Source organism: Phyllobates terribilis, unplaced genomic scaffold (assembly GCF_046119375.1).
Source record: "Phyllobates terribilis strain yellow unplaced genomic scaffold, ASM4611937v1 Scaffold_3__8_contigs__length_932513732, whole genome shotgun sequence".
NCBI lineage: Eukaryota > Metazoa > Chordata > Amphibia > Anura > Dendrobatidae > Phyllobates > Phyllobates terribilis.
Window position 1 is genome coordinate 743333163 of NW_027362763.1, and position 144179 is coordinate 743477341.

The 144179-nt window shown below is 44.6% G+C and overlaps 2 protein-coding genes across 4 annotated transcripts; one reads left to right on the forward strand and one right to left on the reverse strand.

The window, feature by feature from the left end:
• Positions 1-4346: 4346 nt before the first annotated feature.
• SYS1 (SYS1 golgi trafficking protein) lies at positions 4347-9276 on the reverse strand. Of its 2 annotated transcripts, XM_073672161.1 has the most exons (3): positions 9118-9271; positions 6577-6625; positions 4347-5014 (listed from the first exon to the last, which is right to left on the reverse strand). In XM_073672161.1, exon 3 carries the CDS (start codon positions 4963-4965, stop codon positions 4489-4491), a length of 477 nt encoding a protein of 158 aa, XP_073528262.1. In that variant the 5' UTR covers positions 4966-5014; positions 6577-6625; positions 9118-9271; the 3' UTR covers positions 4347-4488. The 2 variants fall into 2 exon arrangements, with proteins under 2 accessions (XP_073528262.1, XP_073528263.1); XM_073672162.1 differs by lacking the exon at positions 6577-6625 and having other exon boundaries at positions 9118-9276.
• Positions 9277-9380: 104 nt separating this feature from the next.
• AFTPH (aftiphilin) lies at positions 9381-76496 on the forward strand. 2 transcript variants are annotated; one of them, XM_073672159.1, is made up of 10 exons: positions 9381-9662; positions 28740-30469; positions 33464-33606; positions 35952-36087; positions 38208-38264; positions 41155-41277; positions 43623-43683; positions 59812-59895; positions 67178-67301; positions 73863-76496. In XM_073672159.1, the coding sequence occupies exons 2-10, from the start codon at positions 28775-28777 to the stop codon at positions 74005-74007; spliced, it is 2568 nt and encodes an 855-aa protein (XP_073528260.1). In that variant the 5' UTR covers positions 9381-9662; positions 28740-28774; the 3' UTR covers positions 74008-76496. The 2 variants fall into 2 exon arrangements, with proteins under 2 accessions (XP_073528260.1, XP_073528261.1); XM_073672160.1 differs by lacking the exon at positions 59812-59895 and having other exon boundaries at positions 9383-9662.
• The last annotated feature ends 67683 nt before the right edge of the window (positions 76497-144179 follow it).

The window sequence follows — 144179 nt, forward strand, 5'->3', positions numbered from 1 at the left end:
AGCATTATGGATCCTCCACCATGCTTAACTGTTGGTTAGGTGTTCTTTTCCTTATAAGCTTCATTGTGGTTTTTCAAGGTACTCTTTGGCAAATATCAGTCGTTCCTTTTTATGTCTTTTCTTCAGCAATGGTTTCTTCCTTGGCCTTCGCCAATAAAGCTCTGCTTGGTTTAGTGTGCAGCGTATAGTACCTGTTGATACCACGACCCCAGACTGTTCCAGGTTGGACTTCAGGTCTTTGGATGTTTGACGTGGTGTTTTTCCCACCATTCGCACCAACCTTCGAAGACCTTTCTTGTCAATTTTCCTCTCTCCCCTACGTCCAGGAAGGTTCTTGACGGTTCCATGCTTGGCAAACTTTGTAATAACATTGCGCACTGTTGAAACTCGGATACAAAAGGTCTTTGGAGATGACCTTAAACCCTTTGGAAGTCTTGTGTTTGCTAATAATAGCAGTTCTTATGTCCTCAGACAGCTCCTTTGTCTTCACCATTGTGACAAAGGTACAGGGCCTACCATGTGGCTTTTCAAAACACTGAAGTCATCATTCATTGGCTAATTCATGTCACATGGGCACCGACAATTAATCACAGGGGAATTTCTTTTGTGATATACCACAGGCGAGTAAAAATGTTTTCCAAACTAAATTAACGTAAAGGATCACAATACCGGTGAAACAGCAGGTTTTAGGTTTTTCCTTCCCTTTGTTTTAAATTATTGTTTATCATTTGCTCTTTTGTATTTAACACAAGTGATCTATACAAAAAACTTTCACTTGATTCATTTTTTTCAGGAGATATTCCACATTATGTACTTAAACTTCATGGCTCCAATAACAATGAGCAGGACTGTAGAAGACAGGATAGTAACAATCTGCACCGTCTCCTATGTAAAAAGCCACAAAATTCTGTTGGATAAAGACTACAAATAAAAGTGAAATAAAAACCCAGAAATTATTCATGGAAAATCTGACTGCAATACATAGAAATGATGTCTTCAAACTCTTCTCTCGGATATGAACCAGTTAGACCGGATTCACACGTCCGAGTTTCACGGTCCATAGACGCACCGCATTATCCAAACAGGACACAGATCTTCAGACCCAAAATTACCAGCCTTACATCAGGAGTGACAATGTTCAGCGGGGCACACTTGCTTGGGGGCACACTTGCTTGGGGGCACACTTGCCTCAGTTCCTTCTAGTCTATACTGGGAATGATTTAAAGAAGAAAAAAAAATCTAGGTGATAATTTCATCAAGAGAAGTTGAAATAGTGACCAACCAGGAAAAATAGTAACAAGGAATGTAAAAATATTTTAAATGTCATTTCCTTAAGACCAAATATTTCTCATTCCATTTAGCTGTTGTGGTAAATCACTAGGCTCTGTTCACATCTAGCGGGAATGATGCAGATTTAATTTGCGGGCAGAAAAGCCACCTTTACAACAGCAGCAAAGTGGGTAAAACATTATCAAATCTAAAACAGACTTGCAGGGCAGATTTTCACCCTTTCTGACATATATGATGAAGTTTGCAGCAAATCCATGAGTAAGTTTCATGGATGGATTTTGCTACCATCCCAAGTTAATGCAGTGGTTGGCAGCTTTACTGTTTAGATGGGTGGCAGGAGAGAAAAGTAAATTAATTTGGAGTCTTATATTTCTGTTATCTTTGTAGCCCCAACCCCCATCGGAAAAGAAAACATGTCCAATCTATAAAAGTAATTTCTACGGAAAGAGGAATGCAAATTACAATGTTTTCTGGTGCTCCTTTGTGGTCAGAACAACAACAAAAAAAAAAAAGGTGAAAAAAGTCACACATTTCCCATTTGTCTTTACATTCCCCTCCTGATATCAGCATAATAAAAAAGGAATGTAAAAATGACAAAGCATTGTGTATTGCGAAAAAAAAAATTTTTTTTACATAGTTGTTAAAAGAACATATACAATAAAACACGACAATGTGCCTGGTCAAGGAGAAGCTGCAGCAGAATGTCTGTGTGTGCGCTTCTCCATAGAACTTTATGAGCACCAACTGCCACCGCCCATCCCTATTACTGAAAACAGATTTCACCCAAAAATAGAGACTATTGAGAGATAAAGATCAGTCCAGAGGGAGAAAGAAGCAGATTTCTCTGATAAGATATATTACAAAGTTTTTCATTTTCAAGTAACTATTGATTTATGGAATAAAATAAATAAAGGTCACTTTTTAAATGGATATTTGCTTAATTTTGAATTGTATTCTGCGACAATTACATAAAATATCACGTAAGCTTCACTTTTACAGCGACTTGCGGAAGGAAAACAAAACCATAAAAAAAAAAACATGTTGTAGATCTTGCCTAAGGAATCACTCATTGAGTTTCACGGTCCAAGTACAGATTGGCCTGAACTCTACAGCCCCATCTATGCCTATGAGGCTGACGAGTTCGCAGGCCAGTCCGTGCAGTGAGGTCTGTAGTTGGCCACCAATACACAGATGTGTGAATCCAGCCTCATTCACATGTCAGTATTTTCCACATGAGAAAAACAGACCATTTTTCTTAAACAGCGTTTGGTCCGAGTGTCAGTTTTTCTCGTACATGGAAAAAAAAAAGTTTTTTTCTACCTTCTCTTTTCTGACGGTCCGTGAAAACTGGACCACACACTGTTGTCATCCGAGTGCATCTAAAAAAGAAAATATATCTGCAGCACACACTCAATTCTAAGTAACACAGGCCACAAAATAGACCAGAATCTGCTGATCCACATGCAGTCCCAAACAAAAAAATTGATGGACAGCACTCACCAGGGGTAGAGAATATGGAAAAAATTATTTTATTGCTTCAAAGCAACGTTTTAAAAGACCTGAATGGCTGAAACGTCGCTTTGTTTATGTGCATGGAGCAATAAAGGATTTTTTCCCATGTTTTCTACCCCTGGTAAATGCTATTCATTTTATGTTTGGGTCATCCGAGTGCGGTTTGATTTTTTCATGGATGGGTGGACTTTGCTTGCTGATTTTGATCACGGAGATAAAAAATCAGACATGTCTGCTCGATTTTGAGCAGACCGCTCGGTCCGCGAAAAGTCATGGACATCTGTATGGCCCCACAGACTATCACAGGTACGAGTGATATCCAAGAAAACCAGGGACAGCACTCACACGAGAACATCGGATGTGTGAAAGAGGCCTTAGGTCATAGAAACGCTACATAAAACCTCTATCATGCTCTTTTCTTGTTACAACTCAACGTCTGTTCATCCATCACCTCCCAAAGTTTATGGACATCTGTACTTCATATCTGACTATGTCCACTATATGCTCACACCTATGTACTACACCAGTGAGTTATACAGGTGCATCTCACTAAATTCGAATATCATCAAAAAGTTTATTTATTTCAATTCTTCAATACAAAAAGTGAAACTCATATTATATAGAGTCATTACAAACAGAGTGATCTATTTCAAGTGTTTATTTCTGTTAATGTTGATGATTATGGCTTACAGCCAATGAAAACACAAAAGTCATTATCTCAGTAAATTAGAATACTTTATAACAGCAGCTTGAAAAATATTTTTAAAATCCGAAATGTTACCACTGCTGAAATGTATGTTCAGTAAATGCGCTCAATACTTGGTCGGGGCTCCTTTTGCATCAATTACTGCATCAATGTGGCGTGGCATGGAGGCGATCAGTCTGTGGCACTGCTGAGGTGTTATGGAAGCCCAGGTTGCTTTGATAAGGACCTTGTTTTCCAAATGAAATGCAAAATCTACTTTGCATTTACTTAGTGTGTCAATAACTGCCTTCTGGACATCTGTCAAGTCTGCAGTCTTCCCCATGATTGTGGAGCCTACTGAAACAGACTAAGGGGGCTTTTTATACGCGTAGGAAGCCTTTGCCTGTGTTTTTGTTAATTATTCAAATTTACTGAGATAATGACTTATGTTTTCATTGGCTGTAAGCCATAATAATCAACATTAACAGAAATAAACACCATGAAATAGATCACTCGGTTTGTAATGACTCTATATACGAGTTTCACTTTTTGCATTGAAGAACTGAAATAAATTAACTTTTTGATGATATTCTAATCTAGTGAGATGCACCTGTATATCAGATATGATCATTTTTGACGCTTCTATTACTTTGCTTTTGTTCCGAACTGGTAGAAATGATCTTGTATTAAATATAAAGATGCTGAAACCTTTAAATCTCCTCCACAAAAGTTCTTGCAAGTTTGAGAAGACAAAAAAAAATCCGGGGTGGTCATAAACGCAACAAAGGATAGAAAATAAAAAAATAAAAACTTTGGGTATGCAAGTACTGAACAGACCAGACTCAGACGTGCTCACAGCTTGTATACTCCATCATATCAATTATTCCATAGCTTTAATTCTAGAAGTAGTTTTAACCAAGCTCAAGAAACCATTAGCAGATCTAACAGTGCGGAGTATAAATACTGAAACATCTGACAGGTACGTAGAGTTAAAAAAAAGTCTACACATTAGACTTGGGTGCAGAGCTGAGGGGGATCTCGTTGAGTTCAGTCCGCAGACACAGATACTCGCCAGTCACTGCCATTAGGCCAATGCATACAAACATCAGCAGCCACCAAGTGATTGTGCTCGGGAAGTGAGCATTATATATCCAACATCCGAACATGTGAAAAAGATGGACAGTCACAGTGAAATCCAGACACTGCTTTCCCCTGCGGATAAAGTACAGTAGTCCCAGAGCACAGGTCAAAGAGTTTAAGATGAAAGCCATCATGGTGATCCTCCCGTGCACAGAAGAGAAGCCCAAGAGTTCATAATTAAATAGCTGGTCAAGGGAAGGGCTGTAGTGAATCAACAAGTCCAGTAACGCAATCCACAGGCCCAGGCAGCCATAGTAGATGGACTGCATCAGTGTAATCTGAGAAATGATGAGGACGGGATCCCACACGTAGCTCCGGAACTGGCCGGCCATTCTCATGGTACAGTCTATAAGCCGCGACACGGGGGAAAGCCTCAGGAGACTGTTGCTGGAAAAGAAAGACAGTGTGAAAGCAATGTATTAAAGGGTTAATATCAAGTACTTAGACTCCAAAAATAAGCAACCTTACCAATGATTTTATTAAAAATCCTCTCCATTCTCAAGAACAGAGCGATTTTTTATTTTACAGTCTACTACTCGTTACCTAGTGCTGGCCAGACTCCCAAAGAACACAACGCTAACAATATCTTGCTACAGAGATTGTAAGCGCTGCTCTGAAACTGGCAGGATTACTTGATCTGACCCCATTCAGTCCCCCCTGAGCTCCCCCAATGCAACAGAGTAAAAGATGCCTGTGATTGCAGAGTGCACAGTTTGGACCCGTGGCACAAGCATGCTGCTGGTCTGAACGGCACAATTAGGATAGGTGCAGGAGACGGTCTATTCTCTTATCCAAGACAAATCAGGTCGATTACGCTTAAGACACTCTGATCATTTTCTGATCACAACGTGATCTGATCATCTTGGATGAGAAGATGGAGAGAAAAAATTCTCCATCTTCTCCATTCTGTTACTACTCTGTGGAAATGTCAGATGTCATCCGAGTGCAGTCTGACGTTTTCCATGAACTCACTTACTTGCATGGCAGAGTGTGATTTGAATATTGGATCAAACTCAGGCATGCCGTGATTTTATTCTTGGACCCGCGAAAAAAATCTGACATGTGCACGGCCCCATAGACTAACATTTTACTATGTGCGATCCAATGTTTTGGATGATCGCACTCGGACCAAAAATACTGCCAAGTACAGCAGACAAAGCACTCCCATTTTTTCACATTCCAAATATTATTTTGGTTTGTGACCAATCTGTTTGTGTTTTGCCGGTCAGAACTGTCAATCACTTGTAGATTGTAAGCTTGCGAGCAGGACCCTCACTCCTAATGTAACTGTTTAAACTGTCTTACCTTGTATTGAATATATCTGTACATGTCCCTACTTAATGGTAAAGTGCAGAGGAATATGTTGGCGCTATATAAATAAAAATTATTATTATCACTTGGGAGCGCACTGCCACCTAGCAAGCAGGAGGTGGGAGGCAGGGGAGCAGTGCGATCCTGTTCTAAAATATAAGTGTTTAAGATTAAACCCCTTAAAGTTACAATAGTCTTTCCCAGACTATTGTATGTACAAGATATTGAAGCCTGGGGCCACAGTAATCTGGGGGAACGCTGAAGTGGATTTTTCTTCGCTATTTTAGGATACTTGCAGCTTTTCTTTTTTTCATTTTAATGAATAGAAATGAGAATAGTGATATTCTCAATAGTACATGGAATAAAAACACAACCAAAAAGCAGAGTATACATATTTTCATGTCATACTCAACTGTAAAGCAGCCTATATACCCAAAAAAGTACCCTGTGCCATACCTGATGTATGACAGTATCCAAACATGTCCTCTGATCTATGTGGGTCCCGGCAGCTTTAGCCTTTACATTCAAGTAGAGACAGACCCATTAGGGAGTATGTACATGGCCACTGACAGTGCAGTGGCCATGTACAGCCTAAGCTGGCTGTAACATTGCAGTGAATGGAAGGATCCATTTCTCACCTGGCATAAGATTCCGCTTGTTAACAAAACTTGAAGATATGTAACGGATCTAAAAAAAAATAAAAAATAAAAAATAATATTAGCTACCTGAATTTTATGCTCAATCCCCGAATAAAGAACACCACGACTTGTCCTATATTCTGCAAATGATCGCACGTTCAAATCCCGCATGAGGATGAGAAATAAAGTGTAATGATGTAAGAAAAGTTGTAAAAATATTAAAGCACAACTGCAGGGTTTTCTTTTTTCACTTCAGCCTTGGAGTGGTGCTTTAAATAAAATCTTAACTTGAATCCCCCAGATTCTCCACAATTAACAGATAATTCAATATACATTAAAAAAGGGGGAACATTTAGTATTGTCTCCAGAAAACTTGATCTATGAAAATAAAATTATTTCACCCATACGTTAAACGTCAGGAAAGGGAATTAAAAATCAAAACGCTAAAAAAAAAAAAAAAAATTCAGGTTTTCTGGACGCTGCACCCCAGGTAAAAATGCAAAAATGAAAATGCGATCCACACGTCAGATACACCCTAAAATGGTAACATTAAAAAACTTAAGCGCGCCACACAAAAAGCAAGCCCTCACACAGCTCCATTGATGGAAAAAAAACAAAACAAGTTATGCAACCCTGAAAATAAGAGACAAGTTTTGTGCTGCAGTAATTGCATCATGTTGCCTAGTCATTTTTAAAAAACTATCAAAATTTAATTTTTATTTTTTGCCATTTCACACCACTTAAGTTGAAAAAACAGGAAAGAAATTATATTATATGGTAAAATGAATGGCGTCATTCACACTACAACTTGAAAAAGCATTTGTATGGCTATGTAAAACAAAGGGAAAAGTTATGGCTCTTGGAAGAATGGGTGAAAAAAACAAAAACGAAAAAAATTAATATTGGCTCAGTGCATAAGAAGTTAAAGAGGAACTGCAACCCCCTCCCATATTAAAGGTTTTTTCCCCAAATCATAGGGCATAAAGGGTAACTTGCTGATCACTGGGTGTCTGCCCGCTGACAACCACTAGCAATCCCAAGATTGAGCTCTCAGCCCCATACTGGATGGAGCAGGTGTGCGCTCACTTGGCCTCAGCTCCATTTATCGTCAGCTGGACTAACGGGAACAGCAGAGTCCAGCGCTCTGTGCTCTCCCAATAGTCCCATTAACAATGAGTGGAGTGGGGGCTGAGCAACCTCTGCTCCAATCAAGAAGGGGCTGCAGAGCCAGGAGCCAATACTGGGATTACTGGGGCTTCCATCAATTGGACCTTTAGCAATAGGATAACTTGTGATTTTGGAAATAAACCTTATCATCTCATTTTGCTTGATATCTAGATGGCAGCTTTTTTTTCTCACTTGAGGTTTAATTGCTTCTAGATTTATCCTAACACTCACTATAAGGGCTCACTCACACGAGCGAATAAATTGGATGAGCGCAATCAATTTAAAAATCGGATAGCACTCGGCCCAATGTTATACTACGGGGCAGTGCAGAGCTGCAATCTTTTTCTCATGCCGATCCGGCATAAGCAAACAATTGCAGAATACTGCGAGAGCATCCGAGAATCGGACTGCCTGCACCAATACAAGTCTATAAGTGCAAGAGAAACATTGGACTGCACTCAGATATCATCTGAGTGCAGTCCATCTTCCCCATACCTGTGCTGTACCTCTGTGACAGAGTTTGATTGTCAATAACATAATCTGCCCGATTCTCTGGCACGAGATAACATACGCCAGTGTGACCCCGGTCTAACAGGACTGTAATGTGGCTGCAGTTTTACTGCGATACATGGAAGTTTACAAGGGCACAGAAGTTGTTGATCTGCCCCTACACTCAAGTGACATCTTATATATTTAAAGGAGTTTCTCCAAAAATTAGGTTTTCCCCACTGGTCTTGTTCTGCAGTGTTAACGTGCTATGACCAAGCACACGACCACTGCAGCTAATCAGTAGCCTCAGAGATGGAGGTGCGGATGGGGATTTACCGGGTGAGTAAGGATTATTTTCACATTTCTGCTCCATTTCTTCTAATCCTGGACAAACTCTTTCAATAGGGGGTTTCCAGCTGAATGAAAACTACATACTAATTTACAAAAGGCTGAGACTGTTCTCAAAAACTAAGAAGTGACGTCCACCGTCACCAACTCTACAACCGGCCTCATCACCAAACATGGCAGGAAATGCGCCCGCTCACTAGGGAAGCAGACATCAGTGTAAGAATGGGAGCTGTGGGAACACTAATAGAAAAGGGTATCTGCTGGACACTGAGCTTATGCGGATACATAGCAGCACATGTAAAGAAGAGATGCAGTGTAAAGCATGGTGGACAGCACAGCGGTCTCAATGTCTGATGTGACAACAAATTCTGCATCCGTGCTCCCTACAGGGCCCCGGGAAGAGACTAAGGACTGATGGGTGAGATGGAAAGGAAAACGAGACAGGACAAAGCCGAGCACCGACAACCAGGCGACACATCCACACACCAGGCCGCACGCAGTACACGGTGCTGAGACGCCAGGACGGCTCCTTCTCACCATATTGTCCCCGCAGACTCCTGTCAGCCTCCTCCGTCTCCAGCCATCACACCGGCCACACAAGTACGTCACTTCCGCCCTAGCCGCCAGCTACAGCTCCGTGCCGGAAGTGACGTCAGCCTGTACACATCGTACACACTTTCCAATCACGTGATATAGTCCGCCTCCTAATTCCTGTCAGTCAGCGGAAAATGACGTCAGAGCGCTGCAGGAAGTGACGCAGAACTGGCAAAAGAGGCTGACAGCTCAGATTGTTCCGCCCTACTTTGCTGTTCCACTTCCGTCTTCGCCTGCGCAGCGGTTCAGCTTCTCCTCCTGGACGCGGTGGATGACGGGAAGGCGGATCCAGGAGGAGGCGGAGGTGGAGGCTGAGTGCTGCTGCTGGTGTTGTTGCCGCTTCCTGGGTTCGGGGTTATCTGGAGGACTGGCAGGTGGAGCTGGCGACCACTACATTACCACCTCCCGAGTGGCGGAGAGTCGGAACTGTACCGGGGACCGACATGAGCGGCAAGTCCGAGCTGTGCGGCCCGGGAGACGGGGGCAAGGTGAGAGCCGGCTGTTTACATCTGTGACTCCGTGTACACAACATGGCAGCTCTGACAACTTCTGCCCGTCACTTCCTCCGGTGTCAGGGAAGCTGTCTGGTGGTCTCCCCGGGCTAACAGCTGGACACCGGGTCTAGTGGTTCTGCTGGGGCTCCAGGAAGTAAGGCGTTAATTTAAAGGGAATGTACAGGACTAGAAAAACAGCGCCACACCTGTCTGCAGGTTGTGTGAGGTACTGCAGCTCAGCGCCAGTCACTCCAATGCCGAGCCCTGGCCCCATACTGTCAGGTGCTTCCAGTAGCACCATAGAGTTATTCATCGCCATAGTGCACTGACCGCTCCGTCTCCTGACCGGTCATGTGACCTGTCGGGGAAATCTGCGTCACTGCTCTGCGGGCGCTGTTCTATTCTCCTGGGCTCTCACACTAGTTATGGCACCGGTACGCACTATGCGTATGGCGGCTCGGTGGTGAGCACTGTGCTATGCGTATGGCGGCTCGGTGGTGAGCACTGTGCTATGCGTATGGCGGCTCGGTGGTGAGCACTGTGCTATGCGTATGGCGGCTCGGTGGTGAGCACTGTGCTATGCCTATGGCGGCTCGGTGGTGAGCACTGTGCTATGCCTATGGCGGCTCGGTGGTGAGCACTGTGCTATGCCTATGGCGGCTCGGTGGTGAGCACTGTGCTATGCCTATGGCGGCTCGGTGGTGAGCACTGTGCTATGCCTATGGCGGCTCGGTGGTGAGCACTGTGCTATGCCTATGGCGGCTCGGTGGTGAGCACTGTGCTATGCCTATGGCGGCTCGGTGGTGAGCACTGTGCTATGCCTATGGCGGCTCGGTGGTGAGCACTGTGCTATGCCTATGGCGGCTCGGTGGTGAGCACTGCAGCCTTGCATCGCTGGGGTCCTGGGTTTAAATCCCACCAAGGACAACATCTGTAAGGAGTTTGTATGTTCTCCCCTTGTTTGTGTGGGTTTCCTTCTGGTTCTCTGGTTTCCTCCCACACTCAGACATACTGATAGGGAATGTAGATTGTGAGCCAATGGGGACAGTGATGATAATGTCTGTAAAGCACTGGGGAATTAATGGTGCTATATAAGTGAGTAAAATAAATTATAGAATCCAGACGGCAGATTTCTGATGCCCAAATTACAGATCCGAGACCAGCGCCGTTATGCCAGCCAGGTATGGTTTACTCTGCAGGGTTTCACAGACTTTTAAAAGGCGGTCAGGGACTATACAACTGGTTCAAGAGGCTGATCCCCAGCAGTTTCCATCTCCCCAGATAATAGCTCTTTCCCCATACACACACGTTTAGGGAGAGACCTGTCAGTCTAGGATAGTGGGGCAGGGAGAAGCTGCCAGAGACCGGCTTAGGACTAGTCATCCTGGGCGCATTGTTCCTGGGCTGGTTTGTAAAATATTATTTTTGTGAAACTCTGCCATGTTCCAGAGTGGGATATGCCTGACTGCAAGAACAGAGCTAAGGGCCGATTCTTGACCCCTGATCCGCAGGCTGCTGTCAGGTTCCCTCTCTGGGGGGGTACATACACCCTGGACTCTTCCCAGCAAAGACAATGGCAGATTTTATTGCAGAAATTCTGCATATATATACGGTAATATTTCCAAATATTTTTATTTACAAAAATCTCCGCCATTTTGGTGGTACAGTAAGGGTATGGCCAAATAATGTGGAAAAGGCTCTGCCCCTCTTTACATGCCATGTTTGCAGCAGTTGATGTCAGGCCAGTCCGTGCATCGTGGTCTGTATTCGGACTGTGCTACTTTGTCATATGAATGAGGCCTTATAGCGCTGTCTGTTGGTTTTCCATTTGTATATTGGGGACACCCCCTATGGAGTCACACTTGGGGTAAGTGCACACGACATTTTTTAAACTTCGACAAACCTGCCGAGCTTTCTAAGTGAGAGACTCCTCAGGACACGTTTTGTCCTGAAGCATCTTTTTTTGTGTCTTTTTGGTCATTACCTGAGTGTTTGCATTGTCGATTTTCACTAGCGGCGTTTTTTTTTTTTATTTTATTTTTTTTTAAGCGGTTTTCCATCATTGTTTTTTTTTTTTTTTTTTCTTTTTACTGGTGTTTTTTAGTTTGTTAGTTTTTTCTTTTCCATTTAACAATGAAGAATCTGCTAGTAATTTCTGAAGCGAAAATGCTCAAAAAGATGGCTGGGCGTATTTCAGGTGTCATTTCAGCCTTCTCATTGACCTCTATTGTAAAGTATAGAGAGTTTTCCGAGCCGCCTGAAGAAGGATCCGCTCACTGCTTTTAACGGCTCAGCATCTTTGGAAACCTGAAGCTGTTAAGACGCTGAAAAGCCTGAACATGTGGACAGTGAGTGGCTTTTCCATAGAAATGCAGATGTTCACTATTTTGAACGTCTGAGTGACGTCATATGCACATATCCTTTTATAAGCTAACCTCATAAGTGGACCCAAAATAGTGGCGTAACGTCAGTATTTCCTTTATACCTTTACTTGTTTTTGGATCCACATCTTGTTTTAGCTAAAAAAAAAAAACTGTTATAAGTCTGCATGTGTGACTCCAGCCTGATGGAGGAGGGGGCCCGGGGCCACAGAAGGAAGTGGCCACCGCTCTCATGTCAGTATGGACAGCACCACATGTACCTACTTCACTGGATAGTTTATATATTCTTTGTTTGGGTAGGGCATGGTGGTGTCTAGCAACAGGTGCTGGTTGGTACCAACTCTGGTTCACATGGTTGCAACACACCAACTTTTTTTTTTTTGGGGGGGGGATCCACTTATGAGTTTAGCTCACAAACTGCTTGTGTGGCTCCATGGGGCCTTACAGTATACAAATATACTTCCAACGGGCACAGCTATAAATTTTAAGCTCAATTATTCCTTATTACATCTACGTCACCAGGAATTCCCAACCTTCTACTGAGCCACTGACATTGCTGTGATCTAAGGTTGGTTCATTAGAACTGCAAGAGGTTCGGATATTGGGGGTCCGATGCTGCTGTGCAGCCTTGTGAGTTCTGCCCAAACATATTTTCTGTGTGGACCATGGACTGACCAATGAATGTCAGTGCACAAGTGATTTTCCACTCGGACCAGTGCTAGTTTTAATAGCTGATGACTCTTTTTTTTTTTTTTTTTCCTTTCTCTGTGATGACGGTGAGCACACGTGCTCATGTCCACAATTTGCTGAGAACCGCAACATCTGTCTGAATGCAGCCTTATTACTACAAGGTTATATACCATAACCATATGGAAAGATTTTTTTTTTTTGCCCTTGAACCGAATGCAGTTGATCTCTTATTTGCAGCCATCTACCGTACTCACATGTTTGATGATATCCCGGGTGCATTTTGTAGGAAAGTCCATGGTGTGCCCTTATACTGCATACCTGCTGCAATCCCTGTAATTGGAGCATAGACCAATGTAAGGTACGGTGTATGTGATAACATTGCACCCTATCATTCCCATGCTGAACCCTTTAATTTTTGCAGACGAATTATAACATTTTGCACACACTTTTTGGTATTATTTCCTAGAAAATCGCATTTGCTTCTGATTTGGCAATGTGCATGTAGTATATACGTCCATGGGCAGAAATCTACTGCTTTATTATCCTCTCCGGCTTCTGTGTCGTGCATCCGTACACCACGCAGGGCTGCGCCTAGTCTGGTGCTTGTGTCCCTGTAGTACAGCCATATTACCTTCTCCCTTCCATGCCTGATTCTGAAGAGGATTTTTCATAGGAGTCCTGGAGCCAATCCTAAGGACATCATTACTTTAATTGGCTTTCACACATAGATATAGAGCTCCAGTAACAGAACATGTGCAGCGTTTCTATCTGTGCCTTAGATCTGATCATGGTGTTGCTGGCTCAGGCAGTTTGCATACTTCTGTGCTTTTCTGTAGGCGCATCCTGCTTAGCGGATTCAATTTGGGAATTTAATGCCTTTATAAAGTACTTTTTGTGAAATCCTAAGCAGCAGAATTACCAGTGACATATGGCAGTCTTTACACTCTTTGTGGTAAATATTTACAGAAAAGAAGATACATTGTAATCAAATATAACACATGAAGCAACAAAGTATTTCTCCCATTCTTCTGTTGCTTGTCTGAGCCCCTGCTCCTGGTGTCTCTGCTCTGTGCATCTCTGGGAGGGAGTTACTTTTGGCTCAGGGGGAGAGGTGTGACTAGCAGGTGGCACCTGATCCTTCCTCCTGAAATATTCACTAGACTTGTAATTTTCCAGAGTGAGACACTGGAAAGCAAATACAAGAACTTGATCGGTTGCATTCCAGGCGGAAGTGAGCTTTTGTCTATGGGCTGTAATTATTTCATTATAGAGGGGATTTTCTAGGCTGCTGTATAAGGGGATTATTTATATGATGGCAACTCTCCGGGTCATGCAAATTTTTTTGCACATCTAAAAGATGTCGTGTTCACATACCCTTGTGGTTTTCAGAAAAGTCGCATCAGCCAGGTTTTCCTCGCTGAAGATTAATGATGACAGGGAAACCGTACAGCAGATTTGGAACCAGTGGACCGGCATAGTCTTGTGTTCACCACTGGACAGGTAATCATTGATGGAAGTAAGCAGCTGCAGATGGCACATCGTCTTTAGAGAAGACATTTTCACAGCATTTTTTTCTGTTTAAACCCCTCAGAGTATCTCCGCTAATTGCCGGAGCTCCATTGATTCTGGAACAGTTTTTCGTTTTGCTTTTTTCTGGGCGGCTCCTTTCCAAAGTTATTCTTTCTGTTAATGATGCAAATTTTCTATTCTCAACCAACTGGGCAAAACCAAAGAAATTAGCTGGAACACATGTTGATATAAGTGCAGTGTGTATGTGCGCATTCTCACTGTGGCCATTAATAAGCATAACCTAGGATAAAAACAAAATGAGCAAATACCCTCCAGAAAGTAAATAGTAAAAGTACATGTAAATAACATAAAGTACTTAATTTGACATTGTTTTGATCAAAAAAGTGTAAAAGCCATCCCACCACGACAAGGTGTACCCAATCAGGATAGTCCTGTCTCCACTACTAAACCTCTCTGTGCCAGCAGGCATCAATAGACTGGTTCAAGCAGGACCCAGGCCTGACTGGTCAGACACCTGCCCGTGGAAAGCTATATAGACTAAATGCACAGCCCTAAAAGGGGGAGCCATGACCCTGTATGTACAAAAAAACTAAAGCCAAAACCAAATAAATGAGCCGGAGCACATGTTGGTATAAGTGTAAAGCATAGGTGCAACTGGGCGTATACCACTGAATTTCTTTATGGGCGTGGCTGTGTTATGATTGGATGAGATAACGCAAACGTCCAAGTTCTGGGGTACATGCCCAGTTGGTTAAAGGGAAAATTTCTACCATAACTTTAGAACGGAGGGGCACAGAAAAAATAACCTGTTTCAGAAGCAGTGGGGAAGTGGTGATTGGAAGAGGGACTCGGTTTAAATTTAAAAAGAAAAAAAAAAATCCAATGAAAGCTCGTCTTGTGGACTGTAATTTTCTGCTATTAGTGGTGGAGGAACGCCTAGGGCTGATATTATTACTGTTTCCAATGTGTCTGTTTTGTGATCTCTGCAGAGTCTGCTGACAGAGGTTTAAGTCTTGATCTAGTATGGAGAATATAGAAGGATATGAGCTTAGTCTGTCTGCCCCCAATTTAATCCATTTCTTTATCTTACGTGGCTGCATGGTCATTCTGTGCACCATGAATACCATCTACAAGGTATTAGAGAAGCCATATTAATCTGTATATGGTTAGCTGATATGTTGCATATATAGACTTTTTTAATTTCTTGATTATCTATGATCCTAATCTGTAATATATTGTGTTGTGCCAGTAATTTATGAGAATTACCACTATAACATGTAGAGAAGGCCATAGATTTTAGCTAAGTTTCAGAGGAAACTTTTATGTTCACCCTTCCTAGTATGCACATTGGGGGGTCCAGGGCCCCCCTGTGCAGGAGTGGCAGTACCTGTAAGGCTGCGGTTACACTACATTTTGCACTTTGCAGTTTGTTCTAGGTTTATGTCTGTAAGATTTCCCAGTATACACCTATGATTGATGCAAACATATAGCCAAATGGTGACATCTGTCCTACATAGTCCCCCCCCCCCAAAAAATGCTACTGTATGGCCACGTTTTTACTGGCTGAAATCACAAAGCAGACTGCACTACTCCATACAGCAGAAAAAGTGTATACTGCCCTAATGGGGGCAAAAGGACACTCTTGGACTTTGTGGAGTTAATTTGGGGGGTCTATATGGAAAATGGACCCTGCAGAAAGCAATGTGAACCCACCCAAGCATTCTGTCTGTAGACGATACTGCCACCCTACAGTGCAAGTCTCAAAGGCTGAAATAGTCTATCGGGCTCCCGGTCACTTTTGCCTACACCTATGTCATTTTTGACGGGTGCGAGGATTTGAGGACTTTCATTGATTTACTAAGGATGTCTTCCATTTTTTTTTTTTTTTTTTCCACCTTTACCTGGACTTGTTGCTGTGTACGGTAATATTACTGTATTTCTTATACTAGTGTACCATTCTTAGTAAATGTCCGTTCCAGGGTGGGGATACATTTCCTTTCTCTGTTCTCTATGGTGGATTCTTCTTAGAGATGAGGATTTATAAAATGACATCGAGCTATTGATTTGTACTTTGAGCCAAGACTACAGTACAGAAAGCTGCGGAGCGGATCCAGTGCTGTGACCGCCGCTGCCTTTTATTTCTGCAGTTTCGCACGTCTCCGAGGAGGTCGGATGTGTAAACAGAACAGTCAGTGAATTGTCCTTGCAGCCGCCCGGTCGTTCTCAGGCTTCACCTGCCCATGTAGTGCAGGTAGACGAGGGCTCCCGCTTCTGTCACTCATGTCGTTGGATCAGCTGGAATGATGTGAGGTGTAGTTCTGCTGCTGAGTAGTTCCTCTTTAGCGCGGTGTAGTTGGGTTTCTATGTATGACTCCTGACTTTAGGTGGGTGAGAGTTGGACGACTGATAAAAAATGCAGTACTGTCCTGTAACCGAGCACCCAGGAGACTCCTGTGATGTGATGGAAAATCCTATTATCTTTGTTTTGTAGTGTGCTGACATAAATGAGCAGCTCCATAATGAGACAGCGAGGCTGCAGATGGCAAACCACTAAACTCCTGCTTCGCTCCACTCTCTTCTGCAGTGTTCAGACAGACAGATGTCCTGGATCAGGAGTATTCCAGAGCTTCACTCCACCTAACACTTCTGTAGTAAAATATGTGGCATTAACTCATTCATCAAGGCCTCTGTGCACACCAGGATTGTGGTTTCTGCAATAGATGGCCTTCCGTTTTTCAATCTGGTGGGTCCAACTGTGGAGACCCTCATATATTTATTATTATTATTATAGTGGCATTTATTCCTTGGCACTTTACATGTGAAAAGGTGTATACATAATAAAAAACAAGTACAATGATCATGAACAATACAAGTCACCGACTGGTACAGGAGGAGAGAGGACCCTGCCCGCGAGGGCTAACAATCTACAGGAGATGGGTGAGGATACAGTAGGTGAGGGTAGAGCTGGTTGTGCAGCAGTATGGTGGAGCGAGGGTTACTGCAGGTTGTATGCTTGTTGGAAGAGGTGGGTCTTCAGGCTCCTTTTGAAGGTTTCCACGGTAGGCGAGAGTCTGATATGTTGGGGTACTGAGTTCGAGTAGGGCGGATGCACGGGAGAAATCTTGTATACGATTGTGGGAAGAGGAGATAAGAGGGGAGTAGAGAAGGAGATCTTGTGAGGAGCAGAGGTTGCGTGCAGGTAAGTACCGGGAGACTAGGTCACAGATGTATGGAGGAGACAGGTTGTGGATGGCTTTGTATGCCATGGTTAGGGTTTTGAACTGGAGTCTCTGGGTAATGGGGAGCCAGTGAAGGAATTGATGGAGAGGAGAGGTGGGGTAATAGTGGGGGGGCAGGTGGATTAGTCGGCAGCAGAGTTTAGGATAGATTGGAGGGGTGCGAGAGTGATAGAAGGGAGGCCACAAAGCAGGAGGTTGCAGTAGTCGAGGCGGGAGATGATGAGGGCGTGCACTAGTGTTTGTGCAGATTCTTGAATCTTGGAATGTATGGATCTGGGAGATATTTTTGAGTTGGAGTCGGCAGGAAGTGGAAAGGGCTTCAATATGTGGTTTGAAGGAGAGATCATAGTCAAGGGATACCCTGAGGCAGCGAGCTTGTGGGACTGGGGAGAGTTAACAGCCATTCACTTTGATGGATAGGTCAGTTGGGGGGGTGAATGAGATGGAGAAAAGATGATGAATTCTGTTTTGTCCATGTTAAGTTTTAGAAATCAAGCAGAGAAGGATGAATGATGTGAATGAAGGACTGTCAGGGTTGCATTTGATCGTGGTGGCATTACTTAGTGATCTGTCATCACATGTCGTGAGATCGTCTGATAGTTTGTTAATGAGTAGAGCACATTGTGACCGTTGAGATATAGATAGATATCTATATCTATCTCCACATTCGGTATATGAGCACCATAGAGCGAGCATGTTTATATGGGTGTTCACGTATAAGACACTTATAGCATGTCCACAGGATGGGTGGGATACATGTTTGTCCCATCCCTGAGGTTTTCGAGTAGAGGCTTGGTTCACAGGAGTTGACTCTCTTCTTCGACTTCTATTCGAGTTCCGAACAAATCATCCATTTTTCCGATCCATAGCTGAACCCTTGACCGCTTATGATTTGACCCCTTCCTGACATAGGATGTACTGGTATGTCCAATGTCAGGTGCGGGTGTGCCTAGCTGCCTGTAACAGCACATGTTTAACTACTTAAATGCTGCTGTTTAATCTCTGACAGCGGAATTTAACGCATGCAATCCTTGTGTGGTGCTCCTCACCCCCAATGTGACGCATTTGCGGGGTGTTGATGGGGTTACCATGGCAGCCTGCTGAAGACTCTCATCCGCCGCCATGTGAAGCCCAGCTACAGTACAAGCGATCAAGTCAAAAAGTTTTTAAAAATATTAAAAACTTTCTACCAAATTTTGAAGCGCCTCTTTTTTCCAATGCAAAAATAAAAAAAGTCCAATCTTATCAATTAAATTATACCTAGGTCATCGATGGAAGAAGAAATATTGTAATCACTGAGATTTGTGTTTTTTTTCCCCAAAAATCCAGTTAGAAGAGATGAAAACTTAATTTGTCCCCCAAAATTATACCAATGAAAACGTTAGCTCACAACAAGTTTCATACAGCACCATCGATGGAAAAATAAGTTACAGGCCTCAGGAAATGGCAACACCAACGTTATTTTATTTTTTTAACAAAACAAAGAACAGTTATAAAAGTTTGCTGTATTTGTACCGACCTTCATGTCGCCAGGTAGTTTTTATTAAACAATGATTATCGTAAAAAACTGAACCCCAAAAAAATGACAATTGCTTTTTCTTCTATATTTGACCTCGCTTTTTTTCCCCCCTCTTCTTTTTGACTACATTATATGGTAAAATGAATGGTGTCATTCAAAACTACATTCACCTTACAGTTATTGGTGACAAAAATATTCTGCCAGTAATGTGCACCATTCCCTGACTGGAGTAACATTTCTGGCGGAGGAGTACTACTCTACGCCTCTTAATGACTTTGGTGCATCTTACTCCCACTGAGGAGGGGAAACACAAAAGCAAAAAAAGGAGTTACGGAAGTTTTCCAATGTGTAGAAATATATTTTGGTTCCTACATGGCTCTTTATAAAAGTAATAACACTTTTATATAACCATATTTGTCTTTTGCTCTTTACAAAAAACAAAACCGCAGCCGGCTGAACATTTGCACCGGGTACTTTAAGACGAGAGTCTTCCCGCGGCTCCATACTTTCAGCACTTTGAGGAGCTGTGTCTGACTTGCTGCAGCCCTTACCCTGAACTTGTGGTGTTAATCTATGGGGAATATGGCTGAGCCGCCTCTGTCTGCTCTGAAGCCGCTCTGCTTTCTTGTCTTACAAATAATGTAAAATCCATCGAGTACAACACAAGCGGGAGGGTTATGTAACAGAGCTGATCGCGTCCTCTGTGGTTTGTTTCACTGTCATTTCTACTGTGGATAAAAAGCTGTATAAATGAGGCAACGCTTCCACTTTATTTTTTATCACTTGTGCATTGTACGTAGTGATTTCTTGCCTACAGTGTATGAGGATTGTCAGGACGAGTTTTGTAACTGTTTATTTTTCCATCACATCTCAAGAGAATTGAGGAGACCTAGAAGAGGGCAAAAAAACTCTGCGCCATTTTAACGCTATTTCCTGTTGCTGAGAGGCATTTAATACGAGTTCACCTGCAAGATGGTTCTCAGCCAATAGCTAGGACTCCTCCTGTTTAAAAGACTCCCTCCCATTTAGGGAGTCGCTAAGCAACACATTGAGTTATTAGGTAATGTGGTGTTCTATCAGTGAAGTTTTGAGGCCCCCTGATCTCCCGATCCACGTGCGGCCAGTCCTGAACCTGAAGTTCCTTTTTCTAGTGTGGCCAGTACCTGAACGTTGTCCCCTAGTCCGTGTGCAGCCGTCCCTTTAAGCAGCATCTTAGACCTGTGAGAAAACACACAGAATTGGATGTCTATGTTTTGAGGAGAGGTGAATAGTGTGGCCGGCATGACATACTCATGATTGAGAGACCAGATGCGTTTTGAAGGCGCTGTCCCTCTATGGACATCTTAGAGTTCATCCCTTATTTAGGATCCATGATTTTGATCAGATCATGGAACCACAAGAAAGAGCATCTCTTGCTCTTGAGGACCCAATGTTATCGTTGCTCCCTGGAGATATCGGCTGTGTGTAGGAAACGGGTTTTTTATCTGATGAATTTGACATCCATGTTCTCTAATAGAACCTATAGAAAAGGATTGTCATAGATTGAGGCTTACTGCTAACGAGGCTGCTCATAACCACAGCAAAGAGCTGCCTCCTGCTTTGTGGCACTGGACCATCCATTTATTGCATGGAGAGCATCTTCTGTGCAGCGACTATGTCATACAGCCCCATAAAGCCTTGTATCTGACCACTCTACTTTATTTTTCTTTAGTATTTGCTCCCGAGCTGGCTTGTGTTACTTGCACATTCTGAGCAAGCTTGTTTCAGCACAAAACTGAGAAAGAGGAAAAGCTTCCCATCGCTCCAAAAGTTATGGTGACCATAATGAGGGAGAGTGATCAAACAGACAGATAGATATCATCCCCATGTAGTTCTGTTGTACAGACGGATCTTTTTAACTTTACCAGGTTTACAATGATGCCTTTTTGAGGGACACATTGCGATCAGTGATAGTTTTGTGGCTGTACAGTTGTGGCTAAAAGGTTTCGGAAACTAACACAAAGTTTGTTTTTCACACAGTTTGCTGCTTAAGTGTTTTCAGATCTATTAGTCAGTTGTTTCTATGGTTAGTGAAGTACAATTATAAGCATTTCATATGTTTTTTGTTTTGTTTTGCTTTTTAAATTTTACAAATACACTACTCACGGACAGTCCGTGAGGCAGAGAAGTCAGACGTTCCGGGGTCAATACCAAGAGAGCACATAGTAAACTAAGGGAAAAGGTGAAGGCGTAAGCCAGGTCACGGTCCGGGATCAGAATATCAGACAAATATCAGATCTAAGCAAAGGGGCAAAAATAAATTGGTAATCAGAACACAGTCCAAAGGTCAGACACCAGTGGATCAGAACTCACAGCACAGGAATCAGGCAATCACACACTAGAGAGCAGAAGCTTTGACTGGCAGTGATCTGGGCCACCTAAATGGCAGGGCAATTACTAAGATCAGGGAGCACCTGGAGACATCTCTGTGCCACCTCCAGTCTCAGATAGGTCAACTAAGCTGTCAATCAAAGCACACACATCTCAGCATGCCCCAGCACAGGATAGGATGACAGTGCTGTCCATCACGGAGTCCCAGACACACTGAGAGGAGGAATCATGACCTACATCAAGTTTATGCAAAGACTCAATATATTTTTCAAGCCTTTTCGCCCTGGCAGCTGGATATCGGCTTCAAGGCCAAATCTAATCACAATTTCTGTGTTTTTGTTTGCTCACTCGCTTTTTGAGGATACTTTTTCTAGCAGGATGGAGACCATGTCACAAGGCAAAAGTAGTTACATATTCAAAACATTGAAATTTTGGGACCATGGAAAGGAAACACCCGAGATCTCAAGTCCCATTGAGAACCTGTGGTCAATCCTCAAAAAGCGGGTGGACAAATGAAAACACAGAACTTGTGATAAATTCCAGGAACGTGTAGTCATCAGTCAGGATTTGGCACAAAAGCAGATATCTAGCTGCCAAGGCGAATTACAGAAGTCAGGGTCAACCCTGTAAATCTTGAGTCTTTGCATAATCTTGATGTATTTGCCAATAAACGTTTTAAACTTGAAATGCTGATAATTGTACTTCAGTAACCAGAGAAACATCAGACTAAAAGATCTAAAAACACTGAAGTAGAACACTGTGAAGACCAAAATTTGTGGGAGTCTCAAAACTTTTCTCCACGACCGTATGATATAGCGCGGCATGCTTTTCTGAACCACCAACTTTCTGAAGGATGTCAATGGCAGACTAAGTGACATCTTCACTTCCCCTTAGGATCTCTTCAAAGTGTGTAAGAAAATATCAACAGTGAGACCAAGTGGATGTGATGACAGATCTAACATGGGCGGCCACGTATCCTTCAGTGGTTGGATATACAACCTTTACTGCTTGCCTTCATCACAGATAGTATTGAGTTATGACCGTGGGTATACTCCTATGAAAAGCATCTAGTCAAAACTTGTATATCTCTCCATGAACAATGGTCACCCCCCCCCCCCCCCAAAAAAAATGGAGCTTGCGATATACATCCTCTTGACAGTTTGAACAGTGGCAGATGGATGACTATACAGTGGTGGAGATGTACGTCGGGGTATACTAGTCATTTTCGTCTGAGGAAAGGCTCCGATATAATGTGAACAAAGCCTTCCAGGGTTTGTCCAGCAACACTTAAAGCGGTTGTCCGGTCAGAAGTGATAAATCTGCAGTCCCGTTGTGGAAGTGATCAGTGTTTGATAAGTCTTGTAAATGTGTTGTCCAGCCAGTACATATTTTTCTAAAAGGAACGACCTAATAAAAATACAAGAATGGATCCCTCGCAGCTCCTGTTCCTGTCCCCTTTGGTCTCTGCTTCCGGGACTTGTCTTGAAATGCTGGAAATGACTAGAAATGTCCACTCGGCCACAGGGTTGTGGAGTCGGTGAGCTAAACCTCTGACTCCACAGCACTGCCTCACTCCTGAGCGTGCGCACAAAGTGCAGCACTGCCTCACTCCTGAGCGTGCGCACAAAGTGCAGCACTGCCTCACTCCTGAGCGTGCGCACAAAGTGCAGCACTGCCTCACTCCTGAGCGTGCGCACAAAGTGCAGCACTGCCTCACTCCTGAGCGTGCGCACAAAGTGCAGCACTGCCTCACTCCTGAGCGTGCGCACAAAGTGCAGCACTGCCTCACTCCTGAGCGTGCGCACAAAGTGCAGCACTGCCTCACTCCTGAGCGTGCGCACAAAGTGCAGCACTGCCTCACTCCTGAGCGTGCGCACAAAGTGCAGCACTGCCTCACTCCTGAGCGTGCGCACAAAGTGGAGCACTGATTCATCTCAACTAAAAGCCAAGATCCTTAGATCAGGAACAGACCAGACCTTTATAGGACATTTCATAACTTTCCCAAATTCTTATGAAAACATTTACAGCACATCCTGCATTGTACTACTGTACCAATTTAATATATATTTTAGGAGTCTGTCCATTTTATACTGACTCCACGACTCTGACTCCACAGCCTTACTCGGCCAACCACAGACTTAGGATGGTCACTAATTGGTAAAGCAGGCATTTTTGCCCATTTCTAGTGTGCCAAGATGTGGGAAATCTGAGCAGCATGGCATCGTTCAAGGCGAGTATCAATTCTGTAAATTCGTAGCACTCTAGGGATTATTTTTTCTTTACCTACTGGACTACCCCTTTAATCTGACACCTGCGCTCTAATTAATAATAATCTTTAATAATAGCGCTATATAAAAATAAAGATTAACATATTCCGCAGCGCTTTACATACATTATCGTCGCTGTCCCCATCGGGGATCACAATCCCTATCAGTATGTCTTTGGAGTGTGGGAGGAAACCGGAGGAAACCCACGCAAACACGGGGAGAACATACAAACTCCTGGCAGATGTTGTCCTTAGTGGGATTTGAACCCAGGACCCCAGCGCTGCAAGGCTGCAGTGCTAACCACTGCGCCACCCCCCTAATTCTGACACTTCACATGGTGTATGTATGTAAAGGAACATTTGCGGTATCAGAACTTTCTATAAAGTTTGCCAGATGTCCTTTCCTCTGTACTTGGTGTGTGCTCGCTCACAGTGTAATAATGGAGTTTTGCAGTCTCGGGACCATTCATCAGGTAACTTAATCGTTTTTCCAATCCCTCCTTTGTCCGGTGAGTGCCCTATGATAGGCCCTGCTCAGTCCGTCTGGTCGGCTTTGTCAGCGCTGCCTCTTTGTAATGTCTTCAGTACAGTGGCAGTCTGGGAACACTTGCTTTGTCTGCAGAGCTGGAGAGTACGTGCCTTTTATTCGGCTGGGGCTTTATTTGTTGCTGTGAATGCCTGGTGGAGGCTAAAATCTGGACCAAAAAACATCCAATCCCCTGCACAGCAAAGTACCAGCGTCTTTAAGCTTGCAGGATGGATGTAGGCATCTGACATGGCAGCATTGCGCTCTACAAACTTCCAGCTCTATTGTTCTTACGTAAAATAAGGTTACGCTTACGTTATAATTAAATAGTCCAAATTTTCACTTGTCTCTTTTTTTCATTGGTAATTTCAGACTATTGGAATAAAAGATGTAATTTTCATCCATCTAATATCGTAAACACTCGCCTGTTTGCTGCTGGCAGGCCCAGGCTTATAGGTTCTGATATATGGAGCACAGGAAACTCTTTTATTCTCAGTAGTGTAGGCCCCAGGTTGGTATGGGTATGCGAAGGATCTTCACGTTGCCACCCGTCTGTCGCTATTACGTCAGACAGAAGACATGGTACTGGTCTGCACTTTGCACCAACGTTACGTTCCGCACCCCCTCGGGGACAAGTAAGGTCAGATTGTTACAGTTTTACAGACATCCCCTGTCCGCACAGGTTCAGGAAGGTACCGAGAGTGAGAAGAGGTGGCCCGCTCAGTCATTGACGCAGCACCACACTCACTCACACCCCTGAGAGGCCCCTCTTACTAACCCCAGTGAAAGAGAGCCTTATCAGACCGATAGAGCCGCCACCAGTTCCTATTCGATATAAGCCCCGATCTGTTAACGGGAAATATATTGGGCCAGAAACCAGCCCCAGTAGCATGAGAATTAGCTGAACAACGGATGTGTGGATTCTTGGATCGAGATAAAAGAGCAGCCCAAGGTTAAATTGTATATTTAATCGCCTTAAGGGCACACTAGACAAATCTATATATACATAAGGGTTATACAATGGTCAGAGATGCAAATACAACAGTAGTGGTACAAAAGTATGCAGATATTAGGAGTCAGTTACCAGTCAGATGAAAGGCCTTGCTTGCGGGGGAGGGGCTGCCACATGGGAGGCTTGTGGTCCCCTCTGTTACGTGACTTCTCCTACACAATGTGTTGTCGCGACCTCCCAGAGAAAAATCACTAGGCCAAGATCTGCAGGAGCATTCAAGCCCTATGGGTCACTCACCTCCTGCCCCCCTCCAAAACTTCAGATGGGTCATAAGTCCTTAATGGACACTTCTAGGGAGGCGGTTCTGGTGTCGTCGGATCCAGCCGGGCACCTGATACGCGTGGAGACTAAACACAGTGGTCCTATGGATTTCTGAATAGCTGTGCTATATATTTCCCTATCCCTATGTGCTAGACTGGGTCGAGACCCAGGCAAACATTCGCCATGTCCTGGGGATTTCGAAAATATATTCAATGTATAGCTTGGACGTATAGTATTTCCATAACTCGATATGGAATTATAGCTGTCTGAAACAAAGGGAAACCGCATGGCTTGGATCCACTGGGGGGTCTTCCTGTAGTAGCTCACCAGCTAGCTGGTGGGGCTGTAACTCCTTTGTTTGAAGCTGGCTAGGTGTCTCGTTACAACTACACATGCTTAGAGGATGATTGTGAGCTGCCATTACATCCCACCATCCTCCACAGGGTAAACTTAGCCCCTTTCTGACTGGTGTTTAAAAGTGCATTGGTCCTTATACCCAGTTTCATTATCTAATGCGGATAGAGGTTTTCCCACAAACAAAGTTAATTTGAATCAATAGATCTAGGAATAATAATAACTTCCACAATTGAATGTGATTAAATAAAATGTTCCTGTGCTGAGATAATCTTATAAATGTGCCCCTGCTGTGTACTGTGTAATGGCTGTGTCTGACCGTACAGGAACATGTTCTGATCATACCACATCTCCTGGACAGGGGAGGAAGCAAAAGAGTATACAGACATTACAGCAGAGTATCGCCTCTGGCAGAGAGGCTGAGCTCCGTTTATTGGCAATTTTCAATGTGATGTCAGCACTGCGGTCAATAACAGACACTGGGAGCAGGTGCAGAGACTCAAGGCTGCACCCAACCAGAGGAGGGTGAGAAAGGCACGGTTGTCTTTTTTGTTTTTCTTTAAACACGTTGCTGTGGGACAAGGGTTTTTCAAAACCAGTAAATCCCTTTTAAGAGGTTTTCAGACTTCTTTAAAAAAAAAAAAAAAAAAAGTCAATGCTATAAAATTGCTAAAAAAAAGTATTCGCCTCTTCAGTCCAGCACAGATGCTCAGGCAGTCCCCATCCGATTGCTGACCGGTGATGCCAGGAGTACAGCATGTGACCTCTGATACTTCTGATTGAAGCACTTAAAAGCAGGGCTGTGGAGTCGGTGTCCATTTTGGTGGAGTTGGAGTCGGTATAAAATGGACCGACTCCAACTCCTAAAATATATAATAAATTGGGTACAGTAGTTCAATGCAGTTTGTGGGGAATATTTTTTCATAAGAATTTAGGAAAGTTATGAAACATCCTATAAATGTCTGTCCTATTCCTGATCTAAGGGTCTAGACTTTTAGCTGAGATGAATCTGTGCTACAGTAAATTTATCACTTAAACATGAGCCATGTATGAGGGAGTTGGAGTCGCTGTCATGGAAATTGAGGAGTTGGAGTCGGAGGTTTGGCTTACTGACTCCACAGCCCTTCTTAAAAGTGATTTCTAGAAAATCACTCTTGTCCTGGCTGTATAACGTAGCGTATCTACGTGCCCTTCGTCTATCTCCTTTTTCTATCTATACAATGAGTAGGCGATAAAGAGGGGAGGAGGCCCAAAAGTGCTGGTGCTCTCATTGTAAATGAACTTTGTGCCCTGTGAAAATTGTCGTGAAACCTGTTTTAAAGGGGTTGCCCACTACTGTACAACCTCATCTTAATGGCTGCAGGATTGCCTCTTGGACCTGCACCACATCTGCAATCTTAAAACTGTCTCCTGGGAGTCAAGTGACATTGACTGCTTGCACCCCCTCAAAGCCCAAGAGCAGGGCTCTGCAGAGCTCTACCTGGACGGAGCAGTGGTCGAACATGAGCATCTCTGCCTTATTCATTCTTTATAAGACTGTCTTTTCCGTCATTCACCCATAGAGAATGAATAGAGCGAAGGTGAACATGCTCCACCGCCTGCTCCATTTAGACGGGGCACTGAGCAGCCCCTCTCTCAAGATCAGTGGGCATCCCAGCAGTCAAGTAGTTATCCCCCATCTATACTTGGTACAAGCCGTTTATCACAGGAGGCAACAGAACATGCACGGTAGACTGATGTCCACTGCAAGAGGTGGGGGGAAAAAAAGCAAAAAGGACCATTCAAGAGGATGCAAAATCCTGGTGTGAACAGAGTGGACATAGTCCGTTGCCCCAAACACATTAGATTGACGAGATCTGCAGACATTGGAGATTTACTAGACTAAATCTGGTTTAACTTGCACCAAAAAAAAACTTGGGTTCAAGCCTAGTACCACGATTTGCTTTAATCCTTACTCGATGAGAGGAGGTGGGGCCTAGAGGAAAGGGGTGTGACTTGTCATGATTTGGGAAGGGTTCTCTTTTTAAGACAATAAAGAAGATAAACTACTGTATGGCATACATGTCTGAGTGTTACCGCTCCCCTCTGACTATTAGATTTCTGCCACCAGTAATCACTTGTAGATTATTTTCTACACACACCACACCACACCACACACACACACTACTTTGTGGAGGAGATGATTCGTTCTCTGATATGCGTAGAATCCCATTAATCATCATCATGACCTATGATCGTTATTTTTGCCTTCCAGTCTGTGCAGTGTTATGGGTTAACCTGGTCATGTACAGATAAATCTCATGTGTCTATCAACAGATCCAGCTTTTTTTTCCCTCTAAGAGTGTTTCCACGTTGCGTTTAGGCACCAATTCAGTGGCTCCCGTCGGGGCTTTCGTCTGAACAACCCTTCCTCCCCGCCAAACGGGATTCCGACATATGCGCCGACGGGGCCATAGCCTATAATGGTGTTGACAGAGTGAACGTGTGCTCTGTCGTGCATCATTTTCGGACGTGTATGCCTACTGGAGACAGACATGCAGACACGGTCACCTGTACGTCCAAAGATGCATTTGACGTGGCCAACCCCTCCCCCCACCTCCATCCCTGAAAAACACTGTTTTTATACCCAACTTATATCTAGCTTTAATTCAGACTGCAGAATCGTTGAAGAAATTTCTGCACCTGAAGAATCCACTCCATCTATCTGATCAGAAGTGTTTGTGCATTTTTGTACATCCTGTTTATATGACTGTAACATTTGCAGACATTTTTGCTGTGTTAGATTAGCCCCTTACCTTGAGATCATTGGTTGACATAAATGATCTAATTGCATCATTATTTATTTAGGACTTTTACAAAAAATATATATTTTTTTCTTTTATGTACAGTAATACTATATAACCCTTTTTTTATCTCATTGTAGGTCTAATTTTTGTGCTGTGACCAAGACTTTACACCATGGAACCTGAAATCATACGAATGTACTCTTCATCCCCGCCTCCTCTCGACAATGTTGCAGATGATGACGACGATGATGGGTTTGGAGAATTCGGAGGATTTGCTGACGTCGGCAACTCTGGAATTGGCTTCGCCGACTTCGACTCGGTTGGTTATCCCAAGACTAGGGAGGACTTTATACCATCCAAACACTTTTTACCGATACACGATTACTCGGATAACGTAAATAACCTCTCCAGCCTTACCTCCATCAACACCAGTGAGAACATCTCTGAGATTGGGATTTCTAAGAAGGGACCTTGTTCTGTGTTTGAGACAAACATCCACCATGACGCCACCCAATTTAATGTTGCTGCACTTGATAATAAAGGGAACTCAGGGGAGAATGCAAAATATATAAACTCAGAGACCCATCATACTTGTGTTGATAATGACGATTTAGTAAGCAGAAGCCAGGAACAAATAGTTAGTACGTGTAATGGTGAGAAAGTACACAGCCTGGAAAATCTGACGAATGGCTTTGCAGTAGTAGATGGCAACAACCCTCAGGGATTAAAAGATCTGGACATTGTGGGACATTCAAAAGGATTTAAGTCAATCAGTTCCCACAGTACAGATTTAAGTATAGACTTTTCACCACCAAGCCCTGGAGATGACTTTGCGGACTTTGCTACTTTTTCAAGCAGGGTCCATGTAGACCTAGGTGAGGCACTGGTGCAAGAACTCAAAGGTTCACATGAAGGACAGACTCCAAGTATTAATGTTAGCAGTGAATCAAGTAGGTTTGAACATGGCAGTGTCTCGGCTGCTATGGAAGTACCAGAAGATCCATTTCCCCAAGATGAGGTTGACGAACCTGATCCATTTACCCTTGATGGTGAGCCACCCCATGAAAAGGTGTTAACTGCACTAGAGTCTAATATTTCTGATAGTATGCATTCACTGGATACCAAAAATACTTCAAATCTTACACAAAGTAGAAAAGAGGGAGAACAGACTATTAATAAAATAAGCTCCCTTTCACTTGATGAGTCGCTGGAAACGTCAAAAGATGTTAGAAAGACGGAACTTGACTCCGATATGGAAAGCGGTCAGAGCGTGAAGGTTTCTCGTGAAGAGTTTGATGCTTTTGGAGATTTTGATGTTGCGCCTCCAGTGACGGATGATGTCACGTTGGATAAAAAACATATTCATGAACCTTTAGAACTGCCTGTGGAGGTAAATGAAGATGACTTTGGTCGTTTTGAGGATACAAATGTGGCTTTTCAAGAAGAACCGGCACACTCTTCAGAAAAGATGTCTTCTGATGACAAGCCTTCTCAACAGTGGACTTCTGAGCAACCAGATGAGTTTAGTGATTTTGGTGGCTTTGTATCTCTGGCAAATAAAGCGGATTCGAACGTTAAGCAAGACTCTGATGACTTTGCCGATTTTAGTACAGCGGACGGTATTCAGCAACCTTCAGAATGGAGTGCGTTTGACGATGAACAGGTGGGAGGTTCCTCTTCTTCTTGGGCTGCCTTTGGTGATCAGAAGATACAGTCTTCCACAGAGGCGGGTGATTGGCAGTCATTTAGGACAGATGTTCCCACCAGTACTGATGACCAGGTTGTAAACACACAAAGCATCGACCTCCCTGCAGTTCCTGAATCTGAAACAACGCTGGCTTGTGAAGATTCAACGCTTGCCTTTCAGGTAATGGTTAGACCAGGGGTGGGCAAGGGACCACATGAGAGACTCTGACCGTTTTTTATTATTACTTAATATCGAACAGAATTAAGTATGTTAAGCAGCAGCTACATGTTACAATTGGACTTATTGCAACGTTTACAGTGCAACTGTAGCTGAGAATTAAAACCGTATAATTTACTGCTTTTTGTAAAGTTAAAAAATGCTGTTATTCAGCTAAAATTATATTTACTAAGTTTAAATGTATCGTGATCAATGCCCTTCCTCCCCACACAGTATGATGTCCCCACAGCTAAACCCACACAGACTAAGATTGCCTCCCCCATCACACATAGTAGGATTGCGGCCCCCTCCCCCCACGGCACGCGGTGGGATTGCGGCCCCCCCCCCCCACGGCACGCGGTGGGATTGCGGCCCCCTCCCCCCCACGGCACGCGGTGGGATTGCGGCCCCCCACGGCACGCAGTGGGATTGCGGCCCCCCACGGCTCGCGGTGGGATTGCGGCCCCCTTCCCCCCACGGCACGCGGTGGGATTGCGGCCCCCTTCCCCCCACGGCACGCGGTGGGATTGCGGCCCCCTTCCCCCCACGGCACGCGGTGGGATTGCGGCCCCCTTCCCCCCACGGCACGCGGTGGGATTGCCGCCCCCTCCCTACACATATCAAATCAGAAACAAAAGGAGCAGAAAACCCCAACAAAGTCACGGAAGTCAAAAAGCTGTTTGACTAAAAAACCTGATTTTTAATTAGAACATCTAAAAACAGATTTTAGTAATAAAGTATACATACTGAATAATGCCAATACATATGCACAGGTGGGCAATAACACAAAGGGGGCAGTCACATGAGCAGTATCTGTAAGATTCATACATGTAAATCGTATTCTCTAAAGCTAGCAATTTTCGCGGTAAGACAGGGGGTAAAAGGCGGATATCAGAAGACAGAAATGCTGACAACTACATCACTCCTGGTGCTAAAGATACATAAATAGGTGATGCATATCAATGTGATATGCAGCCACCAGACCAATTGTAAAGTGCCAAGTGCTAAATAGTAAAGAGATGGCGCCAGTTCTTCTTACCCATAAGTTGTGCTGCTACTCGTGTGTCCTGCCAGTGCCCCGACGCGCGTTTTGCGTGATACTTCCTCGGGACGCGCACACACACAATAGGATTGCCCCCTACCTACACACAGTAGGACTGCCACACGCACAGTAGGATTGCCCCCATCCTTACACTCACACACAATAGGATGCCCCCACACAGACTATGATGATGTCTATGCACAGTGTACACAGAAAGCTGCCAATCAGTGTTGTGGGCAGATTATACAGAGCAAAGCATTCAGAGCAATGCTACATCTGCAGCGGAGAAAACGGTTTTTAATTAAAACTGCAGCGCCCATTAAAGTAAGTGATACATCGCTGTAATCAGGGTCTCTGCCCCTACATCATTTTGCTGTCAGAGTAGCAAAAACCTGGTGACAGATTCCCTTTAAAAGGGACCCTGTCAATTCATGTTGCCCAAGCCACGAGTAGCATGAATGTATGTATTTTTTTTTTTCCACTGAAACGCTTGTTTGAAGAGCCGCTCCAGGTGATTGGCCGGTCACCCCCTATCTACATACGTGAGAGAGACCTGTCAATCAGCTGGAGTGGTGTGGGGAAAACCGACCAGGGGCGGCCCCAGACTAGTATCCTTTTTATACCTGTCTACGGTCCTGCAGACAGGCTCTGAACCCACCAATATTAGCGAGCTTGGTCAACAGGCTAATGTGTATGACTCTTCCTGAACAGATGATGATGATGATGATGATGATGATGGGGGGGAAATAAGGAGCCAACATGTCTAAGTTCGAACCGCCAATCCTTTTAGGTTTTGGTGAGATAAGACTACCGCTAGAAAAGTCTTACAGCAGCTGTCTCCATAGAGAACCAGTAATGTTCTTGTAGGGCGAGCGTTTCTGTGTATGGTGGAGTCAGGAGAGATGGCTGTCGGCCGAGCAATTTTTCGACTGACTATCTATTGTGTATGGTGGGCTTTACTAATGTCTGGTTATTATGTGACTACAGATTTATAATAATTTTTACTGTTATATATCTATCAATAAGTACAAACTGATATTCACTTTAAAAGCTAAATCAGCCATTTTCTAGGTCTATGGATTAGCAATGATGGAGGGACAGGCTAGCTTAGCTATTCAGATAAAGCTGTGGTGCTCCAATGAGTCTTCACCTTCCTAACTCCTTAGATGCTGCAGTCACTATTGATTGCTGCGTTTAAAGGGTTTACACATGCGGGACGAGATGTTATGATCAGGCGTCTTCGTTGATCACATGGGTACAACATTTAAGCCCATACAAGCAGGGCTGTGGAGTCTTAGTCGGAGCCCATTTTGGTGGAGTCGGTATAAAATGGACAGACTCCGATTCCTACAATATATAATAAATTGGGTACAGTAGTTCAATGCAGTTTGTGGGAAATATTTTTTCATAAGAATTTGGGAAAGTTATGAAATGTCCTATTCCTGATCTAAGGGTCTAGACTTTTATCTGAGATGAATCTGTGCTACAGTAAATTTATCACTTAAACATGAGCCATGTATGAGGGAGTCGGAGTCATGGAAATTGAGGAGTCGGAGGTTTGGCTTACCGACTCCACAGCCCTGCATACAAGAGCACGTTATGGTGCGCAAACTACATAATGCTTCTGATAGACTATTGGGTCAAGATACGGAGAGAGGTTGGGTTAGCAGGATGCTAATGAATGGAGGAGCATAATTCGATCTCCTTTCCTATAGACCTCATCGTGGTCTGAACATGTGGGGAGTGGCCTCGGTCCACCCTGAATTATTCATACACATTGCAGGGCACACATCACATGGTGAATACCGATGAGGAAAGCTTACTAAGTAGTTTGTTTGCTGAGTGATGGACAGCGTTACATAAGATTTACTAACTCACAAGAATCCTACTGTGATGTTTTATTTCTCTTTATGCAGAATCCATTACTAAGTCGTCTGGAGCGTGTTCTCCTCGCCTGCTTTCTTCCCCCTCCTCTTGCTGAAATAGATGAGAAGATTTCACCTCTAGATCTTCTGCTATGCACAAAGCAGCAGGAGGACACCTCAAAGCCTACGACCAGGTAAAGGGAGCCGTGCCGTAGTGCGGTCAGTACACCGACGAGAGCGCCTTCATCAGATGGCACTACTCCTGTTGGCCCGCTGCGCTCCTCCGGCCCCCGTTGGCCCGCTGCGCTCCTCCGGCCCCCGTTGGCCCGCTGCGCTCCTCCGGCCCCCGTTGGCCCGCTGCGCTCCTCCGGCCCCCGTTGGCCCGCTGCGCTCCTCCGGCCCCCGTTGGCCCGCTGCGCTCCTCCGGCCCCCGTTGGCCCGCTGCGCTCCTCCGGCCCCCGTTGGCCCGCTGCGCTCCTCCGGCCCCCGTTGGCCCGCTGCGCTCCTCCGGCCCCCGTTGGCCCGCTGCGCTCCTCCGGCCCCCGTTGGCCCGCTGCGCTCCTCCGGCCCCCGTTGGCCCGCTGCGCTCCTCCGGCCCCCGTTGGCCCGCTGCGCTCCTCCGGCCCCCGTTGGCCCGCTGCGCTCCTCCGGCCCCCGTTGGCCCGCTGCGCTCCTCCGGCCCCCGTTGGCCCGCTGCGCTCCTCCGGCCCCCGTTGGCCCGCTGCGCTCCTCCGGCCCCCGTTGGCCCGCTGCGCTCCTCCGGCCCCCGTTGGCCCGCTGCGCTCCTCCGGCCCCCGTTGGCCCGCTGCGCTCCTCCGGCCCCCGTTGGCCCGCTGCGCTCCTCCGGCCCCCGTTGGCCCGCTGCGCTCCTCCGGCCCCCGTTGGCCCGCTGCGCTCCTCCGGCCCCCGTTGGCCCGCTGCGCTCCTCCGGCCCCCGTTGGCCCGCTGCGCTCCTCCGGCCCCCGTTGGCCCGCTGCGCTCCTCCGGCCCCCGTTGGCCCGCTGCGCTCCTCCGGCCCCCGTTGGCCCGCTGCGCTCCTCCGGCCCCCGTTGATTTGCCACCACTGCTCCTGGTGTCTGACGTTGTCTGCAGCCAATCATGAGCTAAGCGGCTTGTGCCATCAACTCTGGCTGAGCTGCTGCACTCTGTTTTTGACTGCAGCACTATCGATTTGACGTCCGCATTGCAGACAAAATGAGACACCTGGAGCAGCAGTGGAGACTCAGCGCTTGATCTGGGAGGGGTGAGTAAATCTTTTTTTTTTTTTTGTTTAAACAAATTGCGCCAAAGAAGAGTTGATTTCCAAAACCAAAAAACCCCTTTCATTGCACCTCACACAAAGTAAAGAGGCTCCATGCTTCACCGATGGGTGACAACTGCTGGATATAGAGGCAGCTGGACAATCCGTCATAGGTGACGGGGGGTGCTCTCCTCACATTAAGAGCCAACTCAACAAGTTGTGTTTAGGGTAGGTACCATTTCTATTCAGTGCTCAAGAAAAAAAAAAGATCCCAGATCTGTTTCTGCTCAAAACTACAACCACAGTTACACTAAGAATATGAAAAAAGACGCATGTAAACACATGAGGACGTCACCAGCGTGTATGGGGCACCTGTAAACCCAACCCCATTATTGCTGCATGTGATGACACCTTCTTGTTCATTGTACCTTCTTGTACATGTGATTTTATACAGAGACATACTAAGGTGTTGAGGTGGTCATTTAAGTCCGTACAGACCCGTAAAATGAATGCTTGAGGTTATCTTTGTTAGGCGCTCTTAGGATATGATCACATGGCTGAATTTTGGAACTATGTTTCCCTGTGGTCAGCTTTAATTTCGAGCCCTGTCCCCCTTCCCCCTGGTTGGGCCTCGCGTCCAAGCCCCATCCTCCGTCCCCTGGGGTGGGCCTTGCATCTGACCTCCGTCCCCCGGGGTGGGCCTCGCGTCCGAGCCCCTGCCCCATCTTTCCCCGGGGTTGGCCTCGCGTCCGAGCCCCAGCCCCATCTTTCCCCGGGGTTGGCTTAACTTTCAATGAGAGTGGCTCTGATCTATTTATTTATTTTTTTCTCATGCAAATTTAAAGTCCACATCACTTGAAAAAGATTGTTAGACCCTGAGGCAGAAACCCTAGTGGGCAGCCACTAGTGGACTTGCTACCATTGAATTGGGCTGGTCAACGGCTGACGTCTGAGGCTCAGTCTCTGGTTTCTGCCTTGGGTTTCCTTCCTAATCAGCTCTACATATTGGCCAATAGAATTAGCTGAGCAGGTCGGATGGTGGAGACACAAATACTCTTGTAGTAACCAGGGATGGAGGATTGAGTAACAGTTTGGTTTTTGTGATATTTTATTAGTTTTCTGCCTTCTTGCTGCAGTGATTTACTATTTCTCCTATTAAACTGACTACTGAGCAGGGGGCGGCCGGGCTGCAAGCTCCTGTATTGTGAAGGTGCGGTGCAGCAGATGTGCGATTATTATGCTGTGTATACAGCAGATCTGGGCGAGCAGTGGGACGTCTAACGTGTTGATTTTCCACAGCTTACACACAGGAGTGCTGGACATATGGGCCGAGCTGCAGGACATTCACGATGCCTATGGACTGAAGTACCAGTGGGGAGGATCTCACAGCAACAAAAAGCTCCTGCGCTCCCTAGGAATCGACACAAGGAACATAGTATGTTACTTGTACTGCCTGTACTATTGTCTGTTTCTGCAAGCGTCAGGGCCGAATAAAGACTCTATAGGGAAGGAGCAAGCCGCCTGAGTGACCCTGCTAACTAGCAGCTCCTTGGCTGACCTCATGGGCTTAGATACAGCGCTGTGGGTCAGTAATTCTTAACCCCTTTTCTATTGCCAGGACGTCCATCCAACTGTGCGCTCTGCTGATCCTTTGTGCGGCTTTAAATTACCAATCTGGGCCTCCGCCACTTACATTTTCTAATGAAATCAAAGCTCGAAAAGTAAAAGCATATGTAATGGGACATTGGGTCTATTCATATACTGTGAAGTAGTTTCTATAAAAAAATGGAGGGGCCTGTCATGTCAGTGTAGAAAACCGCGGGAGGTTGTTCCTTTCATAAAAGGGTTAATCTAGTTTCAACCAACTAAAAGTTTTTTGTAACAAAAAGTTACCCTGTCCTCTTATACTTTCTGTATAAATTGCAAGATCTCTGCTTGCTGTCATTCAGTAGATCCCTTCCTGCCCTGGTGGTGGATGCACTGCTGCGTTACAGTGGATGTACATTGCTGGGTGTACATCACATGAATAGGGCAGATTTGTATCCACTGGAAGTCGGGTACCATCCTCTTTTCATAGTGATCGCCAACAAGCCCTTTTGGATTACTGCTTGATCTGAATCCCCTTTGCACACACTGACACTGCAGGAACCAAGTGCACACACACAGTGTCAGTATGTGCAGGTGTGTTCTTATCATTCTTCTGTGTGTAGTGGCCGCTCGCCACACACGTACCACACATTAACGAGCGGCTGCTACACATAGGGGAGTGATAAGAACGCACCCACACATACTGACACTGTGTGTGGGCATTTGCTTCCTGCGGTGTCCAAGGAGGATTTAGATCAGGCAGCGCTCCAAAGTGCTCTTCTGTCGATCGCCATGAGGGGAGAGGCGGAAGATGGTGGTTAAGGGGGCAGAACGGTGCACCGAGCTCTTGGTCACGTCAAGGAAGCACTGAAGCCCCCTTGTTTACATATGTAAAAAAAAAAAAAAAAAAAAAAAAAATTTATTTATTTTTTAATAGAAACTAAATTACTAAAATATACAGTATAAGTATGAACTTTATAGGGGCTAAGGCGCTTATAAGAGGGTCTGAATGGTTCAATTTTAGTTTTGGAGGTGACAGATTCCCTTTAAACAAAACTTAAAGGGATATTCCCATCTTCAAGATCTTATCCCAAGTAGTAGTAGCAGCAGCCAATTAGAAATGTAGTTTAGTTCTTCTGATTCGCTATGTCGCTTACCTCATGTGCAGGGCATTGCAGTAGCTTAGGTATCCATGGTTGCAACCAGTAAGGACTAACTAACTGACATGTGTGGTCGTAACCATGGACACCTAAGCTACAGCAGTACCCTGCACATGGGTAAGCGACATAGTGAATCAGAAGAACTATACTACATTTCTTATTGGAGGTATTTGCTAATATTATTATGCCTACTACATATTGGGATAGGATCTTGGTGATGGAAATATAAGGAATTAATGCTGAAAGTGTATTGGAAAATGTTATAACTTTCCAGTACACGGAGAAGCTGTAGTTGCACTTTTTTTTTAAGGTATTGTCTAGTTTGGGATGAAAAAAAGATTATTTTAATGTGAGTAAATAGCAAATGAGGAAACTTTCTAATTCAGTTGAATTAAAAAAGGTGCCCCGATCTTGAGATATCTGGGTCCAGCAGATCCACTTCTGACTCCGTGTCGATACAAGACATTTCACCTTGTGTCAACAAGTGATGTGAATGAAGGGGGCTGTCTGGCAGATTTCAGTAGCTAAGCCAGCCCTCCTCTTATGTATCAATCAGCCAAGAGGCCAGCCAGCCCCCTCCTATACATCACTGGTCACATGCAGAAATGGAGGTGCTGGGACCGGCGCTGATAACTTCAGATCAGGCCAGCTTTCTTAATTCAAGTGTGATGGTAAGTTTCATCCTTTGCATTCTGCACACACTGAAACATTTGTTCCATCCTGGACAACTCCTTTAACCCTTGCAGACTTTTTCTTTGCTTTTTGTGTTTTCTGCCACCTTGATAACACCTTATTTTATTGTTTGCAGCTCTTCACAGGCAATAAGAAGCAGCCTGTGATCGTCCCCATGTACGCAGCGGGTCTGGTAAGCTGTGCAAAATTAGCAACTGATTATGATTGGTATTATTTTGTTGCTTGTATACATTTTGGGATTAGGATTTTTTTTCCACACTCGACTTCTCAGATCTAGTGATTCATAAAAAAAAAAAATCAGGGTGCTGATCTGAGCACGGCTCCGTGGAGCGTCTGCTCCGTGCCGGTGCGTAATATAAAGGTCTTGTCTAATTACAGTAGTAAGAGTCCTCTCGCATAAAATCACTGCAGAAATCCAAAAGATTGTATCCGCATTATAATATGTCTTCGGGTAAGCAGATCAACCCAGCTTATAACTGTGAGCTCATAAAAAAGTTTTTTTTTTTTTGTCCTATGCGGAAATATAGATGATGGCCGGGTCTGAGTTATCTATATCCTCTATAGAACGGTCTGTGAGCGGCGTTGGGGAAGGGGCTCCTGCTAAAGGGAAAATATTAGTATGTAACTTATGGCCATTTAAGTTCTGTTTCGTCGATGTTTGAGCCTTTATTGTATACCACGCTCTGGCATATGTCGCTCATAGGGATTTCTATACACTTAAAAAAATATATACAGGGTGATTCACTCTCTACTTTACCTGGAAAAATTGCTGTAACTTTAAAAAGAGACGATCTATCATACTGCAATTTGCACTGTACATACCTTGGTCCATGAGAAACTGATGTTTTAAAGCAGCTGTTGAAAATGTCCACCGTTCACATCCGAGCACAACTGCACCCGCCGTTGGGTGTATTCCGCAGGACCTTTTTTTGCTGTACATTCTCTTGGAGGCCTGTAATATTCGTGGCTTGTTACTCTAACCCCGACCCTTCAAATGGCCCCAAAATAGAAATATGGCAACAACGGATTCTTTTATCTTGATCGGGCCCTTTCAATTCCGGAATGACAGTGACTCTGTACGGACGAACACAACATTTCTTGACTGCTCGTTGACAAGTGGAATACAACACGTCTGTCTCCTGAGAAGGTCTGTGCAACGATTTACTGGGAGATGCCAGAATTCGCCGTTTCACATCTTGAATTGTTTTCTCCGACAAGTCCTCCATCATGCCTATCCAGTAATGTTTCTGTACGTTTCATCTTCTTCACTAATGACAGATTACACGGGAAGGACGGCGGATTTCGCCTTCCAAACTTCTTTAGAAACTCACTTTGGCTCCTCTTTAAAGACTCCGTTTAAAGCACGCCCCTCCAAACCGTATCTGTACATTGTTAACAAATGAAGAAGGAATTCGACAAGAGTGAAATGCGAGCACCACATACCAACTACCGACGCGCAGAAAGGCGAGCAGCAAGTCTCTCTCATAGTGGAAACGACCGGCGGGGCGACAAGTCGACCACTCGGCACGAGGATGTTTCTTGTCGCTGTCGTTGCTCAGGTTCATTGCACGCTCACTTCTCATGAACCAAAGTATGTACAGTGCAAAACTTAGTACGGTCGACTGTCTCTTTTAGAAGTTACTGCCATTTTTCTGGGTAAAGTAGTGAGTGAATCACCCTGAGTATATACCTGTAGACTATAATCCCACAATGCAGGGTCCTCTCCCATCTACCAGTCTGGTAAATGGGAACTGTAGCTGCATCCAAATATGCACTGGGAGCTTCTCTGGCTCATATGCTGAATGATTTAATTAAATATTCTGTGATCAGAGCCTCTCCGAAACTGAGAGGGTAATCGCCAGTCTTCCAAATGCATCTTTCCAATATTTTTTTAGTTTTTTCACTATTTGGAATCAGGCAGTGGCTCTTTACTTTTTTAGGACAGTTTTTTTTTTTGTGTTTTCATTGGCTGTAAGCCATAATCATCAACATTAACAGATACAAACACCTGAAATAGATCACTCTGTTTGTAATGGCTCTATATATGAGTTTCACTTTTTGTATTGAAGAACTGAAATAAATGAACTTTTTGATTATATTATAATTTTGTGAGATGCACCTGTAATTGGGTGGAAAAAAAATCCTCTAACTCACCCTCCCCAGGTCCAACGTTGCTTCTTCTGTGTTGTTCCTGCCATTTTTGTTTGCAGGCTGTGAGCGGTCATGTCATGACTACAATGCATGTGCTCACTGCAGCCAATCACTGGGCTTAGCGGTGATGTTGATGTTAATGGCTGAGCCAAGTGATTGGCTGCAGCTGTCTCATGCATGGTTTACAGGCTGAAGCGGTCATGTCATGACAAAATCCAGAGCGGCAGTGGAGATTCAGTGCCAGACCTGGGGAAGGTGAGAAAGAGATGATTTTAACAAGGGCAAAGCAGATAGGGTGAAAATGATTATGGATGTAAAGCTCCTTTTAACATTAACGGGGTTGTCTGGGGAAACACATGATCCCCTATCCACTGGGTCGGCAGTGCTCTTGCTCGACTGCTGTTCCATTTACTTCCTATGATGCTGCCCAGCACTGTGCGCAGCTTTTTCCGGCAGTCCCATAGACAAGGAATGGAGCGATGGTCGGGCGTCTGACCTGCTGCCCAATTTTGTATTCTTGATAACAGTGAGTAAACGGATAGGTTCGGGTCCCTGCAGTGGGATAAAATTGTCACTTATTGATGGCTAATAACTTGTTTTCACCGAACAACACCTTGGAATGTATTCAACTAATCCAAAGTTTTCTATACAAGGATTACAAATAAAATAGATATGTATGTATATTGCAGACCAATAAAAGTGCAAAAACGAATAACAAAAACTCCATACAGTGTTCAGATATGCTCTGTCTGCAATCCCCGCACTGAATTACAGGAATATTCTCTGCCATACCAGTGAATGGCCACAAGAGGGCGCTGGCACCACATTTTACTGATGACCGCAGTGTTCTGTATTATTTTGTCAGTTCCTTAGTGTTCTGTTATGTAATGGTCTTCTTCTTATTGGTGTAGGGTATGCTGGAGCCCACCAAGGAGCCGCTCAAGCCTTTATCTGCTGCAGAAAAAATAGCATCTATAGGGCAGTCGTCTCCTGGTCCTCCGGATGACGGTATTTGTTCTTCTGATCAGTTACAGGTACGTACATGTCCAATTCTGTGCTCTCAAACCACAGACATTAGTGAGATTTGTATTTATTAGCTTTACTATTGCTGTTAGGCTGCACATAAAAACTAGCAAAAGGTCATCCATGGCTAAGGCCTGTAAGAAAGGTCAGATGTTTTCCTGATCATCACTGTATTTACCTCCATCCACTGTTCACTGCAGAGCAGCCAATTGAAATTGAAATTGCTTTTTGGCCTGCTTGTCAGGGAAATGGCAAATCCCTCTTAGCAGCATGGCAGAAGATTCCTCCTACAGGGAAAGAAGTTACAGGGGATAATAATATTGGCTGCCAGAGTGGGGAAGGAGACTTATTCTTTCTAACACCGACCCTTCAGAATCCAAGATTAGCAGTGGTATGAAAGGGCATAGATGATGGCAAGATATACATAAGTTTTTTGTTTTTTTTTGCTATGCTAAATTACTTCTTGAAAATGATTAATAAGATAGCGACTTTTCGGTTAAGTCTGATCTGATCTTTTACTAAAGGAATATCCCAATTTCTGCCATGAGTGACTATGATGGGAACACCCCTTTTAAATTGCCTAAATTTCTATTTTATTTTTTTAATTCCTTCATTGGTTTAATATGAAATGTCGCTGAATCTCTCTCATGTGATTTTCAAGGGACTTTCTCATTACTTAATTTTTTTTTTTTTCCCATTATCTAGTTTCTAGTGATGTCATTCAAATATTTTACCAGTAAGCAAAACATTTCCATCCGCGACCTCCCCTAAATGCCGCAGCGGCAGCAGTGACGTCTGTAACCCCAATCTGTAAGGCTCCATCACTGCGTTACATAAGTGATTTATATAGACAATGCAGTGCACAAAGAAGTGGAAATAAGGACAGCGATAAATCCTGGGCTCAGATGGGTGTCCTAGATGTCGTGCTCCACTTATGATCCTTGTATGGCCATAGTGGAGAGCTGCAGAACTCCTCACACTGTGCACAGCTGGGGGGCTACTGCAACCGGACCCCCAGAGGTCAGGATGGTTCCTCACCACCACCACTTCAATGAACCAAATCCGAGGGCCTGTGGCACCACCAGCTGTCCCATTGCACTAGTCTCCCCTTTTATATTCTTTAGCAGGAGAATTACTGAGGACTTTACCTGACTAACCACAGTTTGCATAGCAAGTGATCTGAATTAGCCATTTAGGACACGTTCACGACTTAGCTGATGATGAACGCCCACAGGGGAAAATCTGCACTAAGTTGCACTCTAGATTTTGGTAAAGAAAAACAAAAAATGAAGAAAATTCTGAGATATGGTCCAAGAAATAATTGAACAAAGGTGAACCTGATGAGATGAAAAATGCCTTTATTGCAGTAATTTGTGCATGTGCTGGCACAGAAGACGCTCACATAAATCGCAAAACATGCAAGATAGATAAAAGAGCAGCATATATGTCAACTATACGGGTATGTAATCATTTGTTCAGATCCATCTGAAGTGCAGTAGTGCAAACAGCAATGAGACCTGGATCAAAAAAAGTCCTATATATAATGTTAAATATAGTAATAATATTTATTTATTCATAATGAAATACGGAGTGAAGCAAAGTGCTAATGTGCAAAGGATACTACTATGTAATAAATGAGAACTAATTATCTGTATACAGAATGGTCTGAAGTGACTCCTTTGCTATAATATATGTTCAGTCTACAAATGGAGCAGATCATTATGCAAAAATAGTAATAATAAACCTTTAATTCGTCAAAGGAATATGATAATATCAAACCCAAAATGCTGCAGAACAATGAATGGACACCGAACATAACAATCTAAGCAACTGGTAACCTCACTGTGTAAGACATAGCATTGTAGATGGTGTCTTGCTAGCAAATTACTGCAGTAAAGGCATGTTTTATCTCATTAGGTTTCCCTTTATTGAATTATTTCTTAGACCGGATCTCGGCATTTTCATCTTTGGTTTTTCTAGTTTATTTCCGAGTGGTTTCCAGTATGGACCTTAAGCATATTTATATATACAGATCCGATATATTACAGTTACTTATAATATTAATATGCTTATCTCTAGATATTGGTGCAGATTTGGCGGTGTGAAAATCCGTAGCATAAATTGACATGTTTTTGGGTGGCAGAACCGAAACTATTGTCAATTTCCGCAGCATTTTTTCCCTGCCGGGCGTTGATATTTAACACCATGTCCCCTATGCTTGTACTGTACATCCTGATGGAACATATGAGGCCTATGTGGCCCCTGCGGACTGACATATAAATGCAGGAAAGTTTCTTGTCTGCCGCTGTACTTCTAATGCAATTGCTAGCTAATCATTCTGCTGTTTCCTCCGCAGGAATCCCTCCCGCCTGTCCAGTTTGACTGGAGTAGCAGTGGCCTTACCAACCCCTTAGATGGTACGTCTCTCCGCAGAGCCTCTAGCATCAGAGCTAGACATGAGAAAGCGTCACAGTCCACACAGTCTCCTCTCTGCTGACCTTCCCCTTGTCTTTTTAGTGTTTTCTTGGGAAATTCAGGCTTTCTTTCTTCATCCCTTGCTCAGCATGAACCGATAGATGAGTGTGTTATACAATGGCAGACACTGAGACTGGGTGTATCTTACAGTCTCCAGGCGCAGTAGTGCCCTGCTGCCATCATATTGTACATGTTCGTTGGCATGTATCACTCGGTTGCTTTATAATGTGCTCGGATCCAGTATTACATGGTCATTTATATATCTTATTTATTTATTAACTAATAACCAGTTGAAGAACAAGGTATGTCCAGTTTGCTTCTTTTTCTTTTCATTTTTACTCTAATCTCTGACATTTCCTGTATTCTTTACTAGTCTGCACCTTGCAACTCATGGTCATCTGTATTTTACCTTCATAATCTTTACTGCTGTCAATTACTTGCAGAAGTGACAGTGAACGGTGGAAAAGTGACGTCTGATACGCTTTCGGAAATACGTCTTTACCTAAGCTTAAAGGGATCCTGCCAGCACATCACATTTTTTTAGGTGCTTGCACTGAAAATGTTCCTTTATATGTTGAGATCTGATTTGCTGGTCATGATAAATCTGAAATAAATGTCATATGCAGCTGAAGCTTGTCTGCGCAAATTTTGTAGAAGCAGAATGCTGGATTGACACTTCCGGCCTGATTTGCACAAGTCTTCTACATTAGATTTGTCACGACTTGTGCAGTAGATCTCTACAAAAAAAAGTTATCATTTTTATTTGGGTACCTGTACAACCATACCACTACATCCATACTTTAAAAAAATTGTGCTGACATGCTGACTCACCTGGCAATATAAAACCCCCCTTATAGATAATGTTAGATATACCATTATTATTGTGACGCTAAAGCATTGCCTGGTGTAGACAAGCCCTCTCCATTTACTACACACGTGGTCAAAATTGTTGGTACCCCTCGTTTAATGAAAGAAAAACCCACAATGGTCACAGAAATAATTTGAATCTGACAAAAGTAATAATAAATTAAAAATCTATGAAAATGAACAAATGAAAGTCAGACATTGCTTTTCAACCCTGCGTCCACAGAATTGGAACAAAAAAAAATTAAACTCATGAAATAGGCCTGGACAGAAATGATGGTTCTTCTTAACTTAATATTTTGTTGAACAACCTTTTGAGGCAATCGCTACAATCAAACGATTCCTGTAACTGTCAATGAGACTTCTGCACCACTCGACAGGTATTTTGGCCCACTCCTCGTTAGCAAACTGCTCCAGTTGTCTCGTGTTTGAAGGTTGCCTTTTCCAGACGGCATGTTTCAGCTCTTTCCAAAGATGCTCAATAGGATTTAGGACAGGGCTCAGAGAAGGCCACTTCAGAATATTCTAGTGTTTATTCGTACCCCCATGACAGCACCACGAGAGATAGGATCCGCCCATCAAGGACAGGAAACCTACAGGTTAAAAAGGGCGGCACCTCTCTCCCACCTCAGTTTAGGTTTCCTGTTCTTGATGGGAGACCTATCAGGCTTACCTGCAGGAAGAAGAAAGGATCTCTTGCCCCAGATGGAATAGACAGGGTGCTGGGGCGGTGAAGTCCCTGCCCTGGTCGGTTCTGGACTTCTGGAGACGCCACGGCAGGGCTCATTGGGGCACCTACGTGTGCGTTGCGGTGAGCGTGACATCCCCTCTTGCTGAGGTGGATTGTCCACTATGTGTGGCTGTCCGCATGCGGGCAACCCACCCCCGCTACACTATGCAGGAGGTCTGCACGTATTTCCAGTGCGCCGGAGGCTTCCGCCGGAAGTGGGCGTGGTTCGCGTGCGAGACCAGGAAGCGCCGCATGCGAGCGAGCGAGGATGCCGGAGCGGGGCTCTGTCACCGCTGACGGGGGGGGGGGGGGAACTTACCATACAGGTACCAGGTATGGCCAGTATAAAAAGGACCTGGCAGCATACAGAGGTGCTTCCCAGCCCATTGTTTTTTCAATATGGGAGATTCACAAGAGCAGCCATCAAATCAGCAAGAACTGCTGCAGGAGCAGCCCTCTGGGGAGCCCTCACAACAGGCGGTGCAACGTCGTTCCCGGTCTGGGTCCAGTCTTTCAACTAGGAAGTTCACCGCAAAAAGCAGGAAGGAAGGTCCTATTGTTCGGAGTGATTCTCCGCCGGTTAAGAAGGATTCCTCTGTTTCTACGGTACCACATATTCCAGGGGGTAAGTGGAATGTTTGTGAAAGTTCTACTAATTCTTCTTCTACTTCTCTGTCTATAATTTTTTCAGACCAAGAAATGTTCATTTAAATCAAAACCTAAGGAATGTGCCCTATGCAGCAACCCGCTCCCTGATGCATATGTTAAGAAATTGTGCCAACCTTGTATTGACAGGGTGATGACGGAAGAAACCCCGGGGTTTTCCTTAGGTCTAAAGACTTTAATTAAAGAATAAATAGGCAAGGATTTGCGAGGGAATTCTGAGCCCATGCATTTTCCTCAGGACCCTCAGCCAGACTCAAGACTCTGATATCTCAGACATTTCTTCCTCTTCCCTCTCTTCCTCTGAAAGCGAGTCTGATAGACACTGTTTTCCTCTGAATGAGGTTGATGCCTTGGTAAAAGCTGTCCGAACTACCATGGGCAGCATTCCTCCCTCCTTCAAAAGGAGGTATCCGTTTGATGATGCCGCAAGTTCCTCTTGGTCAAAGGCACCAAAGCTAGATGTTGCCATTGCTAAGGTATCAAAGAAGTCTTCTCTCCCCTTCGATGACATGGGAGCATTAAGAGACCCCCTGGACAGACGAGCAGATACCTTTTTGAAAGGTGCATGGGAGACTACTGCAGGAGCAGCCACCTGCACATCCAGAGCCCTGATGGTCTGGCTGGAGCAGCAAGACAACCAACTGAAGAAGGGTGCCTCCAGGAAGGATATTATTTCTTCCCTTTCCCTAGTCCAGGGTGCAGCGGCCTTTCTTGCTGAAGTGTCTGCGGACTCAGTTAGACTGGCAGCGAAATCATCAGCTCTATCAAATGCTGCTCGGAGAGCTCTATGGCTTAAATGCTGGCCTGGAGATGTACAAACAAAATCTAGACTTTGTACAATTCCTTGTGAAGGGCAATATCTTTTCGGCCAAACCATGGATGAACTTTTGGAAAAAGCTGGAGATCCTAAGAAGGGGTTTCTGTCTGTATCTCTGCCCTCTCTTAAGAAATCCTTTCGGAGAAAGAAATTTGTCCGAAGAAGATTTTTTTAGAGAACAGGAAAAATTCGAAGAAAGAGGTCGCAAAGGTAGAGGCCTAATCTTTGGTTCTTGTTCCAAAGATGAGCAGAAGCCAGGGAAATCACAATCGGCCCAGGTGGGAGGGAGATTGTCGTTGTTTTTCCCAGCCTGGGAACATATTACACATAGCAGTTGGATTTTGAGCCTAATTAGATTTGGTCTTAAATTTCAATTTCAAACCCTTCCTTACAGAAGATTCATGATTATTCCCTCTGGTTCCTCCCCAGAGCGGCAGACGGCCCTCGTATCGGAGATTCAAGACCTAATAAAGAAAAACGTCCTGATTGAGGTTCCGAAAACAGAAGAGGGATACGGATTCTACTCCACCCTCTTCCTGGTCCCCAAACCAGATGGGCACTTCAGGACAATCATAAATTTAAGATCCTTAAATAGTTTTCTTAAAATAGATACCTTTAAAATGGAATCATTAAAAACGACAATAAAATTACTTTTTCCCCACTTTGTTATATGGTGGTCTTGGATCTTAAAGACGCATATTACCATGTTCCCATTCATAATGATTATCAAAAGTATTTGAGGGTGGCCATTAAAATAAAAGGGGTAGTAAAACACTTCCGGTATACCGCCCTTCCCTTTGGGTTGGCAATAGCCCCGAGAGTTTTTACCAAACTAGTGGCAGAGGTTATGGCCCATATAAGAGAAAAAGACATCTTGATAATCCCTTACCTTGATGATTTTCTGATAGTGGGGGACTCCTTTGTACAATGCGAAGCCCACCTTCAAGTGACAATTTCTGTCCTAGAAGGCCTAAGTTGGTTTCTAAATCTGGAAAAATCTAGGTTGACCCTACAAAAGGCTCAACAGTTCCTGGGGGTTATTTTAGATTCAGAAAGACACAGTTATGCCATTTGTCAGAGGAAAAGATTGCAAAAATCCAGGGCCTAGTGAAGCAATGTATGGATAGACCCTCTGTCACTCCATAGAGACGTGTCATTATTGGGGACCCTGACCTCAAGTTTTACCGCGGTGCGTTGGTCCCAGTTTCACTCAAGGGCACTTCAATGGGATATATTATATAACCACTCAATTCTAGATGGTCATCTAGACCAGGAATTCACCTTGGCCCCTCGCTCCTTACAATCAATCCCTTCGTTAGTGGTTGGTATACACTAATCTTTCTAGGGGAGTCCCTTGGGAAAGTAAACCTACTGCAGTCTTGACTATGGATGCAAGTTCTACAGGTTGGGGAGCTCATTTTGAAGGTAACTTAATTCAGGGGACCTGGTCAACCAATGAGGTACAGTTTTCCTCGAATGTTAAGGAGCTTTTGGCAGTTGATCATGCGCTCAATGGATTCCTTGTATATTTACAGGGCCAGGATGTCTGCATACTCTCGGACAATCAAGTGACAGTAGCATATATAAATCCTCAAGGGGGAACCCTTTCAAAAGACTTAATGAGAGTAGCAGACAAACTTCTTTAGAAAGCAGAAGAACATCTCTCCCTTTCTGCTGTACATCTAAGAGGAAAAGAAAATGTCAGAGCAGATTTTCTCAGCCGCAATTCCCTAAAAGAAGGAGAATAGTCCTTGAACCCTCAGATATTCTCCAAGATTGTTGCAATGTGGGGTCTTCGAACAGTGGACTTGTTTGCGACAAAATACAATCGGAAGGTGGCAACGTTTTGTTCTCTAAACCCCAGAGAAAGGCCCCTGGCAGTGGACGCCTTCATGATTCCCTGGGAGTTTCCTTTGGCGTATGCATTCCCTCCTATGATCCTGCTTCCGTCAGTCATAAGGAAAATCAGGGCCGACAAAGCCAGAATAATCCTCATATGCCCCTTTTGGCCCAAGAGACCATGGTTCTCTTGTCTCCAGAGAATGTCAATATCAGACACCTGGGTCCTTCCGGAGATTCCGGACCTTCTCACTCAGGGTCCAGTTTCCCATCCTCCAGCCTCAAATCTCCATTTAACAGCATGGAATTTGAAAGGGCACTGTTAACCAGCAAAAGGTTTTCCACGAATTTAGTAAACACTGTATGTAGCAGAAAGCCCGTTACTACCCGCATCTATGCTAGAACTTGGAGGAAGTTCCTGTCCTTTTCAGAATTCAAACCAGAGGATGGGATCCCTATTGGGAAGATACTAGAATTTCTACAGCGGGGTTTAGAACAGGGCCTAACCACTAGTACATTGAAAGTACAAGTTTCGGCTTTAGGAGCCTTCTTTTCTTTTGATATAGCGGCAAATTATTGGGTAGCATGGTTTATAAAAGCCTCTTTCAGGTGTAGACCTATTATTAAATCCAGATCCTCTCCCTGGGATTTAAACCTGGTCTTAAATGCCTTGACTAACCCTCCCTTCGAGCCCCTAGATTCAACCTCCCATAAAATTATTCTTCTTAAAACAGCCCTGTTAGTTGCCCTAACTTCGGCCAGAAGAGTAAGTGACATACAGGCTCTTTCTATGTCCCCACCTTTTACTCGAATTCTGGATGATAGAATTGTACTAAGGCCTGACCCAGCCTTTCTTCCAAAAGTAGTCTCAAGATTTCATAGGACTCAAGAGGTAAATCTTCCAACTTTTTGTTTTCCCCCTAAAAATCAGAAAGAGGAGAGACTACACACATTAGATGTTAGGAGGTGCGTACTTAAATATCTGGAGGTCTCACAGAGTTTTAGGAAAGATAGTTCCCTATTTATATGCCATCAGGGGGCTAGGAAAGGTTGTAAAGCTTCAAAATCTACAATTGCGAGGTGGATTAGAGAGGCCATCACCCTCGCTTACTCTTCGGGAGATAAGGAAGTACCGGAGGGGTTGAGGGCACACTCCACCAGAGCAGTAGCAACTTCCTGGGCCGAGAAAACGGGGTTTCCATCGATGACCTATGTAAGGCTGCCACCTGGTCTTCTCCCTCCACCTTCTATAGGCATTATAGGTTAGATTTGGGTGATTCCTCTGATCTCACCTTTGGGAGAAGGGTGCTTCAGGCTGTGGTCCCTCCCTAATCTCCTTCGTCTCTGTAATTCTCTCGTGGTGCTGTCATGGGAGTACGAATAAAGCCTTAGTTACTTACCGGTAACAGGATTTTTCGGAGCCCATGACGGCACCCTTATATTCCCTCCCTACACTGGTGTTTTGCACCCCCGTGAGGTTACTTTCCTTTTTTGCACCCTCGGGGGAAGTTAGTTAAAGTCATTGGCTTAAAATGAATATTATGGTTTTTTGTCTTGTTGTAATTAACCTTGGTGGTCCTCTCATGCTCTGTTAACTTAAACTGAGGTGGGAGAGAGGTGCCGCCCTTTTTAACCTGTAGGTTTCCTGTCCTTGATGGGCGGATCCTCTCTCTCGTGGTGCTGTCATGGGCTCCGAAAAATCCCGTTACCGGTAAGTAACTAAGGCTTTTTCCTCTTAGCCATTTTGGGTGTTTTTAGCTGTGTGTTTTGGGTTATTATTCTGTTGCAAGACCCATGGCCTGCAACTGAGACCAAGCTTTCTGACACTGGGCAGCACATTTCTCTCTAGAATCCCTTGACAGTTTTGAGATTTCATTGTACCCTGCACAGATTCAAGACACCCTGTGCCAGATGCAGCAAAGCAGCCCCAGAACATAAGAGCCTCCTCCATGTTTCACAGTAGGGACAGTGTTCTTTTCATATCACCCATGACAGCACCACAACGAGAGAGGGGATTGCCCTTCCAGGACAAGAAACCTACAGAATAGAAGGGCGGTGCCTCTCCACCACCTCAGTTGGTTTCCTGTCCTCGAGGGGGAACCTTGTTAAAACGGCAGCAGAAGAAAGAAGAGAAGATTATTCCCAGACCTGGGCCGGTCGGTTTCCAACAAGGCACAGTCTCTGCTGCGTCCGGCGCCAGGTTCCTGGAAGCGCCATGGTGGGTCCAAGGGGGCCTGTTCCGTCGGACGGGCACGAGCAGCAGCCGCTCCATTACCTTATGGTGGCCTGGCAGCCGCGCATCCCGGTTGCGCAGGCGCAGGATGCTATCCAGGAAATTGCGCCCTAAGACACACGCCGGTGAAAAAAGAAGTAGTGGAGACCCATGTCTTCTAACATGTTTCCGGCTACTAGCCATGTTTTGTACCAGCCTGCGGCCCTGATGACGATCGTACCGGAGGGTCCTTGATGGGAGAACCTTAGACAGGCTTACCTGTTGAAGATCCGGATACGACTGAGCGGCGCCTCTGCCTGGGGTCGGCAGCTCCAGCTCCGTGCATCAGTGGAAAAGCTGCTGTGGAACTGCGCCCCTTTCTGGGGTCGGCAGCTCCAGCTCTACACGTCAGTGAGAGAGCAGCTGTGGAACTGCTCCCCTGTCTGGGGTCAGCAGCTCCAGCTCTGCACATCAATGGGAGCACCTGTTGAGCTGCGCCCCTGTCTGGGTCAGCAGCTCCAGCTTTGATTGGCGCATTATTGGAGGCGCCCCTGCCTGGGGTTGACCACCCCAGTAGTGCTCAGGCACGGCCGGATGGAGCGGAACAATGCCTGTGACTTGGTCCAGCCTCCGAATCCGTACAGCTGGTGGTGAGTGATCTTCGTGAATGTTTACCTTGTTTATGGGGCCCTTTCCTTGTTATGGTTACTAGGAAAGGCTGAAGGATGTTGGCGCAAAACTCAAAAATGTGTGTGTGTGTGTGTGTGTGTGTGTGTGTGCGTGCGCGCGTGCGCGCGCTCTGTAAGACCCCATCTGGGCCAAGGGCCTCGTGCTTTAAATTTGGCTTCAGGACGGAAGCTGGACCTTAGACCTCTAGGCTAAAGTTAGCCACATGTCTGGGCCGCACAGAGCCTCATGATTGGGCTTCAGAATTTACCACCAAAATGAGCTTCAATCTGCTTAGTAAATGTTAAAGTAACACTCAGAGGTTTTTAAGTTTTGTCCTCCAGTCTGTTTACTCCATCCATAGGACGACACATGGTGTTAATACAGCACATGGTCTCTGTGAAGATCTGCTGTCTTGCTGCGTCTTATCAGTTGGCTCCTTCGGGTGGGGCTATTCTGACAATTGAGATATACCACCCAAAGGAAAGGTTTATCCTTCATTCACATGGATTACTCTTTTAAATAAAAATCTGAGCCCAGTGCCTCACAGTGAGTTACAAAGCCTCTTAGCGCTTCACAAAGAGCACATCATAGCGCCTTATATCACATCATAGTGCCTCACAGCGCCTCTGGCACATCATAGTGCCACATAGCACATCACAGTGCCTCATAGCATAGCGCTTTATAGCGCTTCATAGTGCCTCATTGCACATCATAGTGCCTCATAGCATAGCGCTTTATAGCACATCATAGTGCCTCACGGCATATAGCGCCTCATAGCGCCTCGTGGCACATCATAGTGCCTCATAGCACATCTGTCATAGCACATCATAGTGCCTCATAGCATAGCGCTTCATAGCACATCATAGCATAGTGCGTCATAGCGCCTCATGGCACATCATAGCATAGTGCTTCATAGCACATCATTGTGCCTCATGGTACATCATAGCATAGTGCCTCATAGCATAGCACTTTATAGCACATCATAATGCCTCACATCGCCTCATGGCACCTCATAGTGCGTCATAGCATAGCGCTTCATAGTACATCATAGTGCCTCATGGCGCGTGATAGCAGGGTGCCTCATGGCGCGTGATAGCAGGGTGCCTCATGGCGCGTCATAGCAGGGTGCCTCATGGCGCGTCATAGCATAACATATCATACTGCCTTTTAGTACCTCATGGGGCCTCAGTGTCTCTCGGTGCTTTAGGGTGCCCCTGTGCCTTGTAGTGCTTTATAGGGAGTCTGTGCCTTGTAGCGCCCCTGTGCCTCATAGTCCCTCTATGTAAAGGTACTATATGCACAACTAAGTTTGTCTGACAAAACCAAGTTCAGCGACTCTAAACTGTGCATGGCAAGCTTACCGAATTCAGGGGGAAAAATATCCTAGCCTCTATTTTGATACAGAGGGTGGCAGTATTCCTGGCTGGTGCTCAGCTGGCTCTGTGGAAGGCCGGTTGGAGGCAGGTGACAATAAGAGCGCTTCCTTAGTTTTGCAGGTTAATAATAAACCTTGTAGGGTTTCACTCTTAAAGGTAGGAGGCATCATGTAGTGCTCATACAGCCATTGTGGGTTTGGTCCAATCGAGTGCAGTTTTATTGCTTTTTACAGGTTGCACAGAAGTCATAAACATTAATATTTCTGGTCTTGTCCAAGCTCTGACTAAATAGGACAGACCCAGACTACTCATATACAACTCAGGTAACCCAGCTTGATCAAGCAAAACAATATTTATCCAGGGCAACCACTGATACTTGTGGAGTCTGACCTGTGTCTCTGATTAGCTCCAAGACGCATACCATCTGCTCTGCTCTCCAGCAGTCTGACTAAGGTGAACGCCTAGCCTGCTCTGGTGCTTAGCTCTCCAGGTGCCCTAATCAAGACCTATTATTTAACCCAGGCCTACCTGGGTTTGCTACAACCCAAGTGGGCTGTACAGATTCCTGAGAGTTAGATCATTGGAAATGGACTCTATAAGACCTGCCAGTAAATCTGCAGTTCCAGATTGCTATATAGTAGTATAGGCGTTTAAGGAGGTATACAATCAGGTTCCAATTCACATGAAACATCAAATTTCCTGAGAATAGTTCTTGGCATAAAATGAGGATTTAGGCTTTGTTTGTGTCCTTCCATTCAGATGTTAATGAGCCTTAAGGCTTTATGGAGAATTATAGTAGTTAGGACAACTCTCATATTGAAGGAAGAGGCATTGACAATAGTTTACCTCAACTATTTCGGGATTATGGGCAGATCCATCGAGCGCTGCAGAACTCACTGGGCAGTGAGTAAGAGTTGTGGTCTCCCAAGGTAGAATAAGGAGTCCAGCTATATGTCAAAATTAATAAGCAGTCTGGCCACAACTCTGGACAAGGCAATATTGCTGTTAGTAACTCTAATCTCCTACATTCCAGTAGTAGCATGGTCACAGGTACACACCCGTGGGCTTCCTCTAAAGACCCGGTTCCTCTAACCTAAAGAAGCTTTAGACAGTATATAAGAAAGCTCCATTCATCTATACATGGTCACCATGTGAAGGTCTTGTCATACAACAGAGTAGCTTTATCTTACGTAAACCATTATGGAGGAACTCTTCCAAGATCCCTAATGACACTTATGTCTAATCAGTTCAGATGGCGAAGTATCGCCTTTTATCTTTAACAGCACCTCGTATAAAGAGGAAGAGCATTGCAAGTGGACCTTTTTAGCCGTAGACTACTGGAACAGAGTCCAACCTTCATTGAATAAGCAAGGAATGTGAAAGTGAGTTTTGGATCTAGGCCCATGTTCAGTCCAAAGATGGCACCCTTGGATCTGAATCCAGTGCTTACGGCTCTAACAAGCCTTCGCTTGAACCCATGGATTCAGGGTCTTCACCTTTAAAGACTATTATCTCGATGGCCCTGACTTCAGCATGGTAAGTTAGTGACATTCAAGCTTTGTCGGTTAATCCTTTGTTTATACGGATCCTAGAAGATGGGCTGGTTCCGGACCTACCCTATCTTCCGAAGATGGCTTTCAATTTCCATAGAAGTCAGGAAATTGTGCACCCTACTTTCTGTGCTAATCCAGGGAATCCATGGCAGAACAATAAGAAAGCAGATGTCCCCATCAAGCATTTTAAGGTTGCGATTCAGTCTTCACCTTGCACCTTCTATAGACACTATAGGCTTGATCTGGGATCTTCTGTTGTCCTTTCCTTTAGGAAAACTGTTCTACAGGCTGGGGTCCCACCCTTACTTTAAAGTTTTTTTCTCTGTAAATCTCTCATTGTGGTGCTGTCATGGGTGATAGGAAAACACTAAATTACTTACCGGTATTGTGATTTTTCTGAGCCCATGGCAGCACCCTTATATTCCCTTCCATCACTGGTAGAAGTTGATCACTTAATTTCCTTTGTGGTGGTTGATTTACGCTGTGTGTAGAAGGAAAAATCATGGGATATATAACTATTAAGTAGTGTCCTCTCATGCTCTGTAAACAACTGAGTTGGTGGAGAGGCACTGCCCTTTTATTCTGTAGGTTTCCTGTCCTGGAAGGGCTGATCCCCCTCTCTCGTTGTGGTGCTGTTATGGGCTCAGGAAAATCACATTACCGGTAAGTAATTTAGTGTTTTCTTGATATGCTTCATTTTTCCATCTGTGAACATAGAGCTGATGTGCCTTGCCAAAAACTTCCATTTTTGTCTCATCTGTCCATAGGACATTCTCCCAGAAGCTGTGTGGCTTGTCAACATGTAGTTTGGCAAATTCCAGTCTGGCTTTTTTATGATTTTTTTCAACAATGGTGTTCTCCTTGGTAGTCTCCCATTAAGTCCACTTTGGATCAATCAACGACGGATGGTGCGATCTGACACTGATGTTCCTTGAGCTTGAAGTTCAATCTCTTTAGAAGTTATCCTGAGCTCTTTTGTTACCATTCGTATTATCCGTCTCTTTGATTTGTCATCAATTTTCCTTCTGCGGCCACGTCCAGGGAGGTTGGCTACAGTCCCATGGATCTTAAATTTCTGAATAATATGTGCAGCTGTAGTCACAAAAACATCAAGCTGCTTGGAGATGGTCTTATAACCTTTACCTTTAACATGCTTGTCTATAATTTTCTTTCTAATCTCCTGAGACAACTCTTTCCTTTGCTTCCTCTGGTCCATGTTGAGTGTGCTACACACCATGTCACCAAACAGCACAGTGAGTATCTGTAGCCCTATATACAGGCCCACTGACTGATTACAAGATTGTAGTCACCTGTGATGCTAATTAGTGGACACAACTTGATTTAACATGTCCCTTTTGTCACATTATTTTCAGGGGTACCATCATTTCTGTCCAGGCCTATTTCATGAGGTTAATTTTTTTAAAAATTCTGTGGACGCAGGGTTGAAAAGCAATGTCTGACTTTCATTTGTTCATTTTCATAGATTTTGAATTTATTATTACTTTTGTCAGATTCAAGTTATTTCTGTGACCATTGTGGGTTTTTCTTCATTAAACGAGGAGTATCAACAATTTTGACCACGTGTGTGTATTAGTGCATATGGATATTATAAAGTTTTAACCCAATTTGTGACCTACACCCTATTAATCAAAGCAGGGGAGACAATGCAACGAATAGCTCCCCCCTCTGGAAGACCCAGATTATACTCAGTCACCGTATTTATTTCAATGGCCTCCTCTATGGGCAGTTCCTATAAGTCCCAACCTAGAAACAATCAGCAAGTAGGACATTGGCTTGTAAGGGAACGATTTTATTTTGTGCAGAAAGTGAGAATGAACAGACAACAAATTGAATGTCTAAAGCAAAGCTTCATCTCCAGCCAATGGCCTATAGGACACGGTGTATGTCTGACCATGAACGAAAGCCTGAATGGACTGCTGCTGTCTTTCCTCTAGTCTTTCTTTTTTATTTTACTATTTTATGTAGTCTTAATCTGCTTTTAGTGTGTTAAAGGGAAACAATCCAGGATATTTCCACAATAATTTGAAGCTCTGTTGTCTCCTACTATAATGTTATATTATCTATATAGTATTGTACTTCTAACTCCTATCCTCTGTGTTGATTGAGGAAATCCTCACCAATCATTTGAAACCTGGGTCTCTGGTCCCTTGTTCTCCAAAATGGGGTGAGGAGGAAATTGAATGGAGCGGCAGTCCAGAACTATCCAAGCAAAACTGTTTAATTCACGCACATCCAATTTAATGGGAATCTGTTACCCATTTTTGCTATCTAATATGATGTAGGGGCTGAGACCCTGATTTCAGCAATGTCACTTGCTGGGCTGCTTGCTGTCATTTTGATACAATCAGTTTTCTCTGCTGCAGATCTAGCAGTGTTCTGGCTGCTGATCTCTGTATAACCCTGCCCACATCACTGATTGGCTGCGTTCTGTCTATGCACAATCAGTGGTGGTGGTGGGGTGACACAGAGCATTTGACTAGGAGGCACAAGATGCCTAGTCTGGTTGTGATAATCTCCTGCTGATAAAACACTGATTTTATTGAAACAGCAATACACAACCATGTAAGTGACACATCACTAGAATCAGGATTTTGTTCCTACATCTTCCCTACAAAAACCTGCTGTCATATTCCCTTTCATGGCCTTATTCATTTTTAGACATAATGCACCACTGTGATAAAAAGAGAACATGTAATTACTGCTTGAAAAAAGGAGAAATTATGAAGATATTTGACACCTACAATAAGAAATCTATCAATAATGAAGAAAAGTGAAAAATCTGGGAAAACCAGAATCCAGGACGACCTTGTGATGTTTTCTTTAAATAAATGACTGATTTTCTGAAAGCATACAGGCGTCTGAAAGTTGAAGTTACACATTTTGTACTCTTAGCACAAACTGAAGCTAAGTAGACTTTTTAGTTTTCCGGGAGACCAAACTGACCAGGCATTGTGTATACTGCCATAAAATCAGTTAGGTGTTAAGGCCCCCATGCTCATTAACGCTAAGCCTGCAAAATTTTGGAGGTACTAGCCTCCTTGCTCTGCACTGGTAGATGATGACAGGTGAGAGAGGGATTGGGCATGTTGAATTTCATATGCCCAATCATGGGGAAAAACATTACCAGAGGTGACCGCAGTTAATTTCTCTTTTCCCATTCGAAACATATACATGCTCAACCAAACTTATCATGCTTGTGTTTGGGTGGGTCAAGAGATGGCTTTCGGTCATCAGTTATCAGATACCCTGCCTCTCTTCTCAGCTGCTCAAACTATATCCAAATATCAGAGTATAGATCTTAAAATGATTGTTATGTCATTAGCGTGACGCTGAGATGCTTTCTTATAAGCGTTGTTTAACCCCTTCCTGCTCTTACTGCTGCGTCAGAGAGGTCTCAGTAGCTGCACATCAGTCAGGTACATTATATAGCCGGCACCGTCCTCTAACAGCAGCGATCGGAGCTAGCTCTGATTGCTGCTGTTTAATTCTTTCTTTAAATGCCGCTGTAAAACACTCAGGTCGCGCCTTCCCAGTGTACATTCCAGGTGCCAAGTTTTAAAAAAATATATCTATCTATATATTATACAATTTTTTTTTTGTTAAAGAGAAAATATAAAAATTTGAATCACACAGCTCCATTGGTGGGACTAAAACAAAATGTTATGGGTCTTGGAATTCAGTGACACAAACCAAATTTTCTTTTTTTTTTTTTTTTCAAAGTTTTTTAAAGACACTAATATGTTAAAAAATTATACCAGTCTGGTATGGCTGTAATCATACTAATTTAAAGGTCATTTTTACCGTGCATTGAATGCCTTTAAAACGAAACCCTGAAAAACAATGGTGGAATTCTGGGTGTAAATTATTATTTTTTTTCAGTACATTACATGATACAGTGAACGGCATCATTCAAGACCACAATTTGTCACTTAGGCTGTGTGCCCACTATGCGTTTTTTCAGCGTTTCCGCAGCGGCAATTTTGCAGCAGAAATGCTTAAAAAACACTTGGTAGAAGGTCTGCAATGTTCCCCAATGATAATCCGCATGTGCTGTGCACATGCTGCGGAAATTTCCTCTGCGGATTATCATTGTGGAAAAATCCGCAGCACTACCAATTATTTTGTGTAAGCGCAGCGTTTTCGCTGCCATTGACTTGCATTGAATCGCTTAATATCCGCATGACTACATGTACACATGCGGATATTAAGTGATTCAATGTGCGGATGGTACCCGGGTCTGGAGAAGAGGAGACTCTCCTCCGGACCCAGGTACCATAGCATCTGTAAAAAAAAAAAAACATTATACTTACCTTTTGATGGCCCCCGGTCTCCTTAGTGATGCGTTCTGGCTCCCCGGCGGCTCGCGATGGTCTAAAGGGACCTGCCATGACGTCATTTAGTCATGTGACGGGTCACGCGACCGCTGACGTCATTGGTCGCGAGACCTGTCACATGACTAAATGACGTCATGGCAGGTCCCTTTAGACCATCGCGAGCTACCGGGGAGACCGGGGGCCATTGTAAGGCAAGTATAATGTTTCCGGTTGCATGGATTTATATAGTGTGACCAAGTTGTCAAGCACTTTTCCAAGTAATGCTAAAATCGCTTGGAAAGCGCTTGACAACCCGCATGCAGAAATGCATGTGAAGAACGCTTCACATCCGCATGTCCCTGGCAGGAAAAACGCATGTACAATCCGCATGTACAATCCGCATGCGTTTTTTCTGCCAGGGAGATGCAGAAATGCTCAGGAAAAATCCAGAGCATTTCTGCATTGTTGGCACATAGCCTAAACCACCCCCCCCCCCCAAAAAAAAAACAGACCTTTATAAGGCTATGTCGACTGAAAAATAAAGTTATGGTTCTTGGAAGGTGGAAGGAAAAAAAATGCAAAAATGAAAATTGGTTGTATTTTTTCAAAGGGGTTAAAATGTGATGTAGATATTATCCATGAGACTACGCCTGAGGCTAGCAATGCGTGGCCGTGATCTCAGGCCGCTGGTTGTGCAGATACACTGGGCTGTTTCCCTTTAAGCCGTAGTATCGTCTCTTACTTCAATGTTTACCAGAAAACTAAACTTTTACTATCCGCTGAAGAACGCGCCCCATGACCTCTATCCTGTGAATTTCCGCGCTCTCTTCAGCGACTTTAGTCGATAGCCATGTAAGATGTTGGTGTTTTCTCGCTGTAGATTATATGATAGTGAAAAATATGCATGTTTAAGTGTGTGTGTCTTACCCCCCCTTTTTACACACAATCCCCCCTTGCCCCGGCTTACCTTCTATACGGCTGAATATCCAACACGGTCAATGAATTTCAAGCTAGTGGAGGGTCTACTCTTCTGAATCTTGATTTCTTTGGACCCGTGGATGACAGTGGCTTTAACGGCACCACCACGATCCCAGGTCAGCTTAGTGTCAGATTGGTTGGCTTAGAAAGCATGAGCACTTCACTGTGGCTTTCCTACAAACAAGAAACCCGTCTCGTTCCGTGTGTGTAATTCTCATCAATGTATCTTACAAGCACTTTCAGAAACCAATGCAGGACCCTGCTCCTACTACCGGAGTAGGTAGGGTGGTCTTTATAAATCAAGGTGTCTTCATCGTCTATGTTGACCACCTGTCCTCCAGAATGCTGTCTAAACCTCACAAAGTCATGCAAGCAATATATCCCAGATGGTATATTGTTCTTTATTACCATCAGGCAGTGACTGTGGTTTTGCATGTTCATGAAATGTTCTGGAAAATTTGGGGGATATGATAATTACCCACCCCGGCCCTCACTGCCATAAAGCGATTCTCTGAGACCTGCCATTGCTGCAGTTTGTTTCCGTACAGAAAGTAGTGGAGCCTTCTCATTTACATCCTGCTGGGATGTGATCCCAGTGATCAGGTAACATGGTGTATTGAACAGCATTTATTTTAGTGTTTTTATGTAAGAAAAAACAAACCAACATGGTTTTTAGTGGAATTTTTGCTTTATAAAAGTGTATGGAAAAATATGCATTCATTTAACTTTTTTTTTTTTTATCTAGTAAACCTGCTGCCATGTAGTCATCCATATTCATGAGCTCTGTATAACCTCGCCCCCCACCACTGATTGGCAGCTTTCTGCCTATGCACAGTGTACACAGAAAGCTACCAATCAGTGTTGTGTTCTGGGTTATACAGAGCCTTATTATATCTGCAGCAGAGAAAATGAATTTTGTCAAAACTGTAGCCAGCAGCCCAGTAAGTGGCACATCGCTAGAATCAGGGTTCTTTGCCCCTACATTATACTGCTCTCAGGATAGCAAAAACCTGTCTCCCTTAAGGCTTCTGTATTAAAAAAAACAACCACACTTGCAAGCAATGATAATGCATGGTCACACAGAAATCCAGTAGGATTGGATTTCTGCTGACTGTCTGACTACAACTACATACAGATTGACAATCACTATCATCACTTGCGATGTGGTGCCACAATATTGTGATCTTATGCTGCACACCCAGAAATCAGTCATACTACTTTATGCATGTCTTTAAACCATTGTTTAAGGAAAAATTGCAATGGGCTTTTTTATCAAAATTGTATAAAATAGATGAAGGCCTTATTGAACATGGCACACCTCACAGTGCAGCTTGAAGAGGGTAGCTGCCTTCACCATTGATGTCATGTCGATGCTGCAGCCAATCGGTGAGGTCAGCGGCTCATGCAGTCTATTCTGGCGGAGCGACTGAGTTCACTTATCGATTGCAGCACTATAACTGAATAAACTGAAGCCAGGAAATGGGGGTTTTCTGAAGCTGCAAAACCCTTTTAAGAACTGGACAAGTTGAGATCTGATTGGTTGCAGTGGGCAGGCAATCTTAACTCTGATCCCCGCAGCTCTGGCAAATGCCCCTACAAAGTCCGTGCACTTCTAAACTATTCTTATCTGCCCAAAACAGAACTCCTTGGGTAGGAGGCATGCATGTCATCATCCCTGCGCTGGGCTCCATGGGGTGCAAATGTATAATTATCATCGCTTATCCTTTCCCATCTTCTATGCATATAATATTAGGCCTTTTCTCGCGTGGGGATATCGCATAGAGTGAAACGGTTAGATCTCCTGTTAAGGTCCACGTAAAGCGTTTTATAAAATGTGATTAAAGTGTAGATCTCTTATCCCGGTGTCACGCCTTCATAGCCGCATCATTGAGGGCTGAGGCTTGTAATATCAGCGATGGGATATTTTAAAGCATTTAGCCCTTAAATTATTAATCCTGAATGGGTTTAAAGGGTTCTGTAATCCCAGACAAGCATCTACCTTGTGTTACATGTGGATTGTGCAGCGGATTTCACCATTACAAGGGCACATCCACAGGGGACGTATATGCAGCAGAAAATCTACATGGAAAATCAATTGTGGATGAGATTTTATGGATTCATTCACATGCCGCAAAGAAAACCCGCATTGTAAATTGCCTGATCTTGTGGATTTGACATGACCGTTTATGCTGTGGCTAATCACTGCAGATTTCACCCCTTACCATGCAGCAGCATTTGCACAACATAATGGGCATTCTGCATATTAGAAAGCCTGTAGCATGCGGTGACTTCCGGGTAGAATTTTTCCGCTACGTATAGATTGAGCCTTTAAAAACTCAATCACTTGTACCGTAAATTGCTGCAGATTCTGCGCCCAAATACATCACTTCTGAACATACCCTAAAGTTGATAGTTAGGAGTCCGATGTTTTCAACAGGGGAACACTCCTCTCCCCGCTTAATATGTCTAAAGAATAAACATTTTATTTTATTTATTTTTTTTAATAATTATTTTCCAGAATGGAAAGTTTTGAAACTTTGCAAATCGCTTTATTAGGGGAATTGTCTTCATTACTGTAAAACTAGATTGCATGTAAGTGGATTCCAAACTCCCTGCTGTTCCCCAGTCTATTTCCCTGCCTCTAGCTGAATTAATATCAGAACATACTGATTTGGAGAACAGATGATGGCAGTGAGTGTGTCAGCCCGTCTCCTCCTCTTAGTGTTATGCTTATCAGAACAGTCTCCTGCAGCAGCTTATCCCCAGAGTTATTGATACACAGGAGCGGAGCTGACCTCTATCACTGCCAGCAATCCGTACTTCAAATTAGAATTAAAATTCTGATATAATTGTAGCTTAATGCAGGAAAATAGACTGGAGAAAAGCAGACGTTGGGAAGCCACTTGTATGTCGTTTTTTGTTTTTTTTACAGGAATGAAAACAATGAAGCCTCATTCACATGAGTGTTTGATCACGTGCGCGACAAAAATGGTACAAGTTTCACCAGTGTCTTGGTTCTGCCTTTCATCAATGTTTAGTCTTTGTGTCAGTTTTTACCATCAGTGATTTTCACATATGGATAAATAAATGATAAAGCTTCTCCTACTCATTGCCATATTAATCACGGACCTCACACTGATGCCATCCACATGATTTTTACAGACCCATAGACTTGTATTTGTACTTTTTCACCTGTAATTCCAGTAAAAAAATGGACAAGTCTGTCATTGTTTTTTTTTTTTTATCACAGGCAATGTGTCTGTGCAACAGACATGTGAACAGCCCCATAGACTAATGGGTACGTGTTCGATCTGTGAAAATCACTGAAAAACACATGTCTGAATGAGGACTAATAGAGTAAATTGCAAAGTTTAATAATATTCCATGCTGGACAAAATTATATATTGAAAAAATATATATATTCATTAAATAACACTACAAGCAAACAACAAAAAAATACTTTACTATGTAAATGGCCTTCAAGTGAACGTCCAGCCTTTAATACCACTTTGATTTTTAAGTGGGTTCCAAATTTTCGATGGTAACCTCTTTAATGTAGAATTGATAACAACATGGATAAAAACAGTAATAAATGACAATTGCATATATCGTTCCAGAACTTTTTATTTCATAAATCAATAGTGCACATGAAAATGAGAAACTTTGTCACATATCTTACCAGAGACATCTGCTTCTTCCTCCTCCTGGACTAATCATTCATTTTCAAAATTCTCAATCTATAGGTAAAATGTGTATTGAGAATCTCATCAGTAGCTACTGTCATCTGCTATGTAGAGGGGAAAGAGGAGGAGGAGGATCTGGAGGGAAAGCTCCTCCCTCCCTTCTACATAGAATCTTATAAAAACCAACTGTCATCTCCAATCTCCATAATGGGAAAATCTGAAGACCTCTCTTACCTGGGAATTGAGAATTTTGAAAATGATCAGTCCTGACAGAGAAAGGAGCAGATTTCTTCAATATGAAATATGATTTTTAACAAATACCTTAATATATATTTTATTGTATAGTCATTATTTTATTACTTGAAAGAACAATGTAACTTGGGCCCAGCTGCAATGTCAGGCACAGCGCATGGATAAGATTGGTGTTCTTCCTGGAGGAAAGCAGACATGTCTGAACAATACCAACCACTGTTAACTTTTGCTGGTTTAGCTATAAAAATTCAAGTGTAGTGTACATCTAAAATTAGCCCACATTAAAATAGTAGTAAAAGGGTCCTCCACTACTCGGACAGCACCTTCTCAATCCCCCTTGCTAAATAATAACAGCTATACTCTCCTCCGGTGCTGACGCCATTCCAGCAATGTCTGGATTGGCTCTGCCAGGGAGAACAGATCTCTTCCTCTGGATGTATATGATTTGTCCTAAGAAGGTGGAGAGTGAAGCCAGCGCTGATTGGCTGCAGAGAACACGTGACATAACAATGTCAGGCAATCCCTGGGAGAGCCAGTGCGGACACCGCTGGAATGGCTCCGGCACCATAGGGAGTATAGGTACTATTATTTTACAAAAGAAAAACATGGGGATTAAGAAAAGGTTGCCCGAGCAGTGGACAACCCCTTTTAAAGGGTTGTCTGACTTGTACAAAAAATTGCTTTAAAAAAAAAATAAGGAAGTATATAAAATAATAAAAAGCTATTCTCAAGGCTGTAACCCCTCCATGGCTCCAGTGCAGACTGTTCTGCTGGTCTCCACTAGAGAAGAAAGTGATGACCTCCCATTCTCCAGTTACCTGACCACTTGTGATTGACTGCAGGAATCGGATGACTCGACTAGGGGAGTGCCACTGCAGCCAATCATAGATCTCAGTGGTCAGGTGACTGCAGAAAGAGATGCTATTGCTTTCTGTCTTGACTAGTGGAGTGGCTCGTACTGGGGCGCGGAGGGTTTTTGCTGATGAGGTATACCTTTTGTTATTTTATAGCGATCCCTGCTTTTTGAAGAAAGTGTTTTTGAGTCATATAACCCCTGGATATATGGAGTTACCTGTTTTCAGTTCTCAGAAAGTTAATGTTTTATTTATTGCCTTACTGACCATCTCCTGTTACTAACATGTTTACTAATTCTACAGCTTTTAAGTCTAGGAAATTCTGGTCACTTTGGGATGTGCTAAAAAGAAATCTTCACTTCTAGCAGTCTTTTGGGAAACCCTACTAATGAATGATAAGACGTAATATAGTCCTATACACTTTCAGTGGTTTCCAAACTAATTCTCTAACACAAAAATAAGTTTTACTTGTTTCTGGGAAAGTCATTTGTTAGAGCTTGCTGAACATTTGGGAGTGTTTTTTCCCTGTGTGTGGTGACCATGCCTCGGAACTCGCAGGTTGACCTGAAAGTACAATCAAGCCATATATTTGGTCTTCTGCTGATTGCAGTAAAACAAATCAGAGAAAAGGGAACTGTAATAAAATCGTAATAGCTTCTACATTGGTCCTTCAGATATCACAAGAACACGCACATTGGCAATACAATGAATATTGCCATGGTCAGCTTGTTATGGAAGTTCCCAGGCATGTGATGGTAGCTGGTGGTGCAGTGGTGGCTTCCAGTTTAGTTGCATCATGGTTTCTATACTTCTGTGTTTAGTTTGGGTTTGGTGGCTTTGCAGGTGTTTATCTCTTATTCTCCTTTTCGACGTGCTCCTCTAGGAACAAGTAGAATGAAGGGTAGACTTCAGAGTAGAGTTCCTCTAGGGCAGACTTCCATTCCAAAATGTAGTACAACTGTGTTTTAAATTAAATTAGTTTTTTCATGTTCAATTTTTTTTTCCATATTTTTGGTAATGTTTTTTTCATATCATGGTCTGTATTAAAAAAATAAATAAGAAATCTTGCAATTTTCACAGTGGCCAATCGGGCTACTCTAATTCCCCTGTTCTTTCAGAAAATTCACATGTACATTAGCAACCATAGACTGACTGAGAACCTATTGTTTGTATTGACGCATCTAATGAGCCTGTGCAGAGGTCCTTGTGAAGGGAGGGGGAGCAGGGTCAGTTGTGACATAACACAGGATCCACCATTCACCATAGATTATCATTGTAATCCTGCCTCTGATGATAATGAGACTACTGAAAAGTCATTTTTAAAGAACAGGAACTATTAGGTCGATTTATCTAGACTGTCGTAGTGCACAATCCTGCTACGCCAGTCTTGCAGGAGTTAAGGGCGCCAAATTCATTAAGAGGCGCACGCCACTCGGCTTCTCCTAAGTGGCGGGCAACACACCAGAAATGCTGTCGTACAAAAGTTGGCACTTTTGATGAATTTGACAGGCGGTTGTGGCCACAGTTCTGCCCATTTTGGCGGAGCTGATTTAAACGTTTTGTGACTTTTCAAAGCTTTTACGCCACTTCTGTGGCATAAAAAGTTTTGATAAATTGCCCCCTATGAGTCTAAAATTACTTCAGTAGCCAGCATCAAAATTGCAAGAGTTTGATTATTATTTATATATTTTTTTATACAGATTTTCATATGATAAAAAAAACAAACGCTGGAGACATTTTTTTAAAAAAATAGATATACATGTAACGCACAAACCTTATTTTAAAAAAATAGGTCATTTTCTGAGTAAGTCCATTTTTAAAAGAAATCTATTAATTACTTGCGTTTTAAAGTGCTAGTTCATCATTCAATATACAGCTCTTCCCCAGTATATGTGAGTTATTGAAGAAGCGTTCTTTTTTTCAGATTATCTCATGATAAATCAACACAGAGGATCGATGTTATACCCCTTAGTTATGCTAATGACTTTCTTAGAAAGTTCAGAGCTAAAGGAAAGCCCATCCATGTTGCACTTTTTATCGATCATCCTGGAAATTTTTTTTAATAAACATTCACCTTTCATAAAAAAGAACTTGGTTGTAGTAGTCCATTACTAAACTACTTACTCAACTGTCCTCCTGAAGACGCCTGGTCCCTAAAGCTTCCGCACACGCTTACTTAGGAGCTAGTAGTAGATTCACAGTAGTGGTTCCGTGCGTGTCCTCTGCATACTCCTTTAAGTATCTGAGCGTCTTCATTGCTTATTTATAGTCCTGTGTCAGCAGATATATAGCAGTTTGAAGACTTTCATCTTTTGCATTACATTCATATATGTGGCTCTCTTTCTTGTGCCTTACATATATGCAATATTCTTTTGTGCTATAAATTGGTCAGTACTTATGAGGGACCCCATTGCTTCCATTATTAGGATGCAGAGACATTTCGGTCATACGTGTCTGCAGAAATTTCCCATTGGATCCTGGTGTTGTCTCTGAAGTGCTCAGATACCTAGGGGAGTGTGTGGCTTGGTGTGTTTTTGTGATCAGTTAAGTGACTAATCTCCATCTCTGCTGACTTTCTTCCATCACTGATTATCATTTTATACTGAAAGGTGTGGATCCCGAGCTATATGCACTGACAACGGCAAAGGTGGAGTGCTCCAATGCCAGCAGCAAGGTGACTGATGCATTTGCAAGACTGATGTCCACAGCAGAAACCACAAGCACATCGGCAAGGTAAACACCTCAAGACATACAGCTCCTGGCGGGCAGATAGTAGTTTCATACTGCTACAATACAACAATAGTAAGAGAGATTCTTTACTTTTTGGAGCCACTTTAAAATTTTAATTTTAAGCCCCAAATTATGGTACTGGTTCATTCACGCAATATCTGAAAGCCCCCAAACACATTAAATAAAAGTAGAACCCACCGGCTTCTTTGGGATTGGGCGTCCATCTTCTATGTATGGGGGCTCCCTACAGTCCCCGGACAGATGAGGAGTTGATTCTTTTGTTTGGTGGAGAGAGAAATTTTGCGTTCCTGTGTAAGGAGGATGCAGAAGAGAAAGCTGTCGGCTGAACAATTGTTCAGACAGCTTTCTAATGTGTATGGCCAGCTTAAGAGGGAACCTGTCAGATTTCTCCTCTACACAAGCAACCTCCTCTGAATCGATGTTTCCCTCCAGTAAAATAATAACACCTATACTCCTATCCTATGCTGTTCCAGCAGTGTCGGCACTGGCTGTCCCGAGGCTTGCATGACATAATGTCACGCGATGCCTGTGGGTCAGTGAATGTTGGCTTCACTCTCCTCTCCTTCGGACGAATCAAGACATCTGAAGAAAGTGAGAGCAGGTGCAGCTCTCACTTCCTTCGGATGTCAATTAGGTCCGTAGGAGAGGAGAGTGAAGTCAGCGTCAACTGGCCTCAGGGATCACGTGACTTAACACACAAACCCCAGGAGATCCAAAACCGACACCGCTAGAATGACATCAGAGGGGGGTATAGGTGTTATTATTTTACTGGGGGTAAGCATAGGGAATCAGAAGGGGTTGTCCAAGTAGTAGACAACCCCCACCCACCTTACTAAGGAGAATCATTGGTTGTTAATGTTGCTCTTTTGTTTTCTGAAGTTGTTCTTCTACGTAATAATTTGAAGGATTTCTAATATTAGGAGGATTTTGCAAAACAAGCTGTTTCATTGGCGCTCGCACTGTATGTATATTACATTTCAGTAGTCAGGGGGGGTGGAGCCATTCATCGAGGAGGGGGTGGGGGGAGCCACTCAGCAGACAAGTGAAGGTGGTCATGCCGCTATGGCTTGGCCGAGTCTCATGAGTACGGGGTACGTCATCTTAAGACAGCTTCAAATCCTCTTCTGATAGGTTGGCAGCTGCTGCCACATCCGATTTGTGCCAGTGAAGCTGGGAAGAGCCTACCCTCTTCACTATGCATACATTAGTACTAGAACAAAAAGGCAAATGGGTCTGTTTTTGACAGCTTGAAATTATGTACCTTGTCCTTAAGGGTGTCAGTCATACCATACTAGATGTATTTTGCCACCATGGCTCCTCCTCCTGGACTCCAACAAAGTAATTTGCATACAGTGATTCTATATCATTCCCTGTTTAAATGATGAAATTCTGGTTGCATGCAGTCACCGAGGCTGGAGGAACAGGAAAGACATTAATAATTCCATATTCATTCATCTTATAGATTGAAGCACTTAACCTCGGCTGATTGTTTTGGGCTTATTTTACAATTAACCACTCATATGCAGCACCATGAGAATTTTTTTTTCCTCCGAGGAGTTCGAGCTCGCCTCCCGCACCGGGTGGGTTGCATCGAATCTAACCCTTGTTGCTGGTTTCTATGGCAACCGAGAAAGTGACTGACTTGTACAGATCTCGTACAACACACCAGGATTATGCATCTAGACAAGGAGCCTGCCGGTGATTGCCCGAGCATTAGCTGTTTGTGTAAACCGGCACTCAGTCATTTCTACATATGCTAATTGTGGATCGTCGTGAAGCGCGGGACTGTCCCACGGGAAAAGTATTGTAGTCTGATCACAGGATAACAAAGGCAGAAAGGAGGCTGCTGGGGAAGCACGCTGCATGTCCGCCTGTGTCTGCCCGCAGAGCGCTGCAGAACACCTTCCATCCAGCATTTAGCTGCTTGTGCCATTGTACTTCTTCATTGCAGCTATTCACTACAACCTTTTTACTTTTATTTTTTTGTGTTTGAAAGAAAGTGGATGAATTGTAGTTAATTATTTACAATGGTCGTTTCCTCCTAATAAAAAGAAAAATTTAAATTCTTTATTTTTGTAATAGTAATGTAGAATATTACATGAGCCCATCCTTAGAGAATTGTATATATAATTCCCACCATAGCGAATCGTATATACATCATTCCAGCCATAGAGAATCGCATATACAGTGGAGAAAATACCGTATTTTGCAGATTATAAGACGCATCGGTTTATAAGACGCACCCCAAATTTTGGGAGGAAAATAGGAAAAAATTGTTTTTTTTAATAAACTGGTGCATATTATAATCAGCTTACCTGGGGGGCGGCGTTGGTAGAGTGGGGTCCCAGGATTACGGGGTCTCTGAGATGCGGACGGGGTGCTGGGCGGAGTGTTCGGACAGCGGGCCCCATGCTGTCTCCCAAGTTCTGCGCTGGAGGTGTCCGGTGGTGCGGGGGCTCCACTGGCATCTTGTGGCAGCCGGAGCTCCACACCTTCCATACTGTCCTATGTGATAGACTCCAGGAAAATGGCCGCCAGAGGCGGCGCATGCTCAGATTGAGATCTCTGCGCCGAGTTCTTGTGGAGCCCCCGCACCACTGGACACCTCCAGTGCACGGAAAAAAGGTGGAAAAAAGTGCGTCTATGGCTATGTGCCCACGATGCAGAAATGCTCTGGATTTTTTCCTGAGCGTTTCTGCATCCCCCTGGCAGAAAAAACGCATGCGGATTGTACATGCTTTTTTCCTGCCAGGGACATGCGGATGTCAAGCGTTCTTCATATGCATTTCCGCATGCTAGTTGACAAGCGCTTTCCAAGGAATTTTAGCATCACTTGGAAAGTGCTTGACAACTTGGTCACACTATATAAATCCATGCAACCGGCATGGATTTATATAGTGTGACCTTAAAGAATGTTAAAAAATAAATCTATACTTACCTTCTGATGGCCCCCGGAGTCTTTATTCCATCCGTCCTGGCTTGCCGGCAGCTCGCGGTACACTGAGGGACCTGCCGTCACATGACTATGACGTCAGCGCAGGTCCTCCAGTCCACCACGATCTGCCGGCAAGGGAGGACGAGCGCAGCGGGTGCCGTCAGAAGGTAAATATAATATGTATTTTTTATTTTATTTTATTATTTTTTTTACAGGTTCTATGGTACCCGGGTCCAGAGGAGAGTCTCCTGTCCTCCACACCCGGGTACCATCCGCACATTGAAACGCTTGGATTCCGCATCTACAGATGCAGTGATGCGGAATCCAAGCCATTCAATGCAAGTCAATGGCGGCGAAAACGCAGCGCTTCCGCAAAATAATTGGTAGTGCTGCGTTTTTTTTAATCCGCAGCGGAAATTTCCGCAGCATGTGCACAGCACATGCGGATTATCATTGGGGAACATGGCAAGCCTTCTACCATGCGTTTTTTAAGCGTTTCTGCAGCGTTTTTGCCACTGTGGAAACGCTTAAAAAACGCATTGTGGGCACACGGCCTTATAAAGCGAAAAATACGGTAAGTATTTGATACACTGCCGATTTTGCAAGTTTTCCCACCTACAAAGAATGGAGACGTCTGTAATTTTTATCGGAAGTACACTTCACCTGTGAGAGACAGAATCTAAAAATAAAAACCAGAAAATCAGATTGTATGATTTTTACATACTTATCTCATGCAATAAAATGCAAATTAATTATTTGATACAATAGAAAAACAGAACGTAATATTTTGTACAGAAACCTTTGTTTGCAAATACAGAGGTCAGACGTTTCCTGTAGTTCTTAACCAAGTTTGCACACTCTGCAGCAGGGATTTTGGCCCACTCCTCCATACAAATCTTCTCCTGGTCTTTCAGGTTTCGGGGCTGTCTCTGGGCAACATTGAGTTTCAGTTCCCTCCCAAGATTTTCTATTGGGTTCAGGTCAGGAGACTGGCTAGGGCACTCCGGGATCTTGAAATGCTTCTTACGGAGCCACTCCTTAGTTGCCCTGGCTGTGTGTTTCAGGCCATTGTCATGCTGGAAGATCCAGCCACGGCCCATCTTCAGTGCTCTTACTGAGGGAAACAGGTTGTTGGCAAAAATCTTGCTATACATGACCCCATCCATCCTTCCTTCAATACGGTGCAGTTGTCCTGTCCCCTTTGCAGAAAAGCACCCCCAAAGTATGTTGTTTCCCCCACCATGCTTCACGGTTGGAACGGTGTTCTTAAGGTTGTACTCATACTCCTCCTTCCTCCAAACACGGCGAGTGGAGTTGATACCAAAATGCTCTATTTTGGTCTCACCTGACCACATGACCTTCTCCCATGGCTCCTCTGGATTATCCAGATGGTCACTGGCGAACTTCAAATGAGCCTAGACATGTGCTGGCATGAGCAGGGGGACCTTGCGTCCCCTGCAGGATTTTAATCCATGACGGCGTAGTGTGTTACTAACAATAATGTTTGTGACACTGGTCCCAGCTCTCTTCAGGTCATTGACCAGGTCCTCCCGTGTAGTTCTGGGCCGATTCCTGACCTTTCTCAGAATCATCCTTACCCAGTGAGGCGAGGTCTAGCATGCAGCCCCAGACCGAGGAAGATTGACAGTCATCTTGTGTTTCTTCCATTCTCTAATAATTGTTCCAACCGTTGTTGCATTCTCACCAAGCTGCTTGCCTATTGTCCTGTAGCCCATCCCAGCCTTGTGCAAGTCTAGAATTTTGTCCCTGGTGTCCTTAGACAGCTCTTTGGTCTTGGCCATGGTGGAGAGGTTGGAGTGTAATTGTGTGTGGACAGGTGTCTTTTATACAGGTAACGAGTTCAAACAGGTGTAATTAATACAAGTAATGAGTGCAGAATATAGAGCTTCTTAAAGGAAAATTAACAGGTCTGTGAGAGCCAGGATTCTTGCTGGTTGGTAGGTGATCAGATACTTGTGTCATGCAATAAAATGCAATTTAATTGTGTAACAATCATACAATGTGATTTTTTTCGTTTTTTATTTTTAGATTGTCTCTCACAGGTGAAGTGTACCTATGATAAAAATTGAAAATATCGCCATTTTTTGTAGGTGGGAAAACTTGCAAAATCGGCAGTGTATCAATTGCTTATTTTCCCCACTGTATATCATTCCCGCCACAGACAATCGTGTATATCTATATCTATATATATATATAGATATATATATATATATATATATATATATATATATATCTCCGTCCCGCCATAGAGATTATTGTATGTATCATTTCCGCCATAGAGAATCGTGTATATATCATTCCCACCATAGAAAACCACAAAGGAAGCTTATCAGTTTACTAAAAAAATGTTGTATTGTGTTCAATTAAGGCAACGAAGGTTGCCCCAATCTTGAAATACAAGTCTTAGCTGCTGATGTCACATACTCCGCTGAGCCGGATTGGTCAGAAAACCCAGCGCCAAACCCTTCAGATTCATTCGCTTCAAAGTGAAGCTTAATGAAAAATGGCACAAACAGTCACTTATGATATATTCGCCCGTATACTCCAAATTCCAAATATAATTGTATGGGAGGCAGCAAAGCCATTAGTCTTCTGAGCACTTTTTCAGTTTTTCATAGACTTCTCTGGGTATCTGTAACCTGATCTCTCAGTGAAGCTTAAAAGCCATCTCCTCACTGAAGATGGATTTAATCAGTGAATTCAGAATCAATACACTTTGTAGAAGAGAAACTCAGCCTATTAGGGGGAAAAAGAAGCATTTTTTTCCAAATAGGATTTATTAAGAAGTGTCTTATTTTAGCTTGTTGTATGTAATCGGAGATGCACTTTAAATTTGTGGCAGTGTGAAGGGAAGCAGGGATTAAAGTTCTGTTAAATGGAGCTCTGATGTCTATAGAAAATATTGTGAAAGGAGTAGAAAATGTTTTAGTTATATAAACACTTGGGGCGCGGTCATCAAGATCTGCGTTGTTCATGGCGGCCTTGATGAGGGGGCATGCTGGAGTCAAACGCTTCTGATTTATGATGTATGCATCTTCATGAATCGGGAGAGCCGGTCGAGTGAGTGCGCCTTGCCACAAATTCTACTCCAGTCCCTGCTGAAGTAAGACTGGTCTAGTGAACGCTGCCACCCCAGCTCCTTCCTTCCTTTTTGCCAAAGGTTGGCGAAACAGGTGGGATGACGAGAGAAGTCGCAATATTTAGGCTCAACTCTGAGCTTTTCAAAGCTTTTACGCCTGAATTCTGGTGTGAAAGTTATGATTAATCTGGCCCATAGCTTGTTGTCCAGACAATAAAGACACTTGTAATTTTTCTGTACTTCAAGGGTTTATCCAGGACTTTGACATCGATGGCCTATTCTATCAGCTAGGTGGGGGTCCGACACTGGCACCCCCAGTAATTAGTTGTAAATTGTGTATGTAAGTGGAACTCCTCCGCTCACTGTGTAGGGGCGGCTGTTCTTGAGTACTACATATTCATATTCTCCTATTGGAAATCTTAAATCTTTACCCTTGTATTGGAATATGTTTGCTCTTCAGATCCATGATTGGTTTAACCTACATTGTATTTCACCTCTTTCCACGCAGGAAACCTAGAAGGGACGAGAACCTTAGCGAAGAGGCTGCGAAAGTCATCGCCAGCCTCCCCGACCTATCTTTCATGCATGCCAAGGTGTTGATGTTCCCAGTCTCGTTAACACCTTTAACAAGTTCTCAAGACAAGGCTGATTGATTACACAAAAACTACCAGAAATAATAAAGAATCCAAAATGCATTGGATGTTTTATATCCAAACTTTTTAAAGAGGATGAAAAGTGTTCTTGCTTTTTTTCATAAAATCACTTTGGCTGATTTGTCGGTAAGCGGCACTATTAAGGGTATATACACTCTGATGTATATTTCAACACTGAATACTTCATTTATATGAAAAATCTTCAAATTAATTTGTATATAAAGGCTAGAGGAAATGTTTTTTTTTTGTTTTTTTTTTCTTTGTGCTGGGTACATACACTGGGGGATCCTTTCTTACGAAAAAAAAAAAAAAAAACAGACAGAAGTGAACATACAAAACCTTCACTGCCTGTGAGCCTGTCGTGGTGACTTTTTTTTTTTTATTTTATTTTTTTATTTTCACTCCTGGTTGTATTGAAGTTGTTGTACTGTTACATCTAAATGTTCAGTGTTGTTTCTTTGTTGTGTTTTTTTTTTTTGTGCGTTATCTTAAATTTTCCAGAGGTGGAGCTGATTGCAGAATCGGACTTTAGGAGCATTATAACCAATAGTTTTTTTTTTTTTAGTTCTCTTCTGTAACGTTAGGAAAAAAAATACTTCCCCATTGTTTGCTGGGTGTTAACCAGTATGGCTACCGGTATTGATCCGGAGGTGTGATCTAGCTTTCCAACTCTATCACACACTCAATGATGGGGCTGATTACAATATATAGCTGGCCCAGGCTGTACTTTCTTATCATGCAGATGCCAAAAGCTTAAAGCATAACCATTGTTTTAATTTTTTCATTCCATAAATCAATAGTACACATAAAAATAAGCAACTTTGTAATATATCTTGTTCGCAAAATCTGCTTATATCTCTGCGAGGACCGAGCATTCATTCTTCAAAAGTCTTAATTCTTGGGTAAAATCTGTGAAGACAGGCTTTTTATATTATGGAGATAGGAGATGGCAGTTGGTGCTGATGAGATTCCATGTAAATTGAGGAGGCAAGAGGATGATGGAGGAGCTAGAGGAAAAAATCGGCTGCCCCTCTATGGTCTACATAGAATCTTATCAATAGTAACTGCCATCTCCTATCTCAGCGATGAAAAAAAAAATCTGTCTTCACTGAATACAGATTTTACCCGATAATTGAGATTTTTGAAAATGAAAGATGGAGAAAGAAGCGGATTTCTCTAATAAGATATACTACAAAGTTGCTAATTTTCACCTGTCCTATTAATTTATGAAATAAAAAATTAAAAGGACAGTTACACTTTAACTCCCTTTTACACGATCATGTATGGCATCCTTTTTTGCAAATGCATCTATAACGTAGCCTTAAAAATCATCATTGTCGGCAGCACATTTTCCCATGTAAACTGGGGATGTGCTGCCAACAAAATACAAACTGTATGGGGACCAAACGGTCATAAAAACGATAATCCCTTCCCACGCAGTTTGCACATACCTGTGTAAAAGAGCCTTAAAGGAAATAATCGTCCTATTTTCCTACCACTCCAGCTCTGCTAAACCTGTGCTTCCACCTGGACAAGAAGCGATAACATTCCCGTCCATCAGTCACTCGACCGCTGAAATCTATTACCTGCTGCCGTCAAGGGAATGATGAACAAGAGATCCATGATGGGAAGATATTCCACCCATCATTTACCTGACCACTGCAGCCAATCATTGGCCTCAGCAGTTATATGTTAGTTAGGCATACACAGCAGATCACTGACCTCCGTAATTGGCTGCATGGACCTGGTGACAGATGAACGGGACATCGTTAGTTTCTGTCCAGAGCAGTGCTGCATGCGAGCGGCAAATAATGCAAATGTTATTTTATAACACTCCCTACACTCTGTGAAATCAAAGGAGTTTTCCAAGACTTTTCAAAATTTGGAACATATTATATTCGTAGTAACATAACAGAAGAGATCTCTAACAAAGACTTACAGGTAACAATGCTCCGCAGCCCGTTCCTTGCCAGGAGTGATGGCGTTAGCGGCATAACCTACAATATGAAATCTGCCAGGACAGGTTTTAATACAGGGTGTACAATGAAATGAAACCATCCATTTATGACCATCCACGTGTCTGTCCGGCTCCGTTTTGTCTGTGTGTTTTAAAAAATACAGTTGCAGTTTTCTGGGGCTTAATCAGCTTGATCTGGGTTAAGAAGGACCAAAATAATATGAATGTGTTTCCGATTACTGTTCTTATTTCGTTTTATTTGTGTCTATTGTTGTACCACTATTCTTCTTCTGATTTGCACAGTGTAAAAATTAAAAACAAAAAAGGCATAATCATAGGTTGCTATGGTTTAGGCTGTACATACATTGAAGACTTTGGGATGTAAATTTATGGGAAAATTCCTATGGAAAAAAAAACAAACATTTGATCTGTAGCAGCAAGGTCCAAGTGCATGCCCAAGTTCTTTTGAAATGTAAGCGTGTACATTTTCTTTTAGCTTATACAGAAATAAAAAAAAATAATTAAATAAAAATTGTCGTTTACTTAGTCTAAGTATATGATCTGAACATGTAGAAGAATCCACATTACATTACACTGGGCTGTATATTACAGTCATACAAAGCGCTATCTTATTGAGTGAGGGTGGTCACTCACTTAAGTGAGGGTGGTCTTATGTTTTGTGACTTGTGGTGTTACTTTATGAAAATTGGAAAACAGATAATAAACTGGCTAATGCATGTGTCATGCACCTTCCCCATAGGACTCAGTCTAGGCACAAGGCAATGGGGCGAAGGAAACATCAAATTTATCACTGAACATGAGCCTGTTATTGGTGGCGTATGTTTCTGTTGTCAGTTATGGGATCTAAGGGGTAAGTTTTCTCCTTATGGAGAGTGACATGCCAGGTCTGGCATGTCAGTATGAGGAGACTTAAACACCTTGCATGCTCCTCGGGGAAATTAAATATGCAAATTGTCTCTACAAAGAGGAAGAGGACTGACCTCTAGTGCCACCTATTGGAAGTAGCAATCCTACAAGTCAATATTGACCCTTTAACTAGCCTTGAAATATGACCATATAATGCTCTATACAGAATAATGGGCCTTGAATAATGTTCCATACAGAATAATGGACTTCATATAATGCTCCATACAGAATGGACCCCATAACATGCTCTATACAGAATAATGGGCCTCTTATAATGCTCCATACAGAATAATGGGCCTCGTATAATGCTCCATACAGAATAATGGGCCTCGTATATTTCTCCATACAGAATAATGGGCCTCGTATAATGCTTCATACAGTATGGGCCCCTTATAATGCTCCATACAGTATGGGCCCCTTATAATGCTCCATACAGTATGGGCCCCCGTATAATGCTCCATACAGTATGGGCCCCCGTATAATGCTCCATACAGTATGGGCCCCGTATAATGCTCCATACAGTATGGGCCCCGTATAATGCTCCATACAGAATAATGGGCCCCGTATAATGCTCCATACAGAATAATGGGCCCCGTATAATGCTCCATACAGAATAATGGGCCCCGTATAATGCTCCATACAGAATAATGGGCCCTGTATAATGCTCCATACAGAATAATGGGCCCTGTATAATGCTCCATACAGAATAATGGGCCTCGCATAATGCTCCATGCAGAATAATGGGCCTCGCCTAATGCTCCATGCAGAATAATGGGCCTCGCCTAATGCTCCATACAGAATAGTGGGCCTCGCATAATGCTCCATACAGAATAATGGGCCTCGTATAATGCTTCATACAGTATGGGCCCCATATGGTGCTTCATACAGTATACAGTATGGACCCCATATATTGCTCCATACAGAATAATGGGCCCCATATATACTGGCTGCAGGTCCTGCGTCTTCCGACACTGTGACTTCTCAGAGCAGAGGGCACGCTGTAGTGATGTCATCACGCCTTCTGCCCTGAGACGTCAGAGTCAGAAGACACTGGAGCTGCGGAGCAACAGGGAGAAGGAAAGTATTGCAAGTGCCAGGGCCCTGAGCAAGTGAGGGGCCCACTCGCACGTGCTGGCTTCCGTCTGGGTGCGCTATAGAGCCCGTGAGTCAAGGAGGCCCATGCCAGCGCCCACGAGTGGGCCCCCCTGCTTGCCCGGGTGTGCCGGGTGGTAACGCCGGCCCTGGGTTCAGAATATGTCCTGGCATAAGAGCTAGATTGGTGATGGAAGAATCGTCAGAGGAAGAAGCGTATTCATATTACTATGATCAAGACCTAGAAGGCGAGGAAAATACTCCTCAGATTCCCTCAGAGGAGAGAAAGAAATACTATTTCTCGTCCGAAAATACTGACTATTTGTTACTAGCGGTGCGGAGTGCCTTGAGGATTGAAGCTATTCAGGTGGCCCGAGTACAAGATGAGATGTTCGGATGACTGAGGACCCAAAGAAATAGTGTTCCCAGTTAAACACATAAAAGCAATGATTATGGAAGAATGGGAAGATACAGAGAAGAGGCTCGTCTCCCCTTTGATCCAGAGGAAGTCAAAGTTTGGGAAGAAAACCTCAGTACCCTTTGAGGATTGGTCGTGTCTCCGAGATACCATGGATAGAAATGCTGAGGGGTTGTTAAGGAGGAGCTGGGAGGCATCAGCCACTATCATTAGGGCCAACATAGCCACCACCTCGGTTGCTAGGTCAATTTGCCTTTGGATTGATGAGCTAACAGCCCAATTAAAATCCAACACTCCTAGAGAAGGGGTTTTAGAATCCCTTCCTATGTTAAAAACAGTGACACAGTTCATGGCGGAATCTGTGCGGTTTGCAGCCAGGAGTAACATCTTAAATTCCCTATAACAAAGGATATACCGGAATATAATTAAATAATCATACAATGCCTACGAATATATCAAACAGAAACCCTCTAATAAATATTCAGAAATTAGGCAATCAGTATATTAAAAATTATAAACTTTATTGAAATGCAAAAGTCAAATACATAATACAAAAAAAGACACACAAAAATACATTATATATATATACACAGTACAGACCAAAAGTTTGGACACACATTCTCATTTAAAGATTTTTCTGTATTTTCATGACTATGAAAATTGTACATTCACACTGAAGGCATCAAAAGTATGAATTAACACATGTGGAATTATATAATTAACAAAAAAGTGTGAAACAACTGAAAATATGTCTTACATTCTAAGTTCTTCAAAGCAGCCACCTTTTGCTTTGACTGCTGCGCACACTCTTGGCATTCTCTTGATGAGCTTCAAGAGGTAGTCACTGGAAATGGTCTTCCAACAATCTTGAAGGAGTTCCCAGAGATGCTTAGCACTTGTTGGCCCTTTTGCCCTTCACTCTGCGGTCCAGCTCACCCCAAACCATCTTGATTGGGTTCAGCTGGTGACTGTGGAGGCCAGGTCATCTGGCGTAGCACCCCATCACTCTCCTTCTTGGTCAAATAGCCCTTACACCGCCTGGAGGTGTGTTTGGGGTCATTGTCCTGTTGAAAAATAAATGATGGTCCAACTAAATGCAAACCGTATGGAATAGCATGCCGCTGCAAGATGCTGTGGTAGCCATGCTGGTTCAGTATGCTTTCAATTTTGAATAAATCCCCAACAGTGTCACCAGCAAAGCAACCCCACACCATCACACCTCCTCCTCCATGCTTCACGGTGGGAACCAGGCATGTAGAGTCCATCCGTTCACCTTTTCTGCGTCGCACAAAGGCACGGTGGTTGGAACCAAAGATCTCAAATTTGGACTCATCAGACCAAAGCACTGATTTCCACTGGTCTAATGTCCATTCCTTGTGTTCTTTAGCCCAAACAAGTCTCTTCTGCTTCTTGCCTGTCCTTAGCAGTGGTTTCCTAGCAGCTATTTTACCATGAAGGCCTGCTGCACAAAGTCTCCTCTTAACAATTGAAGAGATGTGTCTGCTGCTAGAACTCTGTGTGGCATTGACCTGGTCTCTAATCTGAGCTGCTGTTAACCTGCGATTTCTGAGGCTGGTGACTCGGATAAACTTATCCTCAGAAGCAGAGGTGACTCTTGTTCTTCCTTTCCTGGGGCGGTCCTCATGTGAGCCAATTTCTTTGTAGTGCTTGATGGTTTTTGCAACTGCACTTGGGGACACTTTCAAAGTTTTCCCAATTTTTCGCACTGACTGACCTTCATTTCTTAAAGTAATGATGGCCACTCGTTTTTCTTTACTTGGCTGCTTTTTTCTTGCCATAATACAAATTCTAACAGTCTATTCAGTAGGACTATCGGCTGTGTATCCACCAGACTTCTGCACAACACAACTGATGGTCCCACCCCCATTTATAAGGCAAGAAATCCCACTTATTAAACCTGACAGGGCACACCTGTGAAGTGAAAACCATTTCCGGTGACTACCTCTTGAAGCTCATCAAGAGAATGCCAAGCGTGTGCAAAACAGTCATCAAAACCAAAGGTGGCTACTTTGACTAACCTAGAATATGACATATTTTCAGTTGTTTCACACTTTTTTTTTAAGTATATAATTCCACATGTGTTAATTCATAGTATTGATGCCTTCAGTGTGAATGTACAATTTTCATAGTCATGAAAATACAGAAAAATCTTTAAATGAGAAGGTGTGTCCAAACTTTTGGTCTGTACTGTATATATATATATATATATATATATATATATATATATATATATATATATATATATATATATATATATATATATATATAGACATATAGTAACATCTTGTCTAACTCAGGAAGGTGAGCTATCTGGTTAAAAAAAATGGTCGGGGGATAGCCACTCTAAAAATAAACTCTGTTCCATCCCGTTCTCAGGCGTACATGTCTTCGGTCCAGTCTTAGTCGAAATTCTAGACAGCACTTCTGATGACAATAATGGTTTTCCTGAAGAAAAACCCAAGAAATATCACTCATTTCGCAGACCTCGTCCATCACAGGGACAGAATTTCAAGGAATACGGTAGAACGAGAAGGTGGACTTATGCCAAGGGAGGTAAGGGTAGAGCTGCCCAGTTTACTTCAGGCCCATCAGGGAGACCTTGACGCCAGGAGTTGGGGCGAGGCTTGATTTTTTTTTTCTGCAGGGTTGGCAGGCCATCACAGAAAATCGGTGGATTCTACAGACCATAGTGGAAGGTTACAATATAAAATTTACCACCCCCCCACAAAAGTATCACCTTACCATGTCTCAATCCCCATCCTCCTTAAATAGACTCTGGGGAGATGTCAGGGATCTACTAGAATCCGGGACAGTCAGTCCGGTACCCCTCTCAGAAATAGGACAGGGCCATTATTCCTCTCTTTCTCTATAAAGAAGCCTTTGGGAAAATACTGCATTATCCTAAACCTAAAGCCCCTAAATCAGTGGGTCACGTACAAAAATTGAAGATAGAGATGATAAAATCAACTAATCCATTAATAGGGAGGAATTCAGTAATGTGCACATTAGATCTAAGAGATGCATATTATTATGTGGCCATCCATCCCGCCAACAATTCATGAGATTTGCACTGGAGTATCGGGATAATTAGTGATGAGCGAGCATACTCGCTACTGCTCTGTGCTCGCCCAAGCATCTCACTGCTCGAGATGCTCAGCGCTCACCGAGTATTTCCGGGGTTGCTCAGCGGGAGCTCGGGTCCCCTCTTTAGAGCGCCAATCAACATGCAGGGATTGTCTGCAACACACTGTAATGCTGCAGCCATGTTGGTTGTGGCATTACAGTGATTGGCTGGCCGCACAGCGTAATCAGGTCAATATCAGACCTGGCGCCGCCATGCTCATCACAGTCTACTCCGCAATCAGTGTAGGGAGAGGTGCTGCTAAGCTAGGGAGAGACTTGGTTGTTTATTAGTTAGTGTAGGTATCCTACAAGATTCTCTACATATCCATTTCAACTAACAGTCCTTCTGAGGACTAATCCAGCTGCAGAGATATCAGTGCTAGGCAGGCAGGGTATAGAGCAGACTGCAGTGCACATAGCAAGAGGGTCCATTCCAGTTCTGTCTGCTGGTGCTTTTACTGATATTGGTAGAAATAGCCCCAGGTATCAGGGGCCAGGAATATATATATTTTTTATCTTAATCCTGATTATTTGCTTAAAAAGCAATCCAGAGAAGACCGTTTTCCTGCGCCATTTGCTTGTTGGCACTGCAGAATACAGCCAGGTCCTTTCCATATTAGAGCGCTAAAAATCCAGCTATTTAAAACTGTGGTTTGTCCGTCACACGGATCACATATAATTGCGCTGAAAATATTGCCATTTCTGGCCTCCATTGAAATTTTGTTGCAGTGTGTCAGCAAAGTTATTGACACCAGTTTGCTGCTAAAAATAGTTACCTAAAGGCCAGCTATTTAAAACTGTGGTTTGTCCGTCACACGGATCAAATATAAGTTCACTCCAAATTCAGCCATTTGTAGTGAGCATGGAAGATATTGTCCTCCATTTAAAATGGGCAAGGCACGTGGCAAGGGATGGGGAACTGGACGTGATGGTGATGGTGCATGCAGAGGCTGAGGCCGTGGGAAAGCTGAAATTGTGCCACAACAAACACCCACATCTTCTCTCTCGACCTTCCTGTCCCAATTAATAGGGGACCGCAGAACACCACTATTGAACACAGAGCAGTGTGAAAAGGTTATTGCTTGGATAGCAGATAATGCTTCCAGTCACTTAGCCGCCACCACCACCCTGTCTTCCACACGGTCAAGTCTCAATAGCCGTGAGTCTGGACTTCATATTACTCACCCTGATCCTCCTTCCTCCCACCATGCCAAGTGCGCAGAGAAAACTGATCCCACACTTGGACACTCTGAAGAGCTGTTCACTTTTCCATTTATAGATTCGGCCTCTCGCCTGGTCCACTTGAAGCGGGGCAAGAAGAGATCGCATGTAGCGATGCCCAAATATTTGAGCAGTCACGGTCATATGAAGGTGACGGTGGGAAAGTGTTACAAGAGGTGGACGATGATGAGACACAATTGCCAGAAAGTCAGGAGGAGGACCAGGGTGTGGAAGTGGAAGACTAGGTGGTGGATGATATAGTAACTGACCCAACCTAGCAGGAGGACATGCAGAGCGAGAACAGCAGCACACAGGGGGGGGGAGGCAGAGCACCCTAACAGGCAGGAAGAAGCAGTGTGGTGGCCGCAGACAAGGTGGGCAACTTTTCCCTGTAACACCAACACAATGCAAGTTGCCAGTACAACTGTTAGGTCTTCCCGAGTCTGGTTGTTTTTTAAAGACTCTGCTGAAAACCCCAAAAAGGCCATTTGCACCACCTGCCAGGCCAGCATCAGCAGGGGTAGCAAAACTACCAGCCTGACAACCACCAGCATGATCAGGCACATGGCAGCAAAGCACCCGACTTTGTGGGCCGAACCCCAGGGTCCAGGAGCAGTGTCTGCGGGTGACACCACACTGCTTCTTCCGCTGCTGTGCATGCAAGCCAATCCCCTGTCCATAGTGCATGCGAAGATGCCTCCTGCCCTGCACCTGTCGTTGCACACTCAACTAGCACCATCAGAAAGCACGTCCTTGTCCCAGCGCAGCATTCAGTTGCCCATACCCCAGTTCTTGGAACACAAGCGCAAATATGCTGCCAACGCCTCACAGGCCACACTACTAAATTCTCACATTTCGTGACTGCTTGTGCTCGAAATGTTGCCTTCTGCAACCAGATGGCGGCGGCTGTCCCTCGGTACTCGGTCCCCAGCCGCCACTATTTCTCCCGGTGTGCCGTCCCCGCATTACACAAGCACGTGTCCCACAACATTAGCCGTGCCCTCAACAATGCAGTTACTGGGAAAGTCCACCTAACCACGGACACGTGGACAAGTGCTTGTGGGCAGTGATGGTACATCTCGCTGACGGCACACTGGGTTAACATAGTGGAAGCCGGGACCCAGTCAGACCTTGGGACGGAACACATCCTCCCGACGCCAAGGATTGCGGGCCCTAGGTCAATCAGGGTTGCCCCCACAGTCTACAACTCCTGCACCTCATCCTCCTCAGCCTCCTCCTCCTCTTCAGCCTCCATCTCAGAAATGACCACATCAGTCACAAGCTGGAAGCACTGCAGCACTGCCTCAGCCAAGCGGCAACAGGCCGCTGAAACTATTATGCTTAGGTGACAAACCGCGCAATGCTGAAGAGTTGTGGACAGCTCTAAAAGAGCAGACAGATCTGTGGCTGACAAAGCTGAACCTAATGCCAGGCATGGTTGTGTGTGACAATGGCCAGAACCTGGTGGCGGCTCTGAGGCAAGGCAAGCTCACACATGTACCATGCCTGGCCCATGTGCTTAACCTTGTGGTTCAGCGGTTTCTCAAAACCTACACGGAGCTGCCGGATCTGCTTGTCAAAGTACACCGCCTGTGTGCCCATTTTAGAAAGTCAGCTAAAGCTTCTGCCGCCCTTGCCGTGCTTCAGCAGCATTTGCAGCTTCCTGCTCACCGACTGGTGTGTGATGTCCCCCCGTGTTGGAACTACACTGCAGATGTTGGGAAGGATTTGTGAGCAGAAGAGTGCAGTTGTTGACTACCAACATCAACAAGGCTATCAGTATTCAGTTCAGATTCTACACATAAGACCTCAGGAGTGGACATGGATGTCAGACATATGTACCATCCTCCAAAACTTTGAGGACTCCACCAAGATGGTGAGCGGCGATGACGCCATAATTAGCATCACCATCCCGCTTCTCTGTCTTCTGAAACGCTCTCTGCTCACAATCAAAGAGGCGGAGCATGATGAGATGGAGCAAGGAACCATACAGGGTGATTACACACAGCCCAGCCTCATCTCATCCCAACGTGGATTGGGTGACAATGAGGAGGAGGAGGAGGAAGAACAGGAGCTAGTTTCATGCACTATAGACGGTACTACCTGCACAGCTGTCATACCATCTGTTCAGCGTGGATGGCATGAGGACAGGGAGGTGGAGGAGGAGAGCATGGTCTGTCGTCCTCTTGGTGAGGACCTGGAAGTCTTACCTGTTAGCAGTCTGGCACGCATGGCTGAGTTTATGTTATGCTGCCTTTCCCGTGACCCACGCGTTCTCGAAATTTTGGGTGACAGTCATTACTGGTTGGTGACACTCCTAGACCCACGCTACAAGGAGAACTTTATATCTCTTATTCCCGAGGTGGACAGGTCTACAAAAATGGGGCAGTACCAGGAAGGCCCATGTTGTGGAACTATTAAAAAAATTCACATCTGAAAACGCTGACGGCAGAGGTCACAGTGCGTTGGACAACCAAGGAGTACAGCCGAGAGAAACACAACTCCAATCCAGCAGAGGCAGGGGAACACTGTCAAAGTTCTGGGAGAGTTTTCTCAGCCACTCCCATCGCACATAACCTGAGGCGCGTGGTATTCTCATAAGAAGTGCAAAATTTGGGAAGATGCTGAGGGAGTACCTTGCCGACTGTACCGACTTCCTCCGTGATTCCTCTGTGCCTTATAATTATTGGTTATCCAAGCTGGACACTTGAAATGAACTGGCTTTCTACGCCTTGGAGATCCTGGCCTGCCCTGCCGCTAGCGTTTTATCATAGCGGGTTTTTAGTGCCGCTGGTGGAATTATAACTGATAAGCGCATCCGCTTGTCAACTGAAAATGCTGACAGGCTGACTCTTATAAAAATGAACAAGGGCTGGATTGGGCCAGACTTCTCATCACCACCGAATGATAGCAACATAACATAAACTCAAATCTAGTGTCTTTTTTTGGGAGGTGTATTCCCATGCACCTTTTCACACCCACACATGGGTATATGCTTCCTTACTTTGGCTATTTGCTCTTGTCCTGATCCTCATCCTCCACCACCATTTCACCAGGGTGACCGTGGTCCATGATTCAACACCCACATAATTTTTTTAAAGGTTGTTTATGATGCCCGTAAAAAAATTTTTTTATACAGTATGTTCATGTATACCCCCCAGGGGTAAATGTTTGTCAGACCATACACTTAGTGCATGGGCATTACAAGTATAGGAGACCCGCTCCTTTCTAATGGGAACATTTTTTTGTGAGGCCCTCCTCCAAGTCTTTTCCAACGTGCATTGGAGTGCCTCCCAATTTTTGGCAGCCCTTGCATTCACTGCATAGGCCAACACTATGAGAGACCCACTTCCTAATAATGGGAACATTTTTTCATGAGGCCCTCTACGTCTCTTCCAAGGGGCATTGGAGTGCCTCCCAATTTTTGGCAGCCCTTGCATTCACTGCATAGGCCAACACTATGGGAGGCCCACTTCCTAATAATGGGAAACATGTTTTCATGAGGCCCTCTACGTCTCTTCCAAGAGGCATTGGAGTGCCTCCAAATTTTTGGCAACCCTTGCATTCACTGCATAGGCAAACACAATGGGAGAGCCACTTCCTAATAATGAGAACATTGTTTTCAGGAGGCCCTCTGACCTCCACGTCTCTTCAAAGGGGCATTGGAGTGCCTCCAAATTTTTGGCAACCCTAGCATTCACTGCATAGGCCAACACTATGGGAGACCCACTTCCTAATTGTTATGATCTGCAACAAGTACTAAGGAAAGAGAGGGGAAAGCTATCCCTACAGTAAGACTAAGCTGAATCCCTACGATGTAGCAGGCTGCCTGTTCCTAGCGAACAGACCTGCCTTAGTCCTCGGCTAGTCTGACCAAAGACCTATAGCATAAGGGGAGGGGTCCCTAAAAGAACTAAGGACTGGAACAAAAATGGGAAACTCCTAAACAGAGAAGTTGTTGCAGAACACAAAAAGATAAACTGACAAAAAGGTGCTAGAGGTCCCAGAAGGACCAAGTGAACTGACAGAAAAAGGCACAGAAGCACCTGGCTAGCAAAACAGTCAAACAACACTGAAGTCCAGCACAGCCAAAAGGGCGGAGCTGGAATATAAAGGCAGATGGTCACGTGACCGCAAAACACAAGATGGAAAAAACAAACAGGAGGGTTCTAACACTAATAATGGAAACATTTTTTTTATGAGGCCCACTACGTCTCTTCCAAGGGGCTTGGAGTGCCTCCAAATTTTTGGCAACCCTTGCATTCACTGCAAAGGCAAACACAATGGGAGACCCACTTCCTAATAATGGCAACATTGTTTTCAGGAGGCCCTCTGACCTCCAAGTCTCTTCCAAGGGGCATTGGAGTACCACCAAATTTTTGGCAACCCTTGCATTCACTGCATAGGCAAGCACAGTGGGAGACCTACTTCCTAATAATGGGAACATTTTTTTTCAGGAGGCCCTCCTCTACGTCTCTTCCAAGGGGCATTGGAGTAGGTCCAAATTTTTGGCAGCCCTTGCATTCACTGCATAGGCAAACAATATGGGAGACCCACCTCCTAATAATAGGAACATTGTTTTCAGGAGGCCTTCCTCTAAGTCTCTTCAAAGGGGTATTGGGGTGCGTCCAAATTTTCAAAGGGTTTTTGGGGTGCGTCCAAATTTTGAGCAGACCTGCCACTCACTGCATACACAATAACAGTATAGGAGACCCACTCTTTAGTAATGGAAACAACAAAGCATACCCGGCTGATGGCTCTCTAAGAATAGCAAAGGCCGACTGCTGGCCCTTTAAGAATAGTAAAGGCCGCCTGATGGCCCTATAAAAATAGGCTTTATGACTTTCAGAGTCCCTCCTTCATAAATGAAACAGGATGTGTCTGATCATGTCTCACACACCACATGGCCAGATAAGGTTGTAAAATGTTAAAATTACATTTCCTGGTGAATGCATTTGTCATGGTTGAAAGCAATGCAAAAGTGCAAAAACACTACGTGTGAACATAGCCCAAGGTGTGGAGGAGTATTTTTGTTTTTGGTTATTTATTTTGCCTTATATACAAGTCATTACCCTGGAAAGGATGTTCCTTAACCCCTTTAGAGCCCATGCCGTATTAGTACGCACATTTGCATACAGCCCGTTCAGTGAGGGCTGCTGAGCTGAGCCCTCACTGAACGGAACACATGTCAGCTGATTCTTACAGCTGACATGTGCCCGAAACAGCCGCGGGTGGAATCGCGATCCACCCGCGGCTGTTAACCTGTTAAATGCCGCTGTCAATCTCCGACAGCAGCATTTAACACGCACTTCCTGGAAGCGCGTCCTAAGCCCCGCCCACCGGCGACCCCGTCACGTGATCGCGGGTCGCCGATGGGTGTGCATGGCAACCCAGGGTCTGCAGCAGATGCCTGTGGTTGTCATGATCTGGTCGCTATGAGCGCCACCTAGTGGTCGGCGCTCATAGCACAGGACCAATTCTGCTATATGCAGGGGATCTGTTGGTCCCCTGTATGTAGCAGAGCCGATCAGACAACTGCTGCTTCTAGTCTCCTATGGAGACTATTGAAGCATGCAGTAAGTGAAAAAAAAAAGTTTTTAAAAAAATAAAAAATTTAAAAAATATAAAAGTTTAAATCACCCCCCTTTTGCCCCATTCAAAATAAAATAATAAAAAATAAACCCCACATACACATATTTGATATCGCTGCGTTCAGAATCGCCCGATCTATCAATATAAAAAATAATTAATCCGATCGGTAAACGGCGTAACGATAAAAAAATTCTAAACGCCAGAATTACATTTTTTGTCGCCGCAAAATTGCAATAAAATGCAATAACAGGCGATCAAAACATCGGATCTACACCAAAATGTTATCAATAAAAACGTCAGCCCGGCGTGCAAAAAATAAGCCCTCACCCAGCCCCAGATCACGAAAAATGGAGACGCTACAGGTCTCGTAAAATGGCGCTATTTTTTTTTTTTTTACCAAATTTTGGATTTTTTTTTCACCACTTAAATATAAAAGAACCTATACATGTTTGGTGTCTATGAACTCGTAATGACCTGTAGAATAAGAATGGCAGGTCAGTTTTAGCATTCAGTGAACGTGGTAAAAATAAAAAATAAAAAACAACTGTGGCATTGCACTTTTTTTGCAATTTTACCGCACTTGGAATTTTTTTCCCGTTTTCCCGTACATGATATGGTAAAACTAGCAATGGCGTTGAAAAGTACAACTCATCCCACAAAAAATAAGCCCTCACATGGCCATATTGACCAAACAATAAAAACGCAATGACTCTGGGAACAAGGGGAGCAAAAAACGAAAAAGCAAAAACGACAAAACCCAAGGTTGCGAAAGGGTTAACATATTTCCCAGGAAAATCCATTTTGGGTTCGTTTTGGTATGTTTTATTGTGAGTCCCTAAAAGTGGCGTAATACCTCTGACAACGTTATTGACTGAAGTGACCTGGGAGTCAGAAATGCTTCCAGGGGTCTTCCCCATGCTGTTCCCATGTCATTTGAGCACTGTTCCCATCGATTTGGGCATTTTTTAGGCCCTCTGCAGACCGCCGGGGGGAGCTGCCTAAAAAATGCTCGAGTTTCCCATAGACTTACATTGGGCTCGTTGCTCGGGTCGAGCACCAGAGCATTCCAATTTGCTCGACCCGGGCATCGAGCACCCGAGTATTTTAGTACTCGCCCATCACTAGAGATAATCCTCCAGTTCCAGTGCCTACCGTTCGGCCTGTCCTTGGCACCTCATATTTTTACAAAGATAATGATGGAGGTGGCAGCCTTATTGAGAAAGAAAGGGATAATTGTTAGCCCATACTTGAATGATCTCCTCTTGGTGGCGGATTTGGTGACTCATCTTAATCAACATCTCGCCCATACTATTCGCACGTTAAAAGATCTAGGGTCATGCATCAACTGGGATAAGTCCGATTTACAACCAGACATGCAGAAAGTAATTTTAGGGGTCGTCTTCGACTCGCATCGCGGAATATAGTCATCCAAATGGGAGTTAAACACGGAGGTGTTTCATCAGCTAACCCAGCGATGGGATATCCTGTGTATAGATCTATTTGCAACTCGAAGAAATATGAAAGTGACAAGATTCTTCTCCATAGATCCAGAGGGGTGAATGCCTTGTCTCAGAGTTGGAAAGGAAATTTTCTATATGCTTTTCCTCCTTTTCCTTTGATCCCAAGGGTCCTGAGGAAGATCCAAGAAGATTGAGCCACAGTAATACTTGTGGCCCCCTTCTGGCCCAAAAGAAGTTGATTCCCATTGTTAAACCACATGGCTCTACAGGATCCTCTTCCGCTTCTAGAGAGATACGACCTTCTGTCCCAGGGTCCCCTCATTCATTAGGATATACACCGTCTATGCCTGACAGCTTGTATCCTGAGAGGAAGATCTTAAGTTCTAAAGGCCTGTTGGATCGAATAATTACAACTATGCAGGCAAGTAGAAAACCAGTTACTTCAGCCATTTACTCTAAAGTATGGAAGAAATTCTGCTCCCATGTTGGAGAATCCATAGGGAACTCTTCCCAGCCAGACATCCCCAAAATTCTAGAGGTTCTCCAGCTAGGATTTGAGAAAAGATTAAGGCCTACCATGCTGAGGGTGCAAATCTTCGCTCTTAGCGCCTTTTTAGATTACCCAGTAGCGGACCATCCCTGGGTTGCTAGAGCGGTCACCAGATTGAGTCCTACAAATAGGAAGTCAGTACCATGTGACCTAAATCTAGTACTAGGCGCTTTGTGTAAACCTCCCTTTGAACCTCCCTCAAGAAGAGGTCATTATATCGATTACTTTCCATGAAGATAGCATTCCTAGAAGCGGTCACTTCAGCAAAACAAGTGGGAGAGATCCTGGCACTATCAGAAAGAGATCCTTATCTGCGCATTCTGGATGATCGAATAAAACTCAAACTTGACCCATCTTTTCTTCCAAAAGTAGTATGCAATAAAACCTAAACCAGGAGATCATTCTAACTTCCTTTTGTCAACACCCAAGGAATGAGAGAGATTATTCCATACACTAGATGTAAGGAGATCGGTGATGAGTTATGTGGAAGCAATGGAACACTGGAGACGAGACTCAAATCTGTTCAGCATTCAGGAAGAAACAAGGGCAAAAAAGCCTCAAAACTGACTTTAGCCAGGTGGATCACTTCAACCATATCTCTGGCATATGAATTGGAAGGAAGAGAACCTCTGGTTAACATTAAGGCACATTCCACTCGGGCAATTTCAGTTTCTTGGGCTGAGAGGACAGGAACCTCTGTGGACCAGATCTGTAGGGCCACAACCTGGTCTAGTTTAATCATCTTCTGTAGACACTACAAACTGGACTTATCAGGTCAACAGTTAGCCTATGGAAGGAAAGTCCTTCAGACAGTAGTCCCGCCCTAGTAGTCTTTTATTTGGTATTTCATCTGTTGTGCTGTCATGAGGGACGTCCTGGGAAAATAGGAATTAGTCCTACCAGTAATTGTATTTCCAGGAGTCTATCATGACGGCAGCCTTACATTCCCTGCCCTGAATTCCTTGTATTTATGTAAAGTTAACATTTGTGTGAGATAATTCAATAAAATAGAGTTGCATCCATCCTGGTGTCGTAAGGGTATGTGCCCACGATTAGGAAATGCTGCGGGTTTGACGCATCAAACCTGCAGCGGCCAGATGTTACAGCATAGTGGATGGGATTTCTAGAAATTTCTATGCGTGCATCTGAGGCTGCGGATCACCCGCGGAAACAAGACCGCGGAGTCACTGGTCTCTAGACTCTAGACCACTAGAATGTATTGAATGCGGTAAATCCGCATGGTTCCGTGAGCGTTAAATCTAACGCAGCGCTTTGGACACAGCAAAAGTATCCTGCGTCCAAAGCGCTGCTACGTCCGGATCGTGGGCTCATAGCCTTATTGGTAAAAGCCTGAGGGTGTGGTCGGGGGTGGGGGGGGGCTTTTAACCTCTCGTATGTTTCCTGTCCCTAGAGGATGAGAAGGACTACCTCCTGTCGTGATGTCATGATGTACTCCTGAAAATACAATTACTGGTAGCACTGATTCCTATTTTCATACTTTTTTTTATGTAAAAATAGAAACTCAATACGACTTAAACCTGACAAAACGCAGTCAAAATAACTTCTTTTTTTTTTTTTTTTGACCTTGGCTTGCCCATTTTAGTCTATGAATACTCAGTCATATACATCTGAAGAATCCAGTTCTGGCATATACATTTAGAGATTGCACTGTATACACGTGAACCTAGCCTTGGTTGTTGCTATGAAGATTACTATGGCAGCCAGTAGGGGGTGCTGGTTATTTTCTTCACAATATAAGTCCCTAGAAATTCCACATACAGAATATCAATGGGGGGAGAAAAGGAATCCTAATAAAATATATTTTTGACATATATATATATATATATATATATATATATTTTTTAATCCAAACATATATTAATAGATCATATCTATTTTATATCTATACATTTATCATATCTCATGAGGCTTATTTTTTATGTTCTTATTCCCTATATATATTTTTTCCCTTTTATTTTAATAAAATTGATCACTTGGGTCTCTCCCTGTGTATGTTTGTATACAGTTATATCACACGCTCCGTCGTTGCAGCGTCATGATGTAAAGAAGCGGTACATGGATGGAAAGTGGATAAATATGCAATATTATGGGAAATATGTACAAACATTCTGAAATGCATCCCCTAACATTTACTTTATATTTCCAAAAGTATCGACTCATAATGAGTTATTCAATAGCAGTGCCTTCAAATTACCACAAGATGTTGTAAGAAAATGGCAGAATATTAGTGTGCGTACCCATCATAAGCGTGCCCCGGAGGGTCCACCACCCTTAGCTGTATCTGTGTGCCAAGCTTGCACATATAGTTAAGCTCTGCGTTAGTGCAGGGAGACATACTCTGTACTACCACTCTCTGCCACCTGTACAGTAGTAGGTCCCAGGTGGAGCAACTCTGACGTCCTTTGCATGTCCTGGCACAATGTTATTATTGCGTTTGTCCTCCCATGCCTTGCCGCTGTCTGACAGTGGACCCACCATGGTTAGGTGAGTATATAATGTTTGATTTTTATTTTATTATTGCGTGAGGGCCATGATACAATTTGGGGGGCATCCTAGAGTTTGAGGGCATTACACTGTGTTGGAGCTATTGTGGGGGCATCATAGAGTTTGAGGGCATTATACTGTGTTGCGAGAAGCGGTGGAAACATATTGTGTAGAATGGAGCTGTACAAGGGGGAACACATGGGACATTAAATGGTATAAGGGCACCCAGGGGGCATTATTACTTTCTAGGTGGGGGCCTAAATGTGGGTACTGTTCTCTAGGGCACTTGTACAGGTCATTAATATTTTTTAGGGGGCAATTTTACCATGTAGAGGGCACAAAGGAGGAATTTTGCTTTGTAAGCGGCACAGTGGTGGGCATTAGTGATGAGTGAGCACTAAAATGCTCGGGTGCTCGATGCTCGGGACGAGCACATTGGAATACTCGGGTGCTCGATCCGAGCAATGAGCCCAATGTAAGTCTATGGGAAACTCAAGCATTTTTCAGGCAGCTCCCCCCGGCGGTCTGCAGAGGGCCTAAAAATTGCCCAAATCGATGGGAACAGTGCTCAAATGACATGGGGAGAGCATGGGGAAGACCCCTGGAAGCATTTCTGACTCCCAGGTCACTTCTGTCAACAACGTTGTCAGAGGTATTACGCCACTTTTACGAACTCATAGTAAAACATACCAAAACAAAACCAAAATGGATTTTCCTGGGAAATAAGTTAAGGAACATCCTTTCCAGGGTAATGACTTGTATATAAAGCAAAATAAATAACCAAAAACAAAAATGCTACTCCACACCTTGGGCTATGTTCATAAGTAGCATTTTTGATGCGTTTTTTCACTTTTGCATTGCTTTCAACCATGACAAATGCATTCACCAGGAAATGTCATTTTACCATTTTACAACCTTATCTGGCCATGTGGTGTGTGAGATATCATCAGACACATTGTGTTTCACTTATGAAGGAGGGACTCTTGAGAGTCACAAAGCCTATTTTTATAGAGCCATCAGGCGGCCTTTACTATTCTTAAAGAGCCAGCAGTCAGCCCTCACTATTCTTAGAGAGCCATCAGCCGGCTATGTTTTATTGTTCCCATTACTAAAGAGTGGGTCTCCTATACTGTTATTGCGTATGCAGTGAGTGCCAGGGCTGCCCAAAATTTGGACGCACCCCAATACCACTTTGAAAATTTGGATGCACCCCAATACCCCTTTGAAGAGACTTAGAGGAGGGCCTACTGAAAACAATATTCCCATTATTAGGAAGTAGGTCTCCCATTGTGTTTACCTATGCAGTGAATGCAAGGGTTGCCAAAAATTTGGAGGCACTCCAATGCCCCTTGGAAGAGACGTGGAGGTCAGAGGGCCTCCTGAAAACAATGTTCCCATTATTAGGAAGTGGGTCTCTCATTGTGTTTGACTATGCAGTGAATGCAAGGGTTGCCAAAAATTTGGAGGCACTCCAATGCCCCTTGGAAGAGACGTGGAGGAGGGCCTCATAAAAAAATGCTCTCATTAGAAAGGAGTGGGCCTCCTAAACTTGTAATGCCCATGCACTAAGTGTATGGGCTGACAAACATTTACCCCTGTGGGGTATACATGAACATACTGTATAAAAAACATTTTTTATGGGCATCATAAACACCCTTTAAAAAAATTATGTGGGTGTTGCATCACGGACCATGGTCACCCTGGTGATATGGTGGTGGAGAATGAGGAGAAGGAGGAGGACAAGAGCAAATAGCCAAAATCAGGAAGCGTACACCCATGTCTGGGTGTGAAAAGGTGCATGGGAATACACCTCCCAAGAAAAGACACAGGATTTGAGTTTATGTTACGCTGCTATCATTCGGTGGTGATGAGAAGTCTGGCCCAATCCAGCCCTTGTTCATTTTTATAAGAGTCAGCCTGTCAGCATTTTCAGTTCACAGGCGGATGCGCTTATCATTTATAATTCCACCAGCGGCACTAAAAACCCGCTCTGATAAAACGCTGGCGGCAGGGCAGGCCAGGACCTCCAAGGCATGGAGAGCCAGTTCATTCCACGTATCCAGCTTGGATACCCAATAATTATAAGGCACAGAGGAATCACGGGGGACGTTGGTACGGTCGGTAAGGTACTCCCTCAGCATCTTCCCAAACTTTGCACTCCATGTGAGAGTACTCCGCACCTCAGGGCCTGTGCGATAGGAGGAGCTGAGAAAACTCTCCCAGAACTTTGACAGTGTTCCCCTGCCTCTGCTGGATTGAAGTTGTGTCTCTCTTGCCTGTACTCCTTGGTTGTCCAACGAAGTGTGCCCTCTGCTGCCAGCGTTTTCAGATGGGAATTTTTTTTAATAGTTCCACAACATGGGCCTTCCTGGTACAGCCCCATTTTTGTAGACCTGCGCACCTCAGGAATAAGAGATATAAAGTTCTCCTTGTAGCGTGGGTCTAGAAGTGTCACCAACCAGTAATGACTGTCACCCAAAATTTTGAGAACTCGTGAGTCATGGGAAAGGCAGCGTAACATAAACTCAGCCATGCGTTCCAGACTACTAACAGGCAAGACTTCCGTGTCCTCACCAAGAGGATGACTGACTATGCTCTCCTCCTCCTCATCTCTGTCCTCTGGCCATCCACGCTGAACAGACAGTATGACAGCTGTGCAGGTAGTACCATCTATAGCGCATGAAACTAGCTCCTGTACTTCCTCCTCCTCTTCCTCATTGTCACCCAATCCACGTTGGGATGAGATGAGGCTGGGCTGTGTGTAATCACCCTGTATGGTTCTTTGCTCCATCTCATTGTGCTCCGCCTGCAATGCATCCTCTTTGATTGTGAGCAGAGAGCGTTTCAGAAGACAGAGAAGCGGTATGGTGACGCTAATTATGGCGTCATCGCCGCTCACCATCTTGGTGGAGTCCTCAAAGTTTTGGAGGATGGTACATATGTCTGACATCCATGTCCACTTCTGAGGTCTTATGTGTGGAGTCTGAACTGAATACCGACGGCCTTGTTGATGCTGGTACTCAACAACTGCCCTCTTCTGCTCACAAATCCTTCCCAACATCTGCAGTGTAGAGTTCCAATGTGTGAGGACATCACACACCAGTCTGTGAGCCGGTAGTTGCAAACGCTGTTGAAACACGGCAAGGGCGGCGGATGCTGTAGGTGACTTTCTAAAATGGGCACACAGGCGGCGTACTTTAACAAGCTGATCCAGCAGCTCTGGGTTGGATTTGAGAAACCGCTGAACCACAAGGTTAAGCACATGGGCCAGGCATGGTACGTGTGTGAGCTCGCCTCGCCTCAGAGCCGCCACCAGGTTCCGGCCATTGTCACACACGACCATGCCTGGCTGTAGGTTCAGCGGTGTCAGCCACAGATCTGCCTGCTCTTTCAGAGCTGTCCACAACTCTTCAGAATTGTGCGGTTTGTCACCTAAGCATATTAGCTTCAGCACAGCCTGTTGCCGCTTGGCCGAGGCAGTGCTGCAGTGCTTCCAGCTTGTGACTGATGTGGTCATTTCGGAGATGGAGGCTGAAGAGGAGGTGGCTGAGGAGGATGAGGTGCAGGAGCTGTAGACTGTGGGGCAACCCTGATTGACCAGGGCCCGCAATCATTGGCGTCAGTCGTCCCAAGGTCTAACTGGGTCCCGGCTTCCACTATGTTAACCCAGTGTGCCATCAGCGAGATGTACCGTCCCTGCCCACAAGCACTTGTCCACGTGTCCGTGGTTAGGTGGACTTACCCGAAACTGCGTTGTTGAGGGCACGGCTAATGTTTTTGGACACATGCTTGTGTAATGCGGGGACGGCACACTGGGAGAAATAGTGGCGGCTGGGGACCGAGTACCGAGGGACGGCCGCCACCATCAGGTTGCAGAACACTTCTGTCTCCACGAGCCTAAAAGGCAACATTTCGAGCGCAAGCAGTCGTGAAATGTGAGAATTTAGTAGTGTGGCCTGTGGGGCTATGGCTGCATATTTGCGTTTGCGTTCCAAGGAATGGGGTATGGACAACTGAACGCTGCGCTGGGACAAGGACATGGACGTGCTTCCTGATGCTGCTACTTGAGAGTGTGCAACGACAGGTGCAGGGCAGGAGGCATCTTCGCATGTACCATGGACAGGGGATTGGCTTGCATGCACAACAGCGGAAGAAGCAATGGTGCCACCTGCAGACACTGTTCCTGGACCCTGGGGTTCGGCCCACAAAGTCGGGTGCTTTTCTGCCATGTGCCTGATCATGCTGGTGGTGGTCAGGCTGGTTGTTTTACCACCCCTGCTGATGATGGCCTGGCAGGTGGTGCAAATGGCTTTTTTGGGGTTATCGGCAGAGTCTTTAAAAAACAACCAGACTCGGGAAGACCTAACAGTTGTACTGGAAACTTCCTTCATGTCGGTGTTTATGGGGAACGGTAGCCTGCCTTCTGTCTGCGGCCACCACACTGCTTCTTCCTGCCTGTTGGGGTGCTCTGCCTATCTCCACCTGTGTGCGGCTGTCCTCTCTCTGCATGTCCTCCTTCCAGGTTGGGTCAGTTACTATATCATCCACCACCTCGTCTTCCACTTCCACACCCTGGTCCTCCTCCTGACTTTCTGGCAATTGTGTCTCATCATCATCCACCTCTTGTGACACTTTCCCACCGTCATCTTCGTGTGACCGTGGCTGCTCAAATATTTGGGCATCGCTACATGCTATCTTCTCTTGCCCCGCTTCAAGTGGACCGGGCGAGAGGCACGAATCTATAAATGGAAAAGTGAACAGCTCTTCAGAGTGTCCAAGTGTGGGATCAGTTGTCTCTGGGTACTCGGCATGGTGGGAGGAAGGAGGATCAGGGTGAGGAATATGCGGTCCAGACTCACGGCTACTGAGACTTGACCATTTGGAAGACAGGTTTGCGGTTGGTGGCAGTGGTGGCTAAGTGACTGGAAGCATTATCCGCTATCCAATCAACAACCTTTTGACACTGCTCTGGGTTCAATAGTGGTGTGCTGCGGTCCCCTAGGAATTGGGACAGGAAGGTCGGGCAAGGAGATGTGGGTGTTTGTTGTGGCACAATTTCTGCTTGCCCACGGCCTTGTCCTCTGCCTCTGCATGCACCATCACCATCACGTCCAGTTCCCCGTCCCTTGCCACGTGCCTTGCCCATTTTAAATGGAGGACAGTATCTTCCACTCTTACTACAAATGACTGAGTTTGGAGCGAAAGTTTATGTGATCCGTGTGATGGAGAAAACAGAGTTTTAAATACCTGGCCTGTAGGTAAGTAGTTTGAACAGCAAAGTGGTGTGAATTGCTTCAATGACACACTGAAAGAAGTTTTTAATGGAGGCCAGAAATGGCAGTATTTTCTGACAACGTATATGTGATCCGTGTGACGGAGAAAACACAGTTTTAAATATCTGGATTTCTAGCGCTCTAATATGGAAAGGACCTGGCTGTATTCTGCAGTGCCAATAAGCAAATGGCGCAGAAAAACGGTGTTCTCTGGATTGCTTTTTAAGCAAATAATGAGGATTAAGATCCAAAAAAAGTATTCTTGGCCCCTGAGACCTGGGCCTTTGTATAGAAATATCTAACAGCAGCAGAAGGCAGAATTGAAATGGAGCCTCTTGTGCTATATGCACTGCAGTCTGCTGTATACACTGCCTGCCTGCCTATATACACTGCCTGCCTGATATCTCTGCAGATGGATTAGTCCTCAGAAGGACTGTTTGTTAAGATGGATATGTGTAATGTACGGTTTTTCTCCCTACACTACCTAATACACAAGCAAATCTCTCCCTAGCTCAGCAGCACCTCTCCCTACTCTGCCTGATTCAGGAGTGACTGTGACGAGCATGGCAGCGCCAGGTCTGATATAGACCTGATGACGCTGTGCGGCCAGCCAATCACTGTAATGCCACAACCAACATGGCTACGGCATTACAGTGCATGGCAGGCAATCCCTGCATGTTCATTGGCTATCTAAAGAGCGCCAAACATGCAGGGAGGGGACCCGAGCATCCGCCCGAGTATCTCGCAAGTACTCGGCGAGCTCTGAGCATCTCGAGTACTGAGATGCTCGGGTGAGTACCGAGTACTTGCGAGTATGCTCGCTCATCACTAGTGGGCATTATTATGTTGGGCAGTAAGAGAAGCGCTGTTATTGTGCTGCGCATCTGGGGCAGTAATAGGGCCACATCTAGCAGCAGCAGCTCAGTATTGTGACAGCAGGATGAGGAGATTTGTGCAGGTTGGGGATAGATGGGGACGGGGCTGGAAATATGAGAAGTCAAATGTGACTTCGTTGTAATCTCTTCAGAAGAGTCGTGACTGGAGAAGTTGCCATGTCGGTCTGGGCCAGATGGTGAAGATGAAGAAAAATGAATGACTCCATCAGAAAGAACATCAGCTGTAAGTTACGATCAATAACTACTGTAATCTCTTCCATGTTCTGCAGGACTGGTATCTACCACTACATGGTCACCTTATGGCAGTAATAGTGTTGGTCTTTGTATAGAGATTTTCAGTAACAGCTGGGTCATCAGCCGAGGTTCCCCTAAACCCACAATCGGGGTCCGCCTCTGTGGTTGTAAACATGGTTATCTGGTTAGGGACCCACTCAGCTTTGCCCCCCACTCCCACCTGAGTTGAACATATGTTACCTATGTAATATATACATGAATACTGATATTTTTCTGAGTGGTGTCCCTGCCCCCTCTACAGCTTGCATATTGTATATGCAAATTGTACTTTCAAAATTCACCCACTTAAGATGCGCTACCCATGAGTCCTGGGATGCATATAAGTAGAAAAGTAAGGCCGTAATGAGCGTAGCTTTAGGGACTTGCAGCAGCAATGCCAACAGCTAAGTCTACGTTCACCTCTGCATTGGAGCCTTCACATGCTGTGCTACCGTTGTTGGGGTCCATCATGTGATGTGCACTGATCACCCAGGACAAAAACTAGATATTCATTGCGCAGAGACCATGGGGTGATGTTCTAAGAATTGAAGAGTTGTTGACTTAAAGAAAACGCCTGCAAAATGATTTAAACGCTTGAAAGACATGTCCTATTCCCTTCTATTGTAAAATCTCTTTGATGTTCAGTCTTTTGAGCATTTTTGTTTTGCCACTTCTGGTGGAAAATAAGAAAATGTACATCACTTCGAGGTGAATTCTGAAGAAAACCTCTCCAAACTATGCACTCTGCAATGGAAAGGCTGCTTATGAAAAGCTTCAGGAAAAAAACTCTTCCAATACTCTTCAAAAACTCTTCAAACACGCTTCAGGCAATGAAAAACTGCTCCAAAAGCTCCCCAGTGAGAGAGTGTTTCCTGACGCGTGTTCCACTTTGAAAGCTTGTAGTTCTTGACCCTCTCTATAACACATTGTATGTCCTGTGGATTTGTGCATGCAGAATTTTTTGAGAAATAAAAAAAAAACTTCAGTCTGAGTTTTCAAGCAAAAACTGCTTCAGAAAACTCCTTTTTGGGGGAGGTTCTGAAGGAGTTTTTCTTTTCCTGAAGTGTTTCAAAGCATTCTTTGCCAGCTTTTTGTTTAGACAGTGCCTGGTTAAGAAAGGTTTCATTTAGGATTCTACCATGAATATTCTTTTTTCTAACACGTGTTTTTCAAAACCTCTTCAAGGAAAAAAAAATGCTACAAATCACATGAACAGAAAAGTGGGTTTCCCATAAAAATGAATTGGAAGAGCCTTCTAAGGTTTCAAAGCTGTTTTCTAGGAGGATTTTGGAGAGGATCCGCTCCAAAAGACTCTTCCAAAAACTCAGTGTGAACATGACCTGTTACCACTCAAATCATGAATGTCTCAAGGAATTATGTATAACACTAATGTTTTATCGTATTAAGGGTAGTCACATACAGACCACAGATAGAAATTATATTGCCCTAAATCGAATTCTATATGAGTGGAAGCAATGCTCGGCCATGTGAGTGAGGAAACTGAGCCTTCCATGCTAAAAGCAGCTGCCTGGTGGGGATCAGACAAGCTAAACACCTGTCAACCAACTGATTACAGTTCAAGGTTTGTTTCACAAAGGGGTAAATAAAGCCTCACCGTATGGAAACCTCTTCTTGGTATGGTGGTAGGGTGGGGAGCTTAAACCCCATATGCAATAAAATTCTTTAAAAGGAATAAAACCTCCTAAGCCGTCCATATGGGCAGGCAGGTCATAGGAGCTTAAATAAAATGATTTCTCGATATCTGCGATCCGATGTCTTATTCCAGAGAAATCCATGTTTTTTTAATATGTAAATGAGCTGTTAAGATCTATGGGCCGGACATAGATCTCTTTGTGAACCTGTCTCTGTAGCTGAAAGGAGGCGTTACCAGCGTGAGATATGTAATGACTGACAGTCCGCTCTCCTGATCTACACGTCTCTTTCTTATTTTTTTGCCTTTTGCTTTTATATATAATTTGTTTTTATATAACATAAATTTAAAACTTGTATAATATGTACACAATATGACTGGGTCCTCTTAAACACTTCAAGACTTTCCTCTCCCAGTTATCTAGAGCTTTCATGTAATGGTGTAATGAGTTGAGATGTGGCAGAGTTTGATAAGCATCTGTTGCTAAATCTACATGAGCCACTGTGGATTTCATCCTGTGCAAAAATTATCCGAAGCATACTAACAACAAATTAGGCTTTGTTCTTGGCAAATCACTATTAAACATAACTCTGTGGTGTATTAAAAGATTTTTGACCCAAATTAATCAAAGGCTACACGGCAACATACAAAGATCGCAGTGTCACATTGCGGAATCATTGTATCGCAACGGCTGTTGCAACCTAACGCAAATGTGATGCAAAAATTCCAAAGCTGTTGGATTTTTAATTGATGTATTAAGCTGATTTAAAGGGTTATTTCCATCTCCATTGATGGGTATTGTTTGATACTGCTCATAAATACAAGCACTTTTGTGATTTATCTATTTACTATTAACTCTTTCCCTGATATTACCATTTATTTATTTAATTTTTATAGCTCATTTCCTATTGTCTACCATTGGCTGGACATGCTCAGTGCTTGCAAGCTCTTTCAATGCTGCAAAGGCAAAGCTGCCTCATATAGCAGCATCAGGAGAGAACATTTCGGGCCAGCGGTGCAGCAATGCCTATGGTCCAATTTGTCAATCAAGCAGGAGCACACGCCTTATTAAGTTAGAAGGCTGGAGAGTGGTGCGCTCCTGACAGTGGAAGATGACACAAACCCTTTAAGGGGTTTAATCTTGACAGGAAGCACAGACAATTCTGAAATCTAAAGACCACTTCTTGCCTTGTTATATAAACATATTTGTGCATTTTTAATTAATTTCTTAGTGAACAAATATTGAAATCGCTCACTTAAAAGCATAATTGCTTTTTTTACATGCATTTTTTCACGCACCCCATAGAAGAGAGCAAGGAAAAAATGCACCAAAAAACGCACAGTAGTCATGAGTTTTCTTGAAATCACATCCACGTTGTTTGAACTGTTAAACCATATCTACATAATGCAATTGTGCTATTTTTTTTGCCACAATTTGCCAAAGTAATGGAAAAATCACAGGGTTTTTTAAAATGATTTCAGAAAATTGTGCCAAAAACAGTAATATCATGCAAACATGGCATTTTTTTTTTGCACATAAAACATAGTGGAAAATATGACCTTAAAAGGAATCTGTTAGTAAGCTAAATCCATCAACACCTTTATATCTTCTATCTGTTGCTGCATTCTTGAGTAATCAGTGCTTTGCCACGCCTCTGCCTCCTGAGATTGTTTCCAAAAGCCTCTTTAATGGCCTCTTTAGCTTGATTGATAGCTCATGGTCTGATTTCCTTGCTTGGTGCCTGACATAACATAGACAGGAAGCAACCTCAGAAGGCAGAGGCTCAAGAAGCTTTCTATTATGCCCTGAATACTTAACATTTGCATATGAATTAAAACGCTGATTTATCAGAATGCAACAACAGATAGAAGATATAAAGGTGTCAATAGATTTACATATTTACATTTCAAAGACCTGCATGCCCAGATATGCAGTTTGGGTGGGCAGGGGGGTCATCTTACTGACAGATTCCCTGTAAGGAACAGGCTTAGTCAGATATATAGACATGGCTTACCTATATTAAAGGTAGCAGGAAATGTTTTTCTTTCCAGCATGCATGAGCAATGTGTGCAGCATGTGTCCAACTGGAGGATGGCATTGTGTACCATATATATTTTTTATTCATATTATATATCTTTTGACGTTTATCATAGTCCTCAGGCCATTAAGATTTTCTCACAAACTGATTTAGTTTTTAAGCAAATTTATGAGAGTGATTCTCCCTTTTGTATTCTATGGACCGTATTACTTTTATATACAGTATAGGTCATAGAATAATTTGTTGTGTGGCTTTGTACGAGGACCCTCACAGATATCTTGCACAGAGGGCTCTTTGCTGCTAGTGTCTGCCCTTGGTCAGATGATTTCCCCTGCATTTTTAGAATACTAAGTGGATCCCTGGGGTGCAGTTTGTACCCACTTACTGTCAGGGATGAATGTGTTAAAATATTTTCAGCTGTCACATAGTGAATAGTTTGTATTTATAGCCGTATAAACTAACATAAAGGTATCCTACATGACCCGTAACTAAACTTCACATGTGAATTCAGCATAACATACCCGGGGAAGACTTATAAATAGATATTATCAGAACAACCCGCCGCGTACGAGGTCTATCCCGTCCCTTCATCAGGTTCCCTGTCATGAGTAGCATGTGCCCGGGAACTTGAGAGCCTTGTAAAAACTCTACTGTATGATCTTGAGGTTGTACACAAGTGACACAAACATTTCCCCAACTCACAAAAGTCTCTGAATAAATTCCTTCCTAATGGAGCGAGTCGTATTACAATCCTCAATTGTACTTTACTCGCTCTGTAAGAACAGTGCAAGATCCAAACACAAAGATGTGTCATCAGCCATGAAAAACTCTAACTCAGCTCTTAGGGAAGAGAAAAAAAGCCTGGAATTAATTTCCAATACTGTAATTTGATATTTTTTTAATAACTGTGCAGTTAGTAATATTTTTCATATTAATACAATATGCAAATGTCTTGATTTGCAGAGATCAAATCTACAAGTAAGGCTGTAGAAAAGTCACACATCTGTGTTTTACAATTCGAGTGTGATGTACAGGTCCACTGTGACCGCGGGTCTCCAAACCAAAATTCGACAGCTTCATAGGCTTATATGAGACTGTTGAGCTTGGATCAGCAGACCCTCGGTCTGGCCACACTCAGAGCGTGAAACATGGATGTGTGAAGTCTTCATTAAACCTTGAAAGTCTGCTGTCTCAGAATTGTCCCAACCCTACCATATACCTTTATACTACTGGTGTCTTATGTGAAAAAGGGCCTTCTGGCCAGAAATGACTTCTACTGTACCCTTGGACCTCCTATTGTTATGCTCCCTTGGAGTAAGTGCACAGACAAGATGCTACATGCTACAAGAGAGAAAGGGAGATCCGGCACTCTACGTTGGGTGGCCAACCGTTAAGAATTTTCCCAGACAGTCCATAAAAATAGGGCACCCCTATCGTAAAAAAAAATTAGTTGTGCCCGTGATTTTTTTGAAGCTGTAGAAACTCATAAATTATTAGGACTATAAAGATCATTCTTGTACAGTTAGCAGCTAGTGTGTTCATATCAGAATTATACGGCTTTAAGTAGTGTTCACACAGGCAATGCGGTTTTGTCCAAACAGGTGCAATTTTATTGCTTTCATAAAACTCCAAGGGATTCAGCCTCTCCTGGGCATAAAGGTATCACAGCAAATAAACAGTTCATTTAGCAGGGCATATATGTCACTGCTGGTTTACCTGAACAGAGTACAGTCCTTTCTCCCAGAGCAAACTTTATGCACAGAAGAGGCAGGATCCTACCATGTCTATCCTCTTCAGCTTGAGCTCCAGCAGCTTCCAGCACCAAACAGAAGTATTCAACTCCAGGCACAATTCACACTGAACCGGCTGCAGCTTCTACACGGTTCTCTGCACACATAGACTGCTCAGCTTTCCTAGCTGATCCATGCATCCTCCATTCAGAGAGAGACCCCGGCACGTCTCTCTCTCAGGTACAGCTCACATTTAGGCTGGTCACTCACCAGCAGCACATTTGACTCTGCTCCATCCAGCTGGCTGACACACCTAGTGACCACAGGCCCTGGTTCTAGTAAAAAATGCTAGGCAGGAGCATCTAATCAAATCCTGCAGAGCTAGGACTTAACCCTGTCCTACCTGGCTCTGCTACAAGGGATAATAAATAGTAATGTCACAAAACAAGGATAATAATAGACAAAGTGATGTCACAGGGTTAGTTAACACAATGATGTCGCAATACTGGGATAATGTACACAATAATGTCACCATATAGGAGCAATAGACACTGTGAAGTCACAGTACAAGGATAATAAACAGTGATGTCACAGTACAGAATTAATACAGTGATGTCAAAGGACAGGGATAATAGACGCAATGATGTCACAGTACAGGGATAATAAACACAGTGTTCTCACAGTACCAGGGAAAATTAATGCGGTGATGTCACAGTACAGGAATAATGTGCACAGTGATTACTACCGAGAAAACACAGCAATATCACAGTACAGGGATAGTAAGCACAGTGATATCTCAGTACTGGAATAGAAGACACAGTGATGTCACATTACAGGAATAATAGACACAGTGATGTCACAGTAAAGAGATTATATACACAGTGATGTCACAGTACAAGGATAATAGACACAGTGATGTCACAGTAAAGAGATTATATACACAGTGATGTCACAGTACAAGGATAATAGACACAGTGATGTCTCAGTACAGGTATGGTAAATACAGTGCTGTTACAGTACAGGGATATTGTACACAGTGATGTCACAGTACAGGGAAAATTAACACCATAAGGTCACAGTACAGGGATAATAGACACAGTGCTTTCACAGTACAGACATTGTAAACAATGATGACAGTACAGGGACAATGTAAGCAGTGATTTCACATTGCAGGCATAGTAAACATAGTGATGTCACACATCACTTACATGTCCTCTTCTAGAAAGCACAATAAATTTCCTGACAAGTATTTAGTATCTGTGAAGAATGGCACCAGAGAGATCATGCAGAATCCCACTGCTGCCACCACATGTGAAGGATCCCCACCACACCTCCCGCCTGATGTCGCTATTACGTCAGACCCGACCCCCTCGGGGACACGTAAGGTCAGATTGTTACAGTTCTACACCGACACTCCCTCTCCTCATGGGTTCAGGAAGGTACCGGGAGTGAGAAAAGGTGGCCCACTCAGTCACTGACGTGACACCACACACGCTCACACCCCTGTAAAGCTGAGAGGCCCCTCTCAATGACCTCAGTGAAATAGAACCTTATCAGCTCGGTAGAGCTGCCACCAGTTCCTATTAGGCATAAGCACCGGTCCATAACGGGAATTATATTGATCCAGAAACCAGCCCCAGTAGCAGGTGAGTTGAACCGAACAATGGACATGTGGATTCGTGGATCAAGATAAAAGAGAAGCCCAAGGTTAAATTATATATTTAATAGCCTTAACCACTTCGCGCCAGAGCCTGTTTTTGCCTTCGTGACCGGGCCAATTTTTTCAATTCTGACCACTGTCACTTTATGAGGTAATTACTCTGGAACGCTTCAACGGATCCCCCTGATTCTGAGATTGTTTTTTTGTGACATATTGTACTTCATGATAGTGGTAAAATTTCTTCGATATCACTTGCGTTTATTTGTGAAAAAATCGGAAATTTGGCGAAAATTTTGAAAATTTCAAACTTTGAATTTTCATGCCCTTTAATCAGAGAGATATATCACACAAAATAGTTAATGAATAACATTTCCCACATGTCTACTTCACATCAGCACAATTTTGGAACCAAAATTTTTTTCTGTTAGGAAGCTATAAGGGTTAAAAGTTGACCAGCGATTTCTCATTTTTACAACAAAATTTACAAAAACATTTTTTTAGGGACCACATCTTATTTGAAGTGACTTTGAGGAGCCTTTATGACAGAAAATACCCAAAAGTGATACCATTCTAAAAACTTCACCCCTCAAGGTGCTCAAAACCACATTCAAGAAGTTTATTAACCCTTCAGGTGCTTCACAGGAATTTTTGGAATGTGGAAGAAAACAATGAACATTTAACTTTTTTTCACAAAACTGCTACTTTAGCCTCAAATTTTTAATTTTCACAAGGGCAGCCAGAAAAAATGGACCCCAAACTGTGTTGTGCAATTTCTCCTGAGCACGCTGATACCCCATATGTGGTGCAAAGCCACTGTTTGGGCGCACGGCATGGCTCGGAAGGTAAGGAGCGCCATTTGACTTTTGGAATGGAAATTTGACTGGAATCGATAGCGGACGCCATGTTGCATTTGGAGAGACCCTGAGGTGCCTAAACAGAGGAAACCCCCAACAAGTCACCCCATTTTGGAAACTAGACTCCTCAAGGAACTTATCTAGATGTGTGGTGAGCACCTTGAACCCCCAGGGGCTTCACAGAATTTTATAATGTTGAAGGGTGAAAATAAAAAAACACATTTTTAACACAAAACTGCTACTTTAGCCTCAAATTTTTAATTTTCATAAGGGCAGCCAGAAAAAATGGACCCCAAAATGTGTTGTGCAATTTCTCCTGAGCACGCTGATACCCCATATGTGGTGCAAAGCCACTGTTTGGGCGCTGGTATAGCTCGGAAGGTAAGGAGCGCCATTTGACTTTTGGAATGGAAATTTGACTGGAATCGATAGCGGACGCCATGTTGCATTTGGAGAGCCCCTGAGGTGCCTAAACAAAGGAAACCCCCAACAAGTCACCCCATTTTGGAAACTAGACCCCTCAAGGAACTTATCTAGATGTGTGGTGAGCACCTTGAACCCCCAGGGGCTACACAGAATTTTATAATGTTGAAGGGTGAAAATAAAAAACCACATTTTTAACACAAAACTGCTACTTTAGCCTCAAATTTTTAATTTTCACAAGGGCAGCCAGAAAAAATGGACCCCAAAATGTGTTGTGCAATTTCTCCTGAGCACGCTGATACCCCATATGTGGTGCAAAGCCACTGTTTGGGCGCACGGCATAGCTCGGAAGGTAAGGAGCATCATTTGACTTTTGGAATGGAAATTTGACTGGAATCGATAGCGGACGCCATGTTGCATTTGGAGAGCCCCTGAGGTGCCTAAACAAAGGAAACCCCCAACAAGTCACCCCATTTTGGAAACTAGACCCCTCAAGGAACTTATCTAGATGTGTGGTGAGCACCTTGAACCCCCAGGGGCTTCACAGAATTTTATAATGTTGAAGGGTGAAAATAAAAAAACACATTTTTAACACAAAACTGCTACTTTAGCCTCAAATTTTTAATTTTCACAAGGGCAGCCAGAAAAAATGGACCCCAAAATGTGTTGTGCAATTTATCCTGAGCACGCTGATACCCCATATGTGGTGCAAAGCCACTGTTTGGGCGCACGGCATGGCTCGGAAGGTAAGGAGCGCCATTTGACTTTTGGAATGGAAATTTGACTGGAATGGATAGCGGATGCCATGTTGCATTTGGAGAGCCCCTGAGGTGCCTAAACAGAGGAAACCCCCAACAAGTCACCCCAGTTTGGAAACTAGACCCCTCAAGGAACTTATCTAGATGTGTGGTGAGCACCTTGAACCCCCAGGGGCTTCACAGAATTTTAGAATGTTGAAGGGTGAAAATAAAAAAACACATTTTTAACACAAAACTGCTACTTTAGCCTCAAATTTTTAATTTTCACAAGGGCAGCCAGAAAAAATGGACCCCAAAATGTGTTGTGCAATTTCTCCTGAGCACGCTGATACCCCATATGTGGTGCAAAGCCACTGTTTGGGCGCACGGCATGGCTCGGAAGGTAAGGAGCGCCATTTGACTTTTGGAATGGAAATTTGACTGGAATGGATAGCGGACGCCATGTTGCATTTGGAGAGCCCCTGAGGTGCCTAAACAGAGGAAACTCACAACAAGTGACCGAATTTTACAATCTACTCCTCTGTATAAATTAATCTAGTGGTGGGAAAATAAGTAGATAGGTAAATGGTCACTAAACTCATAGATGAATTCCCACAGAGGTGTCATTTCCATAATGGGGTCACTTCAGGGGGGCTTATGCTGTTCTGGCACTTTTCAGAGTACCAGAGCTAAAGAATCCCCCCTGAAGTGACCCCATTTTGGAAATGACACCCCTCTGGGAATTCATCTATGGGTTTAGTGACCATTTTAACTCGATGGATGATTTCCAGAAACAAGCACGCAATGGAAGGTTTAGATTTTGGAGAACCCCCCCTGGAAATTAAGTGAGCTCTACTCGAATATGTCATTCACTAAATGAACCAAATGTTTGAATGACAAATTGGGATACATTTTTACAGTTTAAAAACGTGGTTCTGTGTGGTAGATTTTAAAGCAGTCAGTGACGCATAAGGCTGGCAATGATGGGCATTGTGGGCAATAGTAGCGGGTATCACGCCTCATTCCTCTCTTAGTACATACACGACATCTTTTCTGGGGGTTCCTTCTTGTTTCCGTTGCTGGAATAAGTGCAATAAAATGTCGCTCAGTGAGTCTTTTCACATCCTCAGATTCTAATGGATGAGCGGGGCTAACACTTTGAAAGACAAGATTTTCAATTACCTTTTCTTGATAATCAAGAAAAGGATCTGAATTTCCTGCTTTTTTGTACAACACAAAAGAATTGTATGTGGCCACCTGAAACAAATAAATAAGCAACTTTTTATACCAGGTATAGGACTTTCTTGATACCTGGTATGGCTGTAGAACCTGGTCTGCAAGGTCCACACCCCCCATGTGTTTGTTGTAGTCAATGACTGACACAGGTTTTTGCTTCGGAGTGGTGGATCCTAGTTCTACAGTGGCCCTTGTGGCATCTGTGTGGATCGAGCTGAGGACAAAAATATCCCTCTTATCCCTATATTTCAGGGCAAGCAGCTCTCCATTGCGTACAGCCCCTGACTGCCCCTTTTGAAACTTTTGGTTGACCAATGGTTGTGGAAACCCCTGACGGTTTTTACGGATGGTCCCACAAGCCCCGATGTTGTGTTCAACCAGACTTTTAAATAGGGGTATGCTGGTGTAATAATTGTCCACATATAGATTGTAGCCTTTTTGAAAAAATGGACTTATCAGCTCCCAAACAATTTTTCCAGATGTCCCCAGATAAGTAGGGCATCCTGGTGGGTTTAGTTGGCTGTCTTTCCCCTCATATATGCGAAAAGCGGATGTGTATCCGGTTGAACTTTCGCACATTTTATAGAGCTTTATTCCAAACCTTGCCCTTTTAGATGGGATAAATTGCTTGAGGTGCAGTCTTCCTTTGAATTTTACAAGGGACTCATCTATAGAAATATTTTGTGTTGGGGTGTAGAGGCTTAAGAATTTTTCTGACAAATTTTCAATGATGGGTCTAATTTTATATAACCTGTCATGTTCTGGGGCATTTCTGGGCAGGCATTGACTATTGTCGTTAAAATGCCAAAACCGCATGAGCATTTCATAACGGGTCCTAGGCAGAATGACTGAAAACATAGGGATGGCTTGAACAGGGTGGTTGGACCAGTAGGATCGAATGCTCGGTTTTTTAACAAGCCCCATGGCAAATGTAAGTCCTAAAAATTTTTTTATTTCCGGGACATTAGTTGGTGTCCATAAATTTGCCCTAGCATAGTAAGATCGGGGATTCTGGCTTATGAATTGGGATGCATATAAATTTGTTTGCACGACAATATGCTCTAGCAAGCTGTCTGTAAAAAACAAATTAAAAAAATGAATTGGTCCAAAATCTTCCACCTCCACATTTATACCAGGAGTGGCGTTGAAATCAGGGCTGAATGGAGCAGCCGAATCCGAAGCCTCCCATCTGGGAAATGCTAGATCATGTGGCAAAGCCCCTTGTACACTGGGGTGCGCCAATTCACTAATAGCAGGGACAGCGCTTGTACTGGGCAGTGTTCCCTGATTTGGAGACGTTTCTCCAGTAGCTCTATTTGCACCTATTGCTGTACTGGTCCTTGGGCTTGAGGATGGAACAGAATCACTGCTCATTTCTGAGCTCTCAGTGTCGCCGCTACTAAAGCCCTCAAAATCCATATCTCCATCTGAGATTGCGCTGTCATCAGTGTCAGAACACAGCAGGGCATACACCTCTTCTGTGGTATAAGTCTGACGGGCCATTTTATTTTTAGATTTTTTGACTGGACTGAACGGACCGGACTGAACGGACGGGACTGACCGGACTGGACTGACCGGACTGGACTGACCGGACTGGACTGACCGGACTGGACTGACCGGACTGATCTGACAGGACTGACTGACCTGACAGGACTGACTGATCTGACTGATCTGACAGGACTGACTGACTGATCTGACAGGACTGACTGACTGACAGATCTGACAGGACTGATCTGACAGGACTGACTGATCTGACAGGACTGACTGACTGACAGATCTGACAGGACTGACTGACTGACAGATCTGACAGGACTGACTGACTGGACTGATCTGACAGGACTGACTGATCTGACAGGACTGACTGACAGATCTGACAGGACTGACTGACTGACAGATCTGACAGGACTGACTGACTGGACTGATCTGACAGGACTGACTGACTGGACTGATCTGACAGGACTGACTGATCTGACAGGACTGACTGACTGACTGACTGACAGATCTGACAGGACTGACAGCACTGACTGACTGACAGATCTGACAGGACTGACTGACTGACAGGACTGACTGACTGACAGATCTGACAGGACTGACTGACTGACTGATCTGACAGGACTGACTGACTGACTGATCTGACAGGACTGACTGACTGATCTGACAGGACTGACTGACTGATAGATCTCACAGGACTGACTGACTGATAGATCTGACAGGACTGACTAACCCTAACTCTTACTTTCTTTTTTATTATTTTTTTTTACTTTCACAGTGGCAAGGCTGACACAGCTCTTGTCACACTGTTTCTCCTCTGCTCTCTCACTGAGATCGGAGGAGAAACAGTGTATTTATCAGGCAGATCGCCCGGGAAAGTTTGTTGCTAAAACAAACTTCCCTGGTGATCTCTCTGATTGTCTGGTGTGACGCTGACATCATCGAGACCTGAGCCAATCAGGTCTCGATGATGTCAGAGGTCACAGCACTGGGATCCCCGCCGCTCCTGAGGTATGTGGGGGGTCCCGATCGCCGACCACCAGCTGTCACTATCTTTTAAATGCCGCGATCGCTATGGATCGCGGCATCTAGAAGATAGGAACAGGTTAACATCATGGGGACCTGATCCATTCAGGTCCCCATGATGCCACATGTCAGAGCTATCGCTCTGAACCGATACTGCAGCGCTAGCAGGACCCTGGGGGTCCTGAGCGCTGCGGGACCACCCACCGTTTTTAAACGTTGGCGCTGCACAGAGCCCGGGCAGCGCCGACGTTTATGTACAGTGGGCGGTCCTGAACCGGTTAAGGGCACACTAGACAAAACACTATATACAAAAAGGTTATACATACGTAATGGTCAGAGATGAAAATACAATAGTAGTGGTACAAAAGTATGCAGATATTAAGAATCAGTTACCAGTCAGATGAAAGGCCCAGCTTGCGGGGGAGGGGCTGTCACATGGGAGGCTTGTGGTTCCCTCTGTTGGGTGACTTCTCCCACATGATGTGTCATCGCGACCTCCCAGAGAAAAAGCAATAGGTCAAGAGCTGCAGGAGATTTTGAACCCCTCTGGGTCACCCTCCTTATGCCCCCTGGGCTGGACACAAATCTCTACTCCTGGCTTCTAGCATCTAGAAACTCCAGAAACTAAGATGGCTCCTAACGCCTGAATGGACGGTCCCAGGGAGCCAGTTCTGGTATCATCGGATCCAGCCGGGCCCCTGCTATGCGTGGAGACTAAACACAGTGGCCCTAGGGGTTTCCGAATGGCTGTGCCGTGTATCTCCCTATCCCTATGTGCTAGACTGGGTCGAGACCCAGGTGGACATTCACCATGTCCTTGGAATTTCAAAAATCTAATGGGCAGTACTGTAAATCCAAATGTCCTTATTTATGAAGATTCTGTAATGTGGCATTGAGTGGTAGCCATGGGCGAGGTACTCATCTCTTATGCCCCCATGAAAATGGGGGTCCTGGCTGGGTGTGTGGAATTGTGCTGTGGGTGCGCTACGCCCTTAAAGGCCGCATGTAACTGATGTTGCTGGTTGGCCAGGACCAGATGTTTGACAGTTCAATGAGAGAGACCACCAGTTCAAAATAAACATTTTACTGAATATCTACTTGGGGAGGGTTACGTACAGTAGATTGCAGGTACATATCTTCTCAAACGTTTCTTCTATAATGCAATAATGTTTAAACTTTTTTCTTGCTGTAGATACATATATATATATGCATCCTCCATCCTGGTATATATGTCCCTCATCCTGACCCCATTCTGGTATATATATCGCCCATCCTGGTATATCTCCCTTATCCTGGGCCTCATCCTGTTATATATGTCCCCCGTTCTGCCGCTGTCTTTAACGTATAGAAGAAGATAAACCATTATACTCATCAGGGGTGTATATAGAAATCATGGGACTCCATAAAAGAAGTATAATGTACCTCCCATAGTCCTCCATATATTATAATGCATCCATAGTCCTCTATATAGTATACTTCACAGCTCATAGTCATCCATGTAGTATAGTGCACAGCTCATAGTCCTCCATAAAGTATAATGTATAGACCATTAGACCATAGTCCTCCATAAAGTATAATGCACAACTCATAGTCCTCCATAACGTATAATGCACCACCATAGTCATCCATTAAGTATAATGAACCCCCCATAGTCATCCATAAAGTATAATGCACTCCCCATATGTCTCCATATAGTATAATGCACTCCTCATAGTCATCCATGAAATATAATACACTCCCCATAGTCATTCATGAAGTATAATGCACTCCCCATAGTCATGCTATAAAGTGTAATGCACCCTATAGTCATCCATAAAGTATAATGCACCCTCATAGTCATCCATAGTAGTATAATGCACTCCCCATAGTCATCCATAAAGTATAGTGCACCCCATAGTCATCCATAGTAGTATAATGCACTCCCCATAGTCATCCATAAAGTATAATGCACCCTCATAGTCATCCATAGTAGTATAATGCACTCCCCATAGTCATCCATAAAGTATAATGCACCCCCATAGTCATCCATAGTAGTATAATGCACTCCCCATAGTCATCCATAAAGTATAAAGCACCCCCAGAGTCAACAATAGTAGTATAATGCACCCTCATAGTGAACAATAGTTGTATAATGTATTCAATAGACATCCATACTAGTATAATGCACACCATAGACATCCATAGTAGTATAATCCACCCCATAGGCATCCATAGTAGTATAATCCACCCCATAGACATACTATAAAGTATAATTCACCCCATAGACATCCGTAGTAGTATAATGCACCCCCATAGAAATCCAGAGTAGTATAGCCAATGATTTTTTAAAAAAAATAAATAAATACTCACCGTTCCTTTGTTCCCATGCTGAGCACGTCCTCTTGTGAAGCCAGCAGGACTTGGTGTGCAACGGGAGCGTGTGATGTCACTGCCATGCGCTCTGTCATGTACACGCCGACGTCCGCTGCTGGCCTCTAATTGGCCAGCAGCGTGTATTGTGGCACGCGGATCTGAGGACGTACAACCAGCTGAAGCTTTTGCTGGCGTCGGCGCAGGCGGGCCCCAGCCCTCACCCGCGGGGCCCGGTCGGTCTTTACATCACTGGTCCCAACCGTTAACTCTAACTGTCCCTGTCAACTATTTGTTGCTGGGCAGAATACAATACCAACACCATAACGCATTTCACAGTTCATATTGCAAATCTACAATACACAAATTCTTTAAGGGGGAACATGGGCAGCATTTCCATCTCCTCAAAAATTTTGGTTAACTCTTACCATCTCTGCAAGCGCCAGACAACCTTGGTTGTCATGCATGGATTTCATTTCTTCTTTTCCTGCAGCCATTATCCATTTATTGTCTTCCCCTTCTGAGAGCTGAGATATATATTTCTAAGATGTGGGATCAGATGCAGGACTGAGCTTCCTTTGTAATAGAGGCGTAACAGTTGGTTTACCATTGTCCGCTGATGTAATCCATGATGCTGTGATTATGCAGATAATGGTTGCTGTATAACATAAAGGTACATAAGTAAAATAGATCATTGTTCCACTATCCTTGTTTAATGCAGGTGACCGGATGCAACGCACAGAAGACACGAGGCAAGAGTAGTCAGTGAATGGTGTAATTCTATTCAAATGCAGCAGTAATTTACAATAGTTATAAGACAACTGGTGTTAGTAGGCAATGCAAATCAACAATGAATCATATAACAATACAATCGTAATAACAATAAAACTTTTCATCATATAATGCTAATGTGTCTTAGCAAGGAGGGTAAACCCATTCACGGGAGTTACCACTTAAGTTCTTCCTGCAATTCTGGCCCTAACGGGGGTCACTGGGTTTTACCACTAGGCAGCAAGTCTTTCTGACGAAGTCTATCAATGTGCATTGAGCCTCCCACGCACCAACCGGCCTCCTCCCCACCTGTCTTACTAGACCAGATCAGCCCCGGTACCGTATGTTATAGCTGGAAGTGACGGACCTGCTCATTCACGCTGTCCCTCTGTAATCGCAGGTGTAATCCTCTGGTTGTTGTCTCCCCAAAGATCGCCAGTGCTTGACCGTCGTCGGAAGTCTCCTGGGCCTGGAGTAGAAAGGACTGGGTCCCGACTCTCGACGGGTGTTGTCTGGGCTCCGGAACTTGACCAGCATAGGGCACAGGTTCTGGTGTTGACTAGCACAGTCTGAACTCTGAATCTCACTGGACGTCGTCTGGACCTTATCTGGCCATGACCGGCACCTTGGTGTCGTACGCTTTTTGCTGCAGCCTGTCATGCTGGCCTCAACGATGCCCCTGGTCTGCCGCTGCTCCGCTCTCCCCTTTGGTGCCAAATCCCTCAGTGCTTTTATATCTCTGCTCTTCCAAGCACCCGACCCTGTCCTGTCCAGGAACTGGCTCCTCCTGCAATTCTTCCAGGGTCTATTGGTTCCACTTGATTTTGTCTAGCCAGCAGATGGTGGTCTTCTTTGACTAATTTCACATCACACAAGGGCTTTTCAGAGGTATCATTGCTTCCTCTCACACCTGAGTGCTGATCATTCTGCTGAAAGCTAAAATCTGCAACAGGAGTCAGTGAAATCATTAGGGATGAGTGAGCATCCTCAGATAAGGAGTTATCTGAGCGTGTTCGGGTTTGGATAGAGGAGCCGGCGTGCTCGAGTCAAATGCTCGGGTACCTGCTGCTGCTTGTATCGTAGCTGATACACACAGCTGCTACACATGCGGAGAATGCCTGATACACGCGCATGCTCGCTCATCCCTAGAAATCATCTATTGAGGAGCCTTTGAGGCCATATGTGGCGCCCCTGAGGGTTCGGTCGCCACAGAGGTACTGCATCTCACCCAGATGTGTGGCATCTCACTCTCAGGTAAGGAAGGAATACAGCTCGGGACACTAACACCTGCATTCACTACACCACATTTCCGGGGGACAGGGCGAGATTGCTCCTACGGGAGAGCACAGTCCCTGGTCCCTGGCTGGAGTGGGGGGAACCACCTAGAGAGGGGGAACCATGTAGTGGATGGGGTGGAGGAAGTAGATCCTGGGAGCACTTGAAAGGAAGCTGTATAAAAGAGGGAACCTTCTTAGTTCAGTCAGAGGAGGAAAGTGTCAGGAGCAGAGGCTCTGTAGGAGCTCTGCTCCAGAGGCGGGCCTAGTCAGGAGGCCTGAGCCTGAGAGGAAGGAGAAGCAAGGAGGAGAGGGAGCAGGAAAGGCTCCAGGAACAAGAAGCGAAGGGACCCTAGGGGTACGGGCCGTGCAGAAAGCCACCCGTACGCCCGCTGCTACCAGGAGGTAGAGGGGTCAGGCCAGATAAGGGGAACCGGTCCCTCAACTAGTGGAGAACTGCAAGGCTCAACTAGAAACCGGAGGCTGCAGCATTTTATGTACCGTTAGCCAAAAGTCCACACCAGTCTCACTAAGAAGGTAGCCACATAGGACCCAGGGGACAGAACAGACGTCGCCCGCCAAGGCCCGAGGGTACCGGATTGGAGTCACTAGGTGTGAGGTGCAGGGAGAAGGCCAGAGAAAGGACACACAGAAGGGGGTCCTGCTAAGTACTCCGGAGCTACCTGGGGGTGGACTGAACCCCTCACTGAGTAAACACAGGACGACGTGGGAAGTCGTGATCTGCAGCGATGACTTGGAATGAAACAACTGTGAGTAAAGGACGTGAGACTGCATCCCATTGACTGCGTGTTTTTTACTGACTCCCTGCACAACAATCACCACCATCCACACACTCTGCCCTGAATCTAAATTTCCTGTGGGGAGTTATACCACCCTTACTGCCAAAACACCAGCTTCAGAGGATTGTTCCGCAGCGGCGGCCCCTATTAGCCGCACTCCACAGGTGGCGTAGTCGGATTGACCGCCCTGGGTCACGGACCGGGTCACCGCCACAGTGACTACAACCCCCAGCATCTACCAGCCCGGCACCGGGTACCCCACGGCCCAGGGGGCGCGTCACATACATTCAGGACATGTGTAATATTAGGATTGGATTCATTATTGTCATTCACATTGTCATTACCTATCTCTGATATAGGTATCTAGCCCAAACAAACCATAAGAAGCAGGATAGCGCTATACTGCATCTGCTGTTCTGGAGTTTAGGTAATCTGCTTTATAATAGTCATAAACATGGCCTCCTCCTGTATTACATTCTGCTTATATTTTCCTAGAAAGCCATTAGGTTTCATAACTAAGATGTTCAGGAACTCGCTTGATCTGTTTACCACCTCTTCAAAGATATGCGGTAAGGATATAAAGACTTTGTGGCAGAGGTCTGGCATGTAATAATAGGTTGTGCATTTCCATATCCCAGTGCAATTGCCTCGATCTTATATACAGAACTGTCTGTGCTGTTCGCTCTTATTATAGCACCTGATTGGAATCCCATAAGGTTTAGCTTCTTATAAAATCATTTTTGCATTTTGTATCATGTTCATCTTGACAGCCACAATTTTCAGTGCATCCATTTTTTTTTCACAGTTTGATTTGTGTAATTCGCAAGTGACGTCTCACCAAAATCCACATGACGGGAAAAAAAGGAAACTGTTGCTGCTGATTTCTGCTCCTCTATGAATCATACTCTCTCCTTTATCACCAGCACTGGATTTACAAATACAGAACCTGTCGGCAAATAATGGACAAATCCCGGACAAAAAGGAGGGATCCAGATGGGATTATAGACATCTCCCTGTGGATCTTCTTTGGTTATCTGGAGGATTTCTCAGGAATTTTTCCCACCTGGAGTTTGTTGGCTGCAATTCAGATTAGGGTTAGCATAGTGATGTGCAGTGATTGGGTCAACTCTTTGACCTATGTTATTACAGTTGCTGAGTTGTCTTTTGCCCAGTAGCTGGTGGATCATTGAATAAATGCATCCAGATGACCCACCAAATTGTGTATAAATAAGGGTACAGAGATCTGTCGGGTTTGTCAGCTGAAATACCGGATCCTGCTTCCCTCCTGCCCTCCTAATTTCATTGCTATTTCGCCGCCACCTTATTGGAAGGAGGGGTAAGTCACTGGTGGTATGTTAGTTGATATAGAAATAACTACTGGTGGTTTGTTTGAGCCTTTGGCTAGACTATATATTTATTTTACTGGTTAATATTAGTTATTTAAGATTTATGGTTGTATTCAATTAAACTTTAATAAAGTTTGACTGGAGCCAAAAATATCTCTATTTAAAGGGGTTGTCCACTATTCGGTCAGCCCCTTCTCTATCCCTATGCTTACCCATTGTAAAATAGTAACGCCTATACTCACCTCTGGTGTGGGCACCATTCCAGCGGTGTCAGTACTGACTCTCCCAGTGATAACAATGTCCCGCGATCCCTGCGATCAATCAGTGCTGGCTTCTTTCTCCCTGCTTTCGAGCAATCCACATATTTCCTGAGGGAGTGCGAGCTGCTGCTCACTCACTGTGAAATATGGTGGGGCTAGCATCATGGTTTTGCCCATTTTGTTTATTCTGGGCCAGGACGGCTTGCCAATATTAATGGATCATTGAATTCTGAATTTTGTCAGTAAATTCTAAAGGAAAATCTCGACATTTGTCCATGATCTGAATCTCAAACAATCTCAGTCTATAAAAGAATGGATAAGGGAGAATAAAGTTAAAGTTTTGGAATCGGCCAAATCAAAGTTTTGACCTATAAAAATTTTGTAGAAGTAACTGAGGTGAGCAGTCAGGGGGGAAAACCCACCAACATCACAGAGTTGAAGCTGTTTTGTAGGGAGGAGAGGGCTAAAATTCCTCCAAGCCGATGTGCAGGACTAATCAACATTTACCGAAAATGTTATATAATAATTACATAGGAAAAAAAGAACTAGGTCCATTAAGTTAAAACTTTCTCCACCAATTGTACATGTTGTCACTATAGTTACATAATTACATAGGTTGAAAAAAGACCTAGGACTTTTATTATTTATTACTATTTATTATTCTGCAGTTCTTATTGCACAAGGGGGTCACATCAGATACTGAGAGCAAAGGTTTACATACTTTTGCCCGCACAAACATGTAATATTGGATCTAATTTATATGATAAATGCTTAATAATATATTATATAAGCTTAATAATATTTTTATAAAACGTTTTCCAGTATAACTTCTGTGCCAGAGCATTGATCTCTGCAGGGATGAGAATGGGAGAATTCTTCAGAGCTGTTTCACCTCTACACACCCAACACAAGGTGGTCTCACCTCACTGATGACTGTAGCGTGGGCTAAAAATAATATTAGGTCCTAAGTAGAAAAGTTGTAGATAATATTTCTAAATTATTTACACACAAAACAACAGCAAAATGGCCCATTCTATGAAAATGGAGTTTAGGCAGTTATTTTGTATCACACTATACTCGATGGTTCATCATGTTTTCTATCATTTTTTACATATATTAGCTTGGTATAATGTTTTTTTTTTCAATGAAAGAAGGGCTGTGAGTGATGAATTTAATATTCGTAGGATTGTCAGATTGTAAAACAGTCCCCTCGTGTCTGTTTTATAAAACACAATGATTTATGATGCATTTATCTGACAAGTGCAGGGAGAGGAGCATTATAATATATCCATTTGGGATCATTTAAAATACATAATGTAATACCTTGAAAAGCTTTAAACATTTAATGACTATACTTTATCTTTAAATGATGCTTTATACTGAGATGTACAAGTAAATTCTCATATATAGTGAATGAGTCATATAAACTCTGTATTACGTGAGAGTCCTCCAAAATAAATGATACAACCCCAGACCTGCTATTGGCACCAGCCCACATTATCTGTAAAGAGACTCGGTGTTATGAGATTACAACAACAAGGCTGCTTCTTCCAGAAACGCTCTGGTCCATGGGCCGCGACTGGTATTGTGGCATAGCCATATTCAGTTGTGATATCAGACACAGCCTGTCAACCAAAGTGGAGCTGATTCTGGAAGAAAACAAGTCTTTCCAAACATTTTATTGATTTTATAAATACCGTGAAAATAATAGCGTGAGAACAATAATTGTAAATTGTAACGATTAATAGGAATAATTGGTGTCTGATACAACCCATTTATTAGTGGGAACAAGATATCAATTAGACAAAAAGAGTATTGCTTTGACCAATAAGGTCAAAGGCAATATAGGGTAAAGTGGAATTCCTGAAGGGTTTCCAAATGAGCGGTGTGAAATCATAAATATCCCCGGAATACTGTAGTGGCCGCTGGACCAGGGTCTTACAAATTGATTCGCTCATCCCTACTTGCTATATAGCAAGTAGGGGTGAGCAAATCGATTCGTAAGACCCTGGTCTATCGGTCACTACAGTATTTCCTGGCAGCCAAACAGAAGCTCCGCCAGCATCCCCAGCTCTTCTTTTGATTAGTCGGTCTGGCGCAACGTCATGTGTGTGCACCACGCCTCAACGACGATGTTGTGCCAGGACAGTAAATCAAAAGAGGAGTGTGGATCTTGGATGGTAGGAGGCGGTTTGCAGAGATACCATCAGCCTTGACCAAGTTACATGGCTGGACTGTGAGTTTATTCACTCATATCTAATAGTGAGATATGGTGGAAAGAATGGATACATGAAGAGAGGAAGACAGAGAGAGAAAAAAAGATGAAGAAGTAGAAGAAGTAGAAGAAGTAAAAGGAGAAGGAGGAGAAGAAGTAGGAGAAGAAGGAGGAGGAGGAGAAGGAGAAGAAGAAGATGATAGTGGAGGGTGAGCATAAGACAAAGAGTATTTATTTAAAGGAAAATATGAATGGATGTCATGTCATGTCAGGGCAGCTTGGAATATAGATGAGCATACATAAGTGTGGCGCCCCTGTGGGTTCAGTCGCCACAGAGGTACTGCATCTCACCCAGAGGTGTGGTATCCCACTCTCAGGTAAGGATGGGGTACTACCCGGGACCCTAACACCTGCATCCAACACTACACCGTTCCAGACCAGCAAGATGCATGCGTACAGTGCTGAGCCCTGTACCTGGGTGGAAGGGGGGGGACCGAGACAGGATGGAACAGGATCCTTGATGTGAACAACTGGCTGAGATGATGGTGCAGACAACAAGGATTTGGATTCCTGGACCACGGTGTGAATTACCTCTATGACGGACTCCTTGCCAGAGACGGACTACACCTCAACAAACCCGGGAAACACACATTCGCCAGGAGACTCGCAACACTCATCAGGAGGGCGTTAAACTAGAAGAAGAGGGGATGGGAAGAAAAACGCCGGACACGAACATGCAACCAGAGAACATACTAATGAAAGATATGAAGTGCGACAAAGAAGGTCCAAGACAAGATGCTTGGAAAGGAGGTAAGAAAATTTCTAATACAATCCACAGGGAGAAGATTGGAACAAAACAAAATCGTGTAAACTGCATGCTAGTGACTCGCCCCCTGGGCCGTGGGGCACGCGGATCCGGGCGATAGGGGAACGATGGGGGTAGTAGTAGTGGCGGCCCGGTCCCGCGGCTCAGGGTGGTCAGGCCAATGGTAGTCTGCTACGTGCTTTAGATAATGTCCGACTACGCCACCCGTGGATTTGCGGTTATTAGGAACCGCCGCTGCTTGCAGACCGCTGGGGCTGATGATGGGTGCAGCTGAGGTGATGTGACTCCCCACGGGAAGAGTGCAGCCCCAGGGCAGTGTAGTGGATGGTGGGAGTGATGGTAGTGAGAGTCCCAGTACCGGTAGTGCCGGAGGAGCGAAAAAGCACACAGACAACGTACTGCAGTCCAGCGTCTTTACTCACGGTTAATATCCAAGTCACTTCAGCTGGCAATGACTGCCCGAGCCGTGCTGCGTCCACCAGGTGTGGGGCTCGGTCAACTCCCAGGCAGTTCAGGAGCATGGCACAGGACCCCCTTTTATCCTTTCTCTGGCCTGCCTCACCAGTGACCCACTTTTGTCCAGCTGCCGCGGACCTGTGCGTTAAACGTGGGCCCGGTCCTCCGCTGTCCTATATGGTGCCTTCCTAGCAGGTTTGATGAGGTGTCGCACCAATAGATGATCACGACGACCGGTCTTTGGCTGAGGGTTGTTTCTCCTCCACCAACTTGGGATCCGGTACCCTTAATCTGCCTGACCCTGCACCCTGGATTCTCGTGGGTTCTTAGGGTCCCTTCCACCTTCTTGTTCCTGAGCCCTTCTGTTTCTCTGTCTCTCCTTCTTTGCAGTTCCTTTCTGTTTCTGTTCCTTTCTCTTGGAGCTGAGATGAGCTAGAATCTCAGCTCCCCTTCACCTCCTCCTCGGCCTCTTCTCTAGGCCCACTTCTCCTTCTCCTCTCAGGCTCCGGCCTCTTCCCTAGGCCTGCCTCTGGAGCAGCACTCAGCCTGAGCTGCTGCTCCCTGTCTTCTCCTCTCCACAGAACGAACGAACCTAGATCTAAGATGGTGCCCACCTTTTATACCTCCCTCTAGCCATGAGCCCAGGTGACCAGCAACCAATGGGCTCCTTCCTACGCTCAGGAACCGCCCCCTATCTGCCCCTACAGCACTGGGTGTTCCACCCCTCCCTCCCCACTCCAGCAGGGACATGGTCGGTCGTGCCTGCACTTCTGTCTAGTGGGAGCACCGTTGAGCTGTCCCTCGGAAATGGGGTGTGTGTGCTGTATGCAGCTAACTGAGCCCTGGTCCATTCTCCATCCTTACCCGGGAGTGGAATATCACACCTCTGGTCTGAGGTGCAATACCCCTGTAGCGGCCGAGCCCTCAGGGCGCTACATTCCCCCCTGGTAAAGCACAGCACGTCCTCGGGCTGGAAAAGAGCAAAAACAGTTAATTACAGGACATGCAAAACTTTTTTAAAACTTTTCACATTTAGAAACAGACAATACGGTTCAGTTCCCTTTATGGGACATACTTTTCTTTTCACTAGACATTATAGAAAACTTTTTCAATACTTCCGGAACTCTTTTGTATAAAACATTATAGAAAACTTTCACATTACTATTTAGCAGCATATAAAATCTAAAACATTTTTAATTAAAGCACATCCTTGTATTCTTGGTTCACGGTCGTGGTGCAACTTGCGACCAGGTGTTCATTCTTCTTAAAGGTGCAACACTCTAGCGAACTTGTCTTGAGGTAGACGTTGCAGTTCTTTTATAAAACCAGTAGGGGGCGCTTTAAGAAGCGCAACTATATACAAGGGATTGGCCGTTCCCAGTCCTCGGCCGGTTGGGATAGGGGAATGGCTGCTCAAAGTCCTCAGCCTGTTAGGGGAAGAGGGATGGCTGCTCACAGTCCTCAGCCTGGCTACTTAGGGGATAGGGGATAACGTTCACACAGTTCTATATCAGTCCCAACGGGGACCACACTTCACTCTGTAACAGTCCCACACAGTTCCTTTGCACCCTTACGGGTAACTATTTACAATGCCACTTGACCGTTCACTGGTAACGGTGTCTTCGTGACGCTCCTTCTTCCTCCTCATACGGATCTTCAGGCCCGTCCGGGCCCTCCTGGTACTCAGCGTCCGAGTAGTGCTGTTCCTCCTCCTCTACTACTCGGCGGACGTGTAGGGCGTACCACCCCTTCACGCCTTGGTGTCGGGTGTAAGACACCACGTCGCCTGGGAATAGATCCCGCCCACGATGGCCTTCCGGTAGGTGACTCTCCACATCTCTCCTTGTCACAAACACGTCACTGATGGTCTCGGGGTCTCGGATGAAGCCCCAGCCGCGCTCCATCTGGAACTTCACCACAGTCTCGGTGACTCGGGGACTGCGGGCAGTTCGGGGATCTCGACGAGCCTTCATTTTCTGCTCCGCGCTCTGGACCTGCAGCTTCTCTTGCTTCACCCGCCGCTCTCGCTGCTCTCTCTCAAACATTTCCAGCTGTTGGCGGCAGGCCTCCCGCCGCTCAGTTGCGCCCGCTCGTGTTTCTTTCGTGAACCCCATCAGGTCCTCCCCTGTGGGGTCCCATTCAAACTGGGCGTCTTCCAATGGCAGCTGGGGGATTTCCTGAGGCGCCGGAGCAGGTATGAGGGGCTCAGAGGGTACTTCGACCTCCGCGGGCGGGCTCCTCCGGAAGCGGGGGTTGACAAATTCGGGGGGCCAGATGAAAGGCTGCCCATCCAGAGTGGTGTGTTGGGCGAAGAGATCCGCGCCCAGTGGTGGTACTGCAGCAGCAGGGGGCGCAAGTGGGTTGGCGGCGCCCGGGGGCACGTGACCTTGCGACCAGGCCCGTGCTGATCGTTTCCTTGTTGCTCCCAAGGGTGGTACAGCAGGTGCGGGGGGTTCCGTCAGGGCAGCGGCGCCCGGGGGCGCAGAGCCTTGCGGCCGGGCCTGCGATGGCGGTTGGCTGAGCACGCCCGGGGTCAGAGGGTACGGCGTGGGGCGGGGCTCACTGGCAGCGTCTGCGGCCTGGGGGCCGGTTGATGGCGGTGGGGGCACGGTGTCGACGGCGGGTCCCGGTGCGTTGGGCTCCGCGACGGGGTGCAGGGGCAGGTCGGCGGCCTTAGGATTCGGTGCAGGGGCATCTCCGTTACCTGCCTCTGCTGTCGTGGCCTCCTCCGCGGCGTCGTCCTTGGTCTCCACTCTGCCTTCACTGCCCTCGATGGCTGGTGCGCTGCTCGTCGATTGCGCCTTCGGCTGCAGGATCACAGCCCGCCGGGCCACTTCCTTCTTCCATCCGGCGATCACGTCCTGCTGCGCCCGGACCATCCTCCGGTCCAGCTCTTCCAACGCCGCCCTTGTATATTCGGGGTCCTCCTTGGGGAGATGGGCTAACAGCTCGGTGAGGCTGCATGGTGGTGTAGCTTGCAGCAGGCCCTTTGCCAGGGTACCGGAACTGATTTCCCCCTCCATCTCCGGGTGCGGCCTTGCCAGACTGATCCAGACTGCGCCCTGCCCCACAGTTTTCTTCTCTCTCCGCCCCCAGAGGGGGTGGTCCTGGGGCATTCTGCTGACAATCACTTTCAGGGGCAGCCCCCCCATGTTGATGGACATCTCCACTGCTGCATTCATGGCTGGTGGGGGCGGGCTCCTTCTTTGGCGCCATTCTGGGACCTGGCCCACGATGGGAGGTGGCTTCCTGCTGTCTTTTGGTGCGCACATAATGGCGTCCGCTCTGCCAGGGCGGGAAAGACGGATGAAGATGGCGGGAAACGGTCCAAGATGGCGTCTGATGGCGGGAATCGGCTCCGGATGGCGGGAAACGACTCCGGACGGCGGGAAACTTCTTTTTAAGGTACATGTGCAATTTTCTTCAGGCACGCAATACCCGCTTGTGGCGGGTTGGTAATGATCCTGCCGACTACGCCAAAGCTGACTCGCCCCCTGGGCCGTGGGGCACGCGGATCCGGGCGATAGGGGAACGATGGGGGTAGTAGTAGTGGCGGCCCGGTCCCGCGGCTCAGGGTGGTCAGGCCAATGGTAGTCTGCTACGTGCTTTAGATAATGTCCGACTACGCCACCCGTGGATTTGCGGTTATTAGGAACCGCTGCTGCTTGCAGACCGCTGGGGCTGATGATGGGTGCAGCTGAGGTGATGTGACTCCCCACGGGAAGAGTGCAGCCCCAGGGCAGTGTAGTGGATGGTGGGAGTGATGGTAGTGAGAGTCCCAGTACCGGTAGTGCCGGAGGAGCGAAAAAGCACACAGACAACGTACTGCAGTCCAGCGTCTTTACTCACGGTTAATATCCAAGTCACTTCAGCTGGCAATGACTGCCCGAGCCGTGCTGCGTCCACCAGGTGTGGGGCTCGGTCAACTCCCAGGCAGTTCAGGAGCATGGCACAGGACCCCCTTTTATCCTTTCTCTGGCCTGCCTCACCAGTGACCCACTTTTGTCCAGCTGCCGCGGACCTGTGCGGTTAAACGTGGGCCCCGTCCTCCGCTGTCCTATATGGTGCCTTCCTAGCAGGTTTGATGAGGTGTCGCACCAATATATGATCACGACGACCGGTCTTTGGCTGAGGGTTGTTTCTCCTCCACCAACTTGGGATCCGGTACCCTTAATCTGCCTGACCCTGCACCCTGGATTCTCGTGGGTTCTTAGGGTCCCTTCCAGCTTCTTGTTCCTGAGACCTTCTGTTTCTCTGTCTCTCCTTCTTTGCAGTTCCTTTCTGTTTCTGTTCCTTTCTCTTGGAGCTGAGATGAGCTAGAATCTCAGCTACCCTTCACCTCCTCCTCGGCCTCTTCTCTAGGCCCACTTCTACTTCTCCTCTCAGGCTCCGGCCTCTTCCCTAGGCCTGCCTCTGGAGCAGCACTCAGCCTGAGCTGCTGCTCCCTGTCTTCTCCTCTCCACAGAACGAACGAACCTAGATCTAAGATGGTGCCCACCTTTTATACCTCCCTCTAGCCATGAGCCCAGGTGACCAGCAACCAATGGGCTCCTTCCTATGCTCAGGAACCGCCCCCTATCTGCCCCTACAGCACTGGGTGTTCCACCCCTCCCTCCCCACTCCAGCAGGGACATGGTCGGTCGTGCCTGCACTTCTGTCTAGTGGGAGCACCGTTGAGCTGTCCCTCGGAAATGGGGTGTGTGTGCTGTATGCAGCTAACTGAGCCCTGGTCCATTCTCCATCCTTACCCGGGAGTGGAATATCACACCTCTGGTCTGAGGTGCAATACCCCTGTAGCGGCCGAGCCCTCGGGGCGCTACATTAGCAAATGCCAGGAGCCTGACAAACAAGATGGATGAACTGGAAGCAGAAATATCTACAGGTAACTATGACATAGTGGGAATAACCGAGACATGGTTAGATGAAAGCTATGACTGGGCAGTTAACTTACAGGGTTACAGTCTGTTTAGAAGGGATCGAAGAAGTCGGAAAGGGGGTGGAGTCTGTCTATATGTAAAGACGTGTCTAAAGCCTACAATACGGGAGGATGTATGGGAGGGAAATGAGGAGGAGGGATACATGGGTGGAGATACATGGGGCAAAAAACAATAATAAAATTATCATAGGAGTCTGTTATAAACCACCAAATATAGCAGAAGCCACGGAAAGTCTATTAATGAGACAAATAGACGGAGTAGCAAAAAATAACGAGGTGATTATTATGGGGGACTTCAACTACCCCGATATAGACTGGGAAACCGAAAGCTGTAGATCTCAGAAAGGAAACAGGTTTCTGTCAATTATCAAAGACAATTATTTGTCACAACTTGTGCAGGAACCAACTAGAGGGACGGCCCTTTTAGACTTAATATTAACTAACAGGCCAGACAGAATAACTGAGGTGCAGGTCGGGGGACACCTGGAAAATAGTGACCACAACATTATACAATTCCACATGTGCTTCAGTAGGGTGCCCAGCAAGGGAGTCACAAAAACACTGAACTTCAGGAGGGCAAAGTTTGATCAGCTAAGAGATGCCCTTCACCTTATAGACTGGGATAGTATCTTTAGTAATAGGAGTACGGATAGAAAATGGGAAATTTTCAAAACAGTCCTACATAATCACTGTAGAAGGTACATACCTTATGGGAATAACAGGGCTAGGAATAGGAGGAAGCCAATGTGGCTAAATAAGGAAGTCAAGAGGGCAATGAAAAACAAAAAAAGGGCTTTCGGTAAACTTAAACAAGAAGGCAGCGAGGAAGCGCTAATATCTTATAGGGAAAAAAACAAAATCTGTAAAACAAATAAGAATAACAAAAGAGGAGACAGAGAGACTAATTGCCAAGGAAAGTAAAACGAATCCCAAACTGTTCTTTAACTATATAAACATTAAATGGATTAAAACTGATGTAGTTGGCCCATTGAAAAATAACCTGGGTAAAATCATAGAGGGCGATGAGGGTAAAGCAAACCTACTCAATAGCTTCTTCTCCACTGTTTTCACAAAAGAAAACAATTTATCGGAGGAAATGCAGAGTGATAAAGTAAACCCTCCGCTAAATATCACCCACCTAACCCAGGAGGAAGATCAGAAACGCCTAAATAATATCAAAATAGACAAGTCACCAGGCCCAGATGGCATACACCCCCGGGTACTAAAAGAATTAAGTAATGTGATAGACAGACCGCTGTATCTTATATTCAAGCACTCTTTATGGACAGGGACTGTCCCACTAGACTGGCGCCAAGCAAATGTGGTACCAATATTCAAAAAGGGGTCTAAAAGTGACCCTGGGAACTATAGACCAGTAAGCTTAACGTCTGTTGTGGGTAAATTGTTTGAAGGATTTCTTAGAGATGCTATTGTAGAATATCTTAATGATAATAACTGTCTAACTCCATATCAACATGGATTCATGAGGGATCGCTCCTGCCAAACAAACCTGATCGCCTTCTACGAGGAGGTGAGCTCACAGCTGGACTGGGGAGAGTCAGTGGATGTTGTATACCTTGACTTCTCCAAAGCGTTTGATACCGTGCCACACAAAAGGTTGGTATATAAAATGAGAATGCTTGGTCTGGGGGATAATGTGTGCAAGTGGGTAAATAGCTGGCTGAGTGATAGAAAGCAGAGGGTGGTTATCAATGGAGTAAGCTCAGGGTGTGTCAGGGTTACTAGCGGGGTGCCTCAAGGGTCTGTCTTGGGCCCTATATTATTTAATATATTTATTAACCGGTTCAGGACCGCCCACTGTACATAAACGTCGGCGCTGCCCGGGCTCTGTGCAGCGCCGACGTTTAAAAACGGTGGGTGGTCCCGCAGCGCTCAGGACCCCCAGGGTCCTGCTAGCGCTGCAGTACCGGTTCAGAGCGATAGCTCTGACATGTGGCATCATGGGGACCTGAATGGATCAGGTCCCCATGATGTTAACCTGTTCCTATCTTCTAGATGCCGCGATCCATAGCGATCGCAGCATTTAAAAGATAGTGACAGCTGGTGGTCGGCGATCGGGACCCCCCACATACCTCAGGAGCGGCGGGGATCCCGGTGCTGTGACCTCTGACATCATCGAGACCTGATTGGCTCAGGTCTTGATGATGTCAGCGTCACACCAGCCAATCAGAGAGATCACAAGGGAAGTTTGTTTTAGCAACAAACTTTCCCGGGCGATCTGCCTGATAAATACACTGTTTCTCCTCCGATCTCAGTGAGAGAGCAGAGGAGAAACAGTGTGACAAGAGCTGTGTCAGCCTTGCCACTGTGAAAGTAAAAAAATAAAATAAAAAAGAAAGTAAGAGTTAGGGTTAGTCAGTCCTGTCAGATCTATCAGTCAGTCAGTCCTGTCAGATCTATCAGTCAGTCAGTCCTGTCAGATCAGTCAGTCAGTCAGTCCTGTCAGATCAGTCAGTCAGTCCTGTCAGATCTGTCAGTCAGTCAGTCCTGTCAGATCTGTCAGTCAGTCAGTCCTGTCAGATCAGTCAGTCCTGTCAGATCAGTCCAGTCAGTCAGTCCTGTCAGATCTGTCAGTCAGTCAGTCCTGTCAGATCTGTCAGTCAGTCAGTCCTGTCAGATCAGTCAGTCCTGTCAGATCAGTCCTGTCAGATCTGTCAGTCAGTCAGTCCTGTCAGATCAGTCAGTCAGTCCTGTCAGATCAGTCAGATCAGTCAGTCCTGTCAGGTCAGTCAGTCCTGTCAGATCAGTCCGGTCAGTCCAGTCCGGTCAGTCCAGTCCGGTCAGTCCAGTCCGGTCCGTTCAGTCCAGTCAAAAAATATAAAAATAAAATGGCCCGTCAGACTTATACCGCAGAAGAGGTGTATGCCCTGCTGTGTTCTGACACTGATGACAGCGCAATCTCAGATGGAGATATGGATTTTGAGGGCTTTAGTAGCGGCGACACTGAGAGCTCAGAAATGAGCAGTGATTCTGGTCCATCCTCAAGCCCAAGGACCAGTACAGCAATAGGGGCAAATAGCGCTACTGGAGAAACGTCTCCAAATCAGGGAACACTGCCCAGTACAAGCGCTGTCCCTGCTACTAGTGAATTGGCGCACCCCAGTGTACAAGGGGCTTTGCCACATGATCTAGCATTTCCCAGATGGGAGGCTTCGGATTCGGCTGCTCCATTCAGCCCTGATTTCAACGCCACTCCTGGTATAAATGTGGAGGTGGAAGATTTTGGACCAATTCATTTTTTTAATTTGTTTTTTACAGACAGCTTGCTAGAGCATATTGTCGTGCAAACAAATTTATATGCATCCCAATTCATAAGCCAGAATCCCCGATCTTACTATGCTAGGGCAAATTTATGGACACCAACTAATGTCCCGGAAATAAAAAAAATTTTAGGACTTACATTTGCCATGGGGCTTGTTAAAAAACCGAGCATTCGATCCTACTGGTCCAACCACCCTGTTCAAGCCACCCCTATGTTTTCAGTCATTCTGCCTAGGACCCGTTATGAAATGCTCATGCGGTTTTGGCATTTTAACGACAATAGTCAATGCCTGCCCAGAAATGCCCCAGAACATGACAGGTTATATAAAATTAGACCCATCACTGAAAATTTGTCAGAAAAATTCTTAAGCCTCTACACCCCAACACAAAATATTTCTATAGATGAGTCCCTTGTAAAATTCAAAGGAAGACTGCACCTCAAGCAATTTATCCCATCTAAAAGGGCAAGGTTTGGAATAAAGCTCTATAAAATGTGCGAAAGTTCAACCGGATACACATCCGCTTTTCGCATATATGAGGGGAAAGACAGCCAACTAAACCCACCAGGATGCCCTACTTATCTGGGGACATCTGGAAAAATTGTTTGGGAGCTGATAAGTCCATTTTTTCAAAAAGGCTACAATCTATATGTGGACAATTATTACACCAGCATACCCTATTTAAAAGTCTGGTTGAACACAACATCGGGGCTTGTGGGACCATCCGTAAAAACCGTCAAGGGTTTACACAACCATTGGTCAACCAAAAGTTTCAAAAGGGGCAGTCAGGGGCTGTACGCAACGGAGAGCTGCTTGCCCTGAAATATAGGGATAAGAGGGATATTTTTGTCCTCAGCTCGATCCACACAGATGCCACAAGGGCCACTGTAGAACTAGGATCCACCACTCCGAAGCAAAAACCTGTGTCAGTCATTGACTACAACAAACACATGGGGGGTGTGGACCTTGCAGACCAGGTTCTACAGCCATACCAGGTATCAAGAAAGTCCTATACCTGGTATAAAAAGTTGGTTATTTATTTGTTTCAGGTGGCCACATACAATTCTTTTGTGTTGTACAAAAAAGCAGGAAATTCAGATCCTTTTCTTGATTATCAAGAAAAGGTAATTGAAAATCTTGTCTTTCAAAGTGTTAGCCCCGCTCATCCATTAGAATCTGAGGATGTGAAAAGACTCACTGAGGGACATTTTATTGCACTTATTCCAGCAACGGAAACAAGAAGGAACCCCCAGAAAAGATGTCGTGTATGTACTAAGAGAGGAATGAGGCGTGATACCCGCTACTATTGCCCACAATGCCCATCATTGCCAGCCTTATGCGTCACTGACTGCTTTAAAATCTACCACACAGAACCACGTTTTTAAACTGTAAAAATGTATCCCAATTTGTCATTCAAACATTTGGTTCATTTAGTGAATGACATATTCGAGTAGAGCTCACTTAATTTCCAGGGGAGGTTCTCCAGAATCTAAACCTTCCATTGCGTGCTTGTTTCTGGAAATCATCCATCGAGTTAAAATGGTCACTAAACCCATAGATGAATTCCCAGAGGGGTGTCATTTCCAAAATGGGGTCACTTCAGGGGGGATTCTTTAGCTCTGGTACTCTGAAAAGTGCCAGAACAGCATAATCCCCCCTGAAGTGACCCCATTATGGAAATGACACCTCTGTGGGAATTCATCTATGGGTTTAGTGACCATTTACCTATCTACTTATTTTCCCACCACTAGATTAATTTATACAGAGGAGTAGATTGTAAAATTCGGTCACTTATTGTGGGTTTCCTCTGTTTAGGCACCTCAGGGGCTCTCCAAATGCAACATGGCGTCCGCTATCCATTCCAGTCAAATTTCCATTCCAAAAGTCAAATGGCGCTCCTTACCTTCCGAGCCATGCCGTGCGCCCAAACAGTGGCTTTGCACCACATATGGGGTATCAGCGTGCTCAGGAGAAATTGCACAACACATTTTGGGGTCCATTTTTTGTGGCTGCCCTTGTGAAAATTAAAAATTTGAGGCTAAAGTAGCAGTTTTGTGTTAAAAATGTGTTTTTTTATTTTCACCCTTCAACATTATAAAATTCTGTGAAGCCCCTGGGGGTTCAAGGTGCTCACCACACATCTAGATAAGTTCCTTGAGGGGTCTAGTTTCCAAAATGGGGTGACTTGTTGGGGGTTTCCTCTGTTTAGGCACCTCAGAGGCTCTCCAAATGCAACATGGCGTCCGCTTTCGATTCCAGTCAAATTTCCATTCCAAAAGTCAAATGGCGCTCCTTACTTTCTGAGCCATGCCGTGCGCCCAAACAGTGGCTTTGCACCACATATGGGGTATCAGCGTGCTCAGGATAAATTGCACAACACATTTTGGGGTCCATTTTTTGTGGCTGCCCTTGTGAAAATTAAAAATTTGAGGCTAAAGTAGCAGTTTTGTGTTAAAAATGTGTTTTTTTATTTTCACCCTTCAACATTATAAAATTCTGTGAAGCCCCTGGGGGTTCAAGGTGCTCACCACACATCTAGATAAGTTCCTTGAGGGGTCTAGTTTCCAAAATGGGGTGACTTGTTGGGGGTTTCCTCTGTTTAGGCACCTCAGGGGCTCTCCAAATGCAACATGGCGTCCGCTATCGATTCCAGTCAAATTTCCATTCCAAAAGTCAAATGGCGCTCCTTACCTTCCGAGCCATGCCGTGCGCCCAAACAGTGGCTTTGCACCACATATGGAGTATAAGCGTGCTCAGGAGAAATTGCACAACACATTTTGGGGTCCATTTTTTCTGGCTGCCCTTGTGAAAATTAAAAATTTGAGGCTAAATTAGCAGTTTTGTGAAAAAAAGTTAAATGTTCATTGTTTTCTTCCACATTCCAAAAATTCCTGTGAAGCACCTGAAGGGTTAATAAACTTCTTGAATGTGGTTTTGAGCACCTTGAGGGGTGCAGTTTTTAGAATGGTATCACTTTTGGGTATTATCTGTCATAAAGGCTCCTCAAAGTCACTTCAAATAAGATGTGGTCCCTAAAAAAATGTTTTTGTAAATTTTGTTGTAAAAATGAGAAATTGCTGGTCAACTTTTAACCCTTATAGCTTCCTAACAGAAAAAAATTTTGGTTCCAAAATTGTGCTGATGTGAAATAGACATGTGGGAAATGTTATTCATTAACTATTTTGTGTGATATATCTCTCTGATTAAAGGGCATGAAAATTCGAAGTTTGAAAATTGCAAAATTTTCAAAATTTTCGCCAAATTTCCAATTTTTTCACAAATAAACGCAAGTGATATCGAAGAAATTTTACCACTGTCATGAAGTACAATATGTCACAAAAAAACAGTCTCAGAATCAGGGGGATCCGTTGAAGCGTTCCAGAGTAATTACCTCATAAAGTGACAGTGGTCAGAATTTAAAAAATTGGCCCGGTCACGAAGGCAAAAACAGGCTCTGGCGCGAAGTGGTTAATGATCTAGTGGAAGGGTTGCATAGTAAAATAGCAATATTTGCAGATGATACTAAACTTTGTAAAGTAGTTAATACAGATGAGGATAGGGCACAGCTACAGGAGGATTTAGATAAATTGGGGAGTTGGGCCAAAAAATGGCAAATGGGGTTCAATGCCGATAAATGTAAGGTCATGCACATGGGAAAGAAAAACAGCAGTCACCCATACATATTAAATGGGAAACCTTTGGGGAAATCTGACATGGAGAAGGACCTGGGCGTCTTGGTTAATAGCAAATTAAATTGGAGTGCCCAGTGTCAGGCAGCAGCTGCGAAGGCAAATAGAGTCATGGCATGCATCAGAAGAGGAATAGGGGCATATGATGAGAACATTGTTCTTCCTCTGTATAAAGCGCTGGTAAGGCCGCACTTAGAATATTGTGCACAGTTCTGGGCTCCGGTGCTCAGGAAAGACATATTGGAGCTAGAGAGGGTACAAAGGAGGGCGACTAAGGTAATAAAGGGAATGGAGGGACTAAAATACCCAGAGAGGTTGTCAAAATTAGGCCTATTTACGTTGGAAAAGAGAAGGCTTAGGGGAGACCTCATAAACATGTATAAATATATCAGGGGGCAGTACAGAGATCTCTCCCATGACCTGTTTATACCAAGGATGGTGACAAAGACGAGGGGGCACACTATGCGTCTGGAGGAAAGGAGGTTCCTGCACCAGCATAGAAGGGGATTCTTTACGGTCAGAGCCGTGAGACTCTGGAACTCTCTGGGAGAGGAAGTGGTGATGTCCAACTCACTTAATGAGTTCAAGAGAGGCCTGGACGCCTTTCTTGAGAACAATAAAATTACATCTTATGCTTAGTTAATTAATCCAGGGATTTAATCTGACTGCCAGATTGGTGTCGGGAAGTGAATTTTTCCTCAATGATGTAAATTGGCCTATACCGCATGTTTTTTTCTTTTTTTGCCTTCCCCTGGATCAACGCTGCGGAATAGCTGCAGTGCACAAGAAATAGGCTGAACTGGATGGACGCTTGTCTTTTTTCGGCCTTATAAACTATGTAACTATGTAACCATGTAGTGGGTGTGGGTGGAGGAAGTAGTTCAGGGGAGCACCTTCAGGAGAAGTATAAGAAAGAAAGGAACCATCTAGAAGCAGATCAGTCAGAGGAGAGAGAGTTGGGAGCAGGAGCTCTGGAGGAGCTCTGCTCAGAGGAGTGGAGAAAGGAGAGGGGCCTAGTCTGAGAGGCCCAGGAGGAAAGACTGAGAGAAGAGGGCGGGAGCAGAGGGAAGGCTCCAGAGACAGAGTGGATCCCAGGGGCACGGTGAGTGCGGAAGCCACCTGTGCACCCGAATCTACACAGACGTGGAAGGATCAGGCCGCAGAGGGGACCGGCCCCTAAACTAGTGGAGAAGAATCAGGCTCAGCTAGATAACTGGAGGCTACTGTACTTGCAAGGTGCAGCTGCCAACTACCACAATTACATCGCCGAAAAGGTGGCCGCATAGGGTCCAGGGGATGGCAAGACGCCCGACAAGACCCGAGGCTACTGGCTTGAGACACTGATTGTGAGGTGCAGGGCAGGAGGGTGAGAGCCAGCGCAGGGAGACGACCAAGGAAGGAACATAGAACTGGGTCCCATTTAAGTACTCCTGAAATACTTGAGAGCTGCTGAACTCCTTTCTTGGTGAACGCAGGACGACGTGGATGGTTATAATCTGGCAGTTGTAACCTGGAGCATATTCAATCCATGGTGTCCAGATTTTAACAACGTTGTCATGTTTATCTAGAAAAATACTGAAGAATTTTTCATTTATCATAAATCTGTCCATTTGTGACTTGACTTCTTGTAGAACAAATATTTTTTTTCAGGAATACAGAATAGTCTATTGGGCATCCAGAAATAAGAAATTAAGGAGTTGAAATTGTGCATGAGTGAGGTTCTGCACATTGTAGTGTAAGAGGGCATAGACAAGTTTTTCAACCTTATGCAACAGTATAACCCACCCTTTGAGATATTGGAAATAAGGTAATAAGGTGTGATTCCATGTAATGAAAATGTTTATGGTAATGACAGATTACTGGGAGGATCCAGCGGTCATGGTGCACATTGGCACAATTGACAAAATTAGAGGTAGGTGGAAGGTCCTTAAAGATGATTTCAGGGAATTAGGCTGCAAGCTGAAAGCAAGGACCTCCAAGGTGGTATTCTCTGAAATACTACCGGTACCACGTGCCACGCCAGAGAGGCAACGGGAGATTAGGGAGATAAATAAGTGGCTCAAGAACTGGTGTAGGAAGGAGGGATTTGGGTTCCTGGAGAACTGGGCCGACTTCTCAGTTGGCTACAGACTCTACGCTAGGGACCGGCTGCACCTCAATGGGGAGGGTGCAGCTGTGTTGGGCGAGAAAATGGCTAGAAGGTTGGAGGAGTGTTTAAACTAGGGATTGGGGGGGAGGGTATTCATTTTATAGGTGGGGAAGATAGTGCAGATAGTGACCTGGGCACAAATAAAGAAATTGGGGGTGGGGTTAGAACAGTCAATAAAGTAAGAAGGAATAGAGGTACAGAGAGATACATAAAATGCATGTACACTAATGCCAGAAGCATCACCAACAAAATGGAGGAATTAGAATTAATTTTGTTGGAAAATAATTATGACATGGTAGGGATATCTGAGACGTGGCTGGACGAGAGCCATGACTGGGCAGTTAATTTACAGGGCTATAGTCTGTTCAGAAATGACCGTACAAACAAGCGAGGGGGGGGGGTGTGTTTATATGTAAAATCATCCTTAAAACCCATCTTGCGGGAGGATATATGTGAATATAATGAAAATGTAGAGTCCCTGTGGGTGGAGATAAGGGGAGGGGGAAAAAATAATAAATTACTGATAGGGGTTTGTTATAAGTCTCCAAAGATAATGGAAGTAGCGGAGAATATCCTCGTAAAGCAAATAGATGAAGCAGCGACTCAAGGAGAAGTCATTATTATGGGAGACTTCAACTACCCTGAAATACATTGGGGGACAGAAACCTGTAGTTCAAGCAAAGGTAATAGGTTTTTGACAACTATAAGAGACAATTACCTTTCACAACTGGTTCAGGACCCAACAAGAAGGGGGGCACTGCTAGACCTAATATTAACCAATAGGCCAGACCGCATATGAAATATACGAGTTGGGGGTCACTTGGGTAATAGTGATCACAAAATAATACGTTTTCATGTAACCTTTAATAAGATGTGTAGTAGAGGGGTTACAAGGACACTAAACTTCAGGAGGGCAAATTTCCAACGGTTGAGAGATGATCTTAGTGCAATAAACTGGGACGATATCCTGAGACATAAAGCTACACAAAGCAAATGGGAGACATTTATTAGCATCCTGAATAGGACCTGTGCACAATATATACCCTTTGGGAATAAACATGCTAGAAATAGGAGGAAACCACTATGGCTAAACAGAGCTGTAAGGGGCGCAATAACTGACAAAAAGAAAGCATTTAGAGAACTAAAGCAAGTAGGTAGTGATGAGGCATTAAATAAATACAGAAAATTAAATAAATTCTGTAAAAACCAAATCAAGGCAGCAAAGATTGAGGCAGAAAGAATCATTGCCAGAGAAAGTAAAAATAACCCCAAAATATTCTTTAACTACATAAATAGTAAAAAACTAAAAAATTATAGTGTTGGCCCCCTTAAAAATAGTCGGGGGGAAATGGTGGATGAGGACGAGGAAAAAGCCAATATGCTAAATGATTTTTTTCCAACCGTATTTACGTAAGAAAATCGCATGACAGAAAACATGATCAGTGATAACAAAAATTCTCCATTAAATGTCACTTGCTTAACCCAGCAGGAAGTACGGCGGCGTCTAAAAATCACTAAAGTTGACAAATTCCGGGCCCAGATGGGATACACCCGCGAGTACTGCAGGAATTAAGTAACGTCATAGATAGACCATTACTTTTAATCTTTAAAGATTCCATAATAACAGGGTCTGTACCACACGACTGGCGTATAGCAAATGTGGTGCCAATATTCAAAAAGGGAACAAAAACTGAACTTGGAAATTATAGGCCAGTAAGCTTAACGTCTACTGTGGGTAAAATCCTGGAGGGCTTCCTAAGAGATGCTATACTAGAGTATCTGAAGAAGAATAACCTCATGACCCAAAATCAACATGGGTTTACGAGGGACCGTTCCTGTCAAACTAATCTGAGTGTTTATGAGGAGGCAAGTTCTGGACTGGACCAAGGAAATGCAGTGGATGTTGTGTATATGGACTTTTCTAAAGCTTTTGATACGGTTCAACACAAAAGGTTGATACATAAAATGAGAACAATGGGGATAGGGGAAAATATATGTATGTGGGTTAAGAATTGGCTCAGTGATAGGAAACAAAGGGTGGTTATTAATGGAAAACACTCAGACTGGGTCTCAGTTAACAGTGGGGTACCACAGGGGTCAGTATTGGGCCCTCTTCTTTTTAACATATTTATTAATGACCTTGTAGGGGGCATACAGAGTAATATTTCAATATTTGCAGATGACACTAAACTCTGCAGGGTAATCAATACAGAGGAGGACAATTTTATATTACAGGAGGATCTATGTAAACTAGAAGCTTGGGCTGATAAATGGCAAATAAGCTTTAATGGGGATAAATGTAACTTGGGCAAAGGAAATAAAATGTATAATTATATGCTTAATTGTAAAACACTGGGCAAAACTGTAACTGAAAAAGACCTGGGTGTATTGGTGGATGACAAGCTCACGTTTAGTGGCCAGTGTCAGGCAGCTGCTGCAAAGGCAAATAAAATATTGGGATGCATTAAAAGAGGCATAGATGCTCATGAGGAGAACATAATTTTACCTCTATACAAGTCACAAGTGCGACCACACTTAGAATACTGTGTACAGTTCTGGTCTCCGGTGTATAAGAAAGACATAGCTGAACTAGAGCGGGTGCAGAGAAGAGCGACCAAGGTTATTAGAGGACTGGGGGGTCTGCAATACCAAGACAGGTTATTACACTTGGGGTTATTTACTGTGGAAAAAAGAAGGCTTAGGGGTGATCTTATTCCTATGTACAAGTATATGAGGGGACAGTACAAAGACCTTTCTACTGATCTTTTTTCTCTGAGGCCAGAGGCGGGGACAAGGGGGCATCTTCTACGTCTGGAGGAAAGAAGGTTTAATCATAATCACAGATGGGGATTCTTTACTGTAAGAGCAGTGAGACTATGGGACTCTCTGCCGCATGATGTTGTAATGAGTGATTCACTATTAAAATTTAAGAAAGGCCTGGATGCCTTTCTTGAAAAGTATAATATTACAGGTTATATATACTAGATTCCTTAATAGGGCGTTGATCCAGGGAACTAGTCTGATTGTCGTATGGAGTCGGGAAGGAATTTTTTTCCCCAATGTGGAGCTTAGTGTTTGCCACATGTTTTTTTTTTTGCCTTCCTCTGGATCAACATGTTAGGCTATGGGTTGAACTAGATGGACTCAGTCTTCCTTCAACCTTAAAACTATGTTACTATGTTACTTTAATTGTAGCTTCAAACAATCTCTTTATCAGCACATCTTGCTACTGTTCTCCTAATTACTGGTCTCTGACCTCCTCCAAGGTCTGCGACCTCTGGTCCATTCTCTAAGGTGTACCCTAGTCCTTCTTCCCAACCATTGTCCTGCTGATCCAGGAAACTTAAGGTATCTTCCGTCAACTCCGTGACTGACAAATAAGGTTCTATAGTACCTGCCTGTGCAAAGCTATTTTCCAGTGTTGCCTTCCTGCTTCTAACCCTGCTTATAACCGGACCTTAATCCTTGTTTGCCGCCTGCCCTGATCTATTTTATCAGCATATTTATTGAACTCTGCCTACCCTGACCTCAGCTTGTCTGTCTACGCTTCTCCAATCCCTTCTTGGCCTGTTGTTGTCTCCTGGAAAATCATGCAGCAAAGTCCAGATCCATGTATAGGGGTTAAATGGGTGAAAACTAGTGTTGAGCGATACCTTCCGATATCGGCAAATATCGGATCGGATTGGATCGGACCGATACCCAAAAAGTATCGGATATCGCCGATTCCGATACCGGAAACCAATGCAGGTCAATGGGACAGAAATATCAGAATGAAAATAAACCCTTTCTTTCCTTGTAGGTTAATTCTACATGAAGGAAAACAACTAAGAATAATGTAGAATGTATTGGGGGAGGTGGGGGAGACAATAAAGGCATAGAGGTTTAGCCCAATCAAATGGAATAGCAGGAATTAATATTTTTTTTAAGACGTTCTGAGTTACGGAAATATTGACTATGTTAAGTATTTTTATATTTTGTCAGATATTTATGTTTCACTACTTCCATGCTCTTCACCTTCTTTTTTACTTCTCCCACACTTTCTCCTTCATCATCCTCAGCATCAGCATCTTTTTCATCCACTTCTTCACCTTCTTCATCTTCTTCTTCACCTTCTTCGTATTATTCTTTTTTTTTTACATTCTTCATATTCTTCTTATTCAACTATTATTCTTCTTCATATTCTTCTTCTTCATCCTATTCTTATTTGTGACAGGCATTCCTGTAGTTGTTATCTATAAAAGTTTGAACATTACACCTTTCGTTCTGCCTGTCACAAAAGATTTACAACAGGATTTGTCCGCGTTCAGTTTGGCCTGCAGCAGCAGGTCTTTTCCAGGGGCACCACGAGGAGGAACGGACTCACCCCCATACACTGCTTAGTCATCTTCTGCTTATAATTTAGATATTATCTTTTGCTCTGATTTTTAGTCTTATGCTTAATGTTCTTCCGCTTTTTGTTCTGCAGCTTCTTGTACATCTGCTTCTTGGTTTTCTGTCTCTTGTTCTTCTGTATCTTGGTGGTTGTCTTCTCTTCTTTGTCCTCTTGGTCAACTTCTTCAGGGTCATGCTCTTGGTCTTCTTCGGGGTGGTCTTCAGGGTCGTCGTCTTCGGGGTCCTCGTCTTCAGGGTCGTCGTCTTTGGGGTCCTCGTCTTCGGGGTCCTCATCTTCTTCGGGTTGGTCTTCAGGGTCCTCGTCTTCAGGGTCCTCGTCTTCGGGGTCCTCGTCTTCTTCGGGGTGGTCTTCAGGGTCCTCGTCTTCTTCGGGGTGGTCTTCAGGGTCCTCGTCTTCGGGGTCCTCGTCTTCTTCGGGTTGGTCTTTAGGGTCCTCGTCTTCAGGGTCCTCGTCAGGGAGATCGAGAGTGATTACCAAGAACCATTTCAAAAAGCTTGAACTTGGAAATGAAGCAGAAGGTACAAGAAGGCTGAGGAACTACCGAGGACCAGCTGACGGTACTGGAACCCGGATGGGTAGCAGAAGGTACAAGAGCCAATGGAACTACCGAGGACCAGCTGACGGTACTGGAACCCGGTTGGGTAGCAGAAGGTACAAGAGCCAATGGAATTACCGAGGACCAGCTGACGGTACTGGAACTCGGTTACTAAGCAGGAGGTACCTGTGCCAGAAAGCACTACCAAGGACCAGCAGATGTTGGTGGAACTTGGATACCGAGAAGGAGGCACCTAATCCAAAGGCACTGCCGAGAACCAGCTGATGGTACTGGAACCCGGATGGGTAGCAGAAGGTACAAGAGCCAATGGAACTACCGAGGACCAGCTGACGGTACTGGAACTCGGTTACTAAGCAGGAGGTACCTGTGCCAGAAAGCACTACCAAGGACCAGCAGACGTTGGTGGAACTTGGATACCGAGAAGGAGGCACCTAATCCAAAGGCACTGCCGAGAACCAGCTGACGGTACTGGAACCCGGATGGGTAGCAGAAGGTACCCATGTAAAAAAAAGTTTCAAGGCCGCGAGCCGGCCGCAGTTACCAAAACCCACAGTCCTACAGAGGGTGCTTGTCCTATTGGCACTATGGAACCAGCCTTCATTGCCAGATCCCGCAGCCCACATAGGAGTCACCTAAACTGCAGGCACCATAAAGTCGGCTAACCCGACCGCAACACGACAGGACAACGCATTGGAGGCAAAGTGACGTTGACACTACTCGGAAACAGCTGGTGTGCTGGAACCAGGCTGGGCAGGAGGGAGTACCCGTGCCAAAGACACTGCTGGGAAACAGCTGGCGGTGCTGGAACCCAGGGTAAATACTAAAAACAGAGTGGAGCCAGAGGCGTAATTGGAGCAACTTTAAAAATCTGTAGTAGTGTGAATGTGGACAGAGCAGGAGAATTTGCCGGACACACAGCTGGGGAACAACTGACGTTACTGAACCCCAATAACACTGGAGCAAGCGTTGACTGTGCAGACGGCACTTCTGAGCAGCAACTAGCGGTATTGGAGCCCAGGGTAAATACTAAAAACAGAGGAGCCAGAAGTGTAATTAGAGCAAGTTTTAAATCAGTAGTACAGTGGATGTGGACAAAGCAGGAGAATTTGCCAGACACACAGCTGGGGAACAGCTGACGTTACTGAACCCCAATAACACTGGAGCAAGCGTTGACTGTGCAGACGGCACTTCTGAGCAGCAACTAGCGGTATTGGAGCCCAGGGTAAATACTAAAAACAGAGGAGCCAGAGGTGTAATTGGAGCAAGTTTTAAATCAGTAGTACAGTGGATGTGGACACAGCAGGAGAATTTGCCGGACACACAGCTGGGGAACAGCTGACGTTACTGAACCCCAATAACACTGGAGCAAGCGTTGACTGTGCAGACGGCACTTCTGAGCAGCAACTAGCGGTATTGGAGCCCAGGGATAATACTGAAAACAGAGGAGCCAGAGGTGTAATTGGAGCAACTTTAAAATCTGTAGTAGTGAGAATGTGGACAGAGCAGGAGAAATTGCCGTCCGCACAGCAGGGGAACAGCTGACATTACTGAACCCCAATAACACGGCAGCAAGTGTTGACTGTGCAGACGGCACTTCCGAGCGCCAACTGGCGGTGTTGGAGCTCAGGGATAATACTGAAAACAGAGGAGCCAGAGGTGTAATTGGAGCAACTTTAAAATCTGTAGTAGTGAGAATGTGGACAGAGCAGGAGAAATTGCCGTCCGCACAGCAGGGGAACAGCTGACGTTACTGAACCCCAATAACACGGCAGCAAGTGTTGACTGTGCAGACGGCACTTCCGAGCACCAACTGGCGGTGTTGGAGCTCAGGGATAATACTGAAAACAGAAGAGCCAGAGGTGTAATTGGAGCAACTTTAAAATCTGTAGTAGTGAGAATGTGGACAGAGCAGGAGAAATTGCCGTCCGCACAGCAGGGGAACAGCTGACGTTACTGAACCCCAATAACACGGCAGCAAGTGTTGACTGTGCAGACGGCACTTCCGAGCGCCAACTGGCGGTGTTGGAGCTCAGGGATAATACTGAAAACAGAAGAGCCAGAGGTGTAATTGGAGCAACTTTAAAATCTGTAGTAGTGAGAATGTGGACAGAGCAGGAGAAATTGCCGTCCGCACAGCAGGGGAACAGCTGACGTTACTGAACCACAATAACACGGCAGCAAGTGTTGACTGTGCAGACGGCACTTCCGAGCGCCAACTGGCGGTGTTGGAGCTCGGGGATAATACTGAAAACAGAGGAGCCAGAGGTGTAATTGGAGCAACTTTAAAATATGTAGTAGTGAGAATGTGGACAGAGCAGGAGAAATTGCCGTCCGCACAGCAGGGGAACAGCTGACGTTACTGAACCCCAATAACACGGCAGCAAGTGTTGACTGTGCAGACGGCACTTCCGAGCGCCAACTGGCGGTGTTGGAGCTCAGGGATTACAGTTCAGGTGGTAGAAACATGAACACAACAGGAGACCTGGATACTGTTGCCAACCAATTATTTATTCTGGAAGAGGACTGGCAAATTCATGAGAGATCCAGGCCTTGTTCATTTTGAAAAAAGTAAGCCGGTCAACGTTATCGGAGGATAGTCGCATGCGACGGTCTGTTAGTACACCACCTGCGGCACTAAAGACGCGTTCCGATAATACACTAGTAGCAGGGCAAGCTAGCACCTCCAATGCATACTGACTAAGCTCTGGCCATGTAT

What these genes read in the sequence shown, in the direction of transcription:
- SYS1 (XM_073672162.1), bottom strand. Translation starts at nt 4,965, where the DNA reads ATGAGAATGGCCGGCCAGTTCCGGAGCTACGTGTGGGATCCCGTCCTC.
- AFTPH (XM_073672159.1), top strand. Translation starts at nt 28,775, where the DNA reads ATGGAACCTGAAATCATACGAATGTACTCTTCATCCCCGCCTCCTCTC. An exon ending in CGGCACCACCACGATCCCAG is followed by an intron (nt 59,896 to 67,177) that starts GTCAGCTTAGTG and finishes TTATACTGAAAG; the next exon opens with GTGTGGATCCCGAGCTATAT. An exon ending in ACCACAAGCACATCGGCAAG is followed by an intron (nt 67,302 to 73,862) that starts GTAAACACCTCA and finishes CTTTCCACGCAG; the next exon opens with GAAACCTAGAAGGGACGAGA.